We start from the raw sequence: 104,153 nt of genomic DNA on the forward strand, positions 1-104,153 counted from the left end.
ACAGCGCGGCTTTGGCACTCCAACCGCGACACGACCACTGCTGGCTGATCAACACCATCTCCGCTGCTGGCTGATCAACACCATCTCCACTGCTGGCTGATCAACACCATCTCCGCTGCTGGCTGATCAACACCATCTCCACTGCTGGCTGATCAACACCATCTCCACTGCTGGCTGATCAACACCATCTCCACTGCTGGCTGATCAACACCATCTCCGCTGCTGGCTGATCAACACCATCTCCGCTGCAGGCACATACCTTCTCCACTGCTAGCCTGCCCTGCCGCCCGTCGCTCCATTCTCTGCGCTGCCCTCGTCCCCGTCGTCGTCGTCATCTTCATCGCCAACCGAGGTCCGCACAGATGGGTCGCGCCGGCCTGCTGAGACACGATCAGATGGGTCGCGCCGGCCTGCTGAGACACGATCAGATGGGTCGTGGTGACGTTGTTTTTATGTAATAATGTTGTCGTAGTGTGACATGCGTTGTCTGTGAGACTGGTTGAGAGACACCATTGACAGCCCTCTTCTATGGCCAAGTCTCTCCAGCAGTGTCACGAGACCAGTTTCATAGCAATAACAACAATGTAGTATTACTCACGTAGGCAGTATTTATAATACTGGTAGGGGCCTCCTGGTTACACCAGCCCACAGGGGATTACTGTGTACGTCCGTCCGTCGTGCAGGGAGGGGCTGGGTGAGGAGGGTGGGGCTGGGTGGGGAGGGGAGGGTGGGGAGGGGCTGGGTGGGGAGGGTGGGGCTGGGTGGGGAGGGTGGGGAGGGGATGGTGGGGAGGGGCTGGGTGGGGAGGGGAGGGTGGGGAGGGGCTGGATGGGGAGGGGCTGGGTGGGGATGGTGGGGCTGGGTGGGGCTGGGAGGGGTGGGGCTAGGTGGGGAGGGACTGGTCACCCCGTGGTGCCCTTATTAAACTCAACGTTTAACCTACTCACGCCGGCTTGTGCCCGCCCTCACAGTCGGCCATATTTGCGGAATACACCACGCCGCCGTTGACCCTGGCCATTGACCGAGCAACCCAACGTTCCTACCAGCTCCCTCCGCAGGAATGTGTTAATAAGGTAATTATAGTGTGACATGCATTGTCTGCGAAACTGATTGGCCTACACCAGAGACAACACAGCAGCAGCAGCAGCAGCCTTCTTTTGGGCTTCGTCTAAACCAGCATTGTCAGACCAGAGAACGACGCCACGTGACGAGCAGTACCAAGACAATGCCACGCGGCGGAACGTCGACAGCTCGCGTCGAGCAGCGATAATCATGGGGGCCGACATACAACACATTGTCCTGCGGAGGGAGCTGGTAGGAACGTTGGGTTGCTCGGTCAATGGCCAGGGTCAACGGCGGCGTGGTGTATTCCGCAAATATGGCCGACTGTGAGGGCGGGCACAAGCCGGTGTGAGTAGGTTAAACGTTGAGTTTTATAAGGGCACCACGGGGTGACCAGTCCCTCCCCACCCTCCCCACCCAGCCCCTCCCCACCTTCCCCTCCCCACCCAGCCCTCCCTCCCCACCCAGCCCCTCCCCACCCTCCCCCTCCCCACCCAGCCCCACCCCTCCTACCTGCCACCCAGCCCCACCCTCCCCACCCACCCAGCCCCTCCCCACCCTCCCCTCCCCACCCTCCCCTCCCCACCCAGCCCCACCACTCCCATTTTTGGATGCACGACGGACGGACACGATAATCCCCTGTGGGCTGGTGTAACCAGGAGGTTCCTACCAGTAACATTATTCCTGATTCTGAACTGGCGATCGGGAAAGGGTGCTCTATCGAGTCCGGCTCATCATCATCATCATCTCCGCGCTGGATGGAATGAGTGCCAATGAGCGCTTCCGAATGTGGGGAGGCGACAGAGGCAGTGCTCCAGATAGTCGAGATATTCACCCTCCAACCACTCACCTCTCTCCCGTCATGGGAACGTGGAATTTCCGCCACCTTCATAGACTCGCACAGAGACCCGTAGACTCACACAGAGACCCAGAGACTCACGCAGAGACCCATAGACTCACACAGAGACCCAGAGACTCACGCAGAGACCCATAGACTCACACAGAGACCCATAGACTCACAGAGACCCATAGACTCACACAGAGACCCATAGACTCACAGAGACCCATAGACTCACACAGAGACCTATAGACTCACACAGAGACCCATAGACTCACAGAGACCCATAGACTCACACAGAGACCCATAGACTCACAGAGACCCATAGACTCACACAGAGACCCATAGACTCACACAGAGACCCATAGACTCACAGAGACCCATAGACTCACACAGAGACCCATAGACTCACACAGAGACCCATAGACACACAGAGACCCATAGACTCACAGAGACCCATAGACTCACACAGAGACCCATAGACTCACACAGAGACCCATAGACTCACACAGAGACCCATAGACTCACACAGAGACCCATAGACACACAGAGACCCATAGACTCACAGAGACCCATAGACTCACACAGAGACCCATAGACTCACACAGAGACCCATAGACTCACACAGAGACCCATAGACTCACAGAGACCCATAGACTCGCACAGAGACCCATAGACTCATACAGAGACCCAGACTCACACAGAGACCCACAGACTCACACAGAGACCCATAGACTCACACAGAGACCCATAGACTCACACAGAGACCCTTAGACTCACACAGAGACCCATAGTTTCTCGTCCTTCCCTCCCGCACCTCCGATTTAGCGCGGTTGGACACATACGGCGCGAAAGAAGTTCAACGTACGTACATACAAAGCGGTACTAATTTTGTTCTACTTTATCGACCCCCCCATAACAGAAGCACGATTGGCTGAATGTTACCGGTGAGATGTTGCTAGTCGAACTCACCCCATGTGCTGCTGCTGCTGCGGCTGCTGCTGCTGCGGCTGCTGCTGCTGTTGCTGCTGCTGCGGCTGCTGCTGCTGCTGCTGCGGCTGCTGCTGCTGCTGCTGCGGCTGCTGCTGCGGCTGCTGCTGCTGCTGCGGCTGCTGCTGCTGCTGCTGCGGCTGCTGCTGCTGCTGCTGCGGCTGTTGCTGCTGCTGCGGCTGCTGCTGCGGCTGCTGCTGCTGCTGCGGCTGCTGCTGCGGCTGCTGCTGCTGCTGTTGCTGCTGCTGCGGCTGCTGCTGCTGCTGCGGCTGCTGCTGCTGCTGCGGCTGCTGCTGTTGCTGCTGCTGCGGCTGCTGCTGCTGCTGCTGCTGTTGCTGCTGCTGCGGCTGCTGCTGCTGCGGCTGCTGCTGCTTGCTGCTGCGGCTGCTGCTGCGGCTGCTGCTGCTGCTGCGGCTGCTGCTGCTGCTGTTGCTGCTGCTGCGGCTGCTGCTGCTGCTGTTGCTGCTGCTGCTGCTGCTGCGGCTGCTGCTGCGGCTGCTGCTGCTGCTGCGGCTGCTGCTGCGGCTGCTGCTGCTGCTGTTGCTGCTGCTGCGGCTGCTGCTGCTGCGGCTGCTGCTGCGGCTGCTGCTGCTGCTGTTGCTGCTGCTGCGGCTGCTGCTGCTGCTGTTGCTGCTGCTGCGGCTGCTGCTGCTGCTGCGGCTGCTGCTGCTGCTGCTGCTGCTGCTGCTGCGGCTGCTGCTGCGGCTGCTGCTGCTGCGGCTGCTGCTGCTGCTGCTGCGGCCCAGGGGCTGTGGGGTCGTGGGACTCGAGGAGCTCACGAGTCGTGGAGGAGGCGCCTCGTTGAGGCCAACGTCGCCACGGCCAGCCACAAGTCACCGCTGTCAGTCAGTCAGCCAGTCAGCCAGCCAGTCAGTCAGCCAGTCAGTCAGCCAGTCAGTCAGTCAGTCAGAACCACAGTCAGTCAGTCAGCAAGTCAGTCAGTCAGCCAGTCAGTCAGCCAGCCAGTCAGTCAGTCAGTCAGCCAGTCAGTCAGTCAGCCAGTCAGTCAGACAGTCAGTCAGCAAGTCAGTCAGTCAGTCAGACAGTCAGTCAGTCAGCAAGTCAGTCAGTCAGCCAGTCAGCCAGTCAGTCAGCCAGTCAGTCAGACAGCCAGTCAGACAGCCAGTCAGTCAGTCAGCCAGTCAGTCAGACAGTCAGTCAGTCAGCAAGTCAGTCAGTCAGTCAGCCAGAACCACAGTCAGTCAGCAAGTCAGTCAGTCAGCAAGTCAGTCAGTCAGTCAGCCAGTCAGTCAGCCAGCCAGTCAGTCAGACAGCCAGTCAGACAGCCAGTCAGTCAGCCAGCCAGTCAGTCAGCAAGTCAGTCAGTCAGCAAGTCAGTCAGTCAGTCAGCCAGTCAGTCAGCCAGCCAGTCAGTCAGCCAGTCAGTCAGTCAGTCAGCCAGCCAGTCAGTCAGCAAGTCAGTCAGTCAGTCAGAACCACAGTCAGTCAGTCAGCCAGTCAGTCAGCCAGCCAGTCAGTCAGCAAGTCAGTCAGTCAGCAAGTCAGTCAGTCAGCAAGTCAGTCAGTTGGCAAGCTAGCTTCGTCAGGCCGTCAGTCAGACACACAAGTCGGCCAGACACACAAGTCAGCCAAGTGACACTTTAGAGCAAGGCTGTCCAGCCAGATGTCCGGTTGACAAAGACAGAACGTCAGCCGGCCGGCCAGCCAGCGAGTCAGTCAGTGAGTCAGTCAGTGAGTCAGTCAGCGAGTCAGTCAGCGAGTCAGTCAGTCGCAGGCAAGTCGAGCCGAGTCACCCGATCGATCATTCGTAGAATGACGGTTGCCTTTTGTAAGACACGGCTGGGGGGACAGGCAGATGGACAGACACGCGGTGAATGAAACTACCGATGGCCGAGGCCGTTGTCTTAAAGACGCACCATGCAGACACACCATACAGACACACCACGCAGACACTCCACACAGACACTCCACACAGACACTCCACACAGACACACCACACAGACACACCACACAGACACTCCACACAGACACACCACACAGACACACCACGCAGCAGACACACCACGCAGACACACCACACAGACACACCACACAGACACACCACACAGACACACCATACAGACACACCACACAGACACTCCACACAGACACACCACACAGACACACCATACAGACACACCACGCAGACACTCCACACAGACACTCCACACAGACACTCCACACAGACACACCACACAGACACACCACACAGACACTCCACACAGACACACCACACAGACACACCACGCAGCAGACACACCACGCAGACACACCACACAGACACACCACACAGACACACCACACAGACACACCACGCAGCAGACACACCACACAGACACACCACACAGACACACCACACAGACACACCACGCAGCAGACACACCACGCAGACACACCACACAGACACACCACACAGACACACCACGCAGCAGACACACCACACAGACACACCACTTAGACACACCACACAGACACCCGGGCCCACCATGTCCCAGTAAGGCCCCGTGATGGGTTCGTGCCGATGGCTCAAAATAGCCTCCAACGCGTCCTCTACTCGAGTTCCCCCACAGCCCTCCTCCCCCACAGCCCCGCCCCCCAACTACCACCAGCTCCTCTCCCAGCCCCTCCCCCCCGAGTTCCCCCACAGCCCTCCTCCCCCACAGCCCTCCTCTCCCACAGCCCCGCCCCCCCACTACCCCCCCCACTACCCCCCCACAGCCCCGCCCCCCCACTACCCCGCCCCGCCCCTCCCCCCACTACCACCAGCTACTCTCCCAGCCCCTCCCCCCGAGTCTCTCCTCTCTCACGACCTCCTGTAGACCAGGCGAGGTAGTCAACATCTCCTAGCCATCGTGATGATGATGATGAAAGAGAGACACGTAAACTCCAAATGTACAGCAGCAGGCATCGTCAGGGTCGGGATCGAACCCACGACCTCATGAATACCAGGCGAGGTAGTCAACATCTCCTAGCCACCGTGATGATGATGAGAGAGAGAGAGACACAAACTCCAAATATACAGCAGCAGGCATTGTCAGGGTCGGGATCGAACCCACGACCTCCTGTAGACCAGGCGAGGTAGTTAACATCTCTTAGCCACCGCGATGATGAGGAGAGAGAGAGACACACAAACTCCAAGTGTACAGCAGCAAACATCGTCAGGGTCGGGATCGAACCCACGACCTCATGTATACCAGGCGAGGTAGTTAACATCTTTGACATTGAACAAGTCAAGCATCTTGAGAGGAGTGCTATATGCATGTAAAACACACACACACAAAACGAACGGTAACCTTTTACAAAGACATGTCGAGTCGTCTTACAAATCATCAACAATGTTTGTTATATTTATCGTCATCTCTGTTTGCGTTCCTCCCAAGTACAAACAATGATACAATAATCCTTGCAAAATATATCAACAAACCAATACGTTAAAACACACCGCCGCCACCAGCACGCTCCGTCTCTCAGAGATATCAACAGACATGTCACTCCTCTTCCCCCATTCAATTCACACACATTCTTAGGTTTTTTTTAAATCCTTTATATTAAGTTCGCTTGCTTGCTTAGGACCGTGCAAATCTTTCGGTCGTTTTTTAACCCACTTCCCGTGATCCAATCGAGCTGACATTTTCCACACAGACTCGTTGTGCGAGACAATTAATGTTCGTGAAAATTTTTTCGAAAATCTTACACTTTTTAGGACAAAAATATTATATTTAATTACCAATTGCTTAATGGTGCAATGCAATCATCTGACCCATAGGTGGCAGCCATCTCAAGCCAGAGGACGAGAGGACTCTAGCCGCCACGCATATAAAGGATTTATAGTGAAAAACTTTGTTTTTACGGGTTATACTTATTTTTACTTGATACAGCAAGCGTGCTGTGACGGTTCCACCTGAAGACGGAAGCTTGTGTTGCCTCCGAAACGTCGTGATTTTTTTTACTTTTATTAATTTTAATTTTTTACCTACGTGACTTTACCGAAAAAAACCTAAGAATGTGAATACTTGCAGTCACGAAAGCTTCAAATCTAGAATTCACACGCAATTAACTCGCCCTCCACCCCCCACGCTGCACGCGCCCGATGATTGTTGAACGCGTGCCACGTGACGCGCTCAGCCAATTAGCGCCGCTGCTGTCCGCGTCACGTGGAGCGCGTGCACACGCACAAAGCTCCCCCGTGTAGCCTCTAACAGGCTGATGGGACAAGCGCTGTTAGCGAGTAGCAGCAGCGCCTATGAAGGAGACAAATACAAAGGTCCCCCGTGTAGCCTCCAACAGACTGTCGGGGCAAGTGCTGTTAGCGAGTAGCAGCAGCGCCTGTGAAGGAGACAAAGACAAAGATCCCCCGTGTAGCCTCTCACAGACTGTCGGGGCAAGTGCTGTTAGCGAGCAGCAGCACCTACGAAGGCCGTCACTGCGGCACACGAGGTGGGTGTGGTGGGTTGGATCAGCAACCACGGACGCCCGGCCGCCTTTGTCTCCCCGGTGGCGACGATGTTGACACGTCGTGATCGACCGGCGGGTTTCCCAGACGTCAAACTTCAATCGGCCCCATTGACGCGGACAAAGTGGCCGGGCGCGTCAGCGCTGGACGTGTGTAACAATCATCAGGCGCGTGCAGCGTGGGGACGAGTTAACACATTTGCATTTCAATTCGGGGGGGGGGGAGGGGGTGGAAAATAAATTAGAGAACGCGGAAAGACGGAGCGTGGTGGTGGTGGTGGTGCTCGCCGAGTCGGTCCTGGCCCTCTTCTAGGTCGACTCGGCCTCAAATGAGGTACCTGATGCGGTGTGTAAACATCGCCGCTGGGCGAGACAAAGGCGGCCGGGCGTGGTGGTACTGTACGTTGAACTTCTTTCGCACCGTACGTAGCCAACTGGGCTAATCGGGAGATGCGGACGATGTTGGGTCGAGAGTGGGGAAGGAATGGCAGCCGGGGGGGGGGGGGGGGAAGGGCCGACGAGCGGATACAACCAACTGGTCCCCACCAGAGGAATGTGGAATTTCTTCCGGTGGCTCGGTGTCACACGCACAATCCACACACACACACAGAATCCACACACACAGAATCCACACACACACACAGAATCCACACACACACACAGAATCCACACACACACAGAATCCACACACACACAGATTTCCACACACACACACAGAATCCACACACACAAAATCCACACACACACACAGAATCCACACACACACACAGAATCCACACACACACACAGAATCCACACACACACAGAATCCACACACACACAAAATCCACACACACACAGGATCCACACACACACAGAATCCACACACACGCACACAGAATCCACACACACACGCACACAGAATCCACACACACACGCACACAGAATCCACACACACACAGAATCCACACACACACACAGAATCCACACACACACGCACACAGAATCCACACACACACACAGAATCCACACACACACACAGAATCCACACACACACAGAATCCACACACACACAAAATCCACACACACACAGGATCCACACACACACAGAATCCACACACACGCACACAGAATCCACACACACACGCACACAGAATCCACACACACACGCACACAGAATCCACACACACACAGAATCCACACACACACACAGAATCCACACACACACGCACACAGAATCCACACACACACAGAATCCACACACACGCACAGAATCCACACACACAGAACCACACACACACAGAATCCACACACACACACATAATCCACACACACACAGAATCCACACACACGCACACAGAATCCACACACACACGCACACAGAATCCACACACACACGCACACAGAATCCACACACGCACACAGAATCCACACACACAGAATCCACACACACACACACACAGAATCCACACACACACACAGAATCCACACACACAGAATCCGCACACACACACAGAATCCACACGCACACAGAATCCACACACACACAGAATCCACACACACACAGAATCCACACACACACACAGAATCCACACACACACACAGAATCCACACACACACACAGAATCCACACACACACACAGAATCCACACACACGCACACACAGAATCCACACACACACAGAATCCACACACACAGAATCCACACACACACACGCACACAGAATCCACACACACACGCACACAGAATCCACACACACAGAATCCACACACACACACGCACACAGAATCCACACACACACGCACACAGAATCCACACACACACACAGAATCCACACACACACAGAATCCACACACACGCACAGAATCCACACACACACAGAATCCACACACACACACAGAATCCACACACACACATAATCCACACACACACATGGGTCTCTGTGCGAGTCTTTGGGTCTCTGTGTGAGTCTTTGGGTCTCTGTGCGAGTCTTTGGGTCTCTGTGTGAGTCTTTGGGTCTCTGTGCGAGTCTATGGGTCTCTGTGTGAGTCTATGGGTCTCTGTGCGAGTCTATGGGTCTCTGTGCGAGTCTATGGGTATCTGTGTGAGTATGGTCTCTGTGTGAGTCTATGGGTCTCTGTGTGAGTCTATGGGTCTCTGTGCGAGTCTATGGGTCTCTGTGCGAGTCTATGGGTCTCTGTGCGAGTCTATGGGTCTCCGTGTGAGTCTATGGATCTCTGTGTGAATCTATGGGTCTCTGCATGAATCTATGGGTCTCTGTGTGAGTCTGTGGGTCTCTATGCGAGTCTATGGGTCTCTGTGCGAGTCTATGGGTCTCTGTGTGAGTATATGGGTCTCTGTGTGAGTCTATGGGTCTCTGTGTGAGTCTATGGGTCTCTGTGTGTCTACGGGTCTCTGTGTGAGTCTATGTGTCTCTGTGTGAGTCTATGGGTCTCTGTGTGAGTCTATGGGTCTCCGTGTGAGTCTATGGATCTCTGTGTGAATCTATGGGTCTCTGGGTGAATCTATGGGTCTCTGTGTGAGTCTGTGGGTCTCTATGCGAGTCTATGGGTCTCTGTGCGAGTCTATGGGTCTCTGTGTGAGTCTATGGGTCTCTGTGTGAGTCTATGGATCTATGTGTGAGTCTATGGGTCTCTGTGTGAGTCTATGGATCTCTGTTTGAGTCTATGGGTCTCTGTGTGAGTCTATGGGTCTCTGTGTGTCTACGGGTCTCTGTGTGAGTCTATGGGTCTCTGTGTGAGTCTATGGGTCTCTGTGTGAGTCTATGGGTCTCTGTGCGAGTCTATGGGTCTCTGTGTATGTCTGGATGTTGAACTTTTTTCGCACCGTACGTAGCCAACCGTGCTAATCAGAGGTGCGGCGGGGGGGGGACAATAAACCTGTGTAACGATGAGTCGACCTGGACACAGAAGCGTCACCTTGCATCATCAATACCAACACACTCGACATTCGCTACCAAGTGCCGGTGAGGTCACCACGGCGCCTGTGCCAGGCCAGGTGCACTTTGAGGCCATCACGTGAAGTGTCAAAGGCTCGCCGCTGACAGGTCTCGGGACAGACTCGGCAGGTGCCATGGGTTGGCTGACTGAGATGACCGGTAGATGCACCACCAGCTGTACCCTCCTACTGTGCCAGGCTAGGTGCAGGAGGTCACGGGACAGACCCTGCAGGTGCCATGGGTTGGCTGACTGAGATGACCAGTAGATGCACCACCAGCTGTACCCTCCTACTGTGCCAGGCTAGGTGCAGGTCACAGGACAGACCCGGCAGGTGCCATGGGTTGGCTGACTGAGATAACCGGTAGATGCACCACCAGCTGTACCCTCCTACTGTGCCAGGCTAGGTGCAGGTCACAGGACGGACCCGGCAGGTGCCATGGGTTGGCTGACTGAGATGACCGGTAGATGCACCACCAGCTGTACCCTCCTACTTTGCCAGGCTAGGTGCAGGAGGTCACGGGACAGACCCTGCAGGTGCCATGGATTGGCTGACTGAGATGACCGGTAGATGCACCACCAGCTGTACCCTACTGTGCCAGGCTAGGTGCAGGAGGTCACGGGACAGACCCGCCAGGTGCCATGGGTTGGCTGACCGAGATGACCGGTAGATGAACCACCAGCTGTACCCTCCTACTGTGCCAGGCTAGGTGCAGGAGGTCACAGGACAGACCCGGCAGGTGCCATGGGTTGGCTGACCGAGATGACCGGTAGATGCACCACCAGCTGTACCCTCCTACTGTGCCAGGCTAGGTGTAGGAGGTCACGGGACAGACCCGGCAGGTGCCATGGGTTGGCTGACTGAGATGACCGGTAGATGCACCACCAGCTGTACCCCCTTGCACACACACAATCACATTCATGTGTTTTGCTCTGTCTTCCACGTTCAACGAAAAAAATATTCCCTGCGCGCCAAGTCAATTCTCACATTCACCGCCTACCCAGCCCCTCTTAAGGGGGGAGCGCCGTGGTGGCTAGGAGATGTTAACTACCTCGCCTGGCATGCAGGAGGTCGAGAGTTCGATCGCGGACGGATGGGGTGGTCGGTGGGTGGTCGGTGGGTGGGCGGATGGCACAGCATTCAGCACTACGAACCCGGCGTAGACCAGAGTTCGAATCCCGCTCACGGCCAAAACCGGTGGCGATAATCCGAACAGGTCTTGGGCCTCCTGCCCTAGGTCAACTCGGCCTCAAATGAGTACCTGGTGCGGTGCGTAGTAAACATCACCACTGGGGAGACAAAGGTGGCCGGGCGTGCGTGGTGCTGGCCACCCACCCCCCATGTGCCCTGCCGGCCTTCATAGGCGCTGCTACTCGCTAACAGCACTTGCCCCAACAGTCTGTTAGAGGCTACACGGGGGAACTTTGTCTCCTTCATAGTTGCTGCTGCTACTCGCTAACAGCACTTGCCCCAACAGTCTGTTAGAGGCTACACGGGGGACCTTTGTCTGTCTCCTTCATAGGCGCTGCTGCTGCTACTCGCTAACAGCACTTGCCCCGACAGTCTGTTAGAGGCTACACGGGGGACCTTTGTCTTTGTCTCCTTCATAGGCGCTGCTGCTGCTACTCGCTAACAGCACTTGCCCCGACAGTCTGTTAGAGGCTACACGGGGGATCTTTGTCTCCTTCATAGGCGCTGCTGCTGCTACTCGCTAACAGCACTTGCCCCAACAGTCTGTTAGAGGCTACACGGGGGATCTTTGTCTCCTTCATAGGCGCTGCTGCTGCTACTCGCTAACAGCACTTGCCCCGACAGTCTGTTAGAGGCTACACGGGGGATCTTTGTCTCCTTCATAGGTGCTGCTACTCGCTAACAGCACTTGCCCCGACAGTCTGTTAGAGGCTACACGGGGGATCTTTGTCTCCTTCATAGGTGCTGCTACTCGCTAACAGCACTTGCCCCGACAGTCTGTTAGAGGCTACACGGGGGATCTTTGTCTCCTTCATAGGCGCTGCTGCTGCTACTCGCTAACAGCACTTGCCCCGACAGTCTGTTAGAGGCTACACGGGGGATCTTTGTCTCCTTCATAGGCGCTGCTGCTGCTACTTGCCCCGACAGTCCGGGACCTACCAGACACCTGTGAACAAGAGTTTCATAGGTCATCAAATTCTCCACCCTCCGCCCCCCCCAACCCCACAACTCCTCAAGTCCAAACAAAGAATAAGCCACCAACATGCAGGGCCCAGATAACACTGCAAAATAAACGAAAGTCAAAACAAACAAAATCGAAAAAAAAAATGTAAGCAACAAAAAAATATTTGAGATGGTTTTTTATTTCTTTACACGCGATTTCTTTTTTTTTTTTCAAGTTTTATTTTAAACACGGGGAGGAAATGCGATTATAATTTATACGTTCACTTTCTCTCTGTGCCGAATCGAGCTTCCGATCGCGTTCCGCGAACGGACGGGCTCCCTTCCTGAGCCTCGCGCACGAGCACAACCTACCCACGACGGAGGGGGGGGGGGGGACAAAAAAAAACGCGAAACACATTTGAAGCCGCAAGACGTTCCTGGAGACCAACACGAACGAGAGAGAACGGCACCCACGACGTCACGCGGCCTCGCCGGTGGTGCCGCTCCGTGCGACGATCGCACTGCACGCAACCACCACCACCACCACCCCGGGGTTCACGCAGCCCGCACACAAAGACAAAAGTTCCCCCCCACCCCCGTAGAGGCTTTAACAGACTGTCGGGGCAAGTGCTGCAGTACCTACTGAAGGCCGTCGGCACGGAAGGGGGTGGGTGGCCAGCAACCACGCACCACGCCCGACCGCCTTTGTCTCCCCAGTGGCGATGTTTTTTACACACCGCACCCAGGTACTCATTCGAGGGCTGAGTCGACCTAGGGGAGGCCCAGGACCGGTTCGGATAATCGTCACCGTTGTTGGTGGGTGGCCGTGAGCGGGAATCGAGAAATCGGGTCGACGCCGGGTTCGTAGAGCAGCGCGCTAACCGCTGCACCACCGCTCCCCACACATGCACCATCCCCCTCCACGCGCCACCCACAAACCAAGCGACCACCAGGTCTGCCTGTGCTCACGCGCACACCCACTTACACGCACGGCACGGCCTGCCAAACACATGTGCAACTTCGCTCTGGAATTGTCCCCGCAGAAGAAAGTGTAAACCTTAGCGGGGGGCGGGCAGCCGGGCGGGCACGTGCACGCACACGCACGCACGCGCACACACGCACGCGCACACACACGCACACACGCACGCTCGCTCTCGATGTGCGGCGACAACGTCAAAGAGAAATATTAAAAAACGACCTGGAAAAAAAACGCAGGTTCTGGGAAGTCATTCCACTGGGACTGGGCCACGTTTTTTTTTGTTTTTTCGCCGTCGACCGAAGGGGGTTAATCGGCCGGCATCGGCCCCTTCTCTTGGAGGCCACCGCCATCATCATCACCGCCACCGACGCCGCCATCACCGTCACACGTTCCGTCACGGTGGGATTTGCGAGCGGACGCGACGGCAAGAGCGTGGCTGCGGGGAAAAAAACTAAACGACGCGTCTCTGAGCCGGTCATTTGTCACGTCGCGCGAAAAGGCTGAGCTGCTGCTGCTGCCGCTGCTGCCGTATCCCCGTGGTGGTGGTGGTCGTGGTGGTGGTGGTGGTCGTGATGGTGGTGGTGGTGGTATCGGAGCCACGGTAGGAACCCCAATGGCCAGCCAGAGGTAGCGGGTCCACGCGCGCGCAGACTGTAGTAACATCTCCTGGTTTGGCGATCTGCTAGGAGGACTGGCATATTTTTTGCCTTGTTATTTATTCATGTTGTTATGTCGTTTAATTACCACGGAAAGCCTCACTGTGAGATTCAAGACTGTGTTGTTGTTGTTGTTTTTTTTATTATTATTACTTACACAGGGGAGGGCTCTGGCCTACATCGGGACGTCTTGGCCAATTCCTCGAGTCGACACGAGAGATTTTTGTTGTCGCCGTTGTAAATCCGCGCGAGACCAAAACAAACCAGGACTATGAACACGCACCACACATACCGGGAGGGGGGGGCGGGGCGGGGGGGGAGATGGGACAACAACAACAACAACACTCGAAACTCCACACGGGTGGATACGACGATCCCATAACAATCCGTTGCACGAAAATGGCAGCTTCAGCGTGCGCGCGGATGACGGAGGTCGGGCGCTGGAATCTTTCCCCGAAAACTTTGCCGACCCCGGTTGACCTCCACCCCCCCTCCTCCTCCCACGCCAACCCCCCACCGTCCATTGGTCAAAGAGCGTTCGGCGCGCCAGCGGTCACACGGAGCTGTCTTGCAGCAGCGGCTCCTCGCCCTCCGTCGCGAGGGGGGAGTGCGTGTCCTCCTCCGAGTGGCCCAGCGCCATCTCCCCCACGTGCTGGTGGTGCTGCTGCTGCTGGTGCTGATGCTGCTGCTGCTGCTGGTGCTGCTGCTGGTGGTGGTGGAGGAGCCCGTGGTGTTGTTGGTGGTGGTGGTGGTGGCGCCGGTGGTGGCCGACGGCGCCTCCGGCCTGCGCCCCGGATCCCGCCGGCCTCTCCGGGATGAAGAGCGCCACCAGCAGCGCCAGCAGCACGGAGCAAGCGCCGAACAGGAACGGGGGGCCTGGGATGATGGTCTGGGGGGGCGAGCGGGCGAGGGGGATGTGACCTCGCGACGATCCGATGGCAAGCCGCTCGCTCGCCTCTCCGCTGAGTCGCCCGAAGCGAACGCAACGAAGCTGGCAACGACGGTGACACTGACAACACTGCACACAGCGTCGTCGTCGTCATCGCCACCAACTGCCACTGCCGTCACCACCACCACCATCACCGTCACCAACCACCATCACCACCACCAACCACCGTCACCACCACCACCACCAACCACCATCACCACCAACCACCATCACCGTCACAGTCACCAACCACCATCACCGTCACCACCACCACCACCACCACCATCACCGTCACCACCACCAACCACCACCACCAACCACCATCGCCATCATCACCATCATCACCAACCACCACCCTCACCACCACCCTCACCACCACCATCCACCACCAACCATCATCCACCACCATCGCCACCACCACCAAGCACCGCCACCACCACCACCACCCACCCACCTTGTCGCTGGCGGCGGGCACGTCCGCCCTGCTGGGGTCGGCGCTGTCCCCGGCCGGCACCTCGTCGAGCTCCACGTGGAAGAGGTAGAAGATGAAGCCGTAGAGGGCTGGGCCCAGCCCGTTGCACAGCCCCCGAATCCCCGTCACCATGCCCTGCACCACGCCTGTGGCAACGCGGCGGGAGAGGGCCGGGCGGGGGGCAGTTGTTGTTTAACCACCACCAGGTAAGGCCCTTACCGAGCTGCTGTGTTAGCTGTTTTGTCAGAATCAAGTGGTTCTAGATTTGAAGCTTTCGTGACTGCAAGGATTCATACTCTTCGTTCTTTCGATAAAGTCACGTAGGTAAAAAATGAAATTAAAATTAATAAAAAATAATTTTAATTTCATTTTTTACCTATGTGACTTTACCGAAAGAACTAAGAGTAAGAATCAAGTGGCTTGTCATCATCATCATCACCGCGTGGGAAATTTATTGCTGCAGCCGAATAAGACGCGCAACGTCGATTCTAAATGTGGAGGGGGAAAAACCGGAGCATCCTGGAGAAAAAGCCACGTGACCACGGGGAGACAGCGAGAGAGACACGCAGACTGCAGCAGGTATTGTCAGGGTCGGGATCGAACCCACGACCTCCTGTATACCAGACGAGGTAGTCAACATCTCCTGACCACCGTGATGACAACAATGATGAGAGAGAGGCACGTAAACTCCGATTAAACAGCAGGTATTGTCAGGGTCGGGATCGAACCCACGACCTCACGAGTGCGTGCGAGTGCATGAGCGGGGAGTGCTTGCGTGAGTGCGTGCGTGCGTGCGCGCATGCGTGAGCGCGTGCGTGCGTGAGTATGTGAGCGTGTACGCGAGTGCGTGCATGTGTGTGCGTGAGTGTGCGTGCGTGAGTGTGCGTGCGTGAGTGTGCGTGCGTGAGTGTGCGTACGCGAGTGCGTGCATGTGTATGCGTGCGTGCGTGAGTATGTGAGCGCGTACGCGAGTGCGTGCATGTGCGTTCGTGAGTGCGCGAGCGTGTGCGTGCGTTCCTCACCTTGTTGGTCGGCGTCGGCGTTTCGCGACACCAGCGCCGACACGGCCGGGAAGGTGATGCTGGACATGGCGGCCACAGCGCCGGACGCCCACATCATCCTGGCAACACAAAGACAGAGGGCACCCACGCCCCAGTGTAACCTTTAACGGACCGTTTGGGGGCAAGTGGTGTTAAACCTCAACGATTTCTCATCTCTTCACAAACTAAACTATTTTTATTTCACCAGGTAAGGTCCCACACTACCGAGCCGGTTAATTTCCCCCCCCCCCCCCACCGAGGCGGCCTGGCTACAAATGATAGCTCAACAAAGGCCTTCAAGAGTGTCCTCCAGCAGACGCACACGCAAAACAAAGACAAAGGTCCCCCCGTGTGGCCTCAACAGACTGACAGGGGCAAGTGCTGTTAGCGAGTAGCAGCGCCTACGAAGGCCGGCACGGCGGCACGCGAGGGGGCTGGGTGACCAGCACCGCGCCCGGCCGGCTTAGTCTCCCCCAGGTGGCGATATTTACGCATCGCACCAGGTACTCATTTGAGGCCGAGTTGACCTAGGGGATGACCCAGGACCGCTTCAGACAATCGTTGCCGGTGTTGGTGTTGGCCCGTTGAGCGTGAATCGAACGTGGGTCACCGGGTTTGTAGCGCAGCGCGCTAAACCGCGCTAAACTACCGCTCCCAACACGCACACCAAGAGCCGCCATTCGCCACGAAGTCACAGGGACATCAACACGGCACCTGTGCCAGGCCAGGTGCACTTTGAGGCCATGTGAAGTGTCAAAGGCTCGCTGCTGGCAGGAGGTCACGGGACAGACCCAGCAGGTGCCATGGGGGTGGCTGACTGAGATGACTGGTAGACGCACCACCAGCTGTACCCCCTACTGTGCTATTTTATCCGCCCGGCGCTCCGCACATTGTTGTGAGCAGCGTCGCTCCTCTGCCCTCCCGTTGTTGTTGTAAAAAGTGACCGTCTCCAACTGCCCAGTCGTGGCATCCTTCACGAGCCTCCTCCGCACACACACGCACGCACGCATGCACGCACGCACGCACGCACGCACGCACACACGCACGCACGCACGCACGCACGCACGCACACACACACACACACGCACGCACGCACGCACGCACCAGGGCTGGGAGCCGAAGCCGTAGCACGTGAGCTGCACCATCTGGAAGACCAGGCCAAGCAGAATGGTGTTCTTGTTCCCGATGGAGCGCATCAGGGCGCTGAGCACCAGCGTCTAGAAGCGCAGGGATGCACGGGGACACGCGCGGGGACACGCGCGGGAAAACAGGGGTATCGGCAATCGGCACAGAGGCACGGGGAACACGCGGGGAACACGCGGGGGACACAAAGGGGAACCGGGGGACACGGGAGGATACAGGGAGGCGTGCGGAGACACAGGGAGATCAGCACAGACGCACGGGAACACACGGGGACACACGGGGACACACGGGGACACACGGGGACACACGGGGACACACACAGAGATGCAGGCGGGACGCACGGGAACTCGTAGAGGGCACACGGGCACAGACGGGGACACATGGAGACGTACAGGGTTGGACAGGAACGCAGGTGGGATACACGGGGACACGGGGACACACTGCGACAGTGGGACACGGAGACACACGGAGACACACGGAGACACACGGAGACACACGGAGACACACGGGGACACACGGGGACACACGGGGACACACGGGGACGCGCAGCCTTTGTCCCACCTGAGCGATGATGGACAGGATGCCCAGCACGGCAATGAACGCGGCGACGCTTTCGGAGGAGAACTTCATCACCTGCACACGCACACACGTGCACACACACACGCACACACACACACACGTATACACGCACACACACACACACGTATACACGCACACACGCACACACGCACACACGCACACACACACACACGTATACACGCACACACACACACACGTATACACGCACACACACACACACGTATACACGCACACACACACACACGTATACACGCACACACACACACACGTATACACGCACACACACACACACGTATACACGCACACACACACACACGTATACACGCACACACACACACACACGTATACACGCACACACACACACACGTATACACGCACACACACACACACGTATACACACACGCACACACACACAAACGTGTCGTGGAACCCGCCAGCACCATCACCCGACACAGCCAACCGGTAAGGGGGTTTTTGTCACGTAAACAATATCGTGCCAGGTCGTTCCAAGTTCAGCACTAACCGGTTGTGCGTTGGGAGAGTAAAACCCACCACAACATTTGCAATTGGACCGCAAGCACTGCTCTCTCCCATAACGCGGCGGGAGTAGTTGCGTCGCTGAAGAACACCGCGGCGTCATGGACAAATCGCGTTGTAATAATTAGTCTATAACGTAGGGGGGTAAAGTGCGGTACGCGATAATGCGTGAAGTGCGCAACGCAGGGGACGAACAGAGACCGAGGCGCGCGTGCGGTAGCGTCTAGAAGGACCATCCCGATGCCACGCAGACAACGGCCGTCACGGACCCATAATTCCTAACTCGCACGACGCAGTGCTTCCGTTCGCTCGATCGCGGTTACTACATCCAATTCGCATCCGCGTTTTTTCAACAAACGCGTCATTAAAACCGCACGCGGCGTCACAGGAGAACAGAACGCACGACGATATGCCGGAGTTGTGAGCGCACACACCCCGAGCGAGCGAGCGAGCGTGCGCGCACGCCTCACCTGGCGCAGGTAGAGGAAGAAGCTGGAGTACTGGCCGGCCTCGGGCAGGTAGGAGAGCAGCACCGTGATGCAGATGAGCAGCACCGTCGAGTCCTGGCCGACCTTGCGCAGGGACTAGAGACGGCACGCGGGCACACACACACAGAGGTCAGTCGTTCGCTCGCTCACTCACCGAGCAGCTCGCTCACTCACCGAACAGCTGGCCAAGCAGCTCGCTCACTCACTCACTCACCGAACAGCTCGCTCACTCATCGAACAGCTCACTCGCTCGCTCACTCACCCGCTCATTCACATGCCCCCCCCCACCACCCCCCTCACCACCACCACCCCCCCCACCACGCCCACCTCCCCCCCACCACCTCCAAACCACCATCCTTCCCAACCGTGACCCAACGCGCCGGAGCACTGTTATTTCGCTAGCGGAGCTCGCTCGCGTAACAACAATAAGTAAAAAATCGCGTTGCGAGAAAACGGACGTTTAAACAAAAAACAAATGGGACGTTAATAACTTTTTCACGGCCTTGGAAGGGCCGCGGTGGCCAGGGCCCACTCGTGCCGGGCCCAGCTGGGCCCAGGAGCCCGGGGGGGGGGGGGGGGGGGGGGCCTCACCGCGAAGGGGTCGGCCTGCTCCCACGAGATGGGGGCCCCCCACGAGGCGGGCCGCATCTTCTCGGGCAGCGACTCTGGCACGGCGGCGAGCACGAAGGCGATGTCCAGCAGCGCCACGGCGGTGGCCAGCGCCACCACCAGCCCGTCGCCGTACGCCTCGCTCAGGTACGCGCCGATCGCCGGGCTCGTCACCAGGCTCGCCGCAAACGTCGCCGACACCTGGGTTTGGAGGTGTGTGGATGTGGGTTTGGGTGGATTTGGGTGGGTGGGTGTGGGTGGGTGTGTAGGTTAGGGTGGGTGTGTAGGTTTGGGTGGGTGTGGGTGGGTGTGTAGGTTTGGGTGGGTGTGGGTGGGTGGGTTTGGGTGGTTGTGGGCGAGTAGGTGGGTTTGGGTGGGTGTGTAGGTTTGGGTGGGTGGTGTGGGTGGGTTTGGGTGGGTGTGGGTGGGTGTGGGTGGGTTTGGGTGGGTTTGGGTGGATTTGGGTGGGTGGGTAGGTTTGGGTGGGTGTGTAGGTTTGGGTGGGTGTGGGTGGGTTTGGGTGGATTTGGGTGGGTGTGTAGGTTTGGGTGTGTAGGTTTGGGTGGGTGGGTGGTGTGGGTGGGTGTGTAGGTTTGAGTGGTATGGGTGTGGGTAGGTTTGGGTGGGTGTGGGTGGGTTTGGGTGAATGTGGGCGAGTAGGTGGGTTTGGGTGGGTTTCAATGCGTAGGTGGGTGGGTCAGTGGGTGGTTGGGTGAGAGGGTGAGTAGGTGTGGGGTGGGGGTAGAGGGGTGGGTTTGGGTGGGTGGGTAGGTGGGTTTATGTGGATGTGGACGAGTAGGTGGGTTTGGGTGGGTGTGTAGGTTTGGGTGGGTGGTGTGGGTGGGTTTGGGTGGGTGTGGGTGGGTGTGGGTGGGTTTGGGTGGGTTTGGGTGGATTTGGGTGGGTGGGTAGGTTTGGGTGGGTGTGTAGGTTTGGGTGGGTGTGGGTGGGTTTGGGTGGATTTGGGTGGGTGTGTAGGTTTGGGTGTGTAGGTTTGGGTGGGTGGGTGGTGTGGGTGGGTGTGTAGGTTTGAGTGGTATGGGTGTGGGTAGGTTTGGGTGGGTGTGGGTGGGTTTGGGTGAATGTGGGCGAGTAGGTGGGTTTGGGTGGGTTTCAATGCGTAGGTGGGTGGGTCAGTGGGTGGTTGGGTGAGAGGGTGAGTAGGTGTGGGGTGGGGGTAGAGGGGTGGGTTTGGGTGGGTGGGTAGGTGGGTTTATGTGGATGTGGACGAGTAGGTGGGTTTGGGTGGGTGTGTAGGTTTGGGTGGGTGGGTGGTGTGGGTGTGTAGGTTTTGGTGGGTGGGTGTGGGTGGGTTTGGGTGGGTGGGGATGGGTGGGTTTATGTGGATGTGCGAGAGTAGGTGGGTTTGGGTGGTTTTCAATGCGTAGGTGGGTGGGTCAGTGGGTGGTTGGGTGAGTGAGTGGGGGGTGGGGGTAGAGGGGTGGGTGGGTTTGAGTCGGAAGGTGGATTTGGTTGGGTTTGGGTGAGTGGGTGGTTGGGTCAGTGGTGGTTGGGTCAGTGGGTGGGGAGGTGGGTGGAGATGTGGGTGGAGGGATGGGTGGGGAGGGGGTGTACGTTAGCGTGCGCACATCACAGCTGTCCATCTTAATACATGTGTGTGCGCGTGTGTCTGTCCCGTGACCTCCTGCCAGCAGCGAGCCTCCGATACTTCACGTGACAGCCTCAAAGTGCACCTGGCCTGGCACAGTGGTGATGTCCCTGTCACTCCGTGGCGAATGGCGGCTCTTGGTATTGGTGTGCGTGTTGGGAGCGGTAGTGTAGCGCGGTTTAGGGAACTGCGCTACGAACCCGGCGACCAGAGTTCAATTCCCACTCACGGCCCACAGTGACGATTATCTGACCCGGTCCTGGGCCTCCCCAAGGTCGACTCAACCTCAAATGAGTACCCCGGTGCCTCGCGGAAGAACATCGCCACTCGGGGCGTGGTGCTGGCCACCCACCCCCCTCATGTTGCCGTTCCGGCCTTCGTAGGTGCTGCTCGCTCACCGAACTTGCCCCAGCAGCCTGCTAGGGCTACACGGGGGACCTCCGTCTGCGTAATGCGGGCAGGCGAGCGGGCGGGCGAGCGGGCGGGCGAGCGTGCGGGCGGGCGAGCGTGCGCGTCTCACCAGGCCGTACGCCGTGCTGCTCGCCCACAGAACTTGCCCCAGCAGTCTGCTAGGGCTACACGGGGGATCTGTGTCTGCGTAACGCGGGCAGGCGAGCAAGCGAGCGAGCGGGCGGGCGAGCGTGCGGGCGGGCGAGCGTGCGGGCGAGCGGGCGGGCGAGCGTGCGTGCGGGCGAGCGTGCGGGCGAGCAAGCGTGCGCGAGTCTCACCAGGCCGTACGCCGTGCTGCGCTCGTGCTCGGCCGTGACGTCCGCCACGTAGGCGAACACCACGGAGAAGGTGACCGAGAAGATCCCGGAGATGGAGATCACGGCAAAGTACCACCTGTGCAACCGGGCACCACGGGCACCGCCGCACACACACGTGTCTCTCTATGCCGTGCGTATAGAGTGTGTGTGTGCTGTGTGTATAGTGTGTGTATGCTGTGCGTATAGTGTGTGTGTGCTGTGTGTATAGTGTGTGTGTGTGTGCTGTGCGTATAGTGTGTGTATGCTGTGTGTATAGTGTGTGTATGCTGTGTGTATAGTGTGTGTATGCCGTGTGTATAGTGTGTGTGTGCCGTGTGTATAGTGTGTGTGTGCTGTGTGTATAGTGTGTGTGTGCTGTGTGTATAGTGTGTGTATGCTGTGTGTATAGTGTGTGTGTGTGCTGTGCGTATAGAGTGTGTATGCTGTGTGTATAGTGTGTGTATGCTGTGTGTATAGTGTGTGTATGCCGTGTGTATAGAGTGTGTGTATGCCGTGTGTATAGAGTGTGTGTATGCCGTGTGTATAGAGTGTGTATGCTGTGTGTATAGTGTGTGTGTGCTGTGTGTATAGTGTGTGTGTGCTGTGTGTGTGTGTGTGTGTGCTGTGCGTATAGTGTGTGTATGCCGTGTGTATAGAGTGTGTGTGTGCCGTGTGTATAGAGTGTGTGTGTGCTGTGTGTATAGTGTGTGTATGCTGTGTGTATAGAGTGTGTGTGTGCTGTGCGTATAGTGTGTGTGTGCTGTGTGTATAGTGTGTGTGTGCTGTGTGTATAGTGTGTGTGTGTGTGCTGTGCGTATAGTGTGTGTATGCTGTGTGTATAGAGTGTGTGTATGCCGTGTGTATAGAGTGTGTGTATGCCGTGTGTATAGAGTGTGTGTGTGCTGTGTGTATAGTGTGTGTATGCTGTGTGTATAGAGTGTGTGTGTGCTGTGTGTATAGTGTGTGTGTGTGCCGTGTGTATAGTGTGTGTGTGCTGTGTGTATAGTGTGTGTATGCAGTGTGTATAGTGTGTGTGTGTGCCGTGTGTATAGTGTGTGTGTGTGCCGTGTGTATAGTGTGTGTGTGTGCTCTGCGTATAGTGTGTGTGTGCTGTGTGTGTGCTGTGCGTATAGAGTGTGTGTGTGCCGTGTGTATAGAGTGTGTGTGTGCCGTGTGTATAGAGTGTGTGTGTGCCGTGTGTATAGAGTGTGTGTGTGCCGTGTGTATAGTGTGTGTGTGTGCCGTGTGTATAGTGTGTGTGTGTGCCGTGTGTATAGTGTGTGTGTGTGCCGTGTGTATAGTGTGTGTGTGTGCCGTGTGTATAGAGTGTGTGTGTGCCGTGTGTATAGAGTGTGTGTGTGCCGTGTGTATAGTGTGTGTGTGTGCCGTGTGTATAGTGTGTGTGTGTGCCGTGTGTATAGTGTGTGTGTGTGCCGTGTGTATAGTGTGTGTGTGTGCCGTGTGTATAGTGTGTGTGTGTGCCGTGTGTATAGAGTGTGTGTGTGCCGTGTGTATAGAGTGTGTGTGTGCCGTGTGTATAGAGTGTGTGTGTGCCGTGTGTATAGAGTGTGTGTGTGCCGTTGTGTATAGAGTGTGTGTGTGCCGTGTGTATAGTGTGTGTGTGTGCCGTGTGTATAGTGTGTGTGTGTGCCGTGTGTATAGTGTGTGTGTGTGCCGTGTGTATAGTGTGTGTGTGTGCCGTGTGTATAGAGTGTGTGTGTGCCGTGTGTATAGAGTGTGTGTATGCTGTGTATATAGTGTGTGTGTGTGCCGTGTGTATATAGTGTGTGTGTGTGCCGTGTGTATAGTGTGTGTGTGTGCCGTGTGTATAGTGTGTGTGTGTGCCGTGTGTATAGTGTGTGTGTGTGCCGTGTGTATAGTGTGTGTGTGTGCTGTGTGTATAGTGTGTGTGTGCCGTGTGTATAGAGTGTGTGTGTGCCGTGTGTATAGAGTGTGTGTATGCTGTGTATATAGTGTGTGTGTGTGCCGTGTGTATATAGTGTGTGTGTGTGCCGTGTGTATAGTGTGTGTGTGTGCCGTGTGTATAGTGTGTGTGTGTGCCGTGTGTATAGTGTGTGTGTGTGCCGTGTGTATAGAGTGTGTGTGTGCCGTGTGTATAGTGTGTGTGTGTGCCGTGTGTATAGTGTGTGTGTGTGCCGTGTGTATAGTGTGTGTGTGTGCCGTGTGTATAGTGTGTGTGTGTGCCGTGTGTATAGTGTGTGTGTGTGCCGTGTGTATAGAGTGTGTGTGTGCCGTGTGTATAGAGTGTGTGTATGCTGTGTATATAGTGTGTGTGTGTGCCGTGTGTATATAGTGTGTGTGTGTGCCGTGTGTATAGTGTGTGTGTGTGCCGTGTGTATAGTGTGTGTGTGCCGTGTGTATAGTGTGTGTGTGTGCCGTGTGTATAGAGTGTGTGTGTGCCGTGTGTATAGAGTGTGTGTATGCTGTGTATATAGTGTGTGTGTGTGCCGTGTGTATAGTGTGTGTGTGTGCCGTGTGTATAGAGTGTGTGTGTGCCGTGTGTATAGAGTGTGTGTGCCGTGTATATAGTGTGTGTGTGTGCCGTGTGTATAGAGTGTGTGTGTGCCGTGTGTATAGAGTGTGTGTGTGCCGTGTGTATAGAGTGTGTGTGCTGTGCGTATAGTGTGTGTGTATGCTGTGCGTATAGAGTGTGTGTGTGCCGTGCGTATAGTGTGTGTGTGTGCTGTGCGTATAGAGTGTGTATGCCGTGCGTATAGAGTGTGTGTGTGCCGTGCGTATAGTGTGTGTGTATGCTGTGCGTATAGAGTGTGTGTGTGCCGTGCATATAAAGTGTGTGTGTGCTGTGTGTATAGTGTCTGTGTGCCGTGCGTATAGAGTGTGTGTGCTGTGCGTATAGAGTGTGTGTGTGCCGTGCGTATAGAGTGTGTGTATGCTGTGTGTATAGTGTCTGTGTGCCGTGCGTATAGTGTGTGTGTGCTGTGCGTATAGTGTGTGTGTGTGCTGTGTGTATAGAGTGTGTATGCCGTGCGTATAGAGTGTGTATGCCGTGTGTATAGTGTGTGTGTACTGTGCATATGCTGTGCGTATAGAGTGTGTATGCTGTGCGTATAGTGTGTGTGTGTATACTGTGCATATGATGGGGGTATGCCGTGCGTATGCCGTGCGTATGCCGTGCGCAAGCTGTGTGTATGCCGTGTGTAAGCTGTGTGTATAGGGTGTGTGTGTGTATAGGGTGCATGTATGCCATGTGTATAGAGTGTGTGTGTATATAGGGTGTGCGCGTGTGCGTATAGGGTGTGCGTGTGTGTATAGGGTGCATGTATGCCATGTGTATAGAGTGTGTGTGTGTATAGGGTTTGTGTGTGTATAGGGTGTGCGCGTGTGTGTGTATAGGGTCCATGTATGCCATGTGTATAGTGTGTGTGTATAGGGTGTGTGTGTGTATAGGGTGTGTGTGTGTATAGGGTGCATGTATGCCATGTGTATAGAGTGTGTGTGTGTGTATAGGGTGTGCGCGTGTGTGTATAGGGTGTGCGTGTGTGTATAGGGTGCATGTATGCCATGTGTATAGAGTGTGTGTGTGTATAGGGTGTGCGCGTGTGTGTGTGTATAGGGTGTGTGTGTGTATAGGGTGTGTGTGTATAGGGTGTGTGTGTGTGTATAGGGTGTGCGCGTGTTTGTGTATAGGGTGTGTGTATAGGGTGTGCGCGCGTGTGTGTATAGGGTGCGTGTATGCCGTGCGTAATGCCGTACGTATAGGGCGTGCGTGTGCGTGCGCGTGCGTGTGTGCGTGTGTGTGCGTGTGCGTGCGTGCGTGTGCGTACGTGCGTGTGCGTGCGTGTGCGTGCACCGTACCAGGGGCTAATCTTCATGAGCGGGATCGGGGCGCAGGTGAAGAAGACGGTGAGCAGCAGGAAGGACTTGCGGCCCCACACGTCCGACAGGGCCCCGATCAGCGGGGCGCTCAGGAACGACAGCAGCCCCTACCGTGGGTGGGGGGGGGGGGGTCATGGGGGGAGGGAGAGGTGAGGGGAGGCACGCGGGAGGGAGAGGGGGGGGGGCCATGGGGGAGGGAGAGGGGGGGGGTTATGGGAGAGGGAGAGAGGTGAGGGGAGGCACGCGGGAGGGAGAGAGGGGGGGGGGAGTCATGGTGGAGGGAGAGAGGGGAGGGGGGGCCATGGGGGAGGGAGAGAGGGGAGGGGGGGCCATGGGGGAGGGAGAGGGGGGGGTCATGGGAGAGGGAGAGAGGGGAGGCACGCGGGAGGGAGATAGGGGGGGGTCACGGGAGAGAGAGAGGGGAGGGGGGGCCATGGGGGAGAGAGAGTTGAGGGGAGGCACGCGGGAGGGAGAGGTGAGGGGGGGTCACGGGGGAGAGGAGGGAGGGGGGGTCACGGTGGAGGGAGAGAGGGGAGGGGAGGCACGTGGGAGGGAGAGAGGGGGGGGGTCACGGTGATGCACACGGAGTTGCAGGGACGTGTCTTGTCCAGATAAAATAAAGTAAAACGACAAGGATATACGAGTCAAGTGGGCAATGTTAGTCTATGGGCAATGTTAGTCTATGGGTAATGTTAGTCTATGGGCAATGTTAGTCTATGAGCAATGTTAGTCTATGGGCAATGTTACTCTATGGCCAGGCAATGTAAGTCTAGATGCCACTGGTTCTTCACGTTCTGCAGATGTAGATGCCACTGGTTCTTCACGTTCTGTAGATGGAGATGCCACTGGTTCTTCACGTTCTGCAGATGTAGATGCCACTGGTTCTTCACGTTCTGTAGATGTAGATGCCACTGGTTCTTCACGTTCTGCAGATGTAGATGCCACTGGTTCTTCACGTTCTGCAGATGTAGATGCCACTGGTGCTTCACATTCTGCAGATGTAGATGCCACTGGTTCTTCACGTTCTGCAGATGTAGATGCCACTGGTTCTTCACGTTCTGCAGATGTAGATGCCACTGGTTCTTCACGTTCTGTAGATGGAGATGCCACTGGTTCTTCACGTTCTGCAGATGTAGATGCCACTGGTGCTTCACATTCTGCAGATGTAGATGCCACTGGTTCTTCACGTTCTGCAGATGTAGATGCCACTGGTTCTTCACGTTCTGCAGATGTAGATGCCACTGGTGCTTCACATTCTGCAGATGTAGATGCCACTGGTTCTTCACGTTCTGCAGATGTAGATGCCACTGGTTCTTCACGTTCTGCAGATGTAGATGCCACTGGTTCTTCACGTTCTGCAGATGTAGATGCCACTGGTGCTTCACGTTCTGCAGATGTAGATGCCACTGGTTCTTCACGTTCTGCAGATGTAGATGCCACTGGTGCTTCACGTTCTGTAGATGTAGATGCCACTGGTTCTTCACGTTCTGCAGATGTAGATGCCACTGGTTCTTCACGTTCTGTAGATGGAGATGCCACTGGTTCTTCACGTTCTGCAGATGTAGATGCCACTGGTTCTTCACGTTCTGCAGATGTAGATGCCACTGGTTCTTCACGTTCTGCAGATGTAGATGCCACTGGTGCTTCACGTTCTGCAGATGTAGATGCCACCACCGCCGTCTATTGCCCGACGGTTGAACTTACCACTCTCGGTTCGGCGACTGGACATTACGGACCAGATTTGTTCGTATCTCTGAAAGTTCGTAAGTCGAATGTTCGTGAGTAGCAGAGTCCCTGTACTATGTAAACAGACGAGGATATATACGATGTCGAACGCAAGTGCAAAGTAACGTTCTTATGAATCGCTACGATTACGTTTTTGTTTGTTTAAATCCGCAGAGGCGGAATGCTCTACGGGTTTTTTGTTTCTCCTCCCCCTCAATGGGAAATGAACCTCGCGATTTGCAAAAGGATCAAAAGCTCGAGGTCACACGGGAGGCTAACCGACGCTCGTGCCACGCATGGTCAGCTGCCATCGGTGGCGGGGGAGGTGGGGGGGGGGCGGGCGGTGGGGATCGCCCTAGGCCTAAACAATAACACAAACCACAACCGGCCATTGGGACGGTTGAGATGAAGTGAGGTGAGACGTGGTGCAAAGTGCGCTGTGGTGACGAGCCCGGGGACGCTGAAGCAACGCCACCGCCCCCTCCCGCCCGCCCCGTAAGCGCGCAAAATCCTTTATAACCTCGCGTCAACAGCCGTGGCACGCACACACGCACTCACGAGCGGTCAGGTGTGCGTTTTCAGGCTGGCGTGTTCATGCATGCGTGTTCAAGCGTGCGTGTTTGTGCATGTTCAAACGTGCATGCGTGTTCGTGCATGTTCAAACGTGCGTGCGTGTTCAAGCGTGAGTGTTCGTGTATGTTCAAACGTGCGTGCGTGTTCATGCGTGCCTGTTTCTAATTTTCTTTGCATGTTCAAGCGTGCGCGTTCAAGCCTTCATGCGTGTTCAAGCATGACCGCCTGTTCAAGCGTGCCTGTTCAAGCATGTGTGTTCAAGCGTGCCTGCCTGTTCAAGCATGCCTGCCTGTTCAAGCGTACGTGTTCCATCGTGAGTGTTCAAGCGTTCATGCACATTCAAGCGTGCCTGCCTGTTCAAGCGTGCCTGTTCAAGCATGTGTGTTCAAGCGTGCGTGCGTGTTCAAGCGTGCGTGTTCCATCGTGCATGTTCAAGCGTGCGTGTTCAAGCGTGCGCGTTCAAGCGTGCGCGTGCGTACCTTCACGCCCTGTATGAGCCCGTTCATGAGGAATGTGTGCTGCGGGAATGTCTCGTGAAGAACCTTTAGAAAGACACACGACCCAACAAGGCGGCCCAAGCCACGACCAAACTGCGGTGAGGAATGGGTTTCGACGATTTGACAACCGCGCTGTGGAATCCCACTTATGCGACAGTGACAGAGGTGGTGGTGGTGGCGGCGATGGCGTTGTTGATTATACGGATGGTGGTGGTAGTTAGGGTGATGGCGTTGATGTCGGTGGCGGTGGTCGTGACGGTGGCAGTGTCGGCGATGAATGCGGATGGCGGCGGGGGTATTTGACGTTAGCGAGTGATGGTATTCTATGGCGGTGGTGACGGTGGAGGTTTTACAGCGGTAGCGGTGATCTCAGCCATGCCGCGGACGATGGAATATACCGTGGTGCTGATGTCGCCGATGGTGATAACATTGCTGATATGATTTTAGCGTGATAGCGTTCAGTACTGGGGATATTACGGATGTTATTAATTCATTATGCCATTTTATTATGGCGGCAGTGGTGCGGTAACAGCAGTAACCGTGGTGGAAGTGGCGAGGGTGATGTCTGCAGTGGTACCGATGTTGGTAGTGACAGTGATGACGATGATGATGGCGACAATGATGGCGTTAAGACGAGCGTGACGATGGCAGTAGTGATCCAAGAGATGGTGCTGCTGCCGATGGCGGTTGCAGCGAGACTGCTGATGATGATGGTGGCAAAGATGTCGATGGTAGCAGTGACAGTGACGCTACTGTTACCGACAGCAGCGATGATGGCGGCAGTGAAGTTCAGTTGATGACAGTGCCAATGGTGATGGTAGTGATAGTGATGGTGCGGATGACGATGGCAATGATGCCAATAACAACAGACGACAATAACGGTGCTGTCAGTGATGGCAGCGATGACGGCGGTAGTAGCCCGACTGCAGGTACTGGTAAGCATAACAGCGATGGCAGTGACAACCACTATGGTGGTGATGACGATGACGACGACGACGACAACGACGATGACGACATCGATGACGACATCGATGACCACGACGACAACGATGACGACATCGATGACGACATCAATGACGACATCGATGACGACATCAATGACGACATCGATGACGATGACGACATCGATGACGATGACGACATCGATGACGATGACGACATCGATGACGATGACGACATCGATGACGATGACGACATCGATGACGACATCGATGACGACGACGACATCGACGACGATGACGACATCGATGACGACATCGATGACGATGACGACAACAACACGTTAGAGGAGGGGCGGGCCGTCTCACCGTGAGCGTGGGGGCCGTGAGGAGGCCCCATGCGAAGAACTCGAGGAAGATGACGATGACAGCGTGGTACACACTCGGCTGTCCAAACCCCTGGGGCTGAATGCACACGCACGCAACGCACACACACACACGCACAAAAGACAACGATCCCCCATGTAATCTTAACAGACTGTTGGGGTGCTGTTAGCGAGTAGCACCTATGAAGGCCGGCACGGCACACGAGGGGGTGGGTGGCCAGCATAACGCCCGACGGCCTTTGTCTCCCCAGTGGCGATGTTTTTACACACCGAACCAGTTGACTAATTTGAGGCTGAGAGGACCTAGGGGAGGCCCAGGACCGGTTCAGACAATCGTCACTGATGTTGGCCGTGAGCGTTAACCGCTACCACTACCGCTCCCCACGCACACATACACAGCCCGTCACGCGATAAATACGACTTCCATATGGCAGAAGCGCTTCTGAAAGCCCGTGATGCAGTGTGCGAGTCCAAGGGTCTCTGTGTGATGAGTGTATGGGTTAGTATAGGTCTGTGTGATCAGTCCATGGGTTTCTATGGGTCTCTGTGTGATGAGTCTATGGGTTTCTATGGGTCTCTGTGTGATGAGTCTATGGGTTTCTATGGGTCTCTGTGTGATGAGTCTATGGGTTTCTATGGGTTTCTATGGGTTTCTATGGGTCTCTGTGTGATGAGTCCATGTGTTTCTATGGGTCTCTGTGTGATGAGTCCATGGGTTTCTATGGGTCTGTGTGATGAGTCCATGGGTTTGTATCGGTCTGTGTGATAAGTCTATGGGTTTCTATGGGTCTATGTGTGATGAGTCTATGGGTTTCTATGGGTATCTGTGTGATGAGTCCATGGGTTTCTATGGGTCTGTGTGATGAATTTATGGGTTTCTATGGGTTTCTATGGGTCTCTGTGTGATGAGTCTATGGGTTTCTATGGGTCTCTGTGATGAGTCTATGGGTTTTTATGGGTCTCTGTGTGATGAGTCTATGGGTTTCTATGGGTCTCTGTGTGATGAGTCCATGGGTTTCTATGGGTCTGTGTGATGAATTTATGGGTTTCTATGGGTCTCTGTGTGATGAGTCTATGGGTTTCTATGGGTTTATATGGGTCTCTGTGTGATGAGTCTATGGGTTGCTATGGGTTTATATGGGTCTCTGTGTGATGAGTCTATGGGTTGCTATGGGTTTATATGGGTCTCTGTGTGATGAGTCTATGGGTTGCTATGGGTTTCTATGGGTCTCTGTGTGCGGGTCCATGTGATGATAAGCCACGTCGTTGTGCTATCATTTGTGGTTCTTGTTGCTTCTGAATAGGAGCTCAGTAAATCAAAAATAGCAAAGTCTTAGTTTAGTTTTAATTCAATTTATTTCATCAAATCACATAGGATTATTGCATTTATCTTGTAACGAATGTTCAAACTGACCTCTATTGACATGAATTAATTTAGGAAAATGTTTCGCGTAAGATTACAGGTGTACTCTTTTGAACATTCATCGAGCTTCAAATTAGCACCTCGGCCTTAAAATGGTGTTGTGTTCATTTGAAGCTTTCCTGACTGCAGGAATCCATCCTCTTTTCGACGTTTCGGGCGCAACACAAGCGTCCATCATCAGGTGGGAAAGCTGTGACCTGCTGCTGATGATGCAGACGGTTTTAAAAAGGTTTAAAACAGTCTGCATCAGCAGCAGACCGTGGTCTCTCTCTCTCTCTCTCCGTGGTGGTCACCTGGATTTTTCTCCGGGTCGTCCGGTTTTTCCCTCCACATTTAGAATCAACGTCACGAGTTTTAGAGGATTTGGCCGCAATACATTTCCACGTGAGATGATGATAAGGCACTCTCGTTAAGCTGTCATTTGTGATGGCCAGGTTGCTTCAGAAAAACAGTTATACAGCTCAGTGGGCCTTACCTGGTAAAATAAAAAAGATTAATAGATTAGTTTACAATAAATTATATTCAAAAGTGCTATTCCTCCTATGTTGAAAAAGTTCAGACTACATGGGTTCCGAAATGGTCCATAGTTTGGGTTGCATGGCCAAAGCCCCAATACTGTGGCTTGTCTTTAATGTACGTCTATGTATATCTGTGTGTCTTGTTGGCTCTCTATGGGCCTCTGTATCTCCGTAAGTCTCTATGGGTTTACTGTACGGTCAATAGTTTGGAGTTGCATGGCCACAACCGCATTACTGTGGCTTGTGTCTTTAATTTTCCATCCATTAAGGAGATGTGCACATTGGACCGTTGCTGATGTTCTGATGCAGTTGATGGCTGCACCAGTGGTGAGTCGGTGGGTGACTGGGTGAGTGAGGGAGTTGATGGTTAGATCAGTGGTGAGTGGGTGGGTGGGTGACTGGGTGAGTGAGTGAGGGAGTTGATGGTTACATCAGTGCTGAGTGGGTGACTGGGAGAGTGGGTCAGTGAGCTGATGGTTATACGAGTAGTGTCTTCGAGGATGTGATTGTCAATTTGCACTTATTGACGGAACCTATTTCAGGAATAGTGTCAGCAATTAAATGCAATAGTTTAACAACAAAAGGGCGATAAGACACACGGGATCGTAGGAGTGTCGCTGTATCGCCACAAACGTAACGTCACAGATAGCCGGTCGAAACGTTCCAACGTCCTAATAAATAAGCTGGTAAAATGGCATTTCTGCGTCTGTCTGCCGTCCTCATTGGGCAATTCTCTCGCGTGATTCTTTGCTCAAAATGGACATTGCCACAGTGCTCATGTGGCAATGCGGGAGGTGAGTCTATTCATGGGGCAGACATTGTGGACTTCCACTGCAAAGTGGTACCATACTCATTTTAAACGACCCTGGGAGGGGAATGATGGAGCAGCAAGTCAACCTCCCTCCGTCCCTCCCTCCCTCCCTCACCAGGATTTGAACTCGCAACCTTCCGTTTGCGAGCCACCTGGCCGGTTTATTGAAGCCGAGCCAATATTTACCGAGCTTCCACTGTCACAGAAACTATCGTAAAATTACCGCGATAAGTTGGCCCTCCCCCGGCAAAAGTGCACGAGGAAAAATTTCCACCACAGGTCAGAGGTCGCAAACGGGTTTTGATTCCTTACCCGTACCCGGCCGCACCAGGGTCGCAAACGGGTACCATATCGTGTAGGGTACGGGTACCCGATTGTGACCTCTGGGATGAAGCCATGTTGCAGGCGCAGGTGGGTTGATTCTAGGAACTTGAATTGTGAGAAGAGACAAGACGTTGGGAAATGAGTGACAAACGGTGACTCACCAGTGACTCACGGCCTATCCGTACCCGTACCCGGCCGCACCAGGGTCGCAAACGGGTACCCGGCTACCCGGCCGGGTACGGGTAGCCGGGTATCGGGTAGGGTACGGGTATCGGGTACCCGGTTGCGACCTCTGCCACAGGTCGGGCATATGAAGTGCCACACGGACACAATATTTTTGACACCACGGGAAATTCGTTCGTTCCCTTTCTCAGTCCGCTTGCCCTGGGCGAGAGTCGCGGTGGCAGCAGCATGTTGAGTAGTGGCGGTCCTGACCTCCCTTTCCCTGGCGACAGGCTAGCACTAACTACACTATACACTACGATACATTACTACACTGTACGATACTGGAATATACACTACTACACTACGAGAGAATGCTGCCCGGTAAAGTTCAAGGAAATGTGTTTTCTCATTTATACACTAAAAACTAAACGATTTTTTTCTTATTTAACCAGGTGAAGGGCCCAACGAGCTTGATAGCTTTTTTTAGAAGCGACCTAGCTATCACAAATGATAGCTCAACGAAGTGGGATCATCATCATCATCATCACGTGGGAATTTATAGCGGCAGCCAAATACTCTTAAACGCGTGACGTTCAATGTAAATGCGGAGGGGAAAAAAACGTAGGACCCCGGAGTAAAATCCACGCGACCGCGGGGAGAGAAACACACAAACTCCAAATATACAGCAGGCTGTAATGCCGCAGTATGGACCTGAAAACTCGATTTCCCTGGACAAGTATACGGAGTAAACCGTACGCGTTGACACGGCGTGTCGTTAACCCATGCATCCGAGCACCCTCAGCGTTCTGCTTCACGAATGTTGACACTCGCTGTGGCCTCGTGTACAATTGTGGCCACTGACCGAGAGAGAAACAAACGACCGCCAACATGCACGTACAACAATTTAACAAAATAGTGTGCGGAGCGGATAGTAATCTCACTGCTCTGAACAACAGCTGTCAAACAACAACGTCCGTTGTTTGTTGTTGTCTACGGAGACATTTCACTTTTCTTTTTGAAAAATGCGGAAGCCGACCGGGCTGGCTAAGCGGTGGTGGCAATTCCACATTCCCAGGGCGGGGGACGAGTCTCTTCGTACGAGCAACCACCGTCGACTACCCTGCGAAGTGGTACCTCATTTACCGACCCCCGGAGGGATGGATGATTGGCTACACTGCTTGCAGGTCAACTCGGCTGAAAAATGTCAAATCCAGTGGGCAGCAACTCCTCTCGGGTGCCCTCGCTCGGTGAAGGCCTCCTCTAGGTCTACTCAGCCTGAAATAAGCATCTGGTTAATAACTTCCCCTGCCCCCCCCCCCCCCTCATCTGTACTTCCTTGAGGTCGATTAAGACTTGAAATAAGACCTCGTTATCCCATATCGTGTCAACCCACACGGTTTACTCCGTGTTCTTCTTGTACAAGGAAATTGAGTTTTCAGGTCCACACGGCGGCGTGACAGCCGTTTCAATACGGGCAAGACGAAATGTTTCGTGTCTATTTGTTTGTGTTTCTCTCCTTGTGATGGGGACTTTGTAGGATGAACGTTGAGATGTATAAGGACACACGTGGTGACCAATACGATCTGTAGTAAGGTAGGGCACTGATAAGGGGTTGACAGGTATGTAGTAGTGTACAGTAGTGTAGTGTGTATAGTGTAGTGTATAGTAGTGTAGTGTGTAGTGTACAGTAGTGTAGTGTGTATAGTGGAGTGTATAGTAGTGTAGTGTGTAGTGTATAGTAGTGTAGTGTATAGTAGTGTAGTGTATAGTGTAATGTATAGTAGTGTAGTGTATAGTAGTGTAGTGTATAGTAGTGGAGTGTATAGTAGTGTAGTGTATAGTAGTGTAGTGTATAGCAGTGTAGTGTATAGTAGTGTAGTGTATATGATGAACGTTGAGACGTAGCCAACAACGCTGTGAATTGGGTTGACAGGTACGTAGTAGTGTATAGTAGTGTAATGTATAGTAGTGTATAGTGTAGTGTAAAAGGGGGTTGACAGGGACGTAGTAGTGTATAGTGTAGTGTATAGTAGTGTAGTGTACAAGGGGGTTGACAGGTACGTAGTAGTGTATAGTAGTGTAGTGTATAGTAGTGTAGTGTATAGTGTAGTGTATAGTAGCGGTGTATAGTAGTGTAGTGTATAATAGAGTGTACAAGGGGGTTGACAGGTACGTAGTAGTGTATAGTAGTGTAGTGTATAGTAGTGTAGTGTATAGTGTAGTGTACAAGGGGGTTGACAGGTACGTAGTAGTGTATAGTAGTGTAGTGTATAGTAGTGTATAGTAGTGTAGTGTATAGTGTAGTGTACAAGGGGGTTGACAGGTACGTAGTAGTGTATAGTAGTGTAGTGTATAATAGTGTATAGTAGTGTAGTGTACAAGGGGGTTGACAGGTACGTAGTAGTGTATAGTAGTGTATAGTGTAGTGTATAGTAGTGTATAGTAGTGTAGTGTATAGTGTAGTGTACAAGGGGGTTGACAGGGACGTAGTGTACCTCCTCAGAATTCGTCCTCGTATCGAATCTCTCTCTCAGTGCCTCGTGTAGGTCGCCTCGGACTGAACAGAGAGACTCACTCCTGCCCCCCTCTCGCCTAAAATAAAAGTTGCTCCCCAGTTGTGGTGGGAGGAGGCAATTTAGCAGAAATACCCCTCTCTCTTTCCCTCTGAGGCAAACCATAACCAATTGTTGTTGTCGTTGTTATAATCACAACGTTCAAATGTATTTACGGCGTCTTGCAAACACCTCCACGAACGATTTCCCGACGAGTTACACGGCGTAGGCCTCCGACTGGGACCCCCCCCCTCTCTCCTCGTTGGCCGCGGCTCGCCGCGCACCTCGACCCGGCCGAGCCGCGCTAGGCAAGACCGAGGCCGCATCCACGGAGGCCCAAGAAGTCGGACTCGACGACGGCGGCGGCGGCCAACCAACGAACGAACGGGGAAAGGCACCGGGGGGCAGCAACAACAACAGCAACAACAACAGCAACAACAACAACAGCAGCAACAACAACAACCGCCCCGATCTTTATATATTTTTAAACAAAATAATAAAAACGTCTTTAGTGCCTCACCGTGCCGCCGTCCTTGATGATGAGCTTCTTGGCGAGCATCACGCTGCGGTTGAGTCGCTGCTTCTTCTTCTTGTTCGACTGCAACATCCTCGCCCCGTCACTTATTTACCTCAACATCGTTGTGGCGAGCGCTGATGGCGCGTTCAGAGGATGAGGGGTGGGGGTCGGGGGGGTGGGGGGGCGGGGGGGGCGGGGGGTGGGGGGAAAGGGGAACCTGAGAAACGCGCGGTCGGAACGCGGGAACGTCATCGCACGTTGGCCTAGACGCGTTGACGTCATCGCACGTTGGCCTAGACGCGTTGACGTCATCGCGCGTTGGCCTAGACGCGTTGACGTCATCGCGCGCTGGCGGGACGCGTTGACGTCATCGCGCGTTGGCGGGACGCGTTGACGTCATCACGCGTTGGCGGGACGCGTTGACGTCATCACGCGTTGGCGGGACGCGTTGACGTCATCGCGCGTTGGCGGGACGCGTTGACGTCATCACGCGTTGGCGGGACGCGTTGACGTCATCACGCGTTGGCGGGACGCGTTGACGTCATCACGCGTTGGCGGGACGCGTTGACGTCATCGCGCGTTGGCGGGACGCGTTGACGTCATCACGCGTTGGCGGGACGCGTTGACGTCATCACGCGTTGGCGGGACGCGTTGACGTCCTCGCGCGTTGGCGGGACGCGTTGACGTCATCGCGCGTTGGCGGGACGCGTTGACGTCATCACGCGTTGGCGGGACGCGTTGACGTCATCGCGCGCTGGCGGGACGCGTTGACGTCATCGCGCGTTGGCGGGACGCGTTGACGTCCTCGCGCGTTGGCGGGACGCGTTGACGTCATCGCGCGTTGGCCTGGACGCGTTGACGTCATCGCGCGTTGGCGGGACGCGTTGACGTCATCGCGCGTTGGCCTGGACGCGTTGACGTCATCGCGCGTTGGCGGGACGCGTTGACGTCATCGCGCGCGGTCGAAGACGCGGTGACTGAGATGACTGGGCCGATGCAGCTCTATAACACCAACGACGATTTAATTGACACGCGTATTTAAATTTCGATTTAAAGCTTTCGTGACTGCAGGGATTCATCTTCTTGTTTCTTTCGGTAAAGTCACGTAGAAGGGAAGTAATAAAATAATAAAAATAAAACATAATAAAACAATTCTCACGACGTTTCGGCTACAACGCAAGCAGCCGTCTTCAGGTGAAGAATGAGACACTACCAAACTAGGAGCTTATATATAAGCTGCATTGGGGGTTGAAGAGCGCCTTAACAAAAAGAATGTGCATGTGAAGAGGGATTTAGCATATTCATGGAAAATGCGTAGGCGTTGGGCGGGGGGGTGTCAAAGTCATATTATGCCCATGCATTATGCAGGATCAGCAGCAACCAAGGGGGGTGCAAGGATTAGCAGTAACAAAGGAAAGGAATGTTAATGATATGTAGCTGCAGTTACTCAACAACCACGTAGAAAACTAAAGTATAAACTACATAAAAAACTAAAGTATAAACTGCATCGCACCATCAGTATACTTACTATACTCTATAATAAGCTGAGTTACTAACAGCAAGTAATACATTACAATTTTACCTCGTAAAAATTCTATAATACGCTTCCATCTAAACCTTATTCTCTTACATCACACGAGCATATACCGTACTATATACTGCCATAGATAAACCCAACATTAAATTATATACTGTATTGCTGTAAACCAACCTATATCTTATACATTTAATATCACACTATGTATTATTCTACACACCCTAATGTGTATCGAAATGGTTTATTACGTCCTTCCAATGATTGCTGAGCCAGAATCCATCTTCTCGGTTAAAGTTGTCTCTGTGTTTGTATATGTGGATCGCCTCATGAACGAATCTCTCATGATAGCCAGATGGCTTGCAGAGAACCTCTGTCTTGGAGAAGTCAATATCATGTGAGCCCACTGAGTTGTAACAGTGATCTGCCACGGCTGAGGTGTTAGTCCTACCGTGTTTCAGGTCAGCTTTATGTTCACGGATGCGGTCCGAGACATGTCGTTTGGTTTCCCCAATGTAACTGCTACCACAGAGGCAACTTAGTTTGTAGACGCCAGGGTACTGTATGTCTGGAACCACATCTTTTACAGACGGTACCAGATCACGGATTTTATGTACTGTGTTGAATCGGACCTGGATCTTGTGTTTAATCAGGATTTTGGAGATCTTTTTTGTGACCCCAGCAATGTAGGGTAAGGTGATGGTCTTGAAAGGCTCCTCAACAGGATCCTTCTTGATGGTTGGAGTGATGGCTTTGCGGATTGTATAGTCGGAGTAACCATTTGCCTTAAGAGCTTGGCGTACGTGTTTGAGTTCACTGGAAATGTGTTCATGGTCGGAGATGCATTGGGCTCTATGATATAGAGTCTTGATGAGGGAATTCTTCTGAGATGGATGGTGGTGGGAATCCGGTTTTAGATAAGCATCCGTGTGGGTGGCTTTCCTGTAGACAGAGTGGCTCATTGAACCATCAAGTCTCCTTTTGATTAGGACATCCAAAAAGGGTAGCTTGCCATCATTTTCGACTTCCATGGTGAATCTGATGGCTGGGTGTATGGAATTGATGTGGTCGAGAAATTGGTCTAGAGCAGGCCGGCCATGTGGCCAGATGACAAAAGTGTCGTCTACGTACCTCTTCCATAAGGTCGGGCGTAGAGTGGCAGTCTGGATGGCGTCCGTCTCAAATTTCTCCATGAAGATGTTGGCTACAACCGGAGATAGGGGGGAGCCCATTGGGGTGCCCTCAATTTGCTTGTAGAAGGTTCCATTCCAGGTGAAGTATGTATTGGTTAAGCAGTGTCTCACCAGGGGGGGTACCCCAGCATTCAGTCCTTGATGAACCAAGTCTTCAATGATTGCGATGGTGTCAGGCACAGGTACCTTGGTGAACAAGGAAACCACATCAAAACTGACAAGCAGGTCGTCTGGGGACAGGGCAATCCCCTTGATTGTCGATACCAGGTCAGTAGAGTTTAGTACTGCAGAGGTGGTTTTTCCAGTGAAAGGCCGTAGGATTTCGGACAAAAAACGAGCCAGTTTGTAAGTGGGGGAGTTGATAGTAGAGACAATGGGACGAAGAGGTGTATCTTCTTTATGTATCTTTGGCAAGCCGTACAATCTTGGTGGTCTGGCTGCAGAAGGTTTCAACGAGAACTGTTTGGTCTGATCAATTAATGCGGTTGAAGCAGAAATGATGTTGTTGGTTTTGGAGACGAGGCTGTTGGTGGGGTCTCTTTTTATTTTTGTATAGCTGCCATCGTTTAGTAGTTCTTGAATTTTGTTGTTGTATTCTATTTTGTCCATGATGACAGTGGCATTGCCTTTGTCGGCTGAGAGGATGACAATGTCATCCCTCTTTTTTAATTGAGCTAATTCAAAACGCTCCTCTTTGCTGATGTTGCTAGCTGGCATCTTAGCGTTTTTGAGGGTTACAGAGATTTCGGATCTTGCTACGTCTGCAGCGATGTGACTCAAGCCCTTGAGAGCTACATCTACTCGAGCAATTATATCATTAACTGGTATGTGTCTAGGTGTGACTGCAAAGTTTAGTCCTTTAGCTAAAACGGATTTCAAACCTTCAGAAATAGGACTGTTACTGCGATTAATTACGACTTTGTTAATATCTAGCTTTTCAATGTGTGGGTCCGGTTTCTTGTTTGAGAGGCGATTGAATTTGGAAATCAAGTTGTCCTTACATTTAGTCGACATAGCGGCAGCTGAAGAGGCAGTCATTTTTTCCACATGTTCCCAATCCGATGTGGACATTGTTACACTCAAAGATAAGTGTGATTTGTAGAGTGTCTTGTCTAACTGATCTAGTTCGGTGCGCGTAAGTCTGATTTTCTCTGAGATAAGAGCTAAGCTAGTTCTAGACAGAATTCGTTTCGCATTAGAAGAAGTTACAGCAGCAGATGTTAGTGTAAATGCGTTTGGTATTACCTTAGAGTCGCGGCATCTCTTCAGAAAGGTGAGAGACTCGATTAGCTGAGCCTTCTTATCCCGGAGCTTGTTGAAGGATCTCAAAGTTATGTGGAAACCCTCCCCGTAGAGGCGGTTAAATTTCGATTTAAAGCTTTCGTGACTGCAGGGATTCATCTTCAGCCTTTCAAGACCATCACCTTACCCTACATTGCTGGGGTCACAAAAAAGATCTCCAAAATCCTGATTAAACACAAGATCCAGGTCCGATTCAACACAGTACATAAAATCCGTGATCTGGTACCGTCTGTAAAAGATGTGGTTCCAGACATACAGTACCCTGGCGTCTACAAACTAAGTTGCCTCTGTGGTAGCAGTTACATTGGGGAAACCAAACGACATGTCTCGGACCGCATCCGTGAACATAAAGCTGACCTGAAACACGGTAGGACTAACACCTCAGCCGTGGCAGATCACTGTTACAACTCAGTGGGCTCACATGATATTGACTTCTCCAAGACAGAGGTTCTCTGCAAGCCATCTGGCTATCATGAGAGATTCGTTCATGAGGCGATCCACATATACAAACACAGAGACAACTTTAACCGAGAAGATGGATTCTGGCTCAGCAATCATTGGAAGGACGTAATAAACCATTTCGATACACATTAGGGTGTGTAGAATAATACATAGTGTGATATTAAATGTATAAGATATAGGTTGGTTTACAGCAATACAGTATATAATTTAATGTTGGGTTTATCTATGGCAGTATATAGTACGGTATATGCTCGTGTGATGTAAGAGAATAAGGTTTAGATGGAAGCGTATTATAGAATTTTTACGAGGTAAAATTGTAATGTATTACTTGCTGTTAGTAACTCAGCTTATTATAGAGTATAGTAAGTATACTGATGGTGCGATGCAGTTTATACTTTAGTTTTTTATGTAGTTTATACTTTAGTTTTCTACGTGGTTGTTGAGTAACTGCAGCTACATATCATTAACATTCCTTTCCTTTGTTACTGCTAATCCTTGCACCCCCCTTGGTTGCTGCTGATCCTGCATAATGCATGGGCATAATATGACTTTGACACCCCCCCGCCCAACGCCTACGCATTTTCCATGAATATGCTAAATCCCTCTTCACATGCACATTCTTTTTGTTAAGGCGCTCTTCAACCCCCAATGCAGCTTATATATAAGCTCCTAGTTTGGTAGTGTCTCATTCTTCACCTGAAGACGGCTGCTTGCGTTGTAGCCGAAACGTCGTGAGAATTGTTTTATTATGTTTTATTTTTATTATTTTATTACTTCCCTTCTACGTGACTTTACCGAAAGAAACAAGAAGATGAATCCCTGCAGTCACGAAAGCTTTAAATCGAAATTTAACCGCCTCTACGGGGAGGGTTTCCACATAACTTTGAGATCCTTCAACAAGCTCCGGGATAAGAAGGCTCAGCTAATCGAGTCTCTCACCTTTCTGAAGAGATGCCGCGACTCTAAGGTAATACCAAACGCATTTACACTAACATCTGCTGCTGTAACTTCTTCTAATGCGAAACGAATTCTGTCTAGAACTAGCTTAGCTCTTATCTCAGAGAAAATCAGACTTACGCGCACCGAACTAGATCAGTTAGACAAGACACTCTACAAATCACACTTATCTTTGAGTGTAACAATGTCCACATCGGATTGGGAACATGTGGAAAAAATGACTGCCTCTTCAGCTGCCGCTATGTCGACTAAATGTAAGGACAACTTGATTTCCAAATTCAATCGCCTCTCAAACAAGAAACCGGACCCACACATTGAAAAGCTAGATATTAACAAAGTCGTAATTAATCGCAGTAACAGTCCTATTTCTGAAGGTTTGAAATCCGTTTTAGCTAAAGGACTAAACTTTGCAGTCACACCTAGACACATACCAGTTAATGATATAATTGCTCGAGTAGATGTAGCTCTCAAGGGCTTGAGTCACATCGCTGCAGACGTAGCAAGATCCGAAATCTCTGTAACCCTCAAAAACGCTAAGATGCCAGCTAGCAACATCAGCAAAGAGGAGCGTTTTGAATTAGCTCAATTAAAAAAGAGGGATGACATTGTCATCCTCTCAGCCGACAAAGGCAATGCCACTGTCATCATGGACAAAATAGAATACAACAACAAAATTCAAGAACTACTAAACGATGGCAGCTATACAAAAATAAAAAGAGACCCCACCAACAGCCTCGTCTCCAAAACCAACAACATCATTTCTGCTTCAACCGCATTAATTGATCAGACCAAACAGTTCTCGTTGAAACCTTCTGCAGCCAGACCACCAAGATTGTACGGCTTGCCAAAGATACATAAAGAAGATACACCTCTTCGTCCCATTGTCTCTACTATCAACTCCCCCACTTACAAACTGGCTCGTTTTTTGTCCGAAATCCTACGGCCTTTCACTGGAAAAACCACCTCTGCAGTACTAAACTCTACTGACCTGGTATCGACAATCAAGGGGATTGCCCTGTCCCCAGACGACCTGCTTGTCAGTTTTGATGTGGTTTCCTTGTTCACCAAGGTACCTGTGCCTGACACCATCGCAATCATTGAAGACTTGGTTCATCAAGGACTGAATGCTGGGGTACCCCCCCTGGTGAGACACTGCTTAACCAATACATACTTCACCTGGAATGGAACCTTCTACAAGCAAATTGAGGGCACCCCAATGGGCTCCCCCCTATCTCCGGTTGTAGCCAACATCTTCATGGAGAAATTTGAGACGGACGCCATCCAGACTGCCACTCTACGCCCGACCTTATGGAAGAGGTACGTAGACGACACTTTTGTCATCTGGCCACATGGCCGGCCTGCTCTAGACCAATTTCTCGACCACATCAATTCCATACACCCAGCCATCAGATTCACCATGGAAGTCGAAAATGATGGCAAGCTACCCTTTTTGGATGTCCTAATCAAAAGGAGACTTGATGGTTCAATGAGCCACTCTGTCTACAGGAAAGCCACCCACACGGATGCTTATCTAAAACCGGATTCCCACCACCATCCATCTCAGAAGAATTCCCTCATCAAGACTCTATATCATAGAGCCCAATGCATCTCCGACCATGAACACATTTCCAGTGAACTCAAACACGTACGCCAAGCTCTTAAGGCAAATGGTTACTCCGACTATACAATCCGCAAAGCCATCACTCCAACCATCAAGAAGGATCCTGTTGAGGAGCCTTTCAAGACCATCACCTTACCCTACATTGCTGGGGTCACAAAAAAGATCTCCAAAATCCTGATTAAACACAAGATCCAGGTCCGATTCAACACAGTACATAAAATCCGTGATCTGGTACCGTCTGTAAAAGATGTGGTTCCAGACATACAGTACCCTGGCGTCTACAAACTAAGTTGCCTCTGTGGTAGCAGTTACATTGGGGAAACCAAACGACATGTCTCGGACCGCATCCGTGAACATAAAGCTGACCTGAAACACGGTAGGACTAACACCTCAGCCGTGGCAGATCACTGTTACAACTCAGTGGGCTCACATGATATTGACTTCTCCAAGACAGAGGTTCTCTGCAAGCCATCTGGCTATCATGAGAGATTCGTTCATGAGGCGATCCACATATACAAACACAGAGACAACTTTAACCGAGAAGATGGATTCTGGCTCAGCAATCATTGGAAGGACGTAATAAACCATTTCGATACACATTAGGGTGTGTAGAATAATACATAGTGTGATATTAAATGTATAAGATATAGGTTGGTTTACAGCAATACAGTATATAATTTAATGTTGGGTTTATCTATGGCAGTATATAGTACGGTATATGCTCGTGTGATGTAAGAGAATAAGGTTTAGATGGAAGCGTATTATAGAATTTTTACGAGGTAAAATTGTAATGTATTACTTGCTGTTAGTAACTCAGCTTATTATAGAGTATAGTAAGTATACTGATGGTGCGATGCAGTTTATACTTTAGTTTTTTATGTAGTTTATACTTTAGTTTTCTACGTGGTTGTTGAGTAACTGCAGCTACATATCATTAACATTCCTTTCCTTTGTTACTGCTAATCCTTGCACCCCCCTTGGTTGCTGCTGATCCTGCATAATGCATGGGCATAATATGACTTTGACACCCCCCCGCCCAACGCCTACGCATTTTCCATGAATATGCTAAATCCCTCTTCACATGCACATTCTTTTTGTTAAGGCGCTCTTCAACCCCCAATGCAGCTTATATATAAGCTCCTAGTTTGGTAGTGTCTCATTCTTCACCTGAAGACGGCTGCTTGCGTTGTAGCCGAACGTCGTGAGAATTGTTTTATTATGTTTTATTTTTATTATTTTATTACTTCCCTTCTACGTGACTTTACCGAAAGAAACAAGAAGACGCGTATTTAAGACGTGGATTACAGACTCAACCGTTCAATGCTTTTCAAGGCACAGGCAAAACAAATAACATGTAAAAAAAAACTAATTAAAATATAATATAAAAAATACTAATGCCCCGTGTGAGGATCGAACTCACGACCTTCAGATTATGAGACTGACGCGCTACCTACTGCGCTAACGAGGCATCTGAACCACACCCGCCTCGTCAACACTTATCTATCCAACGCGGAACATGTGTATCGTTAAATTATATATTAAGTTTTAACGTAACATCTAAAAAAATTATCCGTTCAACGGTATATATAAAAGAAAATCTTCCCACGTTACTTTCATGAAGGCAGTGTGTTAAGAGACCACAACGTTTATATGCAAACGAAATTATTCATAACAACGATTGTAAACGCAACACGCAATTGTGCGGTAACTGTAGTGTACACGAATCTATTATTCCGTAATGTTACTTATTAGGCAATCACCGTACCGGTGTCTGAGTTATAAATAGATTTTATAGAATGCCTCGATCTTGTACAGCGATGGTGGTATAGTGGTGAGCATAGCTGCCTTCCAAGCAGTTGACCCGGGTTCGATTCCCGGCCATCGCAACGCAAATTTTTTTTTACATTTATATTTTTTTCATGAATTCTTCCTTGCAATGTTTACGACACGAGGCGTTGGCGAAAGCGGGGTGGTGGGTAAGACTTTTACCAACACACCCAGAATGCAACCAATTGATTGTGCGCCCCGAGTGGCAACGCAATTGCCTCGTTGTGCCGCCGTCTGCCGTCCAATGGGTGTAATTGCACCTCCAAGTGCGGCGACACAAAATGTCATAAAGCCGATGAGCTGTAAAGCTCTTTGTTTTTCGACAGACATCCTGCGTGTGATTCAAGTGTCAGCCCCCCCTCTCCCCCCCCCCCCCCCCCCGATTGAGGTCACGGTAGAAACCATCATCACTTGCCGACGTGGGTATTTTTAAATCCTTTATATTAAGTTCGCTTGCTTGCTTGCGCGCTTACGACCGTGCAAATCTTTCGGTCGTTTTTTAACCCACTTCCCGTGATCCAATCGAGCTGACATTTTGCACACAGACTCGTTGTGCGAGACAATTAATGTTCGTGACAATTTTTTTTCCAAAATTTTACACTGTTTAGGGAAAACAAATTAAATATTTAATTACCAATTGCTTAATACTGGCAGACAATCATCTGACCCATAGGTGGCAGCCATCTCAAGCCAGAGGACGAGAGGACTCTAGCCGCCACGCATATAAAGGATTTATAGTGAAAAACTTTGTTTTTACGGGTTAATTTTTATTTCCTCCCTCCCCCACCCACTTTTTATTATTACAACCGCGTTAAACAGGGCTTCGCAAAAGCGTAAAACAAACGAAACGCACAAAACAAGAGAAACAAACCGAGGACGACTAAAGCGCCACTCGGAAAGCCGCACGGACGTGTCGGTGGGTGTGTCGTAAAAACCAAACGCCTGCGTCGGAAATCGACCCGCGGCGGCGACGTCGTGTAAACGTCGTGAACGTGGGTCGTCGTAAATCGGAAACCGGGCGCATGGGCAAACGGAAGTGTCACGTGGACAGGATTCCCCCACAACCACCACCACCACCTGCCCACGTGCCGCCTCCACGGGGTGCTGAGACAATAAAGAGACTTTTTTCTTCTTGGTTCTTTCGGTAAAGTCATCACGTAGAAGGGAAGTAATAAAATAATAAAAATAAAACATATAATTCTCACGGCGTTTCGGCCACAACGCAAGCAACCGTCCTCAGGTGAAACCAGGATCTCTAGACAATAGACCGACTGACCAGACTCAACCTTCGCAATAATAATTTGAATAACAACAAAGTAATCAGGAACACAGTTCAGCATCTGCAGAATACACCGAATGCATTTTATTTGCATATTAATTTTGAACAGGTTCATCATACATTCAAGGGTGATTGGCACTTCGCCGAATCGACCGTGCATCAGAAATCTGGTGGGCAAGCGACAGCGAGGCGCGGAATTCCGTAACTCCGGATGGACCGTGGCCGACGGCGACGCCGACGATGACGCCGACGGTGACGCCGACGGTGACGCCGACGCCAACGGCGACGCCAACAATGACGCCGACGGCGACGCCGACGATGACGCCGACGGTGACGCCGACGGTGACGCCGACGCCAACGGCGACGCCAACAATGACGCCGACGGTGACGCCGACGGTGACGCCGACGGTGACGCCGACGGTGACGCCGACGCCAACGGCGATGCCGACGATGACACCGACGGTGACGCCGACGGCGACGCCGACGGCGACGCCGACGGCGATGCCGACGATGACACCGACGGTGACGCCGACGGTGATGCCGACGGTGACGCCGACAATGACGCCGACGGCAACGCCAACGGTGACTTCGATGCCGACGGTGATGGCGGCGCTAGCATCGTCGCTTCGGCACGCGCGGCAACTGTTTTCTTTTTACACGCAAATAAATCTTTAGCGTCTCCCGCTTTGGTCATTAGACGCACGCACGCACCATCCTCGCTCTCTCTCTCTCGCTGTGTTCACGGGCCGGGGGGGGGGGGGGAAGCTGTAAGTGATGGCGGCGGAGGCGACGACGATATTTGCGGCCGAGATTTATAGACGGAGCGCTGCAAAAAATTCACCGGACAGATCGCGCCCGCCGCCCGACCCCGGGTTGGGGACAGGAATGGTCTCGCGTACCCGAGACCACCTCCCTGGAAGCCGCGCGTGGGGCCACGCTGGAATATTGGCGGGCGAGGGAAGAGGGGATTGATTGCTCGCTGCACGAGTCACAGAGACAAAGATCCCCCCCCCGTGTCGCCTTGGACAGGCTTTTGAAGGCCACACGGGGAGGAAAGTGCTGTTCGTCGCCGGTAGCGTAACGGTGGCGAGCGTTGTCATGTTGGGATGAGGTCGGGGTGCGTTTCTAAGCGTGCCGTCTGCTGCGTAGCGGTAGCGAGGGGTGCCTTGTAGCGGGTGGCACATCACGTGGTGTACAGGAGGTCGTGGGTTCGATCCTGATCCTGACGCCTGCTGCTGTATATTTGGAGTCTGCGTGTCTTTCTCCGTGGTGAGATGTTAACTACCTCGCCTGGTATACAGGAGGTCGTGGGTTCGATCCTGACCCTGACACCTGCTGCTGTATATTTGGAGTCTGCGTGTCTCTCTCTCTCATCATCATCATCACGGTGGCTAGGAGATGTTAACTACCTCGCCTGGTGTACAAGAGGTCGTGGGTTCGATCTTGACCCCGACGCCTGCTGCTGTATATTTGGAGTCTGCGTGTCTCTCTCTGCCCGTGATGGTCGCGTGGAATTTTCTCCGGGGTCCTCGGGTTTTTCCTCTCTCCACGTTCACAAGCGACGTCGCCACGCGTTTAGGAGTATTTGGCTGCTGTAAATTTCCACGCGACGACGACGACGATGATGATGATGCCCCACTTGGTTGAGCTATCGTTTGTGATGGCCGGGTCGTGTCTGAAAAAAAGAGCTGCATCGCTCAGCGGGGCCTTGCCTGGTAAAATAAAAAAAACTTCACGGCTTATAGTTGACATCGGGGTGTAACGATACGTGGCGTGTCGGAGTGTCGGAGTGTTCTCTGTCACTCCTGAGCCGGGGCCAGCCTCTTGATGAGAGGGTTGTCGTAAATCCAGCACTCTCCATCCTCGTGGAATAACTACACAGAGACAAAGATCCCCCGCATAGCCTCAACAGACTGTTCGAGCAAGTGCTGTTAGCGAGTAGCAGCAGCGCCTATGAAGGAGACAAAGACAAAGATCCCCCGTGTAGCCTCTAACAGACTGTTGGGGCAAGTGCTGTTAGCGAGTAGCAGCAGCACCTATGAAGGAGACAAAGACAAAGTTCCCCCGTGTAGCCTCTAACAGACTGTCAGGGCAAGTGCTGTTAACGAGTAGCAGCAGCGCCTATGAAAGGCAGCACGGCACGTGAGAGGGGGGTGGGTGGACAACGCCACCCCCGGCCGCGTTTGTCTCCCCAGTGGCGATGTTTACACGCAGCACCAGCTGCTCATTTTCGAAGCCGAATCCACCGATGGGAGACCAAGTCACCAATTCAGGTAATCGTCACCGATGTCGGCAGCGAGCAGGAATCAAAACTTGGGGGGCCACGTTTGTAGCACGGTGCACGAAGCACTGCAATGCTGCTCTCCATAATTACCAGCACCTTCACCAGCAGCTTCACCACCAGCTTCACCACCACCATCACGACCACAATCATTGCCACTATCACCACCGTCACCACCACCACCATCGTCACCACCATAACCGTCGTCACCGTCACCACCACCACCATCGTCACCACCACCACGCCACCATCACCGCCGCCACCACCGTCATCGCCACCACCACCACCGCCGCCACCACCACCACCACCGCCGCCACCACCACCACCGCGGGCGCGAGTACCTTGGTGCGCCAGGCGTCCCCGCTCTCCTTGCGCCCGCGCGCCTCGGCCCGCTGCTGCTCCTCCAGGTAGTGCTTGGCGTCGGTGGCGCGGTCGATGTCCCCCGCCTTGAGGCTGCTCGTCACGTCACGCCACAGCCTACGGCAACACCACGGCAGCCGCCGTTGGCCAGGAGATGTTAACCACCTCGCCTGGTGTGCAGGAGGTCGTGGGTTCGATCCCGACCCTGACGACGCCTGCTGCTGTATATTTGGAGTCTGCGTCTCTCTCTCATCATCATCACGGTGGCTAGGAGATGTTGACTACTTCGCCTGGTATGCAGGAGGTCGTGGGTTCGATCCCGACCCTGACGATGCCTGCTGCTGCTGCTGCTGTATATTTGGAGTCTGCGTGTCTCTCTCTCTCTCTCATCATCATCACGGTGGCTAGGAGATGTTAACTACCTCGCCTGGTGTGCAGGAGGTGGTGGGTTCGATCCCGACCCTGACGACGCCTGCTGCTGTATATTTGGAGTCTGCGTCTCTCTCTCATCATCATCACGGTGGCCAGGAGATGTTGACTACTTTGCCTGGTATGCAGGAGGTCGTGGGTTCGATCCCGACCCTGACGATGCCTGCTGCTGTATATTTGGAGTCTGCGTGTCTCTCTCTCTCTCTCATCATCATCACGGTGGCTAGATGTTAACTACCTCGCCTGGTGTGCAGGAGGTCGTGGGTTTGATCCCAACCCTGACAATGTCTGCTGCAGTATATTTGGAGTCTGTGTGTCTCTCTCTCTCATCATCATCACAGTGGCTCGGAGATGTTAACCACCTCACCTGGTATACTCATTTATGGCCGAGGTGACTTAGGAGAGACCAAAACCAGAAGTACATTTTAGGCCAAGCGGGGCTGAAGGTGGACGGTCCGGTCAACCTCGATGCGTCCACCACTCGGAGCTCGGTTGAAGCCGACAATCGGTACACCGATGTCTGTGGCCATGAGCGGGAATCGAACTAGGGTCGCCGGGTTCGTAGCGCAGCGTCAGAACCGCTCCCCACACCTTCACGACTGACATCGCCACCACCACCACCACACCGCAACCACCATCACCACGACCGCCACCACCGTCACCATCACTCGCATCACCGCCACCACCATCACTATTACTATCATCACCACCACGACCACCACCACCACCACCACCACACAACCACCACCACCACCACACAACCACCACCAGCACCACCACGACCGCCACCACTGTCATCATCACTAGCATCACCGCCACCACCGTCACTATCACTATCATCATCATCACCACCACCACGACGAACACCACTATCACTATCACCACCACCACGACCACCACCATGACCACTATCACCACCACCGCCGCCACTACCACGGCCACCGCCATCGCGAGCACCTCGGCACAACCGTTGCGTGCCCCCCGCTCTCCCCACGGCGAGGCTCCACCGGACACTCATTGCGGCCGAGTCGACCGAGCGAGCGGGCAGCAGGAGGAGGAGGCTCCGGCTTACCGCCGTGACTCGAACTCTCCCTGGTCCTCGATCCTGCGCACCTTCTTCTTGGTGATGGGAATGGACTTGGTGTCCACAAAGACGCTGCTCTCCTGTCACGCAAAGGCAAAGTTCCCCACCAACCCCGGTTAGGCGCGCAGGCCGCTGGGGCAAGTGCTGCTAGCCAGCAGCGAGCACCGACCAAGGCCGGCACCGTAACACGACGTGGGTGGGTGGCCAGCACCACGCCCGCCCGGCCGTCTTTGTCTCTCCCTAAGTGACGATGCTTGCTACACACACACCGCAAAAGGTACAGAGTCTACGACCTCGGGGAGACCCAGGACCAGTTCAGATAATCGTTGCCGGTGTTCGCCGTGAGCGGAGTATCGAACTCGGGTAGCCGTGCTTCGTAGCACAGCGTAGCGCTAACCGCTGCACCACCGCTCCCCCCACAGTACCTCGCCCAGACAAAGACGAGAAAAAGACAAAGACCCCCCGTAAAGTCTTAACAGACTGTTGGGCCAAGTGCCGTGAGCAAGTAGCACCTATGAAGGCCGGCACGGCACACGACGGGGTGGGTGGCCAGCACCAGGCTCGGCCACCTGTCTCCCCAGTGCCGATGTGTGCATCGCTGTGTGCATCGCTGTGTGCATCGCTGTCTGTCTCTGTCCCCGTGTGTCCCGCGTGCATCCCCGCGTTTGCCTGCGTGTGTCCCTGTGCGTGTCCCCACGTGTCCTCCCCATCCCCGTGTGTGTCCCCGACCCCGTGTGTGTCCCCGTGTGTGTCCCCGTGTGTGTCCCCGTGTGTGTCCCCGTGTGTGTCCCCGCGTGTGTCCCCGCGTGTGTCCCCGTGTGTGTCCCTGTGCGTGTCCCCACGTGTCCTCCCCATCCCCGTGTGTGTCCCCGACCCCGTGTGTGTCCCCGTGTGTGTCCCCGTGTGTGTCCCCGACCCCGTGTGTGTCCCCGCGTGTGTCCCCGCGTGTGTCCCCGCGTGTGTCCCCGCGTGTGTCCCCGTGTGTGTCCCCGACCCCGTGTGTGTCCCCGTGTGTGTCCCCAGCGTGTGTCCCCGACCCCGTGTGTGTCCCCGACCCCGTGTGTGTCCCCGTGTATGTCCCCGTGTGTGTCCCCGCGTCTGTCCCCAGCGTGTGTCCCCGACCCCGTGTGTGACCCCGCGTGTATCCCCGCGTGTCCCCGCGCACTGACCCCCGTGCTCCACTTGGCGTGCATCGTGCCGTTCCACTCGCCCTCGATCAACACAAAGGGCTTCTTCTCGTTCGGGGAGCTGTGGCGGTGTCACAGCAACAACAACAACAAACAACAACAACAAACAACAACAAAACTGTCTCTCTCTCTCTCGCACGGCTTGTGAAGAGCAACTGGCCCAAGCATAGTAAGCGAGTGTGGAGCCTGGTAATCCATCCCACGGCGTGTCAACACGACGCGCCAACGCCCATCCCTGGCGTCGTTTCTCCGCGGAACGCGTTGAGGCGATAAGCACCACGTGCCGATAGCCGTTCGCCGAGTTGCGGGTGTCAAGTGCCGAGTGCCGAGTGGCGAGTGCCGAGGGCCGATAGATGTTTGCCGAGTTGCGGGTGTCGAGTGCCGAGTGCCGTGTGATGTGTGCCGAGTGATGAGCGATGTATGCCGAGTGCCGCGTGTTGCCGTACAGGATTTCGGCGCTGATGCGGTGCTTGGAGCCGCCATAGAAGGGCTTGGTGTGGAAGTTGACGGTGGCCGTGAAGCCCGACTTGGCGCAGCTGATTGTGCACTCCCCTCCCAGCTCCACCCACGGCACCGTCAGGATAGACCTGGGAAAAAGACAAAGACAAAGATCCCCCCCCCCCCCCGTATAGCCTTAATGGGCTGTTGGGGCAAGTGCTGTTACCGAGCGCCTACGAAGGCCGACACGACGCAGCGAGGCGGGTGGGCGGTCAACGCCACGCCCGGCCGCCTTTGTTTCCCTCGACGCGAGTTTCACTGCGCACCGCACCAGGCTCTCATTTGAGGCCGCGTCGACCTGGACGGAGGCCCGGGGCCGGTTCGGGGGGGGGGGGGCGGCAGCGGCGTGCTCCAGACAGCTGCAGAGAGCCACAGCTGGAAGCATTGGCCACGGCGAGGCCGCAAGATTGATGGGGCGGCAGGGGAGGCAGAGCTGCACCCCGTGGTAGGGTAGCTGCTGTGTCCGTAGCTGCACCATGGTGTAGTGTAGTGTGTAGTGTAATGTAGTGTAGTATGTAGTGTAGTGTGTAGCATAGTGTTGTGTGTAGAGTGTAGTGTAGTGTGTAGCGTAGTGTAGTGTGTAGTGTAGTGTGGTGTGTAGCGTAGTGTAGTGTGTAGCATAGTGTTGTGTGTAGCGTAGTGTAGTGTGAAGCATAGTGTAGTGTGTAGCGTAGTGTAGTGTGTAGTGTAGTGTGTAGCGTAGTGTAGTGTGGTGTTTAGTGTGGTGTAGTGTAATGTGTAGTGTCATGTATAGTGTAGTGTAATGTGTTGTGTAATGCGTAGTGATTAGTGTAGCGTGTCGTATATAGTACACTGTATAGTGTAGTGTATAGTGCAGTGTATAGTGTCGTGTATAGTGTAGAGTAGTGTGTAGTGCGTGCGTGAGTGCGTGAGTACGTGAGTACGTGAGTGCGTGAGTGCGTGAGTGAGTGAGTGAGTGCGTGCGTGCGCGCAACTCCGTACCGTCCGTATCCGTTGGGGAAGGTGATGATGTAATCCTCGTCGTGATCCAGCAGAGAGACGCAGCCTGCCGGCGCACACACCCGGAGCGAGCGCGGTGAGTGCGGTGAGTGCGGTGAGTGCGGTGGTGAGTGCGGTGGTGAGTGCGGCGGTGAGTGCGGCGGTGAGTGCGGTCATGGTGAGTGGGAGTGTGGTTGTCAGTGTGAGTGTGGCGGTGAGTGTGGCGGTGAGTGTGGCGGTGAGTGTGGCGGTGAGTGTGGTGGTGGTGAGTGGGAGTGTGGTTGTCAGTGTGAGTGTGGCGGTGAGTGTGGCGGTGAGTGTGGCGGTGAGTGTGGCGGTGAGTGTGGCGGTGAGTGTGGCGGTGAGTGTGGCGGTGAGTGTGGTGGTGAGTGTGGCGGTGAGTGTGGTGGTGAGTGTGGCGGTGAGTGTGGTGGTGGTGAGTGGGAGTGTGGTTGTCAGTGTGAGTGTGGCGGTGAGTGTGGCGGTGAGTGTGGCGGTGAGTGTGGCGGTGAGTGTGGCGGTGAGTGTGGCGGTGAGTGTGGTGGTGGTGAGTGGGAGGGTGGGTGTTACTGTGAGTGTGGCGGTGAGTGTGGCGGTGAGTGTGGCGGTGAGTGTGGTGGTGAGTGTGGCGGTGAGTGTGGTGGTGAGTGTGGCGGTGATTGTGGTGGTGGTGAGTGGGAGTGTGGTTGTCAGTGTGAGTGTGGCGGTGAGTGTGGCGGTGAGTGTGGCGGTGAGTGTGGCAGTGAGTGTGGCGGTGGTGAGTGGGAGTGTGGTTGTCAGTGCGAGTGTGGCGGTGAGTGTGAGTGTGGTTGTCAGTGCGAGTGTGGCGGTGAGTGCAGCGGTGAGTGTGGCGGTGAGTGGGAGTGTGGTTGTCAGTGTGAGTGCGGTGGTGAGTGTGAGTGTGGTGGTGAGTGCGGCGGTGAGTGAGGCGGTGAGTGAGGCGGTGAGTGTGGCGGTGAGTGTGGCGGTGAGTGGCGGGAGGGATGGGGGTGGGGAGGGGTGGGGGGGGTGGGGGGGGTACCTTGCCCGATGTTGTGCACGCCGATGGACATGCCCAGGAACTTGGACTTGGTCCAGATATGAGCGTTGAACTGGATCCTCCTGGAGTGGCACTCGGCGTAGAAGGCCGAGACTGCCATGGCGAGGATTCGGGAAGGGAGGGAGGGGGGAGGGTCACATGGCGGTGTGACAGAGGAGTGTCACAGGGGAGGGTCACATGGCGGTATGACACACCGACTTCGGCACGTGTCGTGGCGACGGGTACTGCAAGGTCGCAGAACCCGTCACCACGGCAAGTCCGTCTGGTCCGCCAAAGAGCGTCAACTCCGGTCATCATGCTTGCAGCAGCAGCAGTAGCAGCAGTAGCAGCAGCAGCAGCAACAGCAGCAACAGCAGCAACAGCAGCAGCAGTAGCAGCAGCAACAGCAGCAGCAACAGCAGCAACAGCAGCAGCAACAGCAGCAGCAACAGCAGCAGCAACAACAGCAGCAGCAGCAACAGCAGCAGCAACAGCAACCGCAGCAGCAACAGCAGCAGCAGCAGCAGCAGCGGGCTGGACAGTCCAACCAGGACGGTGGTGGTCACCGCATCATTATCACCACAAAGGTGGTCGGGCGTGGTGCTGGCCACCCACCTCCCCCCTCCTCGTGTTCCAAAGTGCCGGCCTACATAGGTGCTGCTGCTACTCGCTAACAGCACTTGTCCCGACAGCCTGTTGAGGTACACGGGGGATCTTTGTCTTTGTCTCCTTCATAGGCGCTGCTGCTACTCGCTAACAGCACTTGCCCCTGACAGTCTGTTGAGGCTACACGGGGGACCTTTGTCTTTGTCTCCTTCATAGGAGCTGCTGGTACTCGCTAACAGCACTTGCCCCTACAGCCTGTTGAGGCTACACGGGGGATCTTTGTCTTTGTCTCCTTCATAGGCGCTGCTGCTACTTGCTAACAGCACTTGCCCCTACAGCCTGTTAGAGGCTACACGAGGGATCTTTGTCTTTGTCTCCTTCATAGGCGCTGCTGCTACTCGCTAACAGCACTTGCCCCTACAGCCTGTTAGAGGCTACACGGGGGATCTTTGTATTTGTCTCTCTCATAGGCGCTGCTGCTACTCGCTAACAGCACTTGCCCCGACAGTCTGCCAAGGCTACACAGGGGATCTTTGTCTTCCTATTTTTTTATTTCACCAGGCAAGGCCCACTGAACTAAAGGGCTATTTCAAAGCAACCAGGCCACAAAGGTGAGCTCAACAAAGTGGCTAATCACGTGGACATTTATAGCAGCCAAATGCTCTGAACGCACCTCGATTCTAAATGTGGAGGGGAAAACCGGGAGGACCCCAAGAAAAATCCACCCGACCACGGGGAGAGTGAGAGAGACGCAAACTCCAAACATACGTGAAGGTCGGAATCGCAACCCCACGACCTCCTGTACACCAGGCGAGGTAGTTAACATCTCCTAGCCTCCGTGATGATGATGATGAGAGAGACACGCAAACTTCAACTATATCGTCAGGGTCGGGATCGAACCCACGCCCTCCTGTACACCAGGCGAGGTAGTCAACATCTCCTAGCCAGCGTGGGCGCCCCTTGTGTGAACAGCGCGCGACTCACTGGGCGGGTGGTGAGACACCTGCTCGGCAATGAACGTCACGCTGCCCTTGGTCGCCCACGGGACCGGCCCGTCCGCCGCCAGCTCCTGCTGGAGGGAGGGGACATCACGCGGTGACGTCGGCAGGCGCCGTCATCACCAGCGTCACCAGAACCATCAATGTCGTCGTCAGCATCGTCGTCATTGCCAGCGCTATCAACATCAGCACCACCATCAACACGAGGACCATCATCACCAGCGGCAAAACCATCACCATCATCATCAGCACCATCACCATCATAACCAGAACCATCAACGTCATCGTCAGCATCATCGTCATCGCCGGCGCCATCAACACCAGCGCCACCATCAACACGAGCACCATCATCATCGTCAACACAATCGTCATCATCAGCACCATCGTCATCATCAGCACCATCGTCATCATCAGCACCATCGTCATCATCAGCACCATCATCACCAGCATCAGAACCATCATCATCATCGTCAACACGATCGTCATCATCAGCACCATCATCACAAGCGCCACAATCAACACGAGCACCATCATCATCAGCGCCAAAACCATCACCATCATTGTCAGCACCTTCATCATCACCAGCACCATCTCCAGCACTATCATCATCACCATCAGCACCAACGTCACCATCATCACCATTACCATCATTAACACCAGCACCATCATCATCATCATCACTACCACCATCATCATCAGCACCATGGTTGGGCGGGGGGGGAGAGATGGGGTAGGGGGGGAGTGGTGGTGGTGGGGAGGGGGGGCTAGTGATGTGGGAGCTAGTGGGGGGTAGTGGTGGGAGGGGGGAGTGGTGGGGGGAGAGTAGTGGTGGTGGGGGTAGTGGTGGTGGGGGTAGTGGTGGGGGGAGGGTAGTGGTGGGGGGGGGGTGATGAAGGTAGTGGTAGGGGGGGGTAGTGGTGGGGGAGTAGTGGTGGGGGGGGAGTAGTGGAGGAGTGGTGGCGGGTGTGGTGGGGGCACTGACGCTGGTCTCTTCCGCTGGGGCTGCCGGCACGGCCGCCACGACCTCTCCCTGCTGCTGCTGCTGCTGGTGCTGCTGCTGCTGGTGGTGGTGGTCGGGCACGGTCCAGTGGCAGTGAAACGTCTCGCCCAGGATGGGGTTGTACGGCTTCTTGGCGACGGACCCCTTGCGCCCGGCGTGGAACGAGGAGAGGTACCAGCGCACGACGCCCACCATGCGCTCGCGCGCGTCCACGCCGCCCGCCACGCTGGGAGACGCGGGGAGGGGGGGACACACGTAGGGTGACATTAGGAGACGTGGGGAGACGCAGGGCGAGTGTGGTGGTGGGTGTGGCGGTGAGTGTGGTGGTGGGCATGGTGGTGAGTGTGGTGGTGAGTGTGGTGAGCGTGGTGGTGAGTGTAGTGGTGAGTGTGGTGGTGTGTGTGGTGGTGAGTGTGGTGGTGAGCGTGGTGGTGAGCGTGGCGGTGAGTGTAGTGGTGAGTGTAGTGGTGGGCATGGTGGTGAGTGTGGTGGTGAGCGTAGTGGTGAGTGTGGTGGTGAGTGTGGTGGTGAGTGTGGTGGTGAGCGTGGTGGTGAGCGTGGCGGTGAGTGTAGTGGTGAGTGTAGTGGTGGGCATGGTGGTGAGTGTGGTGGTGAGCGTGGTGGTGAGCGTGGTGGTGGGAGTGGTGGTGAGCGTGGCGGTGAGTGTGGCGGTGAGTGTGGCGAGTGTGGCGATGAGTGTGGAGGTGAGTGTGGCGGTGAGTGTGGTGGTATCACGGTGAGTGTGGTGGTGAGCGTGGCGGTGAGTGTGGGAGCTGCTCACCTGACAAAGAGGTCGGGGTGAGCGAAGAAGTCGGCGTACATCTCCAGCAGCGAGCGCCGCTCCAGGATGAAGGTGGGTAGCACGACCTGCTCGCAGGACGGGCCTCTGTGAGTCTCAACGAGTCTCTGTGAGTCTCTGTGCAACTCTGTGTATCTCTACAGGGCTCTGTGAGCCTCTGTGAGTCTCTGTGCAACTCTGTGTATCTCTACAGGGCTCTGTGAGCCTCTGAGTCTCAACGAGTCTCTGTGAGTCTCTGTGTACCTCTACAGGGCTCTCTGAGTCTCTGTGAGTCTCTGTTAGTCTCTGTTAGTCTGTGCACCTCTGTGTATCTCTACAGGCCTCTGTGAGTCTCAACGAGTCTCTGTGCAACTCTGTGCAACTCTGTGTATCTCTACAGGGCTCTGTGAGCCTCTGTTAGTCTCTGTGTAACTCTGTGTATCTCTACACGGCTCTGTGAGTCTCTGTGTAACTCCACAGGGCTCCATGAGTTTCTGTGAGTCTCTGTGCAACTCTGTGTATCTCTACACGGCTCTGTGAGTCTCTGTGTAACTCCACAGGGCTCCATGAGTCTTTCTGAGTCTCTGTGTAACTCCATAGGGCTTTCTGAGTCTCTATGAGTCTCTGTGAGTCTCTGTGCAACTCTGTGTATCTCTGCAGGGTTCTGTGAGTCTCTGTGAGTCTCTGTGCAACTCTGTGTATCTCTACAGAGCTCTGTGAGCCTCTGTGAGTCTATAATTCCACAGGGCTCTATGAGTCTCTATGAGTCTCTGTGTAACTCCACAGGTCTCCCTGAGTCTCTTCTTTGGTGGAAATACGAGTCCCCTCTGGAGGGAGGGAGAGGGTGGGAGGGAAGGGGCAGAGGGAGTGGAGGGGGGGGGAGCGGGGGGGAGGGAGGGAGGGGGGAAGGGAGGGCAGGGAGCGGTGGGGGCGGTGGGGGCGGTGGGGGTAGTGATGGGGGTGGTGGTGGGGGTGGTGGTGATGGGGGTGGTGGGGGTGGTGGGAGCGGTGGGGGTGATGGGGGTGGTGGTGATGGGGGTGGTGGGGGTGGTGGGAGCGGTGAGGGCAGTGGGGGCGGTGGGGATGGTGGTGGTGGGGGTGGTGGGAGCGGTGGGGGTGGTGGTGGGGGTGGTGATGGGGGCGGTGATGGTGGTGGTGGGAGCGGTGGGGGTGGTGGTGGGGGTGGGGGCCTCACCTTGGTGAGGTCCATGCCCAGCTTGACCTGGGACAGCAGGTGCATGATGACGCTCTTGTGGTCCTCCACCGACTCCCCCTCCTCCGAGTCGTTTTCGTCCTGCGCGTCGTAGCGCTCTGCCCCACGCACGACACGCACGACACGCACGTGTACGTACACACGTGCACGTCGCACGTACACGCGTCGCACGTTGCGTATACGTACACACTTACACGAGTGTACGTAGACACATACACGAGTGTACGTACACACGTACACACGTCGTCACGTCGCGTGTACGTACACACGTCTTCACGTCGCGTGTACGTACACACGTGCATGTCGCACTACACTCGTCGTCACGTCGCGTGTACACGTGTCGCCACGTACACACGTCGTCACTTTGCGTGTACACACGTCGCACGTACACACGTTGCCACGTCGCGTGTACACGTGTCGCCACGTACACGAGTCGTCACGTCGCACGTACACACGTCGCCACGTACACGCGACGCACGTGTACACGAGTCGTCACTTCACGTGTACATGCGTTGCCACGAACACGCGTCGCCACGCGCGCCGCGTGACCGATAATCGCCGCGCGACCGACTGCGGTAACAACGTGTCTCGTTGACAACCCTTTGTCGCTCCACTATCGGATGACAGGCGTCCGTGCCAGGAGGCCGGGGACGCAGGAGCGTCTGGCAATGCTGCAGAAATACCGCACCCACGCCGAGCCATGCCGGAACACATCGGTTCCACTCCTCACGAAAGCGACGACCAGGATGCGCCGCCGTGGATTTATTGAACCGCCAACAATCGACTGCCAAAGCCCCGCGTCAAACGAGGATTCGTTTCGAGCGCAGGCAGGTAGATGGCAACGGAGGTGAGGAGGAAGCGGAGACCGACAGGGGACAGAACGGCATTGTGGTACGACCCATTCTCACCCCCCCACCCCCCCCCCACGGTACACACCGTCGTTGATGCAGCCCGAGGCGATGGAGACCAGCGGAGTCCGACAGGGGACAGAACGGCATTGTGGTACGACCCATTCTCACCGCCCACTGTGTCCAAGCCCCCCCCGCCCCCCCGGTACACACCGTCGTTGGTGCAGCCCGAGGCGATGGAGACCAGCGACTCGGTGGTGGCGGGGTGCTTGAGGCCCGAGGCTCCCAATGACCTGAGTTCCACCCCGGGGACCGGACAGCAGCAGCAGTGGAGACGTCATCATCGTCGTCATCGTCGTCGTTGTCATCGTCGTCGTCATTTTCCGTGAGCGAGCGTATCAGCGTGAGTGAGCGAGCGAGCGAGCGTGTCTGCATGAGTGACAGAGCGAGTGAGTGAGTGAGCGAACGACTGAGTGAGTGAGTGAGCGAGCAAACGTAACACAGCGAGTGAGTGAGTGAGCGAGTTAGCGAGTGAATGACTGAGCGAGCGAGCGAGTGAGTGAATTAGCGAGCGAGTGAATGACTGAGCGAGTGAGCGAGCGAGTGAGCGAGCGAGTGAGTTAGCGAGCGAGTGAATGACTGAGCGAGTGAGTGAGCGAGTGATTGAGTTAGCGAGCGAGTGAATGACTGAGCGAGTAAGCGAGCGACTGACTGAGCAAGTTAGCGAGCGAATGACTGAGCGAGTGAGCGAGCGACTAAGCGAGTGAGCGAGCGACTCACGTGCGCGGGGGCTTGGGCGACGTGCTGTCGTTGGCGTCGCTGTCGTTGGCGTCGTAGAACTCGTCCTCGCTGCTCGAGTAGGAGATGTGTGGGACTCCGGCGGCGTCGCGTGGCGACGTCAACACAACCGCCGCCTCCTCCTCGAAGTCGTCGTCGTCGTCGTCGTCACCGCCGCCGCCGCTGCTGCCTGCCATGGGGTGACGACGGTGACTCGGTAATGACTCGGTAAACCGTGGTGAGGAGGTGGTGAGGTCGCGGTGAGGACGCGCTGAGGTCGCGGTGAGGACGCGGTGAGGTGGTGGTGAGGAGGTGGTGAGGTGGTGGTGAGGTGGTGGTGAGCGCTTGAAAGGAGGCAATCGAAATCGAGTAGCCGGGGGCTGGGAGCGCTGCAGAGTAGCGCTAACCACTGCACCACCGCTCCGCACAGCACAAAAACACAAAGATCCCCCGTGTAGCCTCTAACAGACTGTTGGGGCAAGTGCTGTTAGCGAGCACCTATGAAAGTCGGCGCTGTGGCACACGAGGGGGTGCTTGGGCCAGCACCACGCCCGGCCGCCTTTGTCTCCCCAGTGGCGATGTTTACCACGCACCGCACCAGCTACTCATTTGATGCCGAGTCCACCTAGGGGAGGAGGCCCAGGACCGGTTCGGGAATAATCGCCACCGGCGTTGGCCGACGAGCGGGAGTCGAACTCGCAGCGCTAACCGCTGCGCCGCCGCTCCCCGCCACCCGCCACCCACGCCGCCCGCCCGCCGTGGCCGTACCGGAGCCGTCCTCCCCGTTGCCGGCGCCGGCGTGCGGCGGCGCCGGCGGCGACTTGGCGATGCCGAGCGACGGTGCCGCGGGGGAGGACACGTCGAGGGTGGTGGGGCGCGACTCCGCCGACCCTCCGCCCGCCTGCCGCTCCCCGGCGGTGCCGTGGGAACCTGCGGCACACGGCGGTGGGGGGCGGTGGGGGGGCGGTGGGGGGCAGTGGGGGGGCGGTGCAGGAGACTCCGTCACCGAGCGGCTGCGCTGACCGCGACACCGCCATCGCTCGTTCGCCGCGGAAGGGTTCGGGCCGAGACTCGCGGCTCATGTCTCAACGCCGTCAATTACCACCGCCGCCTCGTTAACACCATCGCCTCGTTAACACCATCGCCACCACCACTCAATCAGCACCACCATCACCATCTCACCACCACCACCATCGACTGTTTAACACCATCACCACCACTCAATCAGCATCACCACCATCTCACCACCATCTCACCACCACCGCCTCGTTAACACAATCGCCACCACTAAATCAGCAACACAACCATCTCACCACCACCACCATCGCCTGTTTAACACCATCGCCACCACTCAAACAGCAACACAACCATCGCACCACCATCGCCTGTTTAACTCCATCACCACCACTCCAATTATCCCCGCTCCCCCGATCTACATACAATTTCAAACGCACGTACATACACACTACAACCATCTCAACAACACCACCACCACAACCACCGTCTCCCCGCTCACCGTACCGGCGCGCGTGAGCTCCGGGCGGCCGCTTGCCGTACCGGCGAGCACCACCGCCGCTTCCTCTCCGTCGCCGCTCCTCACCGCCTCCACCGGGTTCAGCGAGCTCTGCGTTGCCACGCAACCACACGGGTCTATGTGTGTGTGTGTGTCTCTGTGTGTGTGAGTCTATGGGTCTACGGGTCTCTGTGTGTGAGTCTATGGGTCTCTGTGTCTCTGTGTGTGTGTGTGTCTCTGTGTGTGAGTCTACGGGTCTCTGTGTGTGTGTGTCTGTGGGTCTATGTGTGTGTGTGTGTCTCTGTGTGTGTGAGTCTATGGGTCTACGGGTCTCTGTGTGTGAGTCTATGGGTCTCTGTGTCTCTGTGTGTGTGTGTGTCTCTGTGTGTGAGTCTACGGGTCTCTGTGTGTGTGTGTCTGTGGGTCTATGTGTGTGTGTGTGTCTCTGTGTGTGTGAGTCTATGGGTCTACGGGTCTCTGTGTGTGTGAGTCTACGGGTCTCTGTGTGAGTCTACGGGTCTCTGTGTGTGAGTCTACGGGTCTCTGTGTGTGAGTCTACGGGTCTCTGTGTGAGTCTATGGGTCTCTGTGTGAGTCTATGGGTCTCTGTGTGAGTCTATGGGTCTGTGTGTGTGAGTCTATGGGTCTCTGTGTGTGAGTCTATGGGTCTCTGTGTGAGTCTATGGGTCTCTGTGTGTGAGTCTATGGGTCTCTGTGTGAGTCTATGGGTCTCTGTGTGTGAGTCTGTGGGTCTCTGTGCGAGTCTGTGGGTCTCTGTGTGTGAGTCTACGGGTCTCTGTGTGAGTCTACAGGTCTCTGTATGTGAGTCTATGGGTCTCTGTGTGAGTCTACGGGTCTCTGTGTGTGAGTCTACGGGTCTGTGTGTGTGAGTCTATGGGTCTCTGTGTGTGAGTCTATGGGTCTGTGTGTGAGTCTATGGGTCTGTGTGTGAGTCTACGGGTCTGTGTGAGTCTGTGAGTCTCTGTGTGTGAGTCTATGGGTCTCTGTGCGAGTTTATGGGTCTCTGTGTGAGTCTATGGGTCTGGGTGTGAGTCTGTGGGTCTCTGTGTGAGTCTGTGGGTCTCTATGTGAGTCTGTGGGTCTCTGTGTGAGATGAGATGAAATAACAATTCTTATTATTGTTAAATTATCCTGGCGGCTGGATCTCACCTTGGCGATCTGCAGCAAGACGATGCAGTGCTTTATGGACTCCACCATGTTCTGTGGGAACAGCATGACCATCGTCATCATCGTCATCGTCGTCAACGTCGTCTTCATCATCATCATTATCGTCATCATTGTCGTCGTCATCGTCACCATTATCATCGTCATCACCATCATCGTGGTCACCATCTTCATCATCACCATTATCATCATCACCACCGTCATCATCATCATCACCACCATCATCGTCGTCATCACCACCATCATCTTCGTCATCACCATCATCATCGTCATCATCACCATTATCATCATCACCATTATCATCCTCATCACCATCGTCATCCCCAATCGTCATCATCATCGTCACCATCATCACCGTCACCATCATCATCACCATCATCATCGTCGTCATCACCATCATCGTCATCACCATTAGTTGCGTTCCAATTGCACGTTTCAATCGTGAACGTGACGCACTTTCACGCGGACGGAGACACACGCCCAACCAACCAACGCACGCCTGCCCCACGGGTAGCTGTCGTTGACAATGATGGATTAAATCGGGTTAACTTAATGAAGAGATTCTATTGGTGTGCGTGCATGTGTTAGTGTGGTGTGGGGAACGGTAGTGGCAGCGGTGAGTGCAACGCCGCACTACGAACGCTCGATTCCCGCTCACCGCCTCCAACACCGGCGACGATTATTCAAATCGGTCCTGGGCCTCCTCCCCTAGGTCGACTCAGCCTCGAATGAGTACCTGGTGCGGTGTGTAAACATCGCCACTGGGGAGACAAAGGCGGCCGGGCGTGGTGCTTGCCACCCACCCCCTCGTGTGCCGTGCCGGCCTTCATAGGTGCTCGCTAATAGCCACTTGCCCCAACAGTCTGTTAGAGGCTACACGGGGGGTCTTTGTCTTTGTGTAGGTGCTGCGCCTCGCAAACAGCACTTGCCCCAACAGTCTGTTGGAGGCTAAATGGGGGGTCTTTGTCTTTGTGTAGATGCTGCTACTCGCAAACAGCACTTGCCCCGACAGTCTGTTGGAGGCTAAACGGGGGGTCTTTGTCTTTGTGTAGATGCTGCTACTCGCAAACAGCACTTGCCCCGACAGTCTGTTGGAGGCTACACGGGGGATCTTTGTGTGTTTGTAGGAAGGGGTGGAGACTTACCATGGAGATCCCTTTGAGTTCTCCCACCTTCTGCAAAGGACAAACACAACGCAAACACACCACCGCTTACAACACCGCAAAGACACTGCTAACACACACCGCGAACAAACGACCGCTTACAACACCACAAACACACACTGCTAACACGCAACCGCTAACACACAACCGCTAACACATAACCGCTAACACACTGGCCTAGTAGGCCTCGGCAAGGCAAGGTAATTTACCCTTTTTTAGCGGGTAAACGGCTAAAAGGTAAGGGTAAAGGTGTCGACATGCCAAGGGGTGAAGTAAAGGGTAGGGTAAAGGTAGCTCGGAAGAATTACCCGGTAGGGTAAAAGTAGCGCTCTACCTAGCATTTACCTGTTATGAACCTTGTTCATGTGTAGTAGTACCCCAGTAATTACCCTGTAATCGGGTCATTTGTATGGGTAAGTGTAGGGTAAAGGTAGGCTCGTTGTTTTTTACCTTTTACCTGACCTTGCCGAGGCCTACCACCGAGACAAACACGCTCCGATACCACGGTGAAGCCGTGTGGAAACTCCCGGCATGGGGAGTTCACTCACCCTCCTTTGCTCTTCGTCCTTGCACAGCTTGAGCTTCTCATCGAAGCACTGCGGGGACACGGAGGGACGGCGGCACAAACAGCGGCGGCAGCGTGAGCGAGACGATGTCCCATTGCTTGTCTGCCTTCCCCTATGTCTCACAATCTCCTGGTGTCTGTCTAGGTGCCGCGGTGGATAGATGTTAACCACCTCGCCTGGTATACAGGAGGTCGTGGATTTGAGCCTGAATCCTGACGATGCCTGCTGCTGTATATTTGGAGTTTGCGTGTCTCTCTCTCTCTCATCATCATCACGGTGGCTAGGAGATGTTAACTACCTCGCCTGGTGTACAGGAGGTCGTGGGTTCGGTCCCGACCCTGACAATGCCTGCTGCTGTATATTTGGAGTTTGCGTGTCTCTTATGATCATCATCACGCTGGCTAGGAGATGTTAACTACCTCACGTGTCTACCCCCGTGTCTCTCCCCGTGTCTCCCCCCGTGTCTCCCCCCGTGTCTCCCCCCACCCATCTCCCCCCGTGTCTCCCCCCGTGTCTCCCCCCGTGTCTCCCCCCGTGTCTCCCCCCGTGTCTCCCCCCGTGTCTCCCCCCGTGTCTCCCCCCGTGTCTCCCCCCGTGTCTCCCCCCGTGTCTCCCCCCGTGTCTCCCCCCGTGTCTCCCCCCACCCATCTCCCCCCGTGTCTCTGCCCGTGTCTCCCCCGTGTCTCCCCCGTGTCTCCCCCCGTGCGTCTCTGGCACCTGCTGCTGCTCAATGAGGATCTGCAGGTAGGCGTCAGCTTCCGCCAGTTTCCGCTCAAAGTCCCCGCCGCCTGGCGTCAAGTTCAGCTCGGGGTCCTGGGGGGCACGGCAGAGGAGGGGGGTGGGGGGAGCAGGGAGGGGGGGGCAGGTTCACAAATGAACCCACAATGCTTTGCTGACCTCGTCAAGGAACATCAACCATCACGAAAACTTCGGTCATCCTCGCAGCAGCGGCTTTCGCCTGGCCATTCCCTAGGTCGACTCAGCCTCAAATGAGCACCTGGTGCGGTGTGTAGTAAACATCGCCACTGGGGAGGCAAAAGCGGTTGGGCGTGGTGCTGGCCACCCACCCCCTCGTGCGCCACAGTGCCGGCCTTCATAGGTGCTGCTCGCTAACAGCACTTGCCCCAATAGTCTAATCAGGTGACAGGGGGGATTTTGTTTTTGTATGTGTGTAAGGCAGTGTGTGTGTAAGGCAGCGTGTGTGTAAGGTAGCGTGTGTAAGGCAGTGTGTGTGTGTGTAAGGCAGCATGTGTGTGTATGTGTGTAAGGCAGCGTGTGTGTGTGTGCAAGGCAGCGTGTGTGTGTGTGTAAGGCAGCGTGTGTGTGTAAGGCAGCGTGTGTGTGTGTGTAAGGCAGCGTGTGTGTGTAAGGCAGCGTGTGTGTGTGTAAGGCAGCGTGTATGTGTGTGTGTAAGGCAGCGCGTGTGTATGTGTGTGTAAGGGAGCGTGTGTGTGTGTGTGTAAGGCAGCGTGTGTGTAAGGCAGCGCGTGTGTATGTGTGTGTAAGGGAGCGTGTGTGTGTGTGTGTAAGGCAGCGTGTGTGTAAGGCAGCGCGTGTGTGTGTGTGTAAGGCAGTGTGTATGTGTGTGTAAGACAGCGTGTATGTGTGTGTGTATGTAAGGCAGCGTGTGTGTGTGTGTGTAAGGCAGCGTGTGTGTGTGTAAAGCAGCGTGTGTGTGTGTAAGGCAGCGTGTGTGTGTGTGTGTGTAAGGCAGCGTGTGTGTGTGTAAGGCAGTGTGTGTGTGTGTAAGGCAGCGTGTGTGTGTGTGTGTAAGGCAGCGTTATGTGTGTGTAAGGCAGCATGTGTGTGTGTGTGTAAGGCAGCGTGTGTGTGTGTGTGTAAGGCAACGTGTGTGTGTGTGTGTGTAAGGCAGCGTGTGTGTGTGTGTGTAAGGCAGCGTGTGTGAGTGTAAGGCAGTGTGTGTGTGTGTAAGGCAGCGTGTGTGTGTGTGCGTCCGGTACCCTCAGCTGCAGCGAGTGCCTCTGGATCGTGTCTTCGAGCGCTCCGATCCACTTCTCCCGCTCGTCTGCGTCGCGCGCTGACGGAGAACGTTCGCAAACACTGAATCACTTTCACCACCGACAGTCAAGTCGACAATTCGAGTTCGACCCCCGATGAAGCTTGGAGAGCCGAATCGAGTTCAAAAGAACTCACAAACGCCTGGTGAAAGACCCAACGCAGAAGATCCCTGGGTTTGATCTTCCACGGAAGCTGATGGTCCACCCAAAACCACATCCACTGCACAAACCATTGCAGCAGATGTGGATACCTAATGCACCAATGGAAATTTTTAAACTCTCCAGTGTATATACAGCTCTTTTTTCAGAAGCGACCTAGCCATGAATGGTATTGTATGAATGTTGAACTTCTTTTGCACCGTACGAAGCCAACCGTGCTAATCCGAGGGAGCTCAATTAAGTGGCTTATCACGTGGTCAACAGCTAAGGCCCACTGAGCTTTACAGCTCTTTCTTTTGAGAAGCTACCCGGCCATCACCAATGATAGCTCAACGAAGTGGACTTATCATCACGTGGAAATGTACAGCGGTCAAATACTCTGAACGCGCGTTTGATCCTAAACGTGGCGGGAAAAACCGGAGGACCCGGAGAAAAATCCACGTGAACACCGGGAGAGAGACACGCAAACTCCAAACATACAGCAGGCGTCAGGGTCGGGATCGAACCGACGACCTCCTGTACACCAGGCGAGGTAGTCAACATCTCCTAGCCACCGTGATGATGATGAGAGAGACACGTAAACTCTAAATATACAGTAGCAGGCATCGTCAGGGTCGGGATCGAAACCACAACCTCCTTCATACCAGCTGTTGTCGGCTGTGTTGTCGGCTGTGTTGTCGGCTGTGTTGTAGGCTGTGTTGTAGGCTGTGCTGTAGGCTGTGTTGTCACAGCCTACAACACCTGTTATGAATAACGTTTACCCATCCAATCACTTTGCCAAGCTCAACCCCGCTTTAGCTTCCGAGCTGTGACGATACCGAGTGCATCCGTGGGCGACTTAGTCCCTGTGGTCTAATCAGCCTGAATAGAAGAATTTTTTCAGTGTCCAGCAGACTCTCGCTTATTCGCCGTGCGCGATTTTTGTCCAATGTGCGGACTAACCGCGCAACCTGAGATGTTGACGTACGTGAACAACTCATGCCCAAATTAATCATCTAAAGTCCAATTTTTGATTTAAAGCTTTCGTGACTGCAGGGATCCATCTTCTTGGTTGTTTCGGTAAAGTCACGTAGAATGGAAATAATAAAATAAAATACAACATAATAAAATCATTCTCACGACGTTTCGGCCACAACGCAAGCAGCCATCCTCAGGTGGAGAACAGGTCTGTCGAGAAGACTCTGTCTGACTGTCTTCTCGACAGACCTGTTCTCCACCTGAGGACGGCTGCTTGCGATGTGGCCGAAACGTCGTGAGAATTTCCATTCTACGTGACTTTACCGAAAGAACCAAGACGACATCTAAAGTCTGTTGCACGACATTGTTATTCTCGCCAATGCTTATTGCAAGTCACACGGCGCCTAAACCGCGCAAACAATCTGTTGCTCTCCTGTTCCTTCGAGACGCACGCGATCGCCCTCTGCAGTACAGTAGTTGCAATGTCTTGGAAAACAGTGGGGCGGAGTTTGGTTGATGTCGATGGGCTGTGGCTCTGCTGCTATCCACCCAGTGGGCAGGGAGCCTTCGGCGCGGGAGCAGCAAAGTGTTACGACCGAGCATGCGCGCGCATCGTCGATCGGTCGAACGTCAGTATTTAATTCTAGATTTGAAGCTTTCGTGACTGCAAGGATTCATATTCTTAGGTTTTTTCGGTAAAGTCACGTAGGTAAAACATTAAAATTAATAAAAGTAAAATATAATCAAAATCACGACGTTTCGGAGGCAACACAAGCTTCCGTCTTCAGGTGGAACCGTCACATCCACGACAGCTTGTGTTGCCTCCGAAACGTCGTGATTTTTATTTTATTTTACTCTTATTAATTTTAATGTTTTACCTACGTGACTTTACCGAAAAAACCTAAGAATATGTCAGTATTTGTTGACGGGCAAACTCAATCTTCCACGGGAAGATGGTTAGAGTTCGTGGATCATCCGCGATTCCGAATAATCAGCGGCCGTCCTCCCCATCATTGGCGCAGATAACCGAGCGTCTGCAGCATGTGTTGAGTTTTTTTTATTTGGTTTGTTCATGCAAGTAGGGAGTTACCCTGGAAGTGGAAAGTTTTCTGATCCACGGTGATGGTGAAAGTGCTGTCATCTTCATCGTCGATGCCAATCACCGCTCCCTACACACAGAGAGGAGAGAGAAGAACATCACAATCAACGCCAATAAAATCATTACCGTCATCGTCATCAGCGCCATCTCCATAGTCATAAAACAATACCAGAATGACCACCGATGCCTCCACCATTAAACCCTCACATTCACTATCATCGCAAAAACAACCCTTCCCAAATAAAACTATTCGAAAAAATATTTTTACTTTACCAGGTAACAGCTATGGAAGCTCTTTTTCAGAAGCGACCTGGACATCGCAAACCAAAGTTTAACGAAGTGGGCTTATTATCGCGTGGAAATTTATAGCAGCCAAATACTGTAAACGCGTGACGTCGATTCTAAATGTGGAGGGAAAAACCGGAGAGACCCGGAGAAAAATCCACGCGGCCACAGGGAGAGAGAAACGCAAAACTCCAAATATACAGCAGGTGTCAGGGTCGGGATTGAACCCACGACCTCCTGCATACCAGGCGAGGTAGTTAACATCTTTCCACCATGGCGCCCCAACACCAAAAACATCATAACAAATCGACACCAATAATACCATCGCTACCAAACACCACCGGTATCAACATCACCCAACATCACCCAACATCACCCAACATCACCCCGCACCACCAATTGCCTCTCCTTCCTCTGTTCGTAAGGAACGAGCAGCATTTATAATGGTAGATTGATCAAGCTTAGTCGGCCTCTCATGAACAACCGATTGTATCACCGGTGCCATCACGAGCGGCTGTAACATCACCAAAACCACCTCCACTTGTGACGATCTTCAACAACAACCGCCTTTCACCGCTAAGTCAAAATCTGAATATTTATTCATACTGGAGAAATCCGATGAGCTATGAAGCTCCCATTCACAGATGTTCAGGAGCGACAGTAACTGGCGGTGACGTCACCGCGGCGCTCGTGCCATGCTAGGTGCACCCTGAGGCGACGTGAAGTGTCGAAGGCGCGCCAGCAAGACGTCATGGGACAGACCCAGCAGATGCCACGTGTTTGACTGGCTGAGATGTTTCGCAGATGCACCACCAGCTGTGCTACCCACTGCGCCCAACTTTCTGTGTTTTTATTCCCCCCGGCACTCCGCTCGTCGTTGTTATGAGCGTCGCTCTCCCCGCCCTCCGTTGTTGCTGGAGGGCGACTGCCTCCAACTGCCCATTAGCAGCGTCCTTCACGACCACCACCACCGCCACCGCCGCCACCGCCGCCGCCACCAATACCACCACCGCCACCACCGCCACCGCCGCCACCACCGCCACCACCACCGCCACCACAATCAGCGCGCACGCTGCCACTCACCCGGAGTCGAACACAGCCCCGTCGGGACCCTCTCATCATCTTGTCTTTGGACTGAAATGAAAACAATAATGATATAATAATAAAGCACATTTCTCAAGTGGCACATTGCGTCCGTAGATCTCAATGCGCCCTGTAACGAAGACCTGAGCCAGTAGATTGATACCTGGGTGAGCTTTACTGGGTAAGATTAACAAAAAATGTTATATTTGTACATTTTTCAGTGACCTGTATACTTCCCCAACATTGTGCCACTCTAGAGCATCTAAGTTGCAAAACGAAGGGACAGGGAGGATGCTGACCACCAAATGTGCAACGCCCTTCACTACCTCTCCTCCAGTGGGTATGAGAGCTTCGGAAGACACCAGGGTTTGTAGAGTTAGTTTATTGAACCACGCGGTTAAGATGGGTTTTCCACTGCACCGTCATCCGTACTGTGTGTGTTGTGTGCCTGATGTCAACCACCCCTCGTCGTATCCTCCCCGTGTTGTGTACGGGAATCATCTTGTTAAAATATACAGCAGGCGTCAGGGTTCAGGATCGAACCCACGACCTCCTGCATACCAGGCGAGGTGGTCAACATCTCCTAGCCACCGTGGCGCCCAATCAACTGCTGGATGAGGGCCTCCCCACTCCGTGCGGGTAACACTGGTCAACGCACTTTTTCTGGCATAAGGTATTCCAATGGTTTTAAGGTAATTTTGGGGTGCTGATTCCAAATCTGGCAACAGTTTTTGTCTATCACATCAGGTTTTTGAAATATCAAATATTTAATTTTCAATAAAAACTGCGAAAGAAAAATATTAAATAAATGTGGATATCTACATAAAATGATATTATGAACACACTATCCTAAAAATACAGCACCATATTTTAACACTAAGCAGTCACTGACTCGCAACAACTTGCAATCATAAGTGACAGAGTTAATTTCTGGTAAAATCAATGAAAATGGGTGTGCCGATAGCATCACATCTCAAAAATGAGATGTGATAGAGCAAATCTGAAATCAGATTTGGAATCAGCACCCTGCAAAAGTCCAGGCCAGAAAAACATGTTAATTTTTTGTTGACCAGTGTAAAATCGGAGGTGACTGCACCACACCTCACCATGCTGGCCTGTGTGGGAATGAATGAAGGCGGTGTGTAGTACATGCAATGCGTTGTGCTGCAATGCCCTCTGCTGTTCACAAGGCAGCATAGCCACCCGCCCATACCCCCGAAGCGGCCTTTAACTTTGCAGGCGTTGTCATCATAGATCGAAGCGTCATGTTATAACGCTAGAGTTTGGGGGTTGGGTTAAGTGACCACACATACGTAGGGATCGGGGGTATCAATTCTAGATTTGAAGCTTTCGTGACTGCAAGGATTCATACTCAGTTCTTTCGGTAAAGTCACGTAGGTAAATAAATGAAATTATAAAAATAATAAAAAATAAAGCAATAAAAATCACGACGTTTCGGAGGCAACACAAGTCTCCGTCATCAGGTGGGACCGTCACAGCCAGATTTGCTGCATCACTTCACAGCCAGATTTGCTGCATCACTTGATGCAGCAAATCTTGATGCAGCAAATCTGGCTGATGACGGAGACTTGTGTTGCCTCTGAAACGTCGTGATTTTTATTGTTTAATTTTTATTAATTTTTATTTAATTTTTTTACCTACGTGACTTTACCGAAAGAACTAAGAGTATGAATCGGGGGTATCGTCATGCAGCGTATCCCTTACCCCACCCCTACGTCTTAACCCCTCATCCTAACCCTACGCACACCTACAACAACAACTCCCTCAACCCCAAACTGTTTCCTTTACTTGGCAGCCCTTTGATTGGTGGGAAAACCCACCACCGTCGCTGCCCACCGCTCACATTAACATTGGCTGCTGGCATTTGAGCTACGCCCACTTCAAACCTTTCTAAACAGTTTTTACCTTGAGAAGCTAACCCCCTCTTCCTGATGATGAACGCTTGTGCTGCGATCGAAAAGTCGTAGTTTGTTGTTATTTTCTTTAAACCTACTATCGACGTGACTTTACCGAAAGACCCAAAGAATGTTTCTTTAAAAGTAAACCTTTAACCCCCATTGTCTCTATCGCTAACCCACTTAACCGAACCCACGACCCAAGGCGTATCCCTGTACCTTTAACTTTAGATTTGCATGCTACTCAACCCTAATCCGACAGCTCTATCTTGACCCCTAGCCCATCACCGCACCCCTGTGCCCGTCATCCTTAACCGCGACTGACCAAACAGGTCACGCGTAGAAGTGACGTCCCTATTTACTGCTTACTCTGGTGTCCTTCCAACGCAACTACGGTTGGCACGGTTGGCTTATGCACGGTGCGAAAGAAGTTCAACGTACACACTCACCACAGAGACCCAGACTCGTACAGAGACCCATGGACTCACACAGAGATCCATAGACTCGCACAGAGACGCACAGACTCGCACAGAGACCCACCAGAGACTCACACAGAGACCCACAGACTCGCACAGAGACCCACAGACTCGCACAGAGACGCACAGACTCGCACAGAGACCCACCAGAGACTCACACAGAGACCCACAGACTCGCACAGAGACCCATAGACTCACACAGAGACCCACAGACTCGCACAGAGACCCACAGACTCGCACAGAGACCCACAAACTCGCACAGAGACCCACAGACTCACACAGAGACCCATAGACTCACACAGAGACCCATAGACTCACACAGAGACCCATAGACTCACACAGAGACCCATAGACTCACACAGAGACCCATAGACTCGCACAGAGACCCATAGACTCGCACAGAGACCCATAGACTCACACAGAGACCCATAGACTCACACAGAGACCCATAGACTCGCACAGAGACCCATAGACTCGCACAGAGACCCATAGACTCACACAGAGACCCATAGACTCACACAGAGACCCATAGACTCGCACAGAGACCCATAGACTCGCACAGAGACCCATAGACTCACACAGAGACCCATAGACTCACACAGAGACCCATAGACTCGCACAGAGACCCATAGACTCGCACAGAGACCCATAGACTCACACAGAGACCCATAGACTCACACAGAGACCCATAGACTCCCAAACTCTGCATCGAGCACTTTCAGAAGCTGCTGCTTCTGCGACCGTCTGGAACGCTCTCTTCCTTTCGATGTTAGGAAGTCACTGGTGAGCTGTAATGCACTTTTAAATCATCTATATTGACAAACGCATTCCTTTAGAACTGCTTCTTGTTGCTGTTTAATTTGTTATTTTTCACCCCGCACCTCCGATTAGTACGGTTGGCTACGTACGGTGCGAAAGAAGTTCCACCGTACAGACATTAGGAAGTCACTGTGCACTTTTTAAATCATCTTGATGGGCAAACTCATTCCATTAGAGCTGATTATTGTTGTTGTGTTTAGTTTGTTGTCTTTCACCCCGGCACCTCCGATTAGTACGGTTGGCTACGTACGGTGCGAAAGAAGTTCCACCGTACAGACATTAGGAAGTCACTGTGCACTTTTTAAATCATCTTGATGGGCAAACTCATTCCATTAGAGCTGATTATTGTTGTTGTGTTTAGTTTGTTGTCTTTCACCCCGACACCTCCGATTAGCGCGGTTGGCTACGTACGGTGCGAAAGAAGTTCCACCGTACAGACATTAGGAAGTCACTGTGCACTTTTTAAATCATCTTGATGGGCAAACTCATTCCATTAGAGCTGATTATTGTTGTTGTGTTTAGTTTGTTGTCTTTCACCCCGGCACCTCCGATTAGCGCGGTTGCCTACGTACGGTGCGAAAGAAGTTCCACCGTACAGACATTAGGAAGTCACTGTGCACTTTTTAAATCATCTTGATGGACAATCTCATTCCATTAGAGCTGCTTGTTGTTGTTGTTGTGTTTAGTTTGTTGTCTTTCACCCCGGCACCTCCGATTAGCGCGGTTGGCTACGTACGGTGCGAAAGAAGTTCCACCGTACAGTCGCACACACACACACACCCCGAGACCCAACCGCCTCTTCCCCCTCGCTCCGCTCCGCCGCGGCGGGGTCCTGTCGCCTCTCCCCGGGCAGGGTTCGCTAGGAAAGTCGGGGGGGTAGGTAGGTTGGACTAGGCCTCGGCAAGCTTGGACCGCCTCTCGCGCGCTTGGGCCCGAGGAGCGGTCGCCGGGCCCCTGTACCGTGTAGTAGGAGAGGAGGCCCGCGCTGTAGTCCAACACGAACCAGCGGTACTGCCATCCCTGCATCACGTTAGTCCACTTGCTCAGCGGGCCCTCCATCACGAACGCCATCGCAACCCCCCCCCCACCCCCCTTTTTTTACAACCCCCACCCCTACGGGGTGGGCGGGTGGGTGGGGCGTGGTGACGTCACTCAACAACACAGGCGCGGGGGGGGGGGAGTCACACGCGCCGTGCGTGATGACGTCACGCAACAACGCGGGAGTCGCACGCGGCGGGCGTGATGACGTCGGTTGACAACGCGGGAGACGCACGCGCCGGGCGTGATGACGTCGGTCAACAACGCGGGAGTCGCACGCGCCGTGCGTGATGACGTCGGTCGACAACGCGGGAGACGCACGCGCCGGGCGTGATGACGTCGGTCAACCACGCGGGAGTCGCACGCGCCGTGCGTGATGACGTCGCTCAACAACGCGGGAGTCGCACGCGCCGTGCGTGATGACGTCACACCACAATACCCGAGCGGGGGGGGGGGTCGGACGCGCCGTGCGTGGGCACGTCACTCAACAACACGGGCGGGGTGGGGCGGGGGTAGTGGCACGCGCCGTGCGTGATGATGTCACGCAACAACACTGGAGTCGCACGCGCCGCACGTAATGATGTCACTTCACAACAACGGAGCGTGGGGGGGGGGACACCGCGCCGTGCGTGATGACGTCACACCACAAAACCCGGAGGGGGGAGTCCCACGCACCGTGCGTGATTACGTCACTTGCTTGTGACGTCGTCGCGTAACCGTCGTTATGTTTTGGGCGACGTCACCGCCGCACGACCCCAACCCCTGACGATGACTGCTGTATATTTGGAGTTTGCGTGTCTCTCGAGATCGAACCCACGACCTCCTGTAGACCAGGCGAGGTAGTCAACATCTCCTAGCCACCGTGATGATGATGATGAGAGAGAGACACGCAAACTCCAAATATACAGCAGCAGCCATTGTCAGGGTCGGGATCGAACCCACGACCTCCTGTAGACCAGGCGAGGTAGTTAACATCTAGCCACCGTGATGATGATGAGAGAGAGAGACGCAGACTGCAAATATACAGCAGGCATTGTCAGAGTTGGGATCGAACCCACGACCTCCTCTTCATCTTCTTGGTTCTTTCGGTAAAGTCACGTAGAATGGAAATAATAAAATAATAAAAATAAAACAATAAAATTATTCTCACGACGTTTCGGCCACAACGCAAGCAGCCGTCCTCAGGTGAAGACCAGGTCTGTCGGGGAGACAGCGTCTGAATGAAACACCACGCTTGGAGCGTCTATTTAAGCTGGGTTGGAAGGGGGGGAAGAGCGCCTTGACAAAAGAATTTGCATATCAAGAGGAATTTAGCATATTTATGGTAAATGCAGGTATGTGATTAGTACTACTTGTGAAATGCGTAGGAGGTGGGCGGGGGGGTTTCAAAGTCATATTATGCCCGTACATTATGCAGGATTAGCAGCATCAAAGGGAGGGGATGTACACCAGGCGAGGTAGTCAACATCTCCTAGACCCCATGGGCGCCCCAAGAACTCAAGAGGGCGCCAGTTTCACGGCCGCATCTTTAGAGGTGGGGTGTGGGATTTTTGTACCTCCTGTTTAAGATCAATTCTCATCATAAGGAACAGGCGAAAACAAGAATCAGGATTCTTATTCATATCCCGACCCTGACGGTGCCTGCTGCTGCTGTATATTTGGAGTTTGCGTGTCTCTCTCATCATCATCACGGTGGCTAGGAGATGTTGACTACCTCGCCTGGTGTACAGGAGGTCGTGGGTTCGATCCCGACCCTGACGCCTGCTGCTGTTGTATATTTGGATTGTGCGTGTCTCTCATCATTACAGTAATTTTAGTAAAATTAAAATTTTAGTAAAAAAAAAAATGACAATTTTATTAAAATTATTTTTTTTGTAAAATTATAATTTTAGTAAAAAAATTATTTTAGTAAATTTACTGTAATTTTACTGGAGCAGTTACACCTGATGACGGAGGCTTGTGTTGCTTCCGAAACGTCGTGATTTAATTTAGTTATTTTCATTTATTATTATTTTATTATTTTTACCTACGTCACTTTACCGAAAGAACTTAAGAGTATGAATCCTTGCAGTCACGAAAGCTTCAAATCTAGCATGTGTGTTATTTCTTTATTTCGCGTGAATATTTTGGTGGGGGGTAGGTGGTGGGGTAGTTGCAGGTGTGTAAGGGGCCGTCCATAAATGACGTCACGCACCGAAGGGGGGGGGGGGGTCAGACATTTGTGACGACGTATGACGAGGGGGGGGGGGGGGTTGAGAAATGTAACGTCACATCAAAATGTGCAACTTTAAATAAATATAGACAACACGTTCTACTTAATTAAATATAATTTTTAATAAATGTTTTCTCCTACAACATCAAAGTGCAGCGCCACATTAAATACGCACTACAATGACAATAGTTCAAAGCGATTTGAAGCATCTTTTTTGGGGGGGGGGAGGGGGGCAGAGATTTGTGACGTCATATTTAAGGGGGGGTCTGACTTTGTGACATCGTGTGACGAGGGGGGGGGTCAAAAATCGTCAAAAATGACGTCATTTATGGCCGCGTGACGTCATTTATGGTCGGCCTCTAAGTGTGTATGTGGGGAGCGGTAGTGTAGTGGTCAGCGCGCCACGCTACGAACCTGGCGACACGGGTTCGATTCTCGCTCACGGCCAACACCCGGTGACGAATATCTGAGCCGGTCCTGGGCCTCCCCTAGGTCGATTAAGCCTCAAATGAGTACCTGGTGCGGTGTGTAGTAAACATCGCCACTGGGGAGACAAAGGCGGCCGGGCGTGGTGTTGGCCACCCACCCCCTCGTGTGCCGTGCTGGACATCATAGGTGCTCGCGAACAGCACTTGCCCCATCAGTCTGTCAGAGGCTACACGGGGGATCTTTGTCTTGTTGTATGCCCCACGTCAACACACACCACTGTGTGTGTGTTGACTCTCGTTGGCCGGGGGGGATTTCCCACTCCTCGCCTCCACCACCCAATACCAACACACCCGCCATTCGCCACGAAGTGACGGTCACGCCACCACGGCGCCTGTGCCAGGCCAGGTGCACTTTGAGGCCATCGCGTGAAGTGTCGAAGGCTCGCTCGCTGACAGGAGGTCACGGGACAGACCCGATAGGTGCCATGGGTTGACTGCTGCTGTGCCAGGCTAGGTGCACGAGGAGGTCACGGGACAGACCCTGCAGGTGTCATGGGTTGACTGCTGCTGTGCCAGGCTAGGTGCACGAGGAGGTCACGGGACAGACCCTGCAGGTGCCATGGGTTGACTGCTGCTGTGCCAGGCTAGGTGCAGGAGGAGGTCACGGGACAGACCCTGCAGGTGCCATGGGTTGACTGCTGCTGTGCCAGGCTAGGTGCAGGAGGAGGTCACGGGACAGACCCGGCAGGTGCCGTGGGCTGGCTGACCGAGATGACCGGTAGATGCACCAACGAGCTGTTTCCCCCCCCACCCCTTACCGTGCCAACTCGCTGTATTTTATCCACCCCCAGCGCTCCGCTCGTTGTTGTGAGCTCGCGCCGCTCCCTCTGCCCCCTCCGTTGCTGGAGGGGGCGACCGCCTCCAACTGTAGCCCAGTAGCGGCGTCCTTCACGAGCCACCATCACCACCATCACGTGGGTGTTGGACAAGGCTCGCGAAGGACGCTGCTACTGGGCAGTTGGAGGCAGTTGCACGACCGCCTTTGTCTCCCTAGTGGCGATGTTTACTACACACCGCACCAGGTCACTTATTCGAGGCCGAGTCGACCTAGGGGGGGGGCCCAGGACCCGGTTCAGAATAATCTCCACTGGGTGTTGGTGGCCGTGAGCGGGAATCGAACCCTATACGGGAGTGGTGATGGTGGTGGAATCTTCGTATTTGTCTCTCTGTGGAGGTCACCGCGGGTCACGCGGAGTGGCTGGGCGAGTGGGCACGTGCTCGGTCGGGTTTAAATGCCTCTCCCCCCCTCCCCCCCCTCAACACGTGAGTGGGCACGCCATCTCGAGCGGAACTCGAAGGTCCGCTCTGCGCTCTGCACCGCCACCGCCGGTTCGTGCCGGACGCGGCTTGGGAGCCGAGACGGATTCCGAGGCGTGGGGGCGTGGGGGGGGACGTTGAGGAGGAAACTTCTCTCGCCCATTCGGCCCACGCCACTCCCGCTCGCTCGCTCTCTAAGCCGTCCGGGGCCACCCAAGTTCGAATCCACGGCTAACAAACTACACAACATGTCTGCTTCTTTTTCGATTTAAAGTTTTCGTGACTGCAGGGATTCATCTTCTTGGTTCTTTCGGCAAAGTCATCACGTAGAAACGTCGTGAGAATTATTTTATTATGTTTTATTTTTTATTATTGTATTACTTCCCCTTCTACGTGACTTTACCGAAAGAACCAAGAAGATGTCTGCTTCTTCTTCCAATCTTTTTGCCGGTATCAAAATAATGGGGGGAGGGGGGGAATAGGCTTTACCTAAACTATAAACATTTTTTTTTTACCAAGTAAATGGCTCTTATTGCTACTAAAAATAGCTCTTCCTGTTACTGCTTTTATTTTACCAGGCCCCACTGATCTACGTAGCTATTTTACAGCAGCAACGTGGTTATCACAAATGCTTGCTTCAACGAAGTGGGATTATCATCTTCATCATCATGATCGTGTGGACATTTATAGAAGCAGCCAAACACTCTGAACGCGTATCGTTGATTCTCAATGTGGAGGGGAAAACCGGAGGACCCGGAGAAAAATCCATGCGACCACGGGGAGAGAGAGAGAGACGCTAACTCCAAATATACAGCAGCAGACATCGTCAGGGTCGGGATCGAACCCACAACCTCCTGTACACCAGGCGAGGTAGTTAACATCTCCTAGCCACCGTGATGATGAGAGAGAGACACGCAAACTCCAAATATACAGCAGCAGGCGTCAGGGTCGGGATCGAACCCACGACCTTCTGTATACCAGGCGAGGTAGTCAACATCCCCTAGCCACCGTGATGATGATAGAGAGGGAGACGCAAAATCCAAATATACAGCAGGCATCGCCAGGGTCGGGATCGAATCCACGACCTCCTGTACACCAGGCGAGGTAGTTAACATCCCCTAGCCACCGTGACGTGCCTATGTATGTTGAACTTCTTTTGCACCGTACGTAGTCAACCGTGCTAATCGGAGGTGCGCGCGGGGTGGTTTGGGTGGGTTATGGGGAAGGACAACAACCTAAACCCACCACAACAATAACAACAAGCGGTGCTAAAGAAATTAGTTTTTACTGGTAGGAACCTCCTGGTTACACCAGCCCACAAGGGATTATTGTGTCCGTCCGTCGTGCAGGGAGGGGCTGGGTGGGGAGGGGAGGGTGGGTGGGGATGGGAGGGTGGGGAGGGCTACGTGGGGAGGGTGGGGAGGGGCTGAGTGGGGAGGGTGGGGCTGGGTGGGGGGTGGGAGGGTGGGGCTGGGTGGGGGGTGGGAGGGGTGGGGCTGGGTGGGGAGGGGCAGGTCACCCCGTGGTGCCCTTATAAAACTCAACGTTTAACCTACTCACGCCGGCTTGTGCCCGCCCTCACAGTCGGGCATATTTGCGGAATACACCACGCCGCCGTTGACCCTGGCCATTGACCGAGCAACCCAACGTTCCTACCAGCTCCCTCCGCAGCAGGAATGTGTTCAATCAACCTGTTTGGCGTTCGTCTGTCGCTCGCCACTGGCGAGAAGAGACCCATCAGCGTTACGCAACTGACGAAGAGATAACGCAGCCGGACTGACTCGGAGCGAGATCTCGGCTGCCAAACCGGAGCTGGTGAATAGCACACGTACACACACGTACACACACGCACGTACACACACACACGTACACACACGTACAAACACACGTACACACACACGCACACACACGTACACACACGTACAACAACAAAAACCGCCATTCGCCACTAAGTGGCGGTGACGTCACCACGACGCTTGTGCCAGGCCATGTGCACCTTGAGGCCACGTGAAGTGTCGAACGCCCGCTGGCAGGTCACGGGGCAGACCCAGGTGCCACGGGTAGACTGACTTAGATGAGTGGCTGATGCATCACCTGTGCCCCCTACTGTGCCAACTTGCTGTGCTTTAGCTACCCGGCGCTCCGCCCGTTGTTGTGAGCGTCGCGCCTCCGCCCTCCGTTGTTGTTGGAGGGCGACTGCCTCCAACTGCCCAGTAGCGTCCTTCACGAGCCTCCTCCACTGAGGCCGATCTTGACACCGCTGGTACCGGTCATCGGCAAATCCACTCAGTTCCACGTCCTCCTGTCCCACGTCACTCCATCTCTTCTCTAGCCCGTGCCGCGCCCGTTTAGCCCCCTCGATCCGGCCGAACAAAAGATGTTTAGGCATGCGGTGGCTGGGCATGCGGGCTACATGACCCAGCCAACGCAGCCTTGCCTCCCGGAGGAGCTCACCGATGGGACTTTGCCCAGATCTTTCAAGGACTTGCGAGCTCCTCACACAATCCAGCCTGGTTAAACCCAGGATGGATCTAGGCAGGCCAGCATAAATGTTTCCAGACACGTACACACACACGTACACACACGTACACACACACACGTACACACTCAAACGTACACACACGTGCACACACACGTACACACTCAAACGTACACACACACACACGTACACACACGCGCTAAAGACAAAGATCCCTCCCGTATGGCGTCCAACAGATTTCTTTGAGACAAGTGCTGTTAGCGAGTAGCAGCAGCACCTATGAAGGAGACAAAGACAAAGATCCCCCGTGTAGCCTCTAACAGACTGTTGGGGCAAGTGCTGTTAGCGAGTAGCAGCAGCACCTATGAAGGAGACAAAGACAAAGATCCCCCGTGTAGCCTCTAACAGACTGTTGGGACAAGTGCTGTTAGCGAGTAGCAGTAGCAGCGCCTATGAAAGAGACAAAGACAAAGATCCCCCGTGTAGCCTCGAACATACTGTCGGGGCAAGTGCTGTTAGCGAGTAGCAGCAGCACCTAATGAAAGAGACAAAGACAAAGATCCCCCGTGTAGCCTCTAACATACTGTTGGGGCAAGTGCTGTTAGCGAGTAGCAGCAGCAACTATGAAGGAGACAAAGACAAAGATCCCCCGTGTAGCCTCTAACAGACTGTTGGGGCAAGTGCTGTTAGCGAGTAGCAGCAGCACTTATGAAAGAAACAAAGACAAAGCTCCCCCGTGTAGCCTCTAACAAGACTCTCGGGGCAAGTGCTGTTAGTAGCGAGTAGCAGCAGCGCCTATGAAGGAGACAAAGACAAAGATCCCCCGTGTAGCCTCTAACAGACTGTTGGGACAAGTGCTGTTAGCGAGTAGCAGTAGCAGCGCCTATGAAAGAGACAAAGACAAAGATCCCCCGTGTAGCCTCGAACATACTGTCGGGGCAAGTGCTGTTAGCGAGTAGCAGCAGCACCTATGAAGGAGACAAAGACAAAGGTCCCCCGTGTAGCCTCTAACAGACTGTCGGGGCAAGTGCTGTTAGCGAGTAGCAGCAGCACCTATGAAGGTGACAAAGACAAAGATCCCCCGTGTAGCCTCTAACAGACTTGGGGCAAGTGCTGTTAGCGAGTAGTAGCAGCAGCCCCTATGAAGGAGACAAAGACAAAGGTCCCCCGTGTAACCTTAACAGACTGTTGGGACAAACACTATTAGTAGCGAGTAGCAGCAGCAGCGCCTATGAACGGAATGGAACGCTCCCGTTGCAGCGCAGGATGCTCCCGTTGTAACGCGGTTTTCGAGCGGTCGACGGCGAACGACTTCCTGTTGATACTCCGACTGATGCTCCGCATGTTGTGGAGTGACTCATGCAGCCAGCTATGATAGTACATGTTGTTTACGTCGTTTATTGTGAAAATTCGGTCACATTTCCTATGATCACTGTTTCATTGCTTTTACGGCTTTATTTTGGTGATTTTAGAAAGTTTTTTCGGTTTGGCCATGTTTGTTTGTTGTAGTACAGAGTTAGCCTGATGGCCTTAATCTAAGTTGTCTTGTGGTTGTTGTTGTTGTTTGACTTGCATCGCACTGGGATTTTTGCACACAGCGGTGGTGTGCGGTGCCTTTTCTGCAATATTTTGCTGTTTTTTCTTGGATTTTCTGTTTGCACTTAGTCACTAAGAAATGTATTCTTGTTCATGTTTTGTTTTTTGTTTGTTTCGGTTGCACCCGATTCAAGAGCCGAATGGCTCACAGGGCTTTACCTAATAATTGAAACTTGAACTTGAACTGCGCAGCTGAGCGTCTCACAGCGCGGTGCGCGTAGTGGCTGGTGGTAGTGCGTCGTGTTTCTCCACAAACCTCATCGCGGCAAACATTATTCGTGGGGAGAAATTTGTTCCGGCTTAATGCGGTAACCTTTCAGTTAACGCATCTTAACGACACGCCGACTACTACTGCTGCCACGGTACGGTCAGCGGCGTTAAACGAGGACTGACTGTGAATTTAAAAACCCATCACCTCCGCGTGTTCAATCATCAACCGAGCACGACGCTTCCACACAGAGAGAGAGAGCGAACGAGTAAGAGACGGAGAGAGACTTTTTTGACTTTTAAACAACTTTTATTTCCGCCAGCAGAGACACACACAGAGAGAATAATAGACACAGAGAGAGAGAGAAAGAGACACGGAATATGATAGAGACAGGGAGACGAGAGAAAGAGACAGAATAAGAGACAGAGACAATACGAGACAGAGAGAAAGAGAGAAAAAAAAAACCCACCCCAAACATTCAAGCAAACAAAATCACAATCACTATGAGTGGCAAAATATAGTAGTAGGTTTTTACCCTTTTAAACTGGTGTCAGTTTTGTACCAGTTTAAAAAGGTAAAAACCTACTACTAAAATCACAATCAGAATATTTATTTATACTGGAGGAATCCGATGAGCTATAAAGCTCTCCCCCCCTCCCCCACCTGCCACACAGACACACACGTCACATCGACGATAAATACACAGACGCGTTCATTTTTCTACACGCCATGAGCCAGCGGGCGAGTCATTTACTGGCACACTGGCACGCTGGCAGGCTGGCAGGCTGGCAGGCTGGCTGGCAGGATGGCTGGCTGGCAGGCTGGGACACTGGCACACTGGGACACTGGCAGGCTGGCAGACTGGCAGGCTGGCAGGCTGGTACACTGGGACACTGGCACACTGGGACACTGGGACACTGGCAGGCTGGCAGACTGGCAGGCTGGCAGGCTGGTACACTGGCACACTGGGACACTGGGATACTGGCAGGCTGACACACTGGCACACTGGGACACTGGGATACTGGCAGGCTGGCACACTGGCACACGGGCAGGCTGGCTGGCAGGCTGGCAGACTGGCACACTGGGATACTGGGACACTGGGACACTGGCAGGCTGGCTGGCAGGCTGGCACGCTGGCACACTGGGATACTGGCAGGCTGGCAGGCTGGTACACTGGCACACTGGAACACTGGCACACTGGGACACTGGGATACTGGCAAGCTGGCACACAACGCAAATTATTTGTCCTGTGCGGTTCACAGTAAAAACTCACTTCGAGATATCGAGTTCTACGGATCATGAGACACACTTCTCTGTCGGAGCGGTGGCGCCATCGATGAGTGCGCCGTGCGCCACGGAACCTGGTGATCCTCGGGTGTCGAACCGGTCCCTGTGCCTCATCCGCCCCTCTCCCTCCCTCCCCTAGGTCGACTCGGCCTTCAAACGAGTACTGTAACCGGCGCGACGCCATACCTGTCGACTCATACGGGTCACCCCGTATTCTCGTGCAGGGAAATCGGGTGTTCAGGTCCACGTGGCGGCGTTACAGCCGTTTCGATGCGGGCCACAAAAGAGATGTCTGTCTGTTTGTGTTTCTCTCCTTGCGATGGGACTGTGTAGGATGAACGTTGAGGTTTATAAGGGGCAAGGGGTGACCAAGAAGGTCTGATTTGGTCTGTGATAAGGTAGAGCACTAATAAGGGGTTGGCAGGTTTGTAGTAGTGCAGTGTATAGTGTAGTGTATAGTGTATAGTGTAGCGCACAGTGTAGTGTATAGTGTAGTCTATAGTAGTGTAGTGTATAGTGTAGTCTATAGTAGTGTAGTGTATAATATAGTGTAGTGTATAGTGTAGCGCACACTGTAGTGTATAGTGTAGTGTATAGTGATGTAGTGTATAGTAGTGTAGTGTATGGTAATGTAGTGTATAGTGTAGTGTATAGTAGTGTAGTGTATAGTAGTGTAGTGTATAGTATGGTAGTGTAGTGTATGGTAGTGTAGTGTATGGTAGTGTAGTGTATAGTAGTGTAGTATATAGTGTAGTGTATGAGATGAACGTTGAGATGTATAAGGGGCACAGGGTGACCAACAAGGTCTGATTTGGTCTGTACTAGGGTAGGGCACTGATAAGGGGCAGGCAGGCATGCGCCGTAAAAACTTCCATCAGCCCCGGTGGGGGAGAGACAAAGGCGGCCGGGCGTGGTGTCCCGTGCCCGCCTTCGTAGGTGCTGCTTTGCTCACTGACGGCACTTGCCCCCAGCAGTCTGGTGAGGCTACACGGGGAGGGGGGCATCTTTGCCTTTGTTAGGAGATTTGTTTTACACTTTGCATGGACATGGGCCACGTGCGTCTTATTCATCCGTAGAATACAATCGTTCACAAACAATTAGAATTAAAAGCATCATAACCACCGTCATCATATATTTTATCGTCATCATCATCGATACATTTGTTTCCCCTTTTATTCGACAGTAAAATATTGGCTCTTCTAAGAAATAAAAAAAATAATACAACAATTGCATCTTAATCCATCAGCACCACCACCAATAAGTAAAAAAAAAAATAAGTAAAACCGGCGAGTGCCCTTGGCAGACATGGACCCGGTCCTCCGACCATCGCCTCCAGTCTGTGACGACCAGTTAGTGCTGCTTGTTGCTGGCCGCTTCACGTTTGACTCGGCAGTCGTGGTTAGGCGAGTGTTTAGGGGCCATCACCAACACCCTTGACGATTATGCGGAACCGGTCCATGGGCCTCCTCTAGGTCAACTCAGCCTCAAATGAGTACCTGGTATAGCGGGGTGTGTAGTAAGCATCGCCACTAGGGAGACAAAGGCGGCCGGGCGTGGTTGCTGGCCACCCACTCCCTCGTGTGCCACAGTGCCGGCCTTCATAGGTGCTCACTAACAGCACTTGCCCCATCAGTCTGCTCGAGGCTACACGGGGGATCTTTGTCTCCTTCATAGGCGCTGCTGCTACTCTCTAACAGCACTTGCCCCATCAGTCTGCTAGAGGCTACACGGGGGATCTTTGTCTTTATCTCCTTCATAGGTGCTGCTGCTACTCTCTAACAGCACTTGCCCCATCAATCTGCTAGAGGCTACACGGGGGACCTTTATCTTTATCTCCTTCATAGGTGCTGCTGCTACTCGCTACAGCACTTGCCCCGACAGTCTGCTAGAGGCTACACGGTGGATCTTTGTCTTTGGATGAGACGGACGACCACGAAGGTCGGTGGAGCTCGTTGAGTGACCCCCCCCACCCCCCCTTCTTTTAGAGGGGGGGGGGGGGAGGAGGGGGGGGGGTCGCTTAATGTCACAGCTCCCGACTCGGGTGAGGGGGGGGGGCAGAGGGGGTCCAAAGTAGGGGGGGGGGCAGAGGGGGGGGGGGAAGAGGGGGCTGTCCCCCCATCCCCCCCCCCCAGGCCAAATCCCGCAGCAGTCATCATCACGATGTTGAGGTTGTAGTCACCGGCGAAACGTCGCTCTCAAATTGTAAATGTCTCCAACACGCAATCCGTGGAGTTCACGGGCCGCGTTCTGTCTTTACGCGACACAAACTCCCTAAACAACGATTTTTGACACCCCCCCCTCAAATGACGTCACAAAGCTCTGCCCCCCCCCCCTCCTGAAAATAAAACATGCTTCAAATCGCTTTAAACTATTGTCATTGTAGTGCGTATTTAATGTGGCGATGCACTCTGATGTTGTAGGAGTGCTGTTATAACAATTAGTGTTGTTATAACAATTCTATATTTATTTAAACTTGCGAATTTTTACGTGACGTCACATTTCTCAAACCCTACCCCCCCCTCGTCACACATCGTCACAAATGTCTGACCGTCCCCCCCCACCAGGTACGTGACGTCATTTATGGACGGCCCCTAACCCCCCCAGCCCCCCTAAAAAAAAACACCTCTAATGGATATTGGTGGCAAAAGCCTCCTGCTACTGCTGCTACTACGTGTTAAAATCCACGGCAAAAAAACCATGGCACACCCCCAAGGGGTCGAGATGGGACTCCGGGACACTGAGCTCCATCTACCAGACCCACCCCTGGGCTAAAGTGACTCGAAATTGGAGTGTGATGATGGGGGGGGGGGGGGGTACATTTGTGTTTACGTATTTGCATTACCGCGTCAAACCCACGCGGTTTGACCCCGTGTTCTTGTCCAGGGAAATTGAGTTTGTTTGTGTTTCTCCGGCGTGATGGGACTTTGTAGGATTCAGGGCACGGGGTGACCAAGACGGTCTGAATTGGTCTGTAATAAGGTGTGTAGAAGTAGTGTATAGTGTAGTGCATAGTGTAGTGTATAGTGTAGTGTATAGTGTAGTGTATAGTTGAGCGTATAGTGTAGTGTAGTATTGTAGTGTAGTAATGTAGTGTATAGTGTAGTGTAGTATTGTAGTGTATAGTGCATAGTGTAGTGTATAGTGTAGTGTATAGCATGAACGTTGATATTTATAAGGCCACGGGATGACCAATAAATTCAGAATTGCTCTGTAATAAGGTAGAGGAGCACTTATAAGGGGTTTCCAGGTGTGGTGGTATATCTCGATATGCAAACTATAGTCATAGTCAGCGTTGCCCCACCTCCACCTCCCCCCCCCCAAGGTGGCAGGGTGTCATTTGCATTTGACCTTGGCAAGAATTTAAAAACAAATTGGAGGTGCAATGTGCAAAAACTAACAATAAAAACATTATTAAGAAAAAAAATGCGACGGCAAAAATGGCATTTCATAAAACGCGGGAGTTGTCTCAAGAGAGGAGAGAGAAAACAAATATTTAAAGTTGTTGTTGTTGTTGTAACATCTTTAAACAACACCGACAATTCACGGGTGCCCTGAGGTTTTAAGTGTTGGCGCGCAATCTTACCACGGGTGCGCACTGTACCGCAGTGTGTACTGTAGTACAGTGCGCACTGTATGTACTGTAGTACAGTGCACACTGTAGCATTGTATGTACTGTGGTACAGTGCATACCGTGGCATTGTAGGTGTGTGGGGAGATGTGTGGTGAGATGTGTGGTGAGCGGTGGTGTAGCAACCCGGGATCGATTCCCACTCACGGCCAACAACACCCAGTGACGATTATCTGAACCGGTTCTGGGCCTCCCCTAGTTCGACTCAGCCTCAAATGAGTACCTGGTGCGGTGTGTGGTAAACATCGCCACTGGGGAGACAAAGGCGGCCGGGCGTGGTGCTGGCCACCCACCCCCTCGTGTGCCGTGCCGGCCTTCGTAAGTGCTCGCGAACAGCACTTGCCCCGACAGTCTGTTAGAGGCTACACGGGGGATCTTTGGTGTGGTGTGTGCAGTGTGGGTGTGTGGTGCGGTGCGGTGCAGTGTGCAGTGTGGATGTGTGGTGTGGTGTGTGCAGTGTGGGTGTGTGGTGCGGTGTGCAGTGTGGATGTGTGGTGTGGTGTGGGTGTGTGGTGCGGTGTGCAGTGTGGGTGTGTGGTACGGTGCGGTGTGGGTGTGTGGTGTGGGTGTGTGGTGTGTGGTGCGGTGCGGTGTGTGGTGATCAATGCTTGTCCACTTGACAGTACAGTATAAGCGCTACAATCATGGCAGCCAGCTGTTGGAAAAAACAACCACACACAGACACACACACAAACAGGCACACACAAGCACACACGCACACACAGAGGAATAGCAACGAATTAGTTTCATTCTAAATCATCATCACAGTCCTCTCTCCATCTCATTCCATGTCCCCTTCTCTTGTTCTCCTCGTTCCCAATCCTCTCTCTCTCTGTCACCCTCTCTCTGTCACCCTTCCTCTGTCACCATCTCTCTGTCACCATCTCTCTGTCACCCTCTCTGTGTCACCCTCTCTCTGTCACCCTCTCTCTGTCACCCTCTCTCTGTCACCCTCTCTCTGTCACCCTCTCTCTGTCACCCTCTCTCTGTCACCCTCTCTCTGTCACCCTCTCTGTGTCACCCTCTCTGTGTCACCCTCTCTGTGTCACCCTCCTCTCTGTCACCCTCTCTCTGTCACCCTCTCTCTGTCACCCTCTCTCTGTCACCCTCTCTCTGTCACCCTCTCTCTGTCACCCTCTCTCTGTCACCCTCTCTGTCACCCTCTCTGTCACCCTCTCTCTGTCACCCTCTCTCTGTCACCCTCTCTCTGTCACCCTCTCTCTGTCACCCTCTCTCTGTCACCCTCTCTCTGTCACCCTCTCTCTGTCACCCTCTCTCTGTCACCCTCTCTCTGTCACCCTCTCTCTGTCACCCTCTCTCTGTCACCCTCTCTCTGTCACCCTCTCTCTGTCACCCTCTCTCTGTCACCCTCTCTCTGTCACCCTCTCTCTGTCACCCTCTCTCTGTCACCCTCTCTCTGTCACCCTCTCTCTGTCACCCTCTCTCTGTCACCCTCTCTCTGTCACCCTCTCTCTGTCACCCTCTCTCTGTCACCCTCTCTCTGTCACCCTCTCTCTGTCACCCTCTCTCTGTCACCTCTCTCTGTCACCCTCTCTCTGTCACCCTCTCTCTGTCACCCTCTCTCTGTCACCCTCTCTCTGTCACCCTCTCTCTGTCACCCTCTCTCTGTCACCCTCTCTCTGCACCTCTCTCTGTCACCCTCTCTCTGTCACCCTCTCTCTGTCACCCTCTCTCTGTCACCCTCTCTCTGTCACCCTCTCTCTGTCACCCTCTCTCTGTCACCCTCTCTCTGTCACCCTCTCTCTGTCTCTCCTTCGGTCCTTCTCCCTCCTCGCATCCCTCCATTGCAAACAATTTCCCCTGCACATTGAGCACCACTGCCCGTAGACTCAACACTGCACCATAGACTCAACACTGCCCATAGACTCAACACTGCCCATAGACTCAACACTGCACCATAGACTCAACACTGCCCGTAGACTCAACACTGCACCATAGACTCACACTGCACCATAGACTCAACACTGCCCATAGACTCAACACTGCACCATAGACTCAACACTGCACCATAGACTCAACACTGCCCGTAGACTCAACACTGCACCATAGACTCAACACTGCACCATAGACTCAACACTGCACCATAGACTCAACACTGCCCTTAGACTCAACACTGCCCGTAGACTCAACACTGCCCGTAGACTCAACACTGCACCATAGACTCAACACTGCACCATAGACTCAACACTGCACCATAGACTCAACACTGCACCATAGACTCAACACTGCACCATAGACTCAACACTGCACCATAGACTCAACACTGCACCATAGACTCAACACTGCACCATAGACTCAACACTGCACCATAGACTCAACACTGCCCATAGACTCAACACAGCCCATAGACTCAACACTGCACCATAGACTCAACACTGCACCATAGACTCAACACTGCCCGTAGACTCAACACTGCACCATAGACTCAACACTGCACCATAGACTCAACACTGCACCATAGACTCAACACTGCACTATAGACTCAACACTGCCCACAGACTCAGCACTGCCCACAGACTCAACACTGCACCATAGACTCAACACTGCACCATAGACTCAACACTGCCCATAGACTCAACACAGCCCATAGACTCAACACTGCACCATAGACTCAACACTGCCCATAGACTCAACACAGCCCATAGACTCAACACTGCACCATAGACTCAACACAGCCCATAGACTCAACACTGCACCATAGACTCAACACTGCCCATAGACTCAACACTGCACCATAGACTCAACACTGCACCACAGACTCAACACTGCACCATAGACTCAACACTGCCCATAGACTCAGCACTGCCCCTGGTACATGAATCAGTCCCCCCTCCTTCACCTCCTCTTCTCCATCGCCCGCTCCCTCCTCCCTCTGCACCTCCCCATCGCCCCTCCACTCCTTCCCGTCCCTCCCCTACAGCCCCTCTCGTCACCCCCTAAGCCCCCCCCCCTCCATCGCCGCTCTCCTCACTCATTCCCCAATCGCCTTTTGTGGCACTACCGCCTGCCTCCCCGTCAACTTCACCACCGTTCCACTCTGTGACCACCGTTCTGTCAGCTACGCCACTGAGCGCCCTCCCGAAAGCCATAAAGCTAGCAGCACTTTGTAGAGAAACCACCAGAGACTTGACACTCCATTGCCCCACAACCCACAACCCCTGCCATAGGAATGTGGATTTTCCACCGATGGCCCTGTAGGGCTGTTGAACAGGAGATGAGCATCAACAATTACCCGGTGACCCAGTGACCCGGTGCCCTGGTTACCAAGTGGCCAAGTTACCCAGTGACCCGTTGACCCAGTTACCCAGTGAACTGGGGACCCAGCAAGTGACCCGGTGACCTCCTCTGACCTCAAGTCCGCAGGTGCCTGCAGCGATGCCTCCAATGATGTAGGCGTTCTTCTCAAAGAGGTACTTCAGCTGATCGTAGCAACCCTACAGACACGCGAACACAAAGATAAAGATATCCCCCCGTATAGCCTGCAACGGACTGTTGGGGCAAGTGCTGTTAGCGAGTAGCAGCAACCTACGAAGGCCGCACACCAGGTACTCATTTGAGGCTGAGTCAACCTAGGGGGAGGCCCCGGACCGGGGGGGGGGGGGGTCACTGTGGAATGTTTTGGTGACCACAAATAGTGTACAACGGCCAAAACTGTTCCAGTTAAAGAATAACTAATTGGGGGGGAGGGGGGGGAGAAAATACCTACATAGACGCAAGTTTAGTCGGCATGCGTGGTGTCCATCTGCCCCATAAACCCGCTACGATTGTGCACAAGTAGCACTTGCTCTGCGTGATGCCGCCTCTCCCGTCACGGTCAAAGACACAACAACAACAACACAAACCCCCAGTGGCTCTTCGTCTGCTTTGAAATGTTTACCAGACCCCCCCCCCTCGTCCGATCCTAATTCCTGGATAAGGGACCCCCCCCCCGTCCGATCCTAATACCTGGATAAGGGACCCCACCTGGCCGATCCAAATGCCTGGAAAAGGGACCCCCCCCCTGTCCGAACCTAATGCCTGGATAAGGGACCCCCCCTGCCCGATCCTAATGCCTGGATAAGGGACCCCCCCCTGTCCGATCCTAATACCTGGATAAGGGACCCCCCCCCGCCCGATCCTAATACCTGGATAAGAGACCCCCCCCGCCCGATCCTAATACCTGGATAAGGGACCCCCCCCGCCCGATCCTAATACCTGGATAAGGGACCCCCCCCGCCTGATCCTAATACCTGGATAAGGGACCCCCCCCCGTTCGATCCTAATACCTGGATAAGGGACCCCCCCCGCCCCCTCATTGCAAGAGGCCTTGCCCTGCCACTCACCGTGCGGTAGGGGTTGCTGCAGGTGCCGCTGGTCGAGGATGACGAGGAGAAGGTGGTGTTGGCGCTGGAGGGGACGGAGGAGGTGGAATTGAAGGTGCCCGCCAGGGTGGAGTTCAAGGTGGTGGCGGAGGAGGAGGTGGTGGGGGAGGAGGAGGAGGTGGAGGCGGGGGAGGAGGAGGTCGCGTTGAAGGAGGTGGAGTTGGAGGCGGTGGAGAAGATGGTGGAGGCGGCAGTCGGTGACAAGGTGAGGTTGTAGGAGGGGCAGCATAGTGTCGGGTACAAATTGTACCCCGGGCTGAATTTCGAGCCATCGAAGTCCGTGTAGTTGGTGAAGCCGCAGCATTGGAACTGGCGAAGGAAGAAAAAAAAACCTTTAATAGTTGATATTGGTCGCGAAAGCCTACGTGTTAAACTGAAACAAGAGGCGTTGAAATTAAGCCACCAGCACGCGCGCGCGTGTGTGTATGTGTGTACCATGCGTGTGGGGAGCGGTAGGGTAGTGGTTAGCGCGCCACTAGGGAGACAAAGGTGGTCGCGCGCGGTGCTGGCCACGCAACCCAACCTCGTGTGCTGTGCCGGCCTTCATAGGTGCTCGCTAACAGCACTTGCCCCAACAGTCAGTCAAAGGCTACACGGGGGATCTTTGTCTTTGTACAATGCGTGTGGGGAGCGGTGGCGTAGCGGTTAGTGGCGCTGCGCTACGAACCCGGCGTGCCGAGTTCGATTCTCGCTCATAGCCAACACCGGTGACGGTTATCTGAACCGGTCCTGGGCCTCCCCCAGGTCGACTCAGCCTCAAATGAGTACCTTGTGTAGCGGTGTGTAGTAAACATCGTGTACCGTTCCGGCCATCATAGGTGCTTGCCAACAGCACTTGTCCTAACAGTCTGTTAAAGGCTATACAGGGGATCTTTATCCTTATATGGTGGTGAGATGTTAACTGCCTCGCCTGGTTTACAGGATGTCGTGGGTTCGATCCCAACCTTGACGTCTGCTGCTGTATATTTGTAGTTTGCGTGTTTCTTATCACCATCACAGTGGCTAGGAGATGTTGACTACCTCGCCTGGTATGCAGGAGGTCGTGGGTTCGATCCCAACCCTGACGCCTGCTGCTGTAGATTTGGAGTTTGCGTGTCTCTATCCCCGTGGTCGTGTGGATTTTTCTCCAGGGTCCTCTGGTTTTTCCTCCACGTTTAGAATCAACTTGTTTTAGACTATTTGGCTGCTGCTATACATGTCCACGTGATGATGACGTTAAGCCACTGCATTGAGCTGTCGTTTGTGATAGCCAGTGTCGCTGCTGAAAATCATCTACACGGCTCAGTGGGGGCCTTAACTTGTTCAATTAAAAAAATAGTTTTAGTTGAAATAGTTAATGTTACGCGTCGTGTAGGCAAGTGATGCGTACAAGCAGAATTATGGATACGCTTTTACAAATCCGAGAGACAATGACAACAGCAGCAGCAGCAGCTGCTGTTTGCCAGTAAGTGGCGATGACACCACCACAGCGCTCGTGCCAGGCTAGGTGCAGACCCAGGTAGTGCCGTGGGGTTGGCTGCTGTGCCAGGCTAGGTGCAGCAGGAGGTCACGGGACAGACCCAGGTAGTGCCGTGGGGTTGACTGCTGTGCCAGGCTAGATGCAGGAGGTCACGGGACAGACCCAGGTGGTGCCGTGGGGTTGGCTGCTGTGCCAGGCTAGGTGCAGCAGGAGGTCACGGGACAGACCCAGCAGGTGCCATGGGTTGACTGCTGTGCCAGGCTAGGTGCAGCAGGAGGTCACGGGACAGACCCAGCAGGTGCCATGGATTGGCTGCTGTGCCAGGCTAGGTGCAGGAGGAGATCACGGCACAGACCCAGGTGGTGCCGTGGGGTTGACTGCTGCTGTGCCAGGCTAGGTGCAGGAGGAGGTCACGGGACAGACCCAGGTGGTGCCATGGGGTTGACTGACTTGAGAAGACTCGGCAGAGGCAGCAAGCAGCACACCCCAGACAAAAGACAAAGATCCCCCGTGTAGCCTCTAACAGACTGTCGGGGCAAGGGCTGTGAGCGAGCACCTATGAAGGCCAACACGGCACACGAGGGGGTGGGTGGCCAACACCACGCCTGACCGCATTTTGGTCTCCCCAGTGGCGATGTTTACTACACACCGCACCAGGTACTCATTTGAGGCTGAGTCGACCTAGGGGAGGCCCAGGACCGGTTCAGATAATCGTCACCGGTGTTTGCCGTGAGCGGGGATCCAACCCGGGTTTGTCGCGCAGCGTAGCGCTGACCGCTACATCACCGCTCTCCGCACACACACAAACACACCCAGACACACAGAGAGACACACACCTTCTGCATGATGGCGTTCCACGCGTCGGTGACGACCTGCTTGGTACCCGGTTGCCCGTAGTCTTCCTTGATGCTCTTCACGGCTTGCCCTTGCAGCAGGCTCGCCACCTGCACCCGCCCCGAGCCACGCCGCGCCAGGGTTAGACCTCTGCCCGTCGCTCATCCGACCGCCGCGTGCGTCCGCCCCGAACCCCAGTTCGACGCTCGAAAAACACCCCGGAAGAGCCACCGTGGCGCGTTGTTTTTTTTAATCGCCATCGAAGGCTGCTCACGGGTCTACAGGCCCCGTGCAACGAACCGCACCGCCCACCGCACCAGACGCGGGTGGACGTAGAAGCCACCGACCCTCCTGACGGCGGCCATCGGTGCCACGAGCGCGGTCGTCAAGCGATGATGATTTTGGTCGTCAAGCGATGATGATTTGGTCGTCAAGCGAGATTTTGGTCGTCAAGCGATGATGATTTTGGTCGTCAAGCGATGATGATTTTGGTCGTCAAGCGATGATGATTTTGGTCGTCAAGCGATGATGATTTTGGTCGTCAAGCGATGATGATTTTGGTCGTCAAGCGATGATGATTTTGGTCGTCAAGCGATGAGATGGAGTTTTGGTCGTCAAGCGATGATGATTTTGGTCGTCAAGCGATGATGATTTTGGTCGTCAAGCGATGATGATTTTGGTCGTCAAGCGATGATGATTTTGGTCGTCAAGCGATGATGATTTTGGTCGTCAAGCGATGATGATTTTGGTCGTCAAGCGATGATGATTTTGGTCGTCAAGCGATGATGATTTTGGTGGTCAAGCGATGATGATTTTGGTGGTCAAGCGATGATGATTTTGGTGGTCAAGCGATGATGATTTTGGTGGTCAAGCGATGATGATTTTGGTGGTCAAGCGATGATGATTTTGGTGGTCAAGCGATGATGATTTTGGTGGTCAAGCGATGATGATTTTGGTGGTCAAGCGATGATGATTTTGGTGGTCAGCGATGATGATTTGGCTGGTACGATGTGCTTGGTGAGTCAAGCGATGATGATTTTGGTGGTCAAGCGATGATGATTTTGGTGGTCAAGCGATGATGATTTTGGTGGTCAAGCGATGATGATTTTGGTGGTCAAGCGATGATGATTTTGGTGGTCAAGCGATGATGATTTTGGTGTCAAGCGATGATGATTTTGGTGGTCAAGCGATGATGATTTTGGTGTGTCAAGCGATGATGATTTTGGTGGTTCAAGCGATGATGATTTTGGTGGTCAAGCGATGATGATTTTGGTGGTCAAGCGATGATGATTTTGGTGGTCAAGCGATGATGATTTTGGTGGTCAAGCGATGATGATTTTGGTGGTCAAGCGATGATGTTTGGTGGTCAAGCGATGATGATTTTGGTGGTCAAGCGATGATGATTTTGGTGGTCAAGCGATGATGATTTTGGTGGTCAAGCGATGATGATTTTGGTGGTCAAGCGATGATGATTTTGGTGGTCAAGCGATGATGATTTTGGTGGTCAAGCGATGATGATTTTGGTGGTCAAGCGAGCGTAGGGAATGCACAGTCGAAAGTGAACCCCACTCTTTCACCCGGAAAAAAAAACGTACTTTATAATGTTTAAACAATGGATATTTAATACGTGAAGATACTAACAACATTATAAACGCTTAATGTTCGAAGAAGCGGTTAATCGATTAAATAATTAATTCATTAATTACTTTTACTGTACCTACAACGGCCCGTCGTTAACAGAATGGTCGGTAAGCGAACACATTGGGCTCTATAGAGGCACTACACTACTACACACTACACTATACACTACTATACACTACACATTGGGCTCTATGGAGGCCCGTCATTAAGCGATTTCTCGTTACCAGGGGTTCCACTCTATTTTAAATGTCTCAAGCGGCCACGCAGTTGATTTTGTCGCCATCGCCGCTGCATCGTGCCACAATATGAAGCAAGCGAACGCGGTCGGCTGCTGAAGAGCAGGTAACCACGGTAACAGGAGAGCAGGTAACCACGGCAACAGGAGAGCAGGTAACAACGGCAAAAAATGTCGCACCAGGGAGCCGTAGAGCAGAGCCGATATCCCGGCAGCCACCTCGGCGATGAAGATGATGAGCACGATGGTGAAGAACTGCGCGCGACATCACCGGAAACATCGTCAACATCGTCGTCAACGTCGTGGTCAACGTCGTGGTCAACGTCGTCATCAACGTCGTCATCAACGTCGTCGTCAACATCGAGGTCAACATCGAGGTCAACGTCGTTGTCAAGATCGTGGTCAACATCGTGGTCAACGTCGTGGTCAACGTCGTGGTCAACGTCGTGGTCAACGTCGTGGTCAACGTCGTGGTCAACGTCGTGGTCAACATCGTCGTCAACATCGTCGTCAACATCGTCGTCAACATCGTCTTCAGCGAGGTAGTCAACATCTCCGAGCCACCATGATGATGAGAGAGAGACACGCAAACTCCAAATATACAGCAGCAGGCGTCGTCAAGGTCAGGATCGAACCCACGTCCTCCTGTACACCAGACGAGGTAGTCAACATCTCCTAGCCACCGTGATGATGAGAAAGAGAGAGAGACGCAAACTCCAAATATACAGCAGCAGCAGGCGTCGTCAGGGTTAGCATCGAACCCACGACCTCCTGCGTACCGGGGCGAGGCAGTTAACCCCCCCCACACCCCACGCCCCAGCTGACCGTCATGAGCATGCACTTGCTCTCCTTGCAGGCGGCGGCGCATCCCAGGAAGCCAAGCAGGATGAGCAGCCCGCCGGCCGCGATGCAGAAGTAGCCGACGTTCACGAAGTGGACGGCCAGGTCGGGCCCCAGGATGCGCGTGAACGAACTTCCGTCGACCTTGATCCAGACGCCGGCTCCCAGCAGGAGGCTTCCGCCGAGCTGACGGGGGAAAAGTTTTCAAGTTTTCAAGTTTTCAAGTTTCATCTGTTAGGTAGAATAGCCCTGTGAGCCATTCGGCTCTTGAATCGGGTGCAACCGCAACAACAAAAAACAAAAACCTGAACAAAAAAAACATCTTAAAGTGACTATGTGACTGAGTGCAAACAGAAAATTCAAGAAAAGACAGCAAAATATTGCAGAAAAAGCACCGTACACCAACGCTGTTTGCAAAAAATCCCAGTGGGATGCAAGTCAAACAACAACAACAACAACCACAAGACAACTTCGATTAAGGCCATCAGTCCAACTCTGTACTACAACAAACAAACATGGCTAAATCAATACACTTTTCGAAATCACCAAAATAAAGCCATGAAAGCAATGTACCAGTGATCATAGCAACTGTGACCGAATTTTCACAATAAACGACGTAAACAACATGTACCACCAGAACCCTGCAGCCATAGCTGGCTGCATGAGTCACTCCACAACAGCAGGAGCATCAGTCGGAGTATTATAAGGTTTCAATGCACCTTTAAGATCAGCACACTAAATCGAAAAGGGGGGTGGGGGTGCGAGCGCGAAACGTCTGAACTGGAGTTCTTCACGCGACGACGGCGGCGGCGGCGGCTTAAGTGCTCCGTGGGTAGAGATCGGCGCTGGGGGGTAGGGGGACAGCGGTGTCAGCGGTACGGGGGGGGGGGGGGGGGGGGAGTTTGTTGTTGTTGCGGGCGACCTCGCACTTACAAACACGATAACGTTGAAGAAGATCATCATCCCGCGGAGGAACTTGTAGCAGCTCATGGCGGTCGGTCGGTCGGTCGGTTTTGGTGGTGGCTGTTTGTGGGCGCGCTCGCCGGCTTGTCTCGCTCGCCTCGCTCACCTGCGCAGGGACACAACGGACGTTGATGACCCACGAACCCGAAACCGCAGCAGTGGTGGCAGGCGGCGGCGTTGTGCCACGGTCGCGTGGCAGGCGAGGGGAGTTCACGTAACTGACACGTTGGCCCGCGCTTACTTTGTGCTTTCGATGATTAACAAGAACCACAGGTTTAAAGCTTCAGAACCGCCCGAGCAGAAACGCAATCATTCATCTTGAGCCCATTGTGTGGGAGAGTTGGTATTCAGAGGGAGGGGGCTCTGAACCGTTGGACAAACAGTGTCGTTGATTATTGTTCGTGAATTTGCTGTGAACGCGACGTCTCGCAGAAGACAAACCCCCCCCCGTATGGCCGTGCCAGACTGTCGGGGCAAGTGCTGTTAGCGATTAGCAGCAGCACCTATGAAGGAGCAAAGCACTTGCCCCAACAGTCTGTTTAGAGACTACACGGGGGATCTTTATCTTTGTCTCCTTCATAGGCGCTGCTGCCACTCGCTAACAGCACTTGCCCCGACAGTCCGTTAGAGGCTACACGGGGGATCTTTATCTTTGTCTCCTTCATAGGCGCTGCTGCCACTCGCTAACAGCACTTGCCCCGACAGTCCGTTAGATGCTACACGGGGGACCTTTGTCTTTGTCTCCTTCATAGGCGCTGCTGCTGCTACTCGCTAACAGCACTTGCCCCGACAGTCTGTTAGAGGCTACACGGGAGATCTTTGTCTTCTTCATAGGCGCTGCTGCTACTCGCTAGCAGCACTTGCCCCAACAGTCTGTTAGAGACTACACGGGGGACCTTTGTCTCTGTGTTACACAATCTATTCTCTCCACGGCTGACGCCAATTGTTGATTCAACGTCTCTGCTGCTTCGCCTCATTCTTGTTCCTGGAACTCTCCACGCCTCGTGGTTTGGGTCAACTCCGCGTCGTTTGATGAACTTCTTAAATGTTAAAGATCACCCCCTTTGGCTCTTTCAGTAAAGTCACGTAAAACGAGAAAATAATAATGAAATCATAATTAAATAATAATAGCATCCTTTTTTTATAATTTATTATTTTCTCTTTCTACGCGACTTTACCGAAAGAACCAAAGAGTAATTCCTGCAGTCACGAAAGCTCCGAATTAAGTTTTACGTTAAAGATCAGTGCCGGACTAAGCTAGGGGCGGGGGGCTGGAGCATGTCTTATGAATGGGCCCTAAATTTAAAACTAAATATAAAAACACACAAATGTTTAACTTGCGCAGTGAAGTAATTGTATTTTTTTTTATTTGCTATACTGACAGATAGTACGACAAATCGCTCACCTTAAACACCCGGTCGTTCGTCAAAGTCGAAGGCGGTATAGTACTATAGTAATAGAGCAAGTGCAGAATCACCGGACCGGAATTGATCGCTTGAAAGCAGGAGAAGTCTCGTGAAGGACGCTACTGGGCAGTTGGAGGCAGTCGCCCTCCAGCAACAACGGAGGGTGGAGGAGCGACGCTCACAACAACGAGCGAAGCGCCGGGTGGCTAAAGCACAGCAAGTTGGTACAGTAGGGGGCACAGGTGGTGCATCAGCCAGTCATCTCGGTCATCTCGGTCAGTCGACCCGTGGCACCTGCTGGGTCTGCCCCGTGACCTCCTGCCAGCGGGCGTTCGACACTTCACATGGCCTCAAGGTGCACATGGCCTGGCACAAGCGTCGTGGTGACGTCACCGCCACTTAGTGGCGAATGGCGGTTGTTGTTGTGTCGCTAAACCCGCCGCCACCCGACACGGCCAATCAAGTAAGGTTGGGAGGTTCGTTCGCGTAGACCAGGGGTCCTCGAACTTTTTAAACAGGGGCCAGTGCTCACCAGCGCAGCCCAATTAGTGACCATGGGCTGGATAAATGTCCTCGGCGGGCCGCATATGGCCCGCGGGCCGTAGTTTGAGGACCCCTGGCGTAGACAAACACGCGGCCCAATTCGTTACGAGTCAAGCATCCACACGGTTGTGTGTTGGAGAGTTTGGGGGGGTGAGTGGGGGGTGAGTGGGGTGGGTGGGGTGGGGGTGAGTGGGGGGTGAGTGGGGGGGGGGGGAAGTGGGGGGTGAGTGGGGTGGGGGTGGGTGGGGGGTGAGTGGGGGGTAGGGGGGGTGAGTGGGGGGGAGTGGGGGTGAGTGGGGGGTGAGTCGGGGGTGAGTCGGGGGTGAGTGGGGGGTGAGTGGGGGGTGAGTGGGGGGGTGGTGGACACGACCACCGCGCCACGGGCTGCTGAGATGGCCCCGTCGGTGTCCGACTTCACCGAGAGCCACTCGAGTGCCCGGTGAGGGGGGCCACATCCGGGAGGGAGAGGAGAGAGCTGGTGGTGGTGGTGGGTGTGGTGGGTGGTGGGTAGTGTGTGTATGGTGGGTGGTGGTGTGTGTGGTGGGTGTGGTGGGTGGGTGGTGGGGGGTGTGTGGTGGGTGGTGGTGTGTGTGGTGTGTGTGTGGGGGTGGGTGTGGTGGTGTGTGTGTGGTGTGTGTGTGGTGGGTGGGTGTGTGGTGTGTGGTGTGTGGTGTGTGTGTGCGGTGGTGTGTGTGTGGGTGGTGGTGGGTGGTGGTGGGTGGGGGTGGGGGTGTGTGTGGGTGGGTGGTGGGTAGTGGTGTGTGTGTGGGTGGTGGTGGGTGGTGGTGTGTGTGGTGGTGGGTGTGTGTGGTGGGTGGGTGGTGGGTGTGGGGGGGTGGATGGTGGGGTGTGTGTGGTGGGTGGGTGTGTGTGGTGGTGTGGTGGGTGGGTGTGTGGTGTGTGGATGGTGGGTGTGTGTGTGGTGGGTGGGTGTGTGGGGGTGGGTGGGTGGGTGTGTGGTGGGTGTGCTGTGCCGGCCTTCGTAGGCGGTCGTTTAACAGCACTTGCCCCGACAGTTGTTAGAGGCTACACGGGGGATCTTGTTTTGGTCTCCTTCAGCAGCGCTGCTACTAGCTAACAGCACTTGCCCCCACAATCTCTTGATGCTATAGGGGGTATCTTTGTCTTTGTGTGTCTGGTGTGATGATATCGAGGTGAGAATATTAGGCATGCTCTTGTGATATCTAAGGCCAGTGTTGCATGGTCATCATCATCTTCGTCATCAATCACCACCATCACATTTGTCCTTGACGTCACCACCAGCATCATATCATACATCATCATTAACCATTACCATCACCCAAACTATCATTATCATCACCACCATCAATACCACCACCATCATCATAACCACCACCTTGAAATCCAATAATACTGGTAGGAACCACCTGGTTCCACCAGCCCACAGGGGATTATTGTGTCCGTCCGTCCGTCGTGCATCCAAAAATGGGAGGGGTCGGGCTGGGTGGCGAGGGGAGGGTGGAGAGGATGGGGAGGGCTGGGTGGGGAGGGTGGGGCTGGGTGGGGGGTGGGAGGGGTGGGGCTGGGTTGGGAGGCGCTGGTCACCCGTGGTGCCCTTTAAAACTCAACGTTAACCTACTCACGCCGGCTTGTGCCCGCCCTCACAGTCGGGCATATTTGCGGAATACACCACGCCGCCGTTGACCCTAGCCATTGATCGAGCAACCCAACAACGTTCCTACCAGCTCCCTCAGCAGGAATGTGTTCATCATCACGGACATCATCGTCACCACCACCAAAGACAAAGATCCCCCGTGTAGGCATAACAGACTGTAGGGGCAAGTGCTGTTAGCGAGCAAGACCTATGAAGGCCGGCACGGCACACGATTGGGTGGGTAGCCAGCACCACGCCCGGCCGCCTTTGTCTCCCGGTGGCGATGTTTTTTTCACGCGAGTACTCATTCGAGGCTGAGTCAACCTAGGGGGAGGCCCCCGGACCGGTTCAGATAATCGTCACTGGGTGTTGGTGGTGGCCGCGAGGGAATCGAACTCGGGACGTTTTCTGGGTTCGTAGCGCGGCGCTCACCGCTACTGCCGCTTCCCCACGAACATCAACAGGAGCACCACTCACCCCCACACCCTCACTCACCCTCACCCACTCACAACTCACTCACCTCACTCACCCTCACCCACCCACACTCACACACCCACTCACCCCACGAACCCACACCCACTCACCCACCCCCACCCCACCCTCACACCCCCATCACCCTCACCCACCCCACTCACCTCACCACCCCCACTCACCCTCACCCCCCAGCCACCACCCTCACTCACCCCCACCCACCCTCACTCACTCACCCACCACCCACCCTCACCCACCCCACCGACCCACACTCATCCACCAACCTCAACTCACCCACCCCCACCCACCTCGCACGTGAAGAGCTCACGAGTGACGCCATCACACCGACCCCCCTCTGTTTAGGAAACGAACCGGGGTTGGGGATTTCCCCACCTCAATCTGCCCGCCGCCTGATGGTGCCGGTCGCAATTCACTGGCTTGGACGTCGCGGTTACTCGGCTTGTAAAATGTCGTGCATTCTCTCTCCAACACGCAAGCGGTGCGCAGCGCTGCACCGCTTAACGAATTGGCCACGTTCTTATTCCGTGGTTCTTTCGGGATAAAATCACTTAGATAGCAAAATAAAAATAAAGTGATAAAAAAATAAATATCAGTTCCTGATGACGATCGAAACGTCGTGATATTTAATCACTTTATTTTTATTTCTTAATTCTTATTTTATCTATCTACGCGATCTAACCCAACAAACAAAAAACCTCTATTTTGAACAACATCATCACCACCACCACCACCATCATCGCCTCCACCACCTCCACCATCACTCCACCATCACTCCACCATCACTCCACCATCACTCCACCATCACTCCACCATCACTCCACCATCACTCAACCATCACCCACCACATCCACCATCACTCCATCTCCTCGATGGACGAGTTCGGTGTTAGGAACGTGGCGAGTTCACCGCCTACCGGAGGTTTGCGTGGGGAGGGGGTGGGGGGGGATGGGAGCGTTCAGCAATTTGCATCGCGTGATGCAAGAGGATGAGAACTCGAGAAGCGGTTTACATCTTCTTTGCGTCTTTCGGTGAAGTCACGTAGTTAGGTTAACAAAATAAACAAAATAAACTAAGTTAACAAAATAAACAAAGTTAACAAAATAAACAAAATTAATAAACAAAGTTAACGACGACGTTTCGATCGCAACACGAGCGGGTGACGGTCGCTTGCGTTGCGATCGAAACGAAGCTTTTTGTTGTTATTTGTTTGAACCCGTCTACGTGACCCTTTGGTTCTTTCGGTAAAGTCGCGGAGAAAGAAGATAAATTCAATAATAGAGTACGACGTTTCGATTGCGACACAAGCAACCGTCATCAGGTAGAACTAAATTTGAGGGAGAGACAAACACAGACACGGAGACAACACAGAGACACACAGAGAGAGACACACAACACAGAGACACAGAGAGAGGCACAGGCAGAGAGAGACGCACAGAGAGAGACACACAACACAGAGACACAGACAGAGAGAGACACACACAGAGACACACATACACACAGAGAGAGACAACATAGACACACAACATAGACACACAGAGAGAGACACAGAGACAGACAGACACACAGAGAGACACACAACATAGACACACAGAGAGAGACACACAGACACACACAA

The 104,153-nt window shown here is 53.7% G+C and overlaps 4 protein-coding genes and 2 non-coding genes across 10 annotated transcripts in view; 1 reads left to right on the forward strand and 5 right to left on the reverse strand.

Annotated features, from left to right (window-relative positions):
- LOC133346316 (leucine-rich repeat-containing protein 39-like) overlaps positions 1–371 on the reverse strand; it is an 11,385-nt gene extending 11,014 nt beyond the window's left edge. Inside the window, exon 1 of the mRNA XM_061557812.1 lies at positions 260–371. Coding sequence (XP_061413796.1) covers positions 260–341 — 82 coding nt within the window. The 5' untranslated portion in view covers positions 342–371. The remainder of the gene's footprint in view (positions 1–259) is intronic.
- Positions 372–12,613: 12,242 nt separating this feature from the next.
- LOC133346367 (hippocampus abundant transcript 1 protein-like) lies at positions 12,614–36,654 on the reverse strand. Its single transcript, XM_061557867.1, has 12 exons — positions 36,489–36,654; positions 30,159–30,254; positions 28,834–28,896; positions 26,036–26,163; positions 22,181–22,295; positions 19,826–20,044; positions 19,217–19,330; positions 18,192–18,263; positions 17,592–17,704; positions 16,470–16,567; positions 15,430–15,593; positions 12,614–14,936 (listed from the first exon to the last, which is right to left on the reverse strand). Exons 1-12 carry the CDS (start codon positions 36,573–36,575, stop codon positions 14,601–14,603), a joined length of 1,605 nt encoding a protein of 534 aa, XP_061413851.1. The 5' UTR covers positions 36,576–36,654; the 3' UTR covers positions 12,614–14,600.
- An 8,295-nt stretch (positions 36,655–44,949) lies between these two features.
- Positions 44,950–45,022, reverse strand: TRNAM-CAU (transfer RNA methionine (anticodon CAU)). The gene has a single exon. It is a non-coding gene; the product is annotated as a tRNA-Met (tRNA).
- A 346-nt stretch (positions 45,023–45,368) lies between these two features.
- TRNAG-UCC (transfer RNA glycine (anticodon UCC)) lies at positions 45,369–45,440 on the forward strand. Its single transcript has one exon. It is a non-coding gene; the product is annotated as a tRNA-Gly (tRNA).
- Positions 45,441–46,708: 1,268 nt separating this feature from the next.
- LOC133346363 (oxysterol-binding protein-related protein 9-like) lies at positions 46,709–75,054 on the reverse strand. 4 transcript variants are annotated; one of them, XR_009755552.1, is made up of 24 exons: positions 74,896–75,054; positions 70,725–70,775; positions 69,348–69,426; positions 67,085–67,161; positions 65,841–65,936; positions 65,106–65,153; positions 64,540–64,569; positions 63,380–63,430; positions 62,219–62,321; positions 61,466–61,627; positions 60,701–60,887; positions 60,134–60,213; positions 59,055–59,170; positions 57,863–57,948; positions 57,064–57,307; positions 56,068–56,155; positions 54,481–54,591; positions 53,463–53,526; positions 52,448–52,588; positions 51,984–52,062; positions 50,803–50,894; positions 49,283–49,418; positions 47,993–48,534; positions 46,709–47,889 (listed from the first exon to the last, which is right to left on the reverse strand). XR_009755552.1 is itself a non-coding variant. In XM_061557861.1 (23 exons), exons 1-23 carry the CDS (start codon positions 75,004–75,006, stop codon positions 48,460–48,462), a joined length of 2,304 nt encoding a protein of 767 aa, XP_061413845.1. In that variant the 5' UTR covers positions 75,007–75,054; the 3' UTR covers positions 46,709–48,459. The 4 variants fall into 4 exon arrangements, 3 of the variants coding, with proteins under 3 accessions (XP_061413845.1, XP_061413844.1, XP_061413846.1); XM_061557861.1 differs by having other exon boundaries at positions 46,709–48,534; positions 56,068–56,152; XM_061557860.1 differs by having other exon boundaries at positions 46,709–48,534.
- An 11,578-nt stretch (positions 75,055–86,632) lies between these two features.
- Positions 86,633–98,527, reverse strand: LOC133346371 (tetraspanin-1-like). 2 transcript variants are annotated; one of them, XR_009755553.1, is made up of 8 exons: positions 98,453–98,527; positions 97,505–97,705; positions 96,860–96,934; positions 94,806–94,913; positions 92,472–92,819; positions 91,500–91,583; positions 88,628–88,783; positions 86,633–88,584 (listed from the first exon to the last, which is right to left on the reverse strand). XR_009755553.1 is itself a non-coding variant. In XM_061557871.1 (7 exons), exons 1-7 carry the CDS (start codon positions 98,507–98,509, stop codon positions 88,730–88,732), a joined length of 927 nt encoding a protein of 308 aa, XP_061413855.1. In that variant the 5' UTR covers positions 98,510–98,527; the 3' UTR covers positions 86,633–88,729. The 2 variants fall into 2 exon arrangements, 1 of the variants encoding a protein (XP_061413855.1); XM_061557871.1 differs by having other exon boundaries at positions 86,633–88,783.
- Between the last annotated feature and the right edge of the window lie 5,626 nt (positions 98,528–104,153).

This window comes from Lethenteron reissneri, chromosome 24 (assembly GCF_015708825.2).
Source record: "Lethenteron reissneri isolate LAM-NWPU_2019-01 chromosome 24, ASM1570882v1, whole genome shotgun sequence".
Lineage (NCBI taxonomy): Eukaryota > Metazoa > Chordata > Hyperoartia > Petromyzontiformes > Petromyzontidae > Lethenteron > Lethenteron reissneri.

Bases quoted from the DNA above. Each gene is read 5' to 3' on its own strand.
- LOC133346371 (XM_061557871.1), bottom strand. From the start codon at position 98,509: ATGAGCTGCTACAAGTTCCTCCGCGGGATGATGATCTTCTTCAACGTT. The intron at 96,935-97,504 runs GTCAGCTGGGGC...TGTCGCGCGCAG, and splicing joins GCAAGTGCATGCTCATGACG to TTCTTCACCATCGTGCTCAT. The intron at 92,820-94,805 runs GTGTGTGTCTCT...TTCCTTCGCCAG, and splicing joins GGAACGCCATCATGCAGAAG to TTCCAATGCTGCGGCTTCAC.
- LOC133346367 (XM_061557867.1), bottom strand. From the start codon at position 36,575: ATGTTGCAGTCGAACAAGAAGAAGAAGCAGCGACTCAACCGCAGCGTG. The intron at 26,164-28,833 runs GTACGCACGCGC...CACCCACGGTAG, and splicing joins GGCTCATACAGGGCGTGAAG to GGGCTGCTGTCGTTCCTGAG. The intron at 20,045-22,180 runs GTGAGACTCGCG...CTCCAAACCCAG, and splicing joins GCAGCACGGCGTACGGCCTG to GTGTCGGCGACGTTTGCGGC.
- LOC133346363 (XM_061557860.1), bottom strand. From the start codon at position 75,006: ATGGCGTTCGTGATGGAGGGCCCGCTGAGCAAGTGGACTAACGTGATG. The intron at 69,427-70,724 runs GTGAGTGGCAGC...CTCTGTGTGTAG, and splicing joins GGGGCTGTGTTCGACTCCGG to GGAGCGGTGATTGGCATCGA. The intron at 59,171-60,133 runs GTGTGTACCGGG...TGCGTGGGGCAG, and splicing joins CTCGGGCTGCACCAACGACG to AGCGCTACGACGCGCAGGAC.